Source organism: Lethenteron reissneri, chromosome 14 (genome assembly GCF_015708825.2).
Source record: "Lethenteron reissneri isolate LAM-NWPU_2019-01 chromosome 14, ASM1570882v1, whole genome shotgun sequence".
NCBI classification, from domain to species: Eukaryota; Metazoa; Chordata; class Hyperoartia; order Petromyzontiformes; family Petromyzontidae; genus Lethenteron; species Lethenteron reissneri.
Window position 1 is genome coordinate 2,402,640 of NC_083792.1, and position 139,035 is coordinate 2,541,674.

Sequence of the window (139,035 nt, forward strand, 5' to 3'; positions counted from 1 at the left end):
CGTGCCACGCACGCTCTCTCTCTCGCGTGCTGCGCTAGCTCTCTCTCTCGCGTGCCCCGCACGCTCCTCCATTAGCTCCTCTATTCCCGCACTCCGCACACCGCTGGTCGACGGCTTGCAGAGGTCCTTCGGCGACGTGGCCGATGGCGCGGATCTTTCCTCACCACCCAACGTGGCTCAGCCTCTTAACTTCCCCGACTGCCCCGATCTCTTCCGGGCTCCCACTTATATACATTTCCCCCACGTGACCCTGGCTCCTCCTCTTCCGGATCATCAGATCCGGCCTTCCCATACTACCCCACTGGCTCCGCCCCCATTCACCTCGCCTCCCATTGGAGCCGAGGTGAACGGTGGCCTCCCCCACACGCCCCGCAGACCAGGCTCTGCCCCCCAATACCCCGGGCCGTGTGATTGGACCAGAGCCCAGCAACAACCCCATTTACGCTCGCATTACAGATACAAGCTTTGCCCTGTGTGTGGCACGTTTCCGATAGCACAATTGGAACGCAATGGATACGTTTAAAATACGAAAAAAAATATTATTTCATTTTTAAAACTTCACGTGTTCGTCAACAACATTGTGGCCTTGGCAAAAACAATTATTATTGACGTTTCAGGCAATGGCCCTTCTTCATAGCACATAAATAGAGAGGCCAGAGATACACAGTGGATAATAAGTGTTAAAGACTGGTAATCAGAATACATTTAAAAATACAATACAAAATGTATTATGATTACCAGTCATTAAATGTGCATATGAACAGTTACACTAATAGTCGCTGAATTTTTGAACGAATATAACACGTATTAGAATGGCCATATTAAACTCTTAATATTAAAATATTGAGGATGAGTTTCAAATGAATATTTTCTTCTGATATGGGATTTTCAGGCCAACCTTTTGGATTAAATTTCATATTTAAATGCATTGAATTTAATCTAAGAGGGCTCCATCGTTTATGCACAAAATGCAACGATTAATATTTAAAATTATGACATTGCACATATGAAGCCTTCAATTAATATTCAGTTTTCACGTAAAAATGCATTACATCGATTTTTTTAAAAGGTCATTAGGTTACGTACAAAAATCAACGATGAATGTACAATATTATGACATTTTAAATATTCACCATTAATTCCCATTTAGATTTTACATAACATTCCGCGAGTAAAATGTATTTCTATGTAAGCAGTTTAGTAATGTTTTAATCATTTCAGCAATAGTGGCATCGTGGATTGTGACATCATGTCCAGTGACTTCACGTTTACAAATATTTATATTCCACATCGTTCCAAATTTCATATCCAGGCCAGATTTTCAGATTGTTGTGGAATCAATCTGAAAGTTTGGAACATATTCCTCGTTTTTATGTCAATGTAATTTCTGACTCAGAGACACTAGGAGGAGGAGGCACTCTATTTATAAACAGCCTTCACAGTCCACAATAAGCAACTACAGCTCCCAGTCAGGACAGTTGGCAGACAGCCTGATGGCGGCGAAGACTCCAGCAGCACGATGGAATAACACTCCAGGCAACAGCCTCGAGCCTTCGCTCGGGGTCTCCCTTTTATCCTCCCAGCGTGGCCTCGCTCCGCCCCAGCCTCGCCCCCTTCTAGAACCTACTAGCGGGTTCCCGGGCTTCCCTCACGTGCCCCCTCTGTCACCTTTACCCGACATCCCTCTCTCTGGCTTATCACGTGACCTGCTGTCAGACAGGGCTGCTGCAACTGCAGATCCCCTTCTCTGCCAGCAACCGGCGCTATGCCACGCAATGACCCATTCCATCTCACTACATATACATATATAATGGCAGACCTCGCTGAATGCGGGGGTTACGTTCCTGGGGAAATTTTGTGTTGGGCAAACCGCGTTCGACAAATAGTAGACCTTATGAGAAACATAGGGTTGTGTTCCTGGGTCCAAAATGATCACCCCCCCCCCCAGTCCCTCTTTGTTCAATTAATTCAACAAGAATTCCGCCCTAATTGTAAAGGATGCTAAGTCACTCTCCATTTCTTGTGTGTGTGTGCACACTTTATTTTTCAATTTCACGTCAACGCAAAACCACCACCTGCTTCACTCTTCGCACACACAACGCTCGCCCCTAACACTGTCACTTGAACGTTAAGAATAATTCGCGAACGTCCTCAACGGCTGGACGGCTAAATGCATGCGACGATGTGCGCGTGTGTGGACATTTGCGTTGTGCCGTTTTCTGTGAGCGTTTTGATGGTTCACCATCTCGGCGTCCATCTGGTTGACGTCGCTTACACGTGGGTGGGTAAATGCGTGCGGCAATGTGTGAACGTTTGTGCAGTGTGTGCGTGTTGAGCGTGTTGCAATATTACACACAAAAAAAACACGCGCTCGTTCAAGCCGCGTTGTGCAAGGTTGCCCTGCACACACACACATATATGTGTGCAGCCGGGTGTTGCATGACTCACAATCAAGAGTTCAAATCCCAGGTGCGGGCCAATTCAGCCGGTCGTCCCTCCACGGTTGATTTAGTGAGTTCCACTCGAGTTTGGACTGCATCAGTGAGTGGCCCGTCCTATACGGAGACGAGTAACCACCATTGGGATGTTGAATTCTCACGACAGGATTGATGCGACCAGAACAGAGACGACCACTGCCTCCGGTGCTTGTACGAGCCAAGAAGATAACGCCGCATCAAACTCGTGTTGACAAATATGCGCGCACGGACACACATTTCCACCTCCGCTACGGTCAGGACAATTTAATTATTGGGATAACGCCCACAGTGTACCGCTGTGAACCGCGCTAAGTGGCGGTGCACCGTTGCGGGCCACCCCACGCACGCGCAACACCGCTCAGCGCACACTTCCACCGCGTGATTGGCCGGTTTGATCCATAATTGAAGTCTCGGCAACAGGCAAACACGTGGGACAAAATGTTCCCTTTGTTGCCCGTGAATAAATACAACCCCCAAATATGAAGCAATAAGGAGGGACGCGACGAGTGTGTGTATACGATGTGTTTATGCCAACAAACGCTACTGACGTGCGAGACCTGCACATTATAGGGCGAAGCCATCGTGCGATGTTCACCGTGTCAGCAGTGCGCCAAGGCAGGAGAATTCGTTGCGTGGATTTTGCATTTCCAGTAATGTAGCGAGCTGGTTGGCCGTGGTCTCAACTGAATGGGATTGTCGAATTCGCCAAGAGACTTGACGCGTCCGACGGCTTTCATTTTAATAACCTGCTAATCGTACCCAGAACCAATGGCGGAGCCAGGATTTTCAGGTAGGGGGGGGGGGGCAACCCCTCCAGCAAGGGGCCGTCCATAAATGATGTCACGCAGATAGGGGGGGGCAGACATTTGTGACGATGTGTGACGAGGGAGTGGGTTTTAGAAATGTGACGTCACATCAAAATGCGCAACTTTTAATAAATATAGACAACACGTTCTACTTAATTAAATAGACTTTTTCATAAATGTTTTTTCCTACAACATCAGAGTGCAGCGCCATATTAAATATGCACTACAATGACAATAGTTTAAAGCGACTTGAAGCATGTCATATTTAAGGGGGGGGGGGTCTGACTTTTTGTGACACCGTGTGACGAATGGGGGAGGGGGGGTAAAAAATCGTCCAAAATCGCGTGACGTCATTTATGGACGTCCCCCAATCAAAAATGCTAGGAGTTGTTAGTAAGTAAGGAGTTGTTAGTAAGTAAGGACTTGTCCCTCGCTTTTTATTCGACGCGTGTGCGGCGATGGCGCAGCCATCGATCGAGGGTCGAATTCGAACCGCGTTGTGTGATCGGCATCGCGTTCTCTGGAGGTGCTGATGCCTTCAGGGAAGTCGTGTACTGTATACGCAACTGTGCACTATTCTGAGTCACTTATAACTGCTTTGTCGTTACTTACTGCCAATTATGGACTCTTGTCCTATCATCTCATAGGGATTTCGATCAGATCACTGGCGTTTCGTGATAGCTGCATCGCCAGCCAACTGGAACTCTCTCTCACTGCACAATCACAGCAGCATCCAGGCACCTTCATCCACGTTCAAGGCACAGCTCAAGGCTCTCACCTGTTCACGAACTCATCTGTCCAGACTCTCACCTGTCCAGCCTCTGACTTGTCCAGGATATCATCTCTTCAGGCCCTCGCTTGTCCAGACTCTCCCTCGTTCAGACTCTTACCTGGTCTGGCTCTCACCAGTTCTGGCTCTCACCTGCTCAGTCTCTCATCAGTCATGTCGGCATACGAGTGACTTTGAGTTCTAACTCCGCACCACCAAGATCTCAAACGAGCATTACGTCCGATTCGCGAAATCTAAATTGTGATGATGATTCTCATTATTATTAATTCCCACTGCTGGCTCAGCACCATTGACGGGAGAAGAAGGGCGCTCAATCTTTCTACGCGACGTCATCAAACGGGTGAGAGGCTGGATGTGAACCGGCGACCTTTGCGCCGAGAGGCGACCCAACCTAACCACGAGGCCACCCATCGCAAACTCGGTAATGAATTGCCTAATGACAAAATAAGAATGTGTGATCAATACACTCTATTTACAATCAGCTGAGAGCCCATTGACGACACTCGCCTCATCGGCATGGGAGTCCTGGTGGTCGGAAAGCAAGAACATTTCCAATGACGTTGGTCAAGGCAAGATATCTCCCAGGCTACGATGACGACTGTGATGGTCGCACTGATCAGTTAAATCACGTGGTCACGGCGTCTCCCTGCTCAAACGAGCAATGCGACAATGATCATCTTCCACTGACAGCTCTGAGCCATCAGTGAAAATTACACATTCCCAAGGACGGGGCGGAGGGGGGGCAGTCACTCGATAGAACAATCATTGTTGACTTCCCGTTAAATGGAGTTCATTTATTGTTGTATCAATCCTGGACAGTGGCGTAGCCTGCCAGTGTGCAGGCGGTGCACCTGCACCAGGGTGCAGGGGCCCTGACTGCAAAGAGGGGCCCGTGCCAATCGCACTACGCTCCTGATGGCAAAGGTGGACGGGTGGCCCAGGGAGTCACAACGAGATCCGCTGCCTGAGTATTTGGGTTCGAGTGATTAAACCGGGTTCTCAAGGGTAGCGAGTTGATGGTCGCAGGCCCATCTTTGATTAATGCATGGGGGGAAAACACGTCACGTTAAATGTGTTTTTTAACTTAATTTAGTTTATTCCAGTTTTGAGGACAATTTGCTGTTTGGGTTTGCTAGCAGAGCTGTACAAAGGTGGACCACGTAATGTATATAAAAGGCATTGGAATGGATTAACAAAAGTAGGTATAGGACGTTATCATTCAGAGGCCATTCTCCAAAGCCAGGTCCACACCTAAGCGATCAGTTTTTCAACTAAATCGCTCAGGAATGAACGTCTTTGCAACTGGTTGTGAGTAGTTACGCGACTCGGTTGGTCGCAGTAGAGACTGGCCCTTCTCTCAAAGCATCGATCTGTTTGGCGATCTGTAGCGATGTTGTTTCATCACCATGTGACACATTCAGGAATCTGCTTTTTGCACCTCTTGCTAACGCCTGATGATGCTGGGTGTAATGTCCAGCGAAAATTTGTGCAAAATTTGACAAAATTTTTGCTGAAACACAAAATTAGTTGGGCACATTTGCCCATGACACGTTACAACTCAATTTGATTGGCTGTCTTTTTGGTTCTTTCGGTAAAGTCACGTAGAAGGGAAATAATAAAATAATAAAAATAAAATATAATAAAATATAATTCTCACGACGTTTCGGCCACAACGCAAGCAGCCGTCCTCAGGTGAAGAACAGGTCTGTCGGAAAGACAGCGTCTGACAGACCAGTTCTTCACCTGAGGACGTCTGCTTGCGTTGTGGCCGAAACGTCGTGAGAATTATTTTATGTTTTTATTTTTATTATTTTATTATTTCCCTTCTACGTGACTTTACCGAAAGAACCAACAAGATGAATCCCTGCAGTCATGAAAGCTTTAAATCGGAATTTGATTGGCTGTATCAGGTGGTGGACGTTACACAGATTTAACCCTTTCCCGTTCCGAGACATCTGCAAGTTGCAGGGTGGGTTCCGTTCATTGCTGAATCTCGGAACGCACAAACGATGAGCGATACTTTTATTTAGAGAGGCGTAGCACTGCTGTTTTTAAATAAATTGTATTCACCGCAGAGAACTGTAGCGACACCACCGCACTCTACAATAGCTGGCGCCAACCCGTGCCACACACCCTCCCAAAGGCCTTTTACTTCCGATTCCGTTCGGAATCGATTCCGCCCCAATGACGTACGCGTACATAATCGGAATGGAATCGTTAGAAAAACTGATGACGTACACGCACGTCATGGGAACGGGAAAGGGTTGACTTTATCCTCACATGCTCATCTTGCCTGGAAAAGAAACCGATTATGAATCATAAAATCTGTTGCTCTGGGGACCGCTATTTTTGGCTGGGCATGTTTGCCGATATCCACCGTGGGGTGTCGGCATGCGCGGACTGTGCGGACAGGAAGCCCCCGCCGGTCGTGCGAAGCGCTCCCCTGCAGTCCATTCAAGTTTCCCGGGTAAACGAGCTCGTGGCCGTCGATATATTGGGCCCCTTCCCCGCCACTCCTCGAGGAAGTAGATACCTACAGGTGGGGATGGAGTACTTTACACGCTGGCCCTTTGCCTGCCCGTTGGCTGATCAGACTGCGGCGTCCATAGCGGACGCCTTTGTAAATGGGTATGTAGCTGACAAGGGGGCTCCTGAGCGGCTGCTGACAGACCAGGGCAGAAACTTTTCCTCCAAGCTTTTGCAGGAGGTGTGTGACATGCTGGGTGTCAAGAAGGTGTGGACGTCCCCTTACCATCCACAAATGTACGGGATGGTAGAACGCTTTAACCGCACCATTCGGGGATGCTGTGTCACTTGGTCAGTGACCAGCAGACAGACTGAGATTTGCACATCCCTGGGGTTTTGACGGCCTATCGCTCGGCGCCACATGCATGAACGGGATACTCACCCTTTTTCGTTATGTATGGACGCGAGCCGAGCCCTCCGATTGAGGCACAGTTGCGCCCTGTCCCGTCGCATTCGGGAATTTGGCCAGCTGCGTTCCGCGACTCGCTCAAGTATTTATGCGAGGCTCGCGTCGGCGCAAGCTACGAACGAGCGCTCGCGGGCTAAGCCACCAGTCGCTGATTCTTTGGCAATGGGTGACCTGGCTTGGCTGCACTGCCCGCAGGTACCGTGACGTACGTCAGCAAAACTGCACCGGCCCTGGCAGGGCCCGGTCACAGTGGTGCAGGTATTACGACCTCAATGTGTTCGCATTCAGATGGGAAAACGTTGGTAGTACGATCACCCCTCTAGGCTAAAACGTTACGTCGTGGCCGTGCTGCCCCTATGAGCATCGTCACCTTCACCACCTCCATTGTCACTTCGGCCGGGTGGGAAGAGGTTATCACACTCGCAGCCTGCTGCGTGTCCGACAATGCAGCCACTCTCCATCCTGCAGGACTACAGGTGACCGGGACGCCAGCACCGGATCCATCGGCGTCCGTGGCTGAAGACGCAGCCGCAGCATCGGCCGATGCCTTGGCCACAGGATGGGGACCCTTAACCCGCTCACGTTCATGCTGCCTCGTCGCAGCTGTGGACACGGACATCCCTGCAACCCTGTTGTGTTCGGTCGAGGGGTCGGATCGTGGGGGAAGTCTGCGACAGCGTACTTGTTAACAAGGGGGTGGAGGTGGAATTGTGCTGTGTTACATTTTCTTTTATTGCATATTTTCGTTGCGTTACTTTTGCCTTCATTGTATTTTTGTTGTTGTTGTTTTGTTGAAATTACATGCGCCCGGCCTGCGATTGGCTTTGACCGGCCGAGGCGCACAGCTGTTGAGCCGAGGACGGCTCTGTCTCAAGGCGTGGGGTGATGTAGCGAGCCATCCTCACGCACTCGCACCACGCAGACATGAAATCACTGCACTCAGCACAGCACACACCAATCACACGCACGGGAATACACTAGACGGGGTCAAGGGTTACAGGGCACTGACGTCACACGGACTCGGCATGCGAGACGGAGATGTGGATTGGGAACGAGGGCGGAGATTGAGGGTTTAAAAGGGACTGTGAGACTCGTGTTCGGGGTTGGTTTTCGGAACGAGTGTGCCGTGGTTTAAAGACTAAAGAAGCGATAACCAGTCTCCGACTCCTCTTCACATGTATACGTGTGTGGGTACGTCTGTTGATGTTCACGTGTATGTGTCTACAGAATGTGCAATGGGCATTCGCGAAACAGGAGATGCTCCACATCGAGGAATCTCCCGGGTAAATTGTTTAAATAAATAAATAAATGCACGCATGTCTATGTTTGTGTGTTTCGTGAATGCACAGTAGGTCGACGCAGCCTCAAATGACTGCCTGTGTGTAAACATCGCCACGAGGGAGACAAAGGCGGCCGGGCGTGGTGCTGGCCACTTGTGTGCCGTGCCGGCCTTCATAGGTGCTCGATAACAGCACTTTCCCCAAAAGTCTCTTACAGGCTATACGAGGGATCTTTGTCTTTCACAGTAGATACTCATGTGCATGCGGGCATGTGCGTGCGGGCATGTACCTACCGGGCATCCACACTCGTGCGACGTTCCAATAATAACGGTCGCTCGCAAACGCACCAGCGGTCTAGGTAAGGTATAGGCTATAAGGGGAGCCTTTGTGTTTACAAATACACGTGCGTTTTTGTGCGTGGCAGCCGGGACGCTACTGGGCAATTGGAGGCAGTCGCCCCTCTGGCAACAACGGAGGGCACGGGAGCAACAATCACAACAACGAGCGGAGCGCCGGGCGGATAAAACGCAGCGAGTTGCCACGGTGGGAGGTACAGCTTGTAGCATTTACCAGTCGTCTCAATCAGCCAACCCATGGCACCTGGGGTCTGTCCCGTGACCTGTCAGCGAGCCTTTGCTACTTCACGTGGCCTCAAAGAAGTGCACCTGGCCTGGCACAGGCGCCGTTGTGACGTCACCGTGACTTAGTGGCGAATGTCGGGGTATTAGTATTGGTGTCGGCTGGGCGTGGTGTTGGCCACCCACGACCCCTTTGTGTGACTCATAGATGCTATTCGCTTACAGCACTTGCCCCAACAATCTATTGAAGGCTATATGCGGGGGAGGCGGAATATTTATCTTTTGTGTGTACGTGTGTGTTCTAAAAGCTCCCGTACCTTGAAAGTGTTTCTAATTTGGCCGCTGACGTGCGCTCTCCCCAAGGGGCTGCATCAATCGCGCTGGCCGGGGTCGGCTCCTGAGTTCACCGCGTGCCCGGTCCGGTGTGCGCGCTCCTCTCACCGACTACAAAGGGGCCCCGGCAAATGTCAGGCGAACCCCCCCCCCCCCCCCCCCCCATGGACACGGAAACTACGGCAGAGCCACCGTAGCCCCGGACCAAGGTCCCCTCCATCCGCGCCCGGTCCTCATCTCGTGCGACGATTCATTCACTTGTCCTCATTCGCACCTGGTGGGCAGACATTAAGGAACGACCTCCCCCGTGAATTTCAGCGAAGCAAGGCGGTTTAAGTAAATGTAAACCCCTATTTCAAACCCACCTTATCAATGCATCAGTATTCTCGTGCAAAGACACGAGGTGAAATTGTAGAAGAATAATTAGAGAGGGGTGAAGTTAGAGTTCTTAAACTCGAAATGACAAAACAAGAGACTGAATGTAAATGTGGTTTCGACTGGGGAATGTAGAGGTACCACAAGAAGCTGGGGAAGACGGCGAATAAAGTTGCACCGTAAGCAAGTTGAACAATTGGATGCCACTGGGAAGAGTAGATGATGCAAAGTTATTGAGTAAATATCGTGGACAGAGCTGAATGGAAGAAAATTCACGATCGCCGACATCTTTGAGAAAGGACACGGCACAGAGAGAGAGGGACAAGGCGAGCTGGCTGTCTGTGATTCCTTGATTTTAGTAACTGTCCCTAATTATAATGTAGGGATATGGGATAGGTATATAGGGCGCTTACTTAGACACCCCAGCATTTCAAAGCATCTTGCAGCATCGCCTCGTCTCGATCGTTCCAATGCCCAACTGTAGTTTTTGCTTTCTCTCTCTTTTAGCCTAGTGGACTCCACTATGACAGCTGTCCACGTGTGGCACAAAGGGTGACGCAATGGTCTGTTTGATTGGTAATCCCAATTAAAATAATTTGCGATTAATTTTTCTTTGTTGTTTTCAAATTTGGACCGTGGCTCAGGCACACAATGGGCAACTCTTTTTCGAATGACATCACGGGATGCTGAGCCGTCTACTGTGAAGCAGATGGCGCAGAGTATTTTATAATTAATACACACCACAGTATTGACCAGGGCAGCCCACGGGCTTGAATCACAAACCTCTACAACAAGCGGTGAACTATTAAATTATTTAAAAACTATATATTTTTTATTTTACCAGGTAAGGGCCCACTGATATATGTAGCTCTTTTCAGAAGCGACCTGGATACGAATGATTGCTCAACGAAGTGGCTTATCATGTGATGATGTATAGCAGCCAAATACTATAAACGCATGTTGATTCTAAATGTGGGGGGGGGGGTGGGGGGGGAAACTGGAGGGCCCGGAGAAAAATCCACTCAATTACGGGGAGAACATGCAAACTCCAAATACAGGGTGCTTTAAAAAATATATTGATACTTATATGGGACTATCGTTTTTAATGGAAAACGAACGGATAATACACCGTAACATGACAACAAATGTATGTTAATAGCTTCAAAAAGTCACCATCATTGCCAACACGTGGCTGGAATTATTCTCCAGGTGGTCCCTAGAGCTAGGAGGCACATTTTTCGTGCTATTCTCGCAAATTCTCCGAAATGTTAACATTGTTTTGAAGCACCCTGTATATAGGTGCCAGGGTCGGTTTCGAACCCACGACCTCCTGTATACCAGGCGAGGTAGTTAACATCTCGCCACCGTGGTTCCCCACATTGGCAAGATGTTGGCCACCTTTCCCTCTGGAATCTCTCATGGGTTTCATCAGGGGCCTGCTCGGAGCTACTGACCCTGCACGGAATGAGGCCTTGATCCGATCGCAAACCAGGGGGAGATTAAGTTGTTTATTGTACCGAATGGAGAGGCTTGAAATGAAACGGACTTAGCACCTTGAGGTGCGCCGATTTAAATATAACGCAATTCCCCTCAAGCAGATTGGAAATCAAGTCGGCCTCCACTGATGGAATTGAGCGTGGTCATTTATTATGCGTGCGCATAAGGGGCCAGAAGAACTCTCTTAACATTTATATTCCGCGAAAGATGTGTAGCACAAATAAAATCACAGCTTCGTAGGTTTTTTTTGACACTAGTACATATTTCAGAGCCGAGAAGGCTGTCGCTTATTTTTGGAAGCTGTCTGACAATGTGCGATGTACAAAAATAAAATACGTTACGAGTGCGTGGGCTCTGCGCGTGTGTGGTGAGAGCGTGCGGAGCGCTGGGAGCGGTGGCGCAGCAGTTAGCGCGCTCCACTACGAACCTGACGTCCCAAGTTCGATTTACGCTCACGGTCGCCCCCACCAAATGATGATCGGAATCGGTCCTGGGCCTCCCCTATGTCGACTCAGCCTCAAACGAGTACCCGGGTGCGATGCATAAACATCGACGCTTTGAGAGACAAAGGCGGCCGGGCATGGTGCTCTCCACGCACCCCATCGTCTTCACAGGTGCTCGCGAACAGCACTTCCCCCAACAATCTGTGAAGACTATACGGGGGATCTTCGTCTTTTGCAGGAGGGTAGGAGGAGGAGGAGGGGGCGGTGTTCATATTCGGGTTATAAATAGTTGTCTATTTACTCAGGAAAAGCCTCCCCGAGCCTTGAGACCTTTTCGCCGAGGCTGCTGATTGGGATGTTTTTTGTTGTTGAGAAATTCATTAATGAGAGCGGCTTTTGACGCGTGGGAGGAACCCCATCACCCTCCCCATGCAGGAGCTGGACAACATCTGCGCACGCACGCGCGGAGCGGCGTGAATTGATGGCGCTGCTGCCGAGGTTTCGACCGCTTCACCGGTTTGTACAACAACAAAAGCAGCAACAACAACAACAACATTGGTGGAGAGTAAAAACAAAAATGTTGACGCAATATTTTTCCTTTGAAAATTTTCACCTCGGGGGGCGGGTGGGCGGAGGTGGGAGAGGGGGGGCACATCCGCTGGTAGGCCATCCCAGTCAGTCAACCCGTAGCGCCTGGGTCTGTGTGTCCTGTGACCTCGTGCCAAGCGAGCCCTTGACACTTCCACGTGATGGCTTCAAAGTGCACCTAGCCTGGCACAAGCGCCGTGGCGACATCACACCGGCTGTTGTTGTTGTAGATGGTGATATATGTGGATATGTGTTTTTGGTGTGTGTAAGTATGTTGTCAGTGTTTTATATGTGTCAGTGTGTGGGGAGCGGTGGCGCAGTGGATAGCACGCTGCGCTACGAACCCGGCGACCCGAGTTCTAATCCTGCTCACGGCCAACACCAGTGACGATGATCTGAATCGGTCCTGGGCCTCGCGTAGGACGGCTCAGCCCCAAGTGAGTACCTGGGGCGGTGTGTAAACATTGCCACTTGGGAGACAAAGGCGGTCGGGCGTGGGGGACCGTCCATAAAAGACGTCACACGGCGTCACAAAAAGTTAGACCCCCCTCAAATATGACGTCACAAAGCTCTGCCACCCCCCCCCCAAAATCAAACATACTTCAAATCGCTTTAAACTATTGTCATTGTAGTACGTATTTAACGTGGCGCTGCAACTCTGATGTTGTAGGAGAAAACGTTTATTCAATAGTATATTTAATTAAGTAGAACGTGGTGTCTATATTTATTTAAAGTTGCGCATTTTGATGTGACGTCACATTTCTCACCCCCCCCCCCCCCCCTCGTCACACATAGTCACAAATATCTGACCCCCTCCCCCCCCGTAGGTGCGTAACGTCATTCATGGACGGCCCCTGGTGCTGGCCACTCATCCCTCGTGTGCCTTGCCGGCCTTCGGAGGTGCTCGCTGACAACACTTCTACGAGAGTCTGTTGAGACTATACGGGGGCTCTTTGTCTTGTGTGTGGAGAGCGGTCGTGTGCCTACAAACCCGCCCACCGTGGCGCTTAACCACACCGTCCACTCGTGCTGGCCTTAATGGATTCTCGCTAACAGTACGGGCCCCCCAACAGTCCATTCGGCTGCCCAGGGGCTCTTTGTGTTGTTGCGCGAGCGAGTCGATGAGTCAGTGAGTGTATGTGTGTCTCTAGGTGTAAATGGAGGATCTTTGTCTCCCGGAATAATTGCGTTTCCATTTTTATCTCAAATCGCTGCTGAGGATGAAGAAATGTCAAGTCTCCCTTGACAGGGGCACTCGGAAAAGCAGCACAGATAATTCCACGACAAACACACACACACCGAAATAGGTGCGGGGAGCCAGCCACTATTATTTGACTCGACGAAGATAATAATAGTAATAATGACAGTGAAAGGTACAAATAAAATAAATAATGACTACAACTCGGGAGCGGGGAAAATGCGCTGTCTTGTGATGTGCGTGGTTAGTGGGTATTTGAGTTCTATATTTATACCCAGGACATATGACTCACCGGGAGCCAACCACCGGCGCATACCAAGTGGGCAGAGGAGAGAGCGAGAGTGAGGGACAGCGAGTATACGAATTGACTCGGAGAGATTAATATATTCAGTTGGTTGGGCGTGCAATTAGGGTGCTATTTAACTTAAAAAAAGAATATTATTAAAATAAATGTTCATTTTTAATTCGAGGCACCACGGTTAGACATGTCTCGTTAAATATCTCAGGCGGCAAGCTCACATCCTGGTTGGTGTGGCCCACCACCAGCGTCATGTGTGTACGTTGAACTTCTTTTGCACCGTACGTAGCAAACCGTGCTCATCGAAGTTGCGTGGTGAGGATAAAAAAACTAAACACACAATTTAGATTTAAAAGTGCATAGCTCAAGTGGCACTATCATTATCATGCTCCTGTGGTTGATAAAACAAGCACTGTTTTGCGTTAATTCAATGGTGTAGAGATTGTAAATTGAACGCAGATGTTAAGTCTTCACGCGATGGAAAAGATCCAAAATTAGTGAGCAAACTAAATTAACAGGTTGGCTTTTGTGTGCAGTGAATGGTGACCACTTCGAGACCTTCAACTGGCCACCAGGTCAGTGGCGTCGGCAAAGCGTCCCTCGTCACGGCCATTGTGTAGGAAATTGTGTGGGCCCCTTCGCCACCCCGGCCATCACGGCCTCATGTTCTCACGGGACATTTCACTTGAGCCGTTGAATCTTTCTATATAAATCCTGCGACAACATCAATAAGAGCTAAATAGACAGAATTCTATGATTTTCAGATGGAGCGTAAGTGTACGGGGGGGAGGGGGGGAGGCAGTGGCGCAGTGGTTAGCGCGGTGCATTACGAACCCGGCTACCCGAGTTTGATTCCCGCTCACCATGTGTAAACATCGTCACTCGGGAGACAAAGGCGGTCGGGCGTGGTGTTGGTCACCCACCCCCTTGTGTGCCGCACCGGTCTTCATCGGTGCTCGCTAACAGCACTTGCCACAAGAGTGTGCTAAGGCTATACGGGGGATCTTTGTCTTTGTGTGCGTCATACAGATGTAGTGGCATAGAATAGTAGCATAGCGCTGGCTGCTGGCAGGGAAGGGGATCTGCAGTTGCTGGCATGGAAGGGGTTCAGCGGCTGACGGCAGCTGTGACGTCAGCAGGCCACGTGATACACCAGAGGGGGGTCTCGGGGAAAGGTCACAGAAGGAGCACACCAAGAACCCGCTGGTAGGTTCCAGAAAGGAGGCGTGGCCGGGGGCGGAGCCAGGCCACGCTGGGAGTATATAAGGGGAGGGGGGCCCTGGGGGGACCTCGGGGCTGTGGTTGGAGTGGGATCCCCGTCGTGCTGCTCAAGTCTTCGTCACCGTCCTTCTCGTCGTCTTCACCGTCCTTCTCGTCGTCTTCACCGTCCTCGTCATCTTCACCGTCCTTCTCGTCGTCTTCACCGTCCTTCTCGTCGTCTTCACCGTCCTTCTCGTCGTCTTCACCGTCCTTCTCGTCGTCTTCACCGTCCTTCTCGTCGTCTTCACCGTCCTTCTCGTCGGCTTCACCGGCCTTCTCGTCGTCTTCACCGTCCTTCTCGTCGTCTTCACCGTCCTTCTCGTCGTCTTCACCGTCCTTCTCGTCGTCTTCACCGTCCTTCTCGTCGTCTTCACCGTTCTTCTCGTCGTCTTCACCATCCTTGTCGTCATCTCCGTCTTTACCATCTCGGGGCGTCACCAGTCAGGCAGCCTACCAACTGCCCTGGCTGAGTAGCGTCGCCGACAATAGACGGACTAATTATTAAGATTGTTAACCCCGATGGTGCCTGTTAATAAAGAAGTGCCTCCAAGTCTTATCGTCTCCGAGTTAGTCACTACACAGAGATTCGCCCTCGCCCTACGACAGTTCCATCAGCAGTGAGGTCTCTCTTTCATCTCTTCTCAGTGAAAGATGTTTTTTTTAATGTCTCTGTGCAGCATCTTGAGATGTGGTCACATTTAGATGCTGCGATATAAAGTCCACACTTTTCATGTGTGTGAAAGTGCGTGTAGCCTGGCTGCACATGCCCAATCACCGAATGCCCAAGCATCTTATTTTTGGCCAGATAAAGGGAGCTAAATTGACACAGCACGGGCTTGAGAAGAGATCGGCTGATGTGTTATTGGGTCAGTGAGAGGGTGAGTAAGTGGGTGAGTATCACAGGCTAGAAAAGAGATGGGTTGATGTGGTATGGAATGATGTGGAGCTGAGTGGATGTATCAATGGCTGGTAACAGCGGTGTCAAGATCGGTCTCTGTCGGGGAGGCTCGTGATTGACGCTACTGGGCAGTTAGGGTCAGTCGCCCTCCAACAATAGCGGAGGGCCGGGCGGGTAAAACGCAGCAAGTTGGCACAGTTAGGAGCACTGGTAGTGTATCTGCCAGTCATTTCAGCCATGTTCACCCATAATACATGGGTGTGTCCCATTACCTCCTGCCAGCAAACTGTCTAATTTTTGCATGAGTCTAAATACGTGTTGGTTGCCGTCGTCTTAATAAATAACTTAGCCCCCACCACGGCAATGTGGAATTTCCATCGTTGCTCCAGAGCCACCAAATGCATATGAGTGGGAGATTATAGTTCTAGCACTCCCGGCCATAAGTTATCTGCCAATGGTGCTGCGGTGGCAGTGGTGCACAATCACAAACAACCAAAAAACTCAACACATTCCTCAGTAACACTGTGTGTGGCCTTAAAGGGAAAAATATAAAATAGGCGACAGTTCGGTCAATGGCCTTTCATAGCACGCTACTCCATCCGCTAAATCAGGGCCACGTGGCCCAGTGAAGCTGCCGTGGGAAATGGAAATTCACAATGAAGCCAGTTGGCGAATTTGCGAATCGCATCGGCCCATTTTTATATCTATGGTTTACTTGTAAGTGTATGGGTTCCAACTAAGTCTATGGGTTATTTGCAAGTATATGGTTACTGTGTAGGTATACAGATCCAATCTTGGTCTACGGGTCGTAAGTAACTCTATGGGTCTTTTGCAAGTCTATGGGCCCTATTGATGCTTGTATGTGTAAAGACCGAAAACAACAGACCACTTTAACTGACAGTACGTGTGCAAACGGGCATTCCGGAATTGTGTTAAAGGCCTCTGATTGGTGCAGGGAGGCCTCAAAGAGGATTGGTTAGGGCCAGAGAATTAAACTGATTGGTAGAGACATTCAGACGTAAAAGGCGGGGAAACGAGGATTGGACTGTCTCGGTTAACGGTTGACGACCGTTACAGAAGGAGGACGGGGATTGGCTGAGGGAAATGGGGTGAGCGAACCTTCGAGAAAAGGGGCTCGATGAATATAAAAGGGGTGTAGCACGAGGGGAAGGGGCAGTTGGAGTCGAGACGAAGTCCAAGCGTGAAGAACCGAAGCCAAGGCCTAGAAATAGTGGTTGTCCAAAATAAAGGTTTTTAGTAAAGCAATAACGTGTGTTGGCGTCACTGCATATGTATAGAGGCCCTGTGTTAGTCTATGGGCCATGCGTTATTCGAGATGTCCTATATAATTATTTGGTTCTTTCGGTTAAGTCACGTAGATAGAAAAAATATATATATATTTTAAATGAAATAAAAAAACACTAATGTAGAATGTAGCAATGGTTATTAAGCTGGGTGAGCGTACTGGCAGTCTATAATGTAGACTGTAGCCTGGTTCTTCACCTCGGTGAGCCTACTGGCAGTCTATAATCTAGACTGTAGCCTGGTTCTTAACCTGAGTGAGTGTACTGGTAGTCTATAATGTAGACTTATTCTTTGGTTCTCTCGGTAAAATAAAAAAATAGAAAAAAACACGACGTTTCGATCACAACACAAGCGATCATCTTCAGGAGGAAAGAGGGGGTGGTCACCGAAGGCAAACGTTTTTAAAGGTTTAAAAAAAGTAGGCACGGCACAAGCGCTCCGGCGGTGGAAGCATGGAACATGCAGTGCCAACAAAACGTCTTTGTGTCAGAACGAAGTGGCGGGGCATATGTGCCCTGGGGTAAGGTAACAAGAAAACACAAATCAAGTGATGACCCAAAGTGGTTGATGACATCTTTCCCAGGATTGCTGAGTTTGTACACATCTTCTCAGTTGAACTTGTGTCTGTGTCTGTATATATGGATGGCTTCATGAACGAATCTTTGTTGATAGCCAGTGGGCTTGCAAAGTACCATCGTCAGCTGCATTAAAATAATGATCAGCCACGGCAGAAGTATTGGTCCTACCGTGTTTAAAATCTGCCTTATGCTCACGAACATGGTCAGAGACACGTCGCTTAGTTTCCCCAATGTAACTGCTGCCGCAGATACAGCTTAGTTTGTAGACGCCGGGATATTGCATGTCAGGGATCTTGTTCGTGAGCATAAAGCAGATTTGAAACATGGTAGGACCAGTACTTCTGTCGTGGCTGATCATGATTTTAATGCAGCTGACTTACACGAAATGTATTTATCTAAGACGATGGTACTTTGCAAGCCCACTGGCTATCAACAAAGATTCGTTCATGAAGCCATCCATATATACAGACACAGATAATTTCAACCGAGAAGATGGGTACAAACTCAGCAATCATTGGAAAGATGTCATCAACCACTTTAGGTCATGACTTGATTTGCGTTCTCTTGTCAAGGGAGCACAGGTCAAGTCATGACTTGTGTTTTCTTGCTACCTTACCCCAGGGCACATATGCCCCGCCCACTTCGTTCTGAGACCAGCACGTTTTGTTGGCACTGCATGTTCCATGCTTGTGCCACGCCCACTTTTTTGAAACCTTTAAAAATGGTTGCCTTCGGTGACCTCCCCTCTTTCCTCCTGAAGACAATCGCATGTGTTGTGATCGAAACGTCATGTTTTTTTGTTTTTGCACGCTTTTTATTAACTCACTCTGTCTGTTGTATCCTCAAATCTTGTAACTAAATTTTTACCCACTTCCCAATGTGGTATCGACTGCAAACTTAGTATACTTATGTCATACTGATTACAATACTATATTCTATTATTAAAAAGAAAATTTTATATTTTTAAACATTATTTTTTATATGCTATGTTTCGGCTTGGGTCTAATTGTCCACGCTCAACTGACGTTGGCTGTAAATCACCATGGTCCGTTATGTTATGGCAAGCTTCGGGGCCACTTCCTGGAGTCGTGGAGTTCTTCCCCTACTAGTGTAGGGGTAATTGTCACTCACTATTCCACAGCCCTGCAATACCACTGATTGTCAATAGGGTGCAGCGGCGTTACCTCCCCAGGGCATATGCCGTGGGGGTCACGCAGAGGGCAACGGCGGATCCCAGTAACAGTTCCTGAGCCACATTCCCTAGGGCCCCGGGTGGGGGAACCGGGGGAATAATGTCACCTTCCAGGTTGGCCCAGAGAGTTCTAGAAAGAGGGTGTGGCCAGGGCGGAGCTAGCCACGAACCAGTATAGAAGCCAGAGTGCTCAGAGCTCTGGCTCAGTTATCTACATGCCGAAGACTGAAGCCCGGGCTGAAGAATAGGACCCTGGACCCCAAGCTCTACAGTTCTTCTAAGGGCTGGAGCTCAGTGAGACCAGTGGTCAGGACCCACGGACCAGGAGGTTGGGTCAGATAGCCTCCCCTAGGTCCCAGCCGGAGGACGATAGTTTAACGGATGACCAGTGTTAGGTCCCGCAGAGACCGGAGGCCATACCTCCCCAGGTATCGGGTAAGGGGACCGTTATACCCCTTGTGTATGTTAGGGACCATGTCGAGAAAAGACAATACATACAGTGTTGCCTCAAAGAAGTTTATTAGTTAATAATTGCAACACTACAACTGGAGTCAGAAGTGGTTAAAAACATGGAATCAAGACGAATGACCCGTGTTCGAAGTCCAGATGAAGATAACTCCGACTTACCTGCGGGGGCTGAAAACTCCGCAGAAGATGCCGGCGTGTCACCCAACCACCAGCCCAGCCACCGATCGGTCCTCCTGGCACGGGCGACGGGGTCCGAGCTGCGTACTCCTGCCTCGCCCAATTTCTCCATGCTGCGGCCTGCATTCTTGACGAAATCAACTTGGAGGCTGCAGGCGGAACAGACCATCCGCCAACGAACGTTCCCGCCATCGGACAGACCGCACATTTAGAAATTTCCGCTGAAGGATCACGTGCTTCTACCGGACACGGAAGTCAGATGCATGTTGGGAACGTTGTGTTCCAATCACAGCACACCGCGTCATTTGCGGGCGACGCATATGGCCCCAGCCAATCAACGGACGCCGCGTTTTCACAGCAGCGACCCGCTACAGGGGACGCCATCGGATAAGCGATCGCCGATTTTCGGATAGACTCCAACAACGCTTGCCGATCCTCCTGGAAATCGCGTCAACGGGAGGCGACCGGGTGGCGTTCCAGCGTCGCTTTCTCAGCCACCAAGAGATGGTGGGCTGGACTGAAATGCAGGTGCTACGAGCGCTTCCAGCCACCCTGGATGACGACGCTCTCGACGCCTTCATCACCGTTCCCAAGCGGGACAGCGTGACGTTGCAGTCAGCACTTCGGCGGATGTCCAACATTTACGCACCACCTTCAGATGTTAGACATCACTTCTACGAGCGACGGCGCAACTCTAAGGAATCGCCACTGGCATTCCGCAGTGCTCTGCTGGCCAAAGGCTGCCTATCCGCGGATGCACAACGAGCCCATCGATGCCCTTGTCCTCCAAAAACTTCTTGAGTTGGCACGTGAACTTCGCACTGCCTGGTTGACGAGAACATGTGCTCACTACGTGCTGCCCGGTGCATCCACGCCCACCTGCTGCTGCATCGAGACTCCACCATCGCCGCCTTGGCTTCGACGTCGGAGACTGCCTGCATGGACGTTGGGCCTTCTTCCGACCAAGCCTTCGCGACAACCCGGCCTTCGGGCCGGAGATCGTTCGACCGCGCAGGGCGCCGCGATGACCAGCATCGTGGACGGCTTCCTCCCCGCACTGACGTCTCCTGCTTCAACTGTAGCTGGCGGGGCCACGTGTCAACCGACTGCCGAGCGCCCCGACATCGCACCTCCGGACCGCGGGGCCAGGACCAGAGGATGTCTTCGGCATCGCGGCACATTCAGGCGAGTCGCAACACCTCACACGCTTGGCCCCCACTGACACCACATGCTCCCCGATGCGCAGATGTTTGGGTTCAGGGTTCGGGGAATGTTGCGGGGTGTCGGGGGGATTCCGCGCGGGCGCTCCAACCTATTCAGTGGTCGGAGCTTGCCCATAGGGTTGTCGCAGCGACCGCAGGTTCTTCGGTGGTCGATTGAAGGGTTGGAATTACACGTCTTCGTCAATACCTGTGCATACACCACTATTATTTCTGATTTAATTTATAATATCTTGCCTATTCGGTGTCGGCCCTTACAACGGGTCTCTATCCCGTGTTTTGGGGCTCGCTGGGCATTGACAGCCAAATTCACGCACAAATTTCAATTGGCGACATTAAATTGGCGGGGCCTATTTTGGTTTCATCATCTCTGGCGGTGCCGTGCTTGCTGGGCACGGATTTCCTTGACAAAATGCCGATTAAAGTCCTTGTCGACCAATTATGTATCGAACTTCCGATGGGGCGTCGCATGGCATTTTTGCCTTCCTCCATGCATCCACGCACCGCCATTGCCTCCATGCACGCATTGGCTGCTTGCACGGTACGCATTCCGCCAGGGGCACAGATGCTCGTGCCCCTGCGATTGCGGAAACCGCTCGCTCTGGACGCCTCGTCGCATGGCGTTTTATTAGGCCCTTCCAATACGGCAATCAGACTCTCGTGGCGGCAGACAGGGAACCGTTTCTGCAGGTCTTGAATGTCAGCCTGTCCACAACCGTCATTCCACAAGGGACCGTACTCGCTCACGTGATGCTGGCACCTCTGGGGACCGAGGTCGTGGGACACGTTAATGCCGGCCCACGACTCCAGCCTCCCTCCGAGTCAAATGAGGGCTGGCTGGATTCGCTCTGTGCGGACGCTGGTGACTTGTCCGGATCGCAACGCACGAAATTACGTGCTCTTTTGCGGGAGCTTTCCGATGTTTTCAGTAAAACCAAATTCGACATTGGCTGCACCAAGCTGCTACGTCACCACATTGATGCTGGTGATGCAGCCTCTATCCGCCAAAACCCATTTCGGCTCAGCCTGGTGGAGAAACAGCATGTAAAATCGGCAGTTGATGACATGCTAGCCGTAGACATCATTTCTCCTTCAACCGCCCCTGGGGTGCTCCCATAGTGTTGGTCAAAAAGCACGACGGCAGTCTCAGGTTTTGTGTCTATTTTCGCCGGTTGAATAAAATTTCAGTAGCTGACGCCTACCCTCTTCCGCATATGGATGAGTTGTTAGACGCCCTGGTGGGGGCGCGCTACTTTTCTACGCTGGACCTTATGTCGGGGTTTTGGCAACTTCCCCTAGACGAAGAGTCAAAACCTAAGACTGCCTTTCGGATGCCGCAGGGCCTTTTCGAATTTAATTGATTGCCCATGGGCCTCCACTCGGCCCCAACGACGTTCCAACGGCTCATGGAGCTTGTCCTCGCTGGGCTCCAGTGGGACTCATGTCTCATTTATCTTGACGACGTCATCGTCTTTAGCTGCACGTTCAATGAGCACCTTGAGCGCCTGCGGGCTGTCTTTCTGAAAATGAAAGCCAGTGACTTGAAATTCAAGCCTCAGAAGTGTCATCTTCTGCGTGAGTCTGTGCGCTACTTGGGCCATGTAGTCAGCTGCTCAGGAATCTCCACCGATACCGAGAAAACCAAATGTGTCAGCTCGTGGCCAACCCCTACCTCTGTGGGGGACGTTCGCAGCTTTATCAGCTTCGCGTCTTACTACCGACGCTTTGTAGCTGGCTTCGCGACCATCGACAAGCCACTTCATGCCCTCACATCCAAAGGGGTGAAATTTCATTGGGGGGGGACGTCGAGCAGGCCGCATTTGATTCCTTGCGCGATGCCCTTGTGAAGGCACTGCCTTTAGCCTACCCCGACTTCTCTGAGCCAATTATATTGGATACTGACACCAGCAACACTGAAATTGGCGGGGTGCTCTCCCAGAATATTGGTGGCGTCGATAGGGTCATTACTTATGGTAGCAGAGTGTTGTCTCCTGCCGAGCAACGCAATTGTGTGACCCGCCACGAGCTGCTGGCCATTGTTTTCTTTATTCAACAGTACAGGCCGTACTTATACGGTCGTCATTTTACCGTTCGATCCGACCATCCAGCGTTGCAATGCGCTTTGAGGATAAACCAACCATCCGGCCAGCTTTTCCGGTGGTTAGAAGTCCTTCAGGACTACAATTTCACTGTTACTTACCAGAAAGGTACACAGCACACTAACGCCAATGCGTTATATCGCCTCCCACCGGGTCAAAAATGTGCTTGTTTCTTGGGGTCGGGCCGTTGCAAGCCGCCACTGACCGAGTCTGTTGCACCCCTCGCGACGGTGGCTGTTGCTCTTTCCGTTGACCCGCTTCCGCTTGACGACCCCGTCGACGTGACGGCCTGTGATGACTTGCTTGGGTTGACACTGGAGGAATGGGGTCGCCACGAGGTAGAAGACGTGTCCCTGCTGGCCTTACGCCATTGTGTGATCCGGCCAAATGATCCGGCCAAACGCCAGAGCCGTTTAGCTTCCTTCATTTTATGCCATGGCCTTCTCATGCATTGGGACGCTGATTCATGCCAGTATGAAATTGTTGTACCCTCTGCCTTATGGGGTAAGGCCGTGTGGGCGGCACACGAACAATTGTTACACCTGGGCACCGATTAAACCCTTGGCATGCTGCGTCTGCAATTCTTTTGGCCGAGTATGTTACGCGACGTAACATACATCCTGCAGGGTTGTACCCAGTGCGCACGCCGGAAACCGCCAGCGGAGCCTGCGTGTCAACTCCTGCAGCCCATTTCTGTATGTCGCGTGAATGAGCTGGTGGCTCTAGATATTCTGGGACCTTTTCCTACTACGTCGAGAGGTAATAAGTACCTTCTGGTTGGGGTGGAGTATTTTACTCGTTGGCCCATGGCCTGGCCTCTCCCCAACCAGTCGGCAGCAGCCGTGGTGGACGCCTTTGGTCAGGGCTACATCCTGGACAAAGGTGCTCCCGAACGGCTGCTGACCGACCAGGGAAATTATTTTTTGAGTACCCTTTTGCGCGATGTGTGCCACCTGTTGGGCACAAAGAAGGTGCGCACTTCGCCCTACCACCCTCAAACCGACGGCATGGTAGAGCGCCTGCATAGAACTCTCACCTCCATGCTGTGCCACCAGGTTGACGAATCCTAGCTCGACTGGGACTTACAGGTTCCTGGGGTTCTCGCCGCGTACCGCATGGTGCCAAACGTGGCGACCGGCTTCCTCCCGTTTTTCTTAATGTATGGTAGGGATGCAATTCCCCCCGCCGACGTTCGCTTCAACATAGATTAGCCGCCGCAGAAATCTAAACTCGCAGACCACCTGCGGTTTAACCTTCGTAAACTGACGGAGGCGCGCGAGGCCGCCATTGAAAATTCGGCCGGCCGCCAGCATGCCATTTTGCGGCTGCATGCCTCTGGGACGTCCACGCATGAGTGGACGGCGGGGGACAAAGCCTGGCTTCATTGCCCCCAGGTGCCAGTGTCCACGTCAGCCGAATTTCTTAAACCCTGGCGAGGTCCCGTCGAAATTGTTGTGGTTGTTCGGCCTCAGTGCATTAAAATCCTATGGGGAAAGTGTCGCTGGTTTGCCCACCCCTCCCGGTTAAAACCTTTTGTTGCACCGCGTGTTCCCACGTCACACACACACCACGGGGGCCGAGTGTGCGACGCGTCCGACGAGCTGAGTGATGCCTCGTTGGTGCCTAACCCTCAGTGCAGACGTGTCATCCCTCCTGCAGGTGACGCGGGAGTAATGGGGCCGCGCAGGGCACAGTCGCCCACTGTGGACGCCGAGTCGTCACGGGCCTCCCCATGCCTGCCCCGCTTGTACCACCAAGGAAGCCGCCCGTCCCCTACGACGGGCCAGCAATGCGCACTCGTGCTAAATCTCGGTGGTATTCATGAGGGCCTCGTTCGTTCCCTCGCACAGACGCAGTCTAGTTGATTGACGCCTTGTTCTGCGTTTTGCTGCGTGTTTAGGGGGGTACTTACCTTCCATAGCACGGAGGTCCTGTTAAAATTCGGTTAACCTTCCCTTGTTGCCCGTTGGCTTGCTGATACCATGTCGCGCGTGTTCGCTCATGTTAATAATCATATATGTTGTGTTCTTTTTTTGTCACTCACCATTCCACAGCCCTGCAGTATCACTGATTGTCAATAGGGTGCAGCGGCGTTACCTCCTCAGGCCAAATGTTGTGGGGTCAGACAGAGGGCAACGGCGATCCCAGTAACGGATCCTGATACACATTCCCTAGGGCCCCGGGTGGGGGAACTGGGGGAATGATGTCCCCTTCCAGGTTGGCCCAGAGAGTTCTAGAAAGAGGGCGTGGCCAGGGCGGAGCTAGCCACGAAACAGTATAGAAGCCAGAGCGCTCAGAGCTCTGGCTCAGTTATCTATATGCCGAAGACTGAAGCCCGGGCTGAAGAATAGGACCCTGGACCCCAAGCTCTACAGTCCTTCTAAGGGCTGGAGCTCAGTGAGACCAGTGGTCAGGACCCACGGACCAGGAGGTCGGGTCAGATAGCCTCCCCTAGGTCCCAGACGGAGGACGATAGTTTAACGGATGACCAGTGTTAGGTTCCGCAGAGTCCGGAGGCCATACCTCCCCAGGTATCGGGTAAGGGGACAGTTATACCCCTTGTAAGTTAGGGACCGTGTCGGGAAAAGACAATACAGTGTTGTCTCAAAGAAGTTTATTAGTCAATAATTGCGACACTACACTAGTATGGTACATTTTATTAAAGTATGTTGTAAAAAAGTTTGTAAAAATTGTATTTGTATTTGTATTATTTTACCGAAAGAACCAAAGAATAAGTCTACATTATAGACTGCCATTACACTCACCGAGGTTAAAACCCAGGCTACAGTCTACATTATAGATTGCCAGTACACTCACCGAGGTTAAGAACCAGGCTACAGTCTACATTATAGACTGCCAGTATACTCACCGAGGTTAATAACCAGGCTACAGGCTACAGTCTACATTATAGACTGCCAGTACACTAACCGAGGTTAAACACATGCTGCAGTCTATATTATAGACTACCAGTACACTCACCGAGGTTAAGAACCAGGCTACAGTCTACATTATAGACTGTCAGTACACTCACCGAGGTTAATAACCAGGCTACAGGCTACAGTCTACATTATAGACTGCCAGTACACTAACCGAGGTTAAAAACCAGGCTGCAGTCTACATTATAGACTGCCAGTACACTCACCTAGGTTAAGAACCAGGCTACAGTCTACATTATAGACTGCCAGTACATTCACCAAACTTAATAACCAAGCTACAGTCTACATTATAGACTGCTAGTACACTCACTCAGATTAAGAACCAGGCTACAGCCTACATTAGTGGTTTTAGTTTTGATTTATTTTCACTTTATTCTTATTATTATTTTTCTATCTACGTGACTTTACCGAAAGAACCAAAGAATATTAATTCCTGCAGTCACGAAAGTTTTAAGTCAAAATTTACGCCCGAAACAAGTCTATATATAAGGTCATGTGTTGGTCTATGTGATGTCTTGTTGGTCCATGAATCCTATGGAAGCTCTCGGGCTCAGTGTTGAGTCCTAAGTCTAAGGGCCCCTTTTGTTTGAATGCTGACTTATAACCAGACATATAAGCGCATAAGCCATAATCTTTGGTTCTTTCGCTAAAGTCACGTAGGTATAAAATTAAATTAAATAGATCACGACGTTTCGGGCACAACACAAGCGTCCGTCATCAGGTGGGAAAGCATCGTCTGCTGCTGATGCAGTTTTAAAAGGTTTGTTGTCATGGAAGGTGGTTCTATGACTTTGGAATTATTTAATATATATGACAACAACAACAACAAAGAAATCTCCGTCTCCAGAGCCGGCAGTACGGATTGGCTGTGCTACCAATAGACAAGAGTCCACTAATCCCAGTGTCCGAGATGGTGTTCAAGCAGCGATGAGTTCACCCAGGCGCGCAGGTGCACGCCATAAATAGTTATCAACATTTCTCAATTGATGCCGCTCTTCACTGGAAGCCTTTGTTGCTGGTATCGCATTACCCCCAAACACTTGCCTCCCCGTAGCATCCACGCACCCCTACCGCGAAACCATCCTCCATTCACATCCACCCACACCAGCCTATCCGGACCGAGGATCTGGACCGCGAGCGCTAACAACAGTAATTGGCTTGGGGTCCTTTTTCGGCGATGATTCATAAGGTGCCGGCTATTGTCATCTCGGACAGGAATAGCAGCGTGTGTCATCAAGTGTCCCTGATAGATGGCTCTGATGGAAAGTGCAGAGAGCAAGAGGGAGAGAGAGAGAGAGCGAGAGAGCACGCGGGCGTGGAGAGGGGAAATGGAATTTTCATTCATTTTTTCAAGGTGGGAGATGATTCTTCTTTTTTTAATTCATTACTCTTTGTGTCGGTGGTTATTTTCCATCTCTGCCTTCCGCCCACGCACAGACAATTATTTCAATATATTCGGCGCCTTCTTGCCTGAGATGGTATCGATGTCGGCTTTGTGTTAGCGTGAGTGCGAAGGGAGATTGAAATATCTGCGGAGGCCTGATAGAGAAGGCACAACAGCAACAGAAAAGGTTAAATGTCCACGATCAAAAGCACGATGATTTTTTGTTAAATGCGTAACAATCTATAACGCCATAAATTATCCCTATAATTAAAAAGAAACATACATATGACATCAAACCACTTGTTTCATTTCAAGCATATGTGTGCATGTTTGTGTTTCAGCTGAGCGGTAGTGTAGCGATTAGCGCTACGAATCTGGCGACCCGGGCTCGATTCCCGCTCACGGCCAACACCGGTGACGATTATTTGAACCGGTCCTGGGCCCTCCCATAGGTCGACTCAGCCTCAAGTGAGTACCTGGGGCGGTGTGTAAACATTGCCACTTGGGAGACAAAGGCGGCCGGGCGTGGTGCTGGCCACCCATCCCTCGTGTGCCTTGCCGGTCTTCAGAGGTGCTCGCCGACAACACATTTCCGAGAGTCTGTTGAGGCTCCACAGGGGAATCTTTGTTGTTTGTTTCAGCTGATAAAGTGGGATGCAGTATACGGAGAAGAGCGAAGGAAAGATCAGGGGGAACGTGGACAAACCCGCGCTCAGTGACACCGGATCCCAGTGCCGTCCGCGTGCTTTCACAGCGAATTTCCGTCGTGCGAGTGAAGCGATGCGCCACCGATCAGGGTAGGCAGCCGGGAGTTGCAGCACAGTGCCGTTACTTATTGGCTTCAATAAAAAACAATCACATGTTAATTTGAATGAACTCCAGCATTGATGAGAGTGCCTGGGTGGGTGGCGCTATGGTTCGAGCACTCAGATCTCTCTCGCGGGAATTTTATGAATTCCAGTGTTGCTTGGGGTTGACCCTCCGGTGGCGAGATGTTAACTACCTCGCGCGGTATACAGGAGGACGTGGGTTGGATCCAGACCCTGACGCCTGCTGTATATTTGGAATTTGCGTGTTCTCCCCGTGGCCGCGTGGATTTTTCTCCGGGTCCTCCGGTTTTCCCTCCACATTTAGACTCAACATCACGCGTTTAGAGTATTTGGTTGCGATACATTTCCGCACGATAAACCACTTCGTTGAGTTATCATTTGCGGCCAGATCGCTTCTAAAAAAAACAAAGAGATATAACTCAGCGGGCTTTACTTGCTAAAATAAAAATATTAGTAGGAGTAAAATAGTAAATAGACTCCGTGCATGTTTTTGTGTTCGTTTTTTATACAGCGCCATTCATGCAAATTGCATCTCGCAATCGCTGCTGCAGCAGCAGCAGCAGCAGCAGCAGCAGCAGCAGCAGCAGCAGCAGCAGCAGCAGCAGCAGCAGCAGCAGCAGCAGCAGCAGCAGCAGCAGCAGCAGCAGCAGCAGCAGCAGCAGCAGCAGCAGCAGCAGCAGCAGCAGCAGCAGCAGCAGCAGCAGCAGCAGCAGCAGCAGCAGCAGCAGCAGCAGCAGCAGCAGCAGCAGCAGCAGCAGCAGCAGCAGCAGCAGCAGCAGCAGCAGCAGCAGCAGCAGCAGCAGCAGCAGCAGCAGCAGCAGCAGCAGCAGCAGCAGCAGCAGCAGCAGCAGCAGCAGCAGCAGCAGCAGCAGCAGCAGCAGCAGCAGCAGCAGCAGCAGCAGCAGCAGCAGCAGCAGCAGCAGCAGCAGCAGCAGCAGCAGCAGCAGCAGCAGCAGCAGCAGCAGCAGCAGCAGCAGCAGCAGCAGCAGCAGCAGCAGCAGCAGCAGCAGCAGCAGCAGCAGCAGCAGCAGCAGCAGCAGCAGCAGCAGCAGCAGCAGCAGCAGCAGCAGCAGCAGCAGCAGCAGCAGCAGCAGCAGCAGCAGCAGCAGCAGCAGCAGCAGCAGCAGCAGCAGCAGCAGCAGCAACAGCCAGGCGATGAATCAGCGCCAACAATTGCAAGGAGCGCTGCAGCCCTTTCTATATACCCTGGCACCACCGAGCCAGTAAGCATGAGATTAGCACAGTTCTGAAGTCTGGTGACTTCCGTAGCCTATGACCAGTCACGGGTGACCAGTTCAAATTCCCGGTCAAGGGTCAACTTGACCCACCATTTGAATCTCTCCGTTTTCGATCAAACAAAGTGCCGCTTTATGGGAGGTCTGCGGATGGCCCATTGAAATATGGAATTTTTTAGCCGATGGCTAATGCCGTAAAAAATGCCAATTTGAACTGATGATTTGTTCAGTCTTATTTGGGCCAGTCCAGCTCCATTATGTGTATGTATGTTGAACTTCTTTCGCACCGTACGTAGCCAACCGTGCTAATCGGAGGGTGCGGGGGGAAGGACATTAGCCTTCATGATTTGATAATGATAACGAAGGCACAACCGCCTAACATTGGAGGGACACCAGAAGCAGTAATTATTTTAAGGTTATCATCATCAGCATCATCATCCTCTTGGTTCATTGCAAGTGATATTGTTGCTTCACATATAACGTAAATATATAATACTAGCTGGGGGGGCCGTTACAAGCACACAAGGGATGAGGTTGTTTCTGCGTGAATATGTATGGATGGGTGTTGTGATCTATGTGTAACAGTATGCGCAAATAATTGTATTAAATGTAATAATTCGAAAACTGAACCGAAATGTAGAATCACTGCCTAATGACCTGTTTATATACAACAATTTTGGTATACACTCCATCCTCTTCTGAATAAATTGAGTATTCAATCAATACGGTGGGATTTGATCTTGACGTAACTATTGACAATGCCACTTATAATTGTCCATGAGCGGTAGATATTGTACAGTACATAGTGTGCTGTATAGTGTGATGTGTAAATGTTGTTACATAACCTCGTCATGTCGTACTATATCGGAGCTGTAAAAAGTAAATGGTGCGGGTATTTTGAGAAAATAATAAGAAGTGTCGTCAAAGAAAAGTCACATAGGTGATTAATCGTATGGAGTGAAAACACATTCCTGCGGAGGGAGCTGGTAGGAACGTTGAGTTGCTCGGTCAATGGCCAGGGTCAACGGCAGCGTGGTGTATTCCGCATATATGCCCGTCTGTGAGGGCGGGCACAAGCCGGCGTGAGTAGGTTAAACGTTGAGTTTTATCAGGGCACCACGGGGTGACCAGCCCCTCCCCACCCAGCCCCACCCCTCCCCCACCCAACCCCACCCTCCCCACCAAGCCCATCCCCACCCTCCCCACCCAGCCCCTCCCCACCCCACCCTCCCCACTCAGCCCCTCCCTCCCCACCCAGCCCCTCCCTGCACGACGGACACAATAATCCCCTGTGGGCTGGTGTAACCAGGAGGTTCCTACCAGTAAAAGACATTTATTAATGTTGTGCAACAATAGCACCGACGTATCAACATTGTGCATACCTATACGCCCTTTGCCACAACACGGTACAGATACAGCACGTGACCAAATGGAGACATGTCGAATCAAATCGTATATTGACCAATCGCTGGACTCCATATAAAGACCACGGTGTATAAAATGGGCACTTTCTGCCAATCCCCGATTGCAAATGTTGTTTTGGCCAACCAACAGGCCGGAAAGAAACAGCGTTACATTTTAGAAGCGAGTACCGTGTGACAGATGCACGCACACACGCACGAAATTAACTTATATATATTGTAGATATAAATCATTTAACTTCACCCTGTAAGGTGCCACACAGTAATCGTAGAGAGAGAGAGAACGATTCAGAGGCGCGAGGAACCAGACATGCAGGAAAGGCAGTCGCGTGGTGAGCCGTTGCTAAATCCTTGCTCCTTCTCCCCCCCCCAGCTCTGCGGTCCTCTATATATTAAGGTGTTTTCCGCGAATTAACGAGTGTTTACACATGTTGGAGGAATCAGGAGCACCCGAAGAAAACCAATGCATGTAAGAGGGCAACACTCTATCCCATACAGATGGAACAGATGTAGATGTGTCACATTCATCGCAGGCTCCTGACAAGCTCGGGTGTTGCGCTTCCTCGACGCCCACGGGAGTTTGTCGACATTTGTGCGGTGATCCACTAACTCTTGCCGCCTCAACAGTGCTGTATCACAGGCACACACAGCAGTCCGCCAAGGTCAATGAAACCAGAACAATTAACTTATTTGGAAAGTGAGCAGCGGTGCTGCCAAGACCGAATGCCGTTGCGGCTGCTTTGAGCAGCCAATGGGCATGAAGGCTCCCAAGGTTCGTTTGAGGAAGCGGACAATTTTTATTTGAACGATAAATTCAACTCATCTTCAGCCATGGTCAATCCACTGCTGGATGAACGCCGCCACAAGCCGTGGCCGTGTCTCCTGATCGTGCAAGGCAATACACTTGAAAACAATTTATTTTGATTTTACCAGTTAGGGCCCAATGAGCTGTTTAGAAATTTTTCAGAAGCGACCTGGCCACAAATGATAGCTCAACGAAGCGGCTTTGTCATCGTGTTGAAATTTATAGCAGCCCAAATACTCTAAACGCATGTTGATTCTAAATGTGGAGGGAAAACCCGGAGCACCTGGGGAAAAGCCACACATCGACGGGGAGATATGCAAACTCCAAATATACATTCTAGATTTGAAGTTTTCGTGACTGCAAGGTTCATACTCTGTTTATTTCGGTAAAGTCACGTAGGTAAAAATCAAATCAATTAAAACTAAATTAAATCACGACGATTCGGACGCTTGCGTTGCGCCCGAAACGTCGTGATTTAATTTAGTTGTTTTATTTTTTTATTTTATTTTTACCGACGTGACTTTACCGAAAAAACCAAAGAGTATGGATCCAAATATACAGCATGCGTCAAGGTTGGCATCGAATCCACGACTTCCTGTATACCAGATGGGGGGTGGGGGGGAGATAGCAGTTATAACGTGGGCAAATATGCCAGTGAATTTTGGTTTATCAGCAGAACCGGTGGAGGAATGTTGAAGAGCAAGCAGGATTTTAGTTTTTTACAATTTTGAGCGAAGTTTCGCTGAAGATTACACCCAGCCTACTCAGGTGCTTAAGACAACCTCCAGATCTCGTGAAAGAGCTTCCTGATCCAAATCCTTAAGTCTGAGCACATTTGGCTACGTGTAAATGTATTTTATTTGTTCTGTCGTGTAATGGAGGTCATATACTGGACATCTGTGAAAAAGAGCTTCATCGCTCATCGGATTCCTCCGGTCTAAATAAATATCCTGATATATCAAAATAACTGACATCATACCGAAACGTCGATTTTACCCAAAATAAAGTATTTGTGGATTTTTATATTTCTCGCGAAAGCCTCCGTGCAAAATTATCCCAGCACTGTACACGCTTACCAAGTAAAAGGGACAATGAGTCGGCAGCCTTCCAAGATAAACCTGGAACGATATCTGTCCCTTCAAACGCTTTACCGGGATGTCAATGTTGTTAAAAACATTGCATGCAGTCTCTTTCCCGTGTACTGACAGTATTTACATCTAGTTTGGTTAACATCAGGTACAGGCGTTTAATTATTACGTGGATATTGTTTATTGGGATAAAATATAATGTAAGTGCATCAATTGAGTGGAACTTTCTGTTTCTCCACCCCGGTTGTGGTGTCGTTCTACCGCGTCATGGCGCGTCATAGCGCGTGCCAGATCGGCCTGCGGAAAGGACATTTTGCAAAAATTGCCCACGAGACACTTCGGGTGACCTCCACACGAGGGGGCAGTACTTCCCGGCCCACCACGCCACGTAATGTTCATTCCATAAGTCAAACCGATATTGGAATTTTCAGGGCTAAAATGTCGCCAAATTAAGGCAAATCTAACGTAATCTCGCAGGTTTTTTTGTGGGAAATTGAGTTTTTAGGTCCATACGGCATTCAGCCGTTTCAATATGGGCACATTTTTTGTCTATTTGTTTGTGTTTCTCCCTTGTGATGGGACTTTGCAGGATGAACGTTGAGATTTATAAGGGCACGGGGTGACCAATAAGGTCTGAATTGGTCTGTAATAAGGTAGGGCTCTGATAAGGTGTGCCTTGAGAACCCTTTCTATGATCACGAGTGCCCGAACCCGGAATTGAACCCAGGCTTTTGAGCGGTGCCATCCAAGCTGTCTGACCTCCGAGGAGGCACACAGCCACCTCAAGCGTTTGAAATATACCATCCGATACACAATGTGTTAGCACCACCGTGTGGAGATATATGTCATTGCCTCAGGTCGCGAGAGGAGTAGATGTGTGTGCAGTGTTACTGAATACCGTATCTGAGGTCAGTTATATGAATCAAGTACAAAATTCATTCAGCTCCTATTTAAACTGTAAATTACATTTTATTTTAGCAGGTAAGGCCCGACTGAGCTATATTGCTCTTTTTCAGAAGCGACCTGGCCACAAATGATAGCTGAACGAAGTGGTTTTTCGCGTGGAAATTGAAAGCAGCCAAATACTCTAAACGCAAATTTATAAATATGGAGGGAAAACCGGGGAACCCGGAGAAAAATTACCGCGGCCACGAAAGGACATGCAAACTCCAAATATATAGCAGGCGTCAGGGTCGGGATCGAACCCACGCCCTCCTGTATACCAGGCACGGTAATTAACATCTCGCCACAGTGTAAATTAAGGGAGCTTTTCATTCAAGGTTGGTATATGCAACTGGCCACTGATCCGATCTGGGGTTTCCCACAGGACCAGGGGAGTGCCTATCGCGTGTGCAGGCGATGCAATTACACCGGGGGCCCCATGGGCCAGGGGAGGGGCCCCAAACCTCGGGCTACGAAGAGAGGGGGTGGGGGGAGGGGGCGATATCGGAGAGGGGGCCCCATTTCATTCCTTGCACCAGGGCCCGTGCCAACAACGCCCGGCCAATTCTTAGAACTACTCAGCTTTAAACGAGGACTACGCGCTGTTTGCGAGCATCATCAGCATGGGCAGCGAGGTGTTACCGTTGCGAGCACAAGTGGTGCATCTGCCAGTCATCTCAGTCAACCCATGGCACCTGGGTCTGTCTCGTGACCTCCTGCACCTAGCCTGGCACATTAGTCAACTCATGGGATATGGGCCTGTTCCGTGGCCTCTTGCCAGCAGCAAGAGCGTGCCACACTTTGCATGACGGCCTCAAGGTGCACCTAGCCTGGTGCAAGCGCTGTGGAGTAGGTAATGGCATCATGTATGAACAGTGTATATATGAGTATAGCGTATGTGCGTGAATGGTGTATGTGCGGTATAAGTATGTGCATATGTCCGACCAGCTTCCGTTTGGCAGCAGAGGTCTCACTCCGAAGCGGTCGAGCCGCGTTACGTTCTCATCAGCTGCGTGACGCTATTACGCCATATGAAGCGCCAAGTCATCTTGGCCACAGTTATGCCCTCCCTTCTCTTTCCTGACGAAACGTAGAGCCCTCTAAAGGAACATTATCGCCGGTTTGAAACATGTTGGCTGGCCTGCCTACGATCCTTCCTGGGTTTAACCAGGCTGGATTGTGTGAGGAGCTCGCAAATCCTTGAAAGATCTGGACACATTCCCATCAGTGAGTTCCTCCGACAGGCAAGGCTGCGTTGGCTGGGTCATTGACCCCGCATGCCCAGCCACCGGATGCCCAAGCCGCCTCTGTTTAGCCGGATAGAGGGGGCTACATGGGTGCAGCACGGACTAGAGAAGAGATGGGCTGATGTGTTACAGGATGTGGAGCTGAGTAGACTTGCCAATGACTGGTACCAGCGGTGTCAATATCGGCCTCTATTGTAGGAGGCTCGTGAAGGACGCTGCTACTGGGCACTTCAAGGCAGTCGCCCTCCAACAACAGCGGAGGGCAGAGGAGTGACGTTCAAAACATCGAGCAGAGTGTCGGACGGTTAAAACGCAGCAAGTTGGTCCAGTGGTGAACACAGGTGGTGCATCAGCCAGTCATCTCAGTTAGTTAACCTATATTTAGGTCTGTCCCGTGACCTACTGTCAGCATGAAGAGGGCCTTCGACCCTTTACGTGGCTTCAAAGTGCACCTAGCCTGGCACAAGCGCTGTGGTGACGTCACCGCCACTTCGTTGCGAATGGCGGCTGTTGTGTAATGTATATGTGAGTATATGCATGTGTAGGTAGTGTATAGTGCATGCGTTTGTAATTTGTATGTATGTATATAGGCATGTGCCAATAGTATATATGTGAAAAGTGTTTGAATAGTGTACGTGTGAATAGTGTGTATGTATAGTATATGTGTGTAAGTGTGGATGGTGTATGAATAGTGTATGCGTTTGCATAGTATCATTGGGGAGACAAAGGCGGCCAGGCGTGGTGCTGGCCACCCACATCCCCTTGTGTGCCCGCTAACAGCACTTGCCCCAACAGTCTGTTAAGGCTATACGGGGGATCTTTAAGATCTTTGCCTTTGAATGGTGTATATGTGTATGTATAGTGTTACAGCCTGTGTGAAGAGTGAATATGTAAATAGTGTGTGCGTGTTTGTATAGTTTGTGTGTGTGGATGTTGTAGATGTGTGTGCATTATTGTGTATGTGTTCATCGTGTGCTGTATAACTGCTTTTTGTACTTTGTTGTCCCTTCCCCGCACCTCTGATGAATTATCACGGTTGGCTACGTACGGTGCGAAAGAAGTTCAACATACATACGTGTGAATGCGTGTAAAATGTGTGTGTGTAGTATGTTTGACAAGTGCGTGTATATGTGTAAGGGTATGTGTGTTGATAGTGTGTATATTTAATGTGTGAATAGTAATATTGTATGTGTAATTAGTGTAATATGTGTGCTTAGTGAATGTGTGTGTACATGCGATTAGTGTGTATGTACATGTGATTAGTGTTTATGTATGAATAGTGTGTATGTGTTTGTATAATGTATGTGTATATGTATATGTGTGTGACTAGTGTGCATGTGTGTGAATAGTGTGTATGCGGCTGGGGTTGGCATCGTCCCCCACTCCTCCTGATGCCGAGGGGAAATGGGCGAGGTTTAGGACTGGCTCATGCAGCTGCTATGGCTGCATTGGGTACATGGTCCAGACCTCCTCAGAGACCCTGGCTGATAGAGGTGTTCAGGCTGGTTGAGAAAAAGCGACAGGCCCACTCTCATCGTCTACAGCATCCCAAGTCAGAGAACGAGGAGGCTTATCGCAGCCTTCGTTCGGAGGTTCGGAGAGCCTTGAGGCGCTGCAAGGATGGGTGGTGGTCGCGGGTTGCTGAGAAGATGGAATCTGCCTCAGTGGCCCGTGATCACAAATTAATATTTAATTCCATTAAAAAAAGTAACTTGAAGAGCCACACCTATCACCATCATTAGGAGAAAGAACAGTAATCCAATATCCGACCCCCAGGAACAGGTTTGCAGATTGCTGAGCATTTCTGTAAGGTCTTGGGGAAGAGGAAATACCTCAGCCTGGAAAACATCATAGGGCAATGTGGGGATGACCCTGCTTAGGCTGCCGTGCCTCAAATATTGGAAGTAGTCACCCCCTCTGAGTGGCTGGCTGAGGTGCCATCTGTTGAGGAAGTACTGAAGGCGATCCGGAGTTTGAGACCAGGAAAGGCACTGGGCAGAGATGATCTCCCAAGCGAAATGCTGAGGGAGGGTGGCGTTTGTGCACAGATTGCCCTACATGATATCATAATAACAGTCTGGGCCACTGGACGGGTTCTGCAGGATTGGAAGGATGCCCTGGTGGTCCCCCTCTTTAAGAAGGGTAACCATACAGACTGTAACTACAGGGGCATCTCACGCCTCAGTGTGCCGGGAAAGGTCCTGGCAAGGATTATTCAACATCGCTTTGCTAGGCATGCTGAGGAGAGGCTTGCGGATCCACAATGCGGTTTCAGGAAAGGGCGGTCCTGCACAGATGCCATATTTTCTGTCCATCTGCTACAGCAGAAGTGTAGGGAATTTCAACAAGACCTACATCTCTGCCTGATTGACCTGGTCAAGGCCTATGATACCATCAGTAGGCCTGGGCTCTGGGTTGTTCTTCGTGCTTTCGAAGTCCCTGACTCTCTGCTCACGGTCATTAAGAACCTTCATGATGGTGAGCGGGCCCGGGTTAAACTACGTGGCTGGGAGTCGGAGCCTTTCCCTGTACACCTTGGGGTGCGACAGGGATGTCCTCTGGCTCCCACATTATGTAACATCTATTTTGACCACGTAGTTCGTGAAGCCTTCAATAGCTGTACCGGGGGAATCTCCATTTGGTACAGATATAATGGTAGGCTGATCGATGGTGGGTGCTATCAAGGGATGGATCCCTATTGGTCAACCACGTTATGTATGCCGATGATTTGGCTCATTCAGAGGAGGAGTTGGAGACGCTGCTGCTGAGACTGGAGCGTGCCACTAAGAGGTGGGGCCTTACCATCAGCCCCACCAAAACTAAGTACCTGCCTGGGTATTTTGTACCATCGGACACTCCACCCCCAGAACTCCCAATCGGGGCAGTAGTAGAGAGAGTGAAGAGTTTCCCATACCTGGGTAGTGTGCTTATGACCGGCTCCAGTTTAACAGCAGAGGTCTCACCCCGAATCAGTCGAGCGGCAATATCTTTTCATCGGTTGCGTAACGCTGTGTGGAAGCTACCTGGTCTGTCGCTCCGCACGAAGCTTCAAGTCTTCTCGGCCACATTCCCTCCCTTCTCTACGCTTGCGAAACGTGGACCCCCCTAATGGAGCATCTTCGCCGGTTGGAAACATTTAGGCTGGCCTGCCTACAATCCATCCTGGGTTTAACCAGGATGGATTGTGTGAGGAGCTCACAAATCCTTGAAAGATCTGGGCAAAGTCCCATCGGTGAGCTCCTCCGGCAGGCAAGGCTGCGTTGGCTGGGTCATGTAGCCCGCATGCCCAGCCACCGCATGCCTAAACAGCTTTTGTTCGGCCGGATCGAGGGGGCTAAACGGGCGCGGCACGGGCTAGAGAAGAGATGGAGTGATGTGGTATAGGAGGACGTGGAGCTGAGTGGACTTGCCGATGACTGGTACCAGCGGTATCAAGATCGGCCTCAGTGGAGGAGGCTCGTGAAGGACGCTACTGGGCAGTTGGAGGCAGTCGCCCTCCAACAACAACGGAAGGCAGAGGAGCGACGCTCACAACAACGAGCGGAGCGCCGGGTGGCGAAAGCACAGCAAGTTGGCACAGTGGGGGGCACAGGTGGTGCATCAGCCAGTCATCTCGGTCATCTCGGTCAGTCGACCCGTGGCACCTGCTGGGTCTGCCCCGTGACCTCCTGCCAGCGGGCGTTCGACACTTCACGTGGCCTCAACGTGCACTTGGCCTGGCACAAGCATCGTGGTGACGTCACCGCCACTTAGTGGCGAATAGCGGTTGTTGTATGCGTGTGTGTAAGTGTGTATGCGTGTGTGTATATGCGTGTGTGTATGCGTGTGTGTATGTGTATATGCGTGTGTGTATATGCGTGTGTGTATGTGTATATGCGTGTGTGTATATGCGTGTGTGTATATGCGTGTGTGTATGTGTATATGCGTGTGTGTGTATATGCGTGTGTGCATGTGTATATGTATATGCGTGTGTGTATGTGTATATGCGTGTGTGTATATGCGTGTGTGTATATGTGTGTGTGTATGTGTGTATGTATGTGTGTATGCGTGTGTGTATATGCGTGTGTATATGCGTGTGTGTATGTGTATATGCGTGTGTGTATATGCGTGTGTGTATGTGTGTGTATGCGTGTGTGTGTGTGGTGCAGCTGTGCAGGTCGGTCCAGACGGCGAGCAGATGGGGAGCTGTGATGAAGCCAAGGCCACGGTGCGAGGGGCGGGGTAGGGGGGGTAGGGGGGTGCGCTCCAAGCCTCAGCAGCGTGGGGGTTGGAGTCGGGGCACGGGTGGGGTCCAGTGGGGGGTGGGGGAGGGGGGTTTGAGGGGTACGGGCTCGGTGCCCCCAGCAGAAGCAGGGTGGGGGTCGTGCCACGCGTGGGGGTGGGGAGCCTTGGACGGGTCCCAGCGGTCGAGCCAGACAGAACGCAGGTGTGGGTGTGTGTGTGTTAGGTGTGTGTGTGTGCGTGTGTGTGGGTGTGCGTGGGTGTGTGCGTGTGGGTGTGGGTGTGTTAGGTGTGTGCGTGTGTGTGAGTGCATGTGTGTGTGCGTGTGTGTGGGTGGGTGTTAGGTGTGTGTGTGTGTACGGTGTGTGTGTGTGTTAGGTGTGTGTGTTAGGGGTGTGTGTTAGGTGTGTGTGTGCGTGTGTGGGGCGTGTGTGCGTGTGTGTGAGTGCATGTGTGTGTGCGTGTGTGTGGGTGGGTGTTAGGTGTGTGTGTGTACGGTGTGTGTGTGTGTTAGGTGTGTGTGTTAGGGGTGTGTGTTAGGTGTGTGTGTGCGTGTGTGCGTGTGTGGTGCGTGTGTGTGGGTGTGTGTGCGTGTGTGTGGGCGCGCGTGCGTGTGTGTGTGTGCGTGTGTGGTTGTGTGTGTGTGAGTGCATGTGGGTGTGCGTGTGTGTGGGTGTGCGTGTGTGTGCGTGTGTGTGGGTGTGTTTGCGAGTGTGTGTGCGTGTGTTAGGTGTGTGTTAGGTGTGTGTGTGCGTGTGTTGTTAGGTGTGCGTGTGTGTGTTTGTGGGAAGCGGGTGTAGTGGTTAGCGCGCTGCGCTACGAACCCGGCGTCCCGAGATCGATTCCCGCTCACCGTCAACACCGGTGACGATTATCTGAACCGGTCCTGGGCCTCCCCTAGGTCGACTCAGCCTCAAATGAGTACCTGGTGCGATGTGTAAACACCGCCACTGGGAAGACAAAGGCGGCCGGACGTGGTGTTGGCCACCTACCCCCTCGTGTACTGTGCCGGCCTTCATAGGTGCTCGCTAACAGCACTTGCCCCTACAGTCTGTTAAAGACTATACGGGGGATCTTTGGCTTTGTTTATAATGTTGTGTGTGTGTTGTTACTTGACGTGCGGTATGTGTGTGTCTGTGTGTCTGCGTGTCTGCGTGTATGTGTTAGTGATGGTGTGCGTAATTACGTGTGTTGGTGTACTTACGTGCGTGTTCCTGTGTAATTGTACATGTGTTGTATGTAATTGTGCGTAGAGTATGGACGTGTGTTTGTTGTGTGTTATGTGTGGAGTGGCTGTGTTTACACTTCATTCCCAAGTTCAAGCCCTGGCCGCGACTCAAGTTCAAGCCCTGGCTGCGATTCATATCGCGACGTTCAACTGAACATCTGAACAGAGCTTGGGGGTTCGCTTGGGTCGGCTCAGCCTTAAATCACGATTAGCACCTTGTGTGGTGGCGGTGATAGAGTGGCAGGCAGACCTCACGACGCTACTCGTTTTTTTTATCAACTTCATCAGTGGCAGTGAGACAAAGGCGGTCAGGCTAACACAACTCTTATTAGATCATGGCTGGGTGACGGATGACGATGGGGTTATTGTTGTCATCCCAACAGTGCTGATTGGGGCATTGTTTTGGTTATTAGTCGCTGTGGGGCAGTGCACGTGGTTGACTCTTTCCACACGCGCACGTGGCAATAATAATACATTTGCGTGAGGATGCGTGCAATTGTTCTTGCGCACGCACATTAACGTCCACACGACACGCATACCGAGTGAGTTTCTGGCGATATCGAGGGCGACCCATGCATGGACACCCCACGAAAAAGAATTGTGATAACTTATAGAGAGCGTCACCGTTTAATTTTAAAGCCTCTCTCTCTCTGCACGTCTCCCATCAATCTCAATTCACACGTGTCACAGCTTTGAAGGCTCTCCTCCAAGATGTGGCGGTTCATCGTTGTTACAGCACTGCACTGCATGCAATCAGCTGTACAGAACCCAATAAGCACGGAACGTTGGGCCATAGCTGGCCCAAAGGTTTAAACCCCCATGCCAGCGTTGACCCAACGTTGCTTGTTTGCTGGCAAAAAAGTCCGAGGGTCTGTGGACATCATTGGGGTATCTGGAAACAGATCACCGTCTACGCGTTGCCAATCCACTGGTGGATGAGGGCCTCCCCACGCCGTACGGATTGAGGAATATTTGACCACGCTTCGCGCTGATGAGTGCGGGTTCGTGAAGGTGGGGGTGGGGGGGAGCAACGATAGTGCAGTACAACAATGCATTTTGGTGCCACTACCCTCCGCTGCCAACAACGTACACAGTGCACTGGCAAACCAAAGTTCGAGTCCTAGTCATCGGTGGCAAGTGGTGTCTGACGCTAAATTTGAGCCTCCCTTAGGTCGACTCAACCTTAAATGAGAACTGGTATAAATTTCGATTTAAAGCTTTCGTGACTGCAGGGATTCATATTCTTGGATCTTTCGGTAAAGTCACGTAGAAGGGAAATAATAAAATAATATAACATAAACAATAAAATTCCCACGACGTTTCGGCCACAACACAAGCAGCCGTCCTGGTATTTACAGATAATTTACGATAACTTTTTTTGGGTTCGATCGCGTTAAATGAATATTGGTCGCGTGTTAAATGTACAGATAATCATAAGCATTCCGGCGAGACAAAGGCGGCCGGGCGTGGTGCTAGCCACACTCCCCCAATGTGTGCCGTCATATGTAACGATCGTGGTTCGTGTTGAAATTTGAATTTGCTCACAAAATATTAAAATAAAATAACAGCTATTGGTCAGTCCACTGCTGTGTTGGCAATGTTGCACAAAGCACGCAAGCAACACAACTCAACACATTAGTCACTAGCAGCACTGCGTGTGGCCTTAAACAAAAAATAGGCGACGTTTCGGGCAAAGACCCTCCTTCATAATACATGCTTCCCCACGCCCATGTCGGCCGTGAGGATTGTTTGACCACACTTGAGTACGCCGGTCAGTGCGGTTTAGTGAAGGTGGTCCCAGAACCAATGTATACATCAGTTGCCAATGATGTTAGCCCGCGGACGAGAGTCGCTCCAACCGCAGATGCTCTCTGCTTCATAGCGCACTGCACTGAGCTCGCAGAAGCGTAGCCACACATCAATCTGCATTATAATGGCCCAGCCTCGGAGAGCCAGACTATGACATAATCTGGATTCTTTTAGGGTTCAGTATTACACGTGCCTATCTTTCACAGCACTTGCGTAATAATTATCATCATCATCAGGGTCAGCATCAATGCCCGGCGCTTAAAGGGTCAGATTATGGCCCCATCACAGTCCGAAGGGTTCGTTATTCATATCCAGGACTCAATGGGGAAGTGTGTGGGGTTTTTTTCAACCTCCTACAGAAAACAATATGAAGGGCCTGCCGTGGTTGTAATGGTTGTAAGCACACGCGCTGAACTTGCAATCCAGAGGCTGCCGGGATACGTCCTGGCACGGCAGTAACAATGCGAAAGTACATTTTTATTCGCTACACGGATGATCCCGTTCAGCCAGTTGCTCGGCTACTTTACACGGGAGATCCCTTGTGCGTGAACACAGCAGCAGCGATGACAGTACAGGGTCCTTCAGGAATATTGTACAGCTAACAAACGAGGCATTTAATGTTCGTAAACGAAACGCACTCGCAGAGCCGTCCCCAGGTTACACGGCGATTCGGGGCGACCGCCCTGGGCCCCTCGCTTGGGGGGTGGTGGGGTGGGCGTGCTTCGGCGTCACGGTGTCAGATGAAACACTTTCGGCTTAGTTTGAAGGCGTCGGGGGGGGGGGGGGTTGCCCAGGTGCCACACTCCCATATGAATGTCCCTGCACACGCGAGTCAAAACACGGTGCAAATATAATCCGAAAAAGTGAGGTCCAGTGTGCGTGCAAGCTCTACGTTTTAGTCTTACGGTGACATTAACACGCGCGAATCGACAACAAAGACGGTGCAGATGTGTGGGAGCCACGGGCGCCAGAAGCTGGGCACAATGAGCGTGTTTCTCAAATCCCTCCGCCTCTGTCCACGGAAGCAATATGAATGGGCAACGCCAGAGTTAACCGATCGATGTGGCGTGTGGTGGGATATTGTGCGCATATTCCCACCTCTTCCAATGCGTCTGACCAGCGTGGAAGAAAAACAAACCCTACAGCTCTGCCTTTAGACTGAAAACGCATTTCTTTAAAACTGCTTTTTTGTCTTGACTTAAAGCTTTCGTGACGGCGGGAATTCATATTCTTTGGGTCTTTCGGTAAAGTCACGTAGATAGGTTGGCTACGTACGACGCGAAAGAAGTTCAACTACAGTACACACATAGTGGAGGCCCTTCCACCAGCAGTGCCGTGAACAAGCCCTTACAGGGGCTGCGCCTTTCCATTTCACAGCACTCTCGTTATTCTGAGGGTCAGTGTTAATTCCCGAAGCTCAAAGGAGGCAGATTATAACCGCAACAACACCATTCTTAAGGTCTGTTGTCCATGGGAAGTTGATGTTTTTTCACTCACACAAAAACAAAAGTCATGTACAAGACTGTCCAGATGTCTTGTGACCCCCCCCCCCCCCATTTATCCATTTATTTCTCTCAAACTTTGTATTAAAAAAAACGAGATTGATTTAAAACAGAAATTAATATGCAAAGGAAAAAAAATGTTCGGGGCCAATTAATTCGGCGGGTGGGGGGGGGTCACAAGACATCTGGACCACCCTGTACATCGAACAATTGAGGCTCGCGCAGTGGACTGGCTTGGCGGCGCGTGTGCTGTTGTTCCTCCTGCTCGTGCTTGTGATTATAATTCATTAATGCTGCAGAGCGTGCGGACACGCGGTGGCTGCTCCCACAGCCAAATCCCGGGGCAATTTACGCCTCCTGCAGCAGCGCAAGGGGGTGGGGGGGGGGTGAGATCTTGTGGGGGTGGAGGGGGTAGTAGTGGGAGGGCAGGCGGGAGGGTGGGGGTTAGGGTCTACTGATGATGGGGGTGGGTGAAGGGGGGAATTGTGCTGTGTTCATGTGGATTGGGTGTGGTGATGGTGCTGCTGAGTATGGTGATGGTGGTGACGATGGTGGTGATGGTGGATGTGGTATTTTGTGGGGAGCGGTGGTGTAGTGGTTAGCGCGCTGCGGCTTTGAGCCCGGCGACCCGAGTTCGATTCCCACTCACGGTCAATACCAGTGACGATTATTTGAACCGGTACTGGACCTCCCCTAGGTCGACTCAGCCTCAGCTGAGTACCTGGTGCGGTGTGTAAACATCGCCACTAGGGAGACAAAGGCGGTCGGGTGTGGTGCTGGCCACCCACCCCCTCGTGTACGGTTCTGGCCTTAATAGGTGCTCGCTAACAACACTTGCCCCAACAGTCTGTTAAGGCTATACGGGGGATCTTTGTCTTTGGTGACGGTGATGGTGGTGATGGTGGTGATGGTGGTTATGGTATTTTCTCGTGGTCATGAGGGTGAATGTGATGGTGGAGGTGATGGTGGAGGTGATGGTGGAGGTGATGGTGGAGGTGATGGTGGAGGTGGTGAGTGTGGTGGTATGAGAGATAAACATTAATTTAACAAGGACTGGCCACACATCTCGATGCAGGATACCCCTGAAAATCAGTTTGGAGACTTATTGTGGCCGAAATGTGATGTTCAATCACACAGTTATACAACCACATCCTAAATAAACCACTACCACACGTACACCCAATCACGCACATAAACCCAACCAAAAGACAAAGATCCCCCGTGTAGCCTTAACAGACTGATGGGGCAAGTGCTGTTTGCGAGCACCTATAAAGGCCGGTACGGCACACGAGGGGTGGGTGGCCAGCACCACGCCCGGCCGCCTTTGTCTCGCCAGTGGCGATGTTTACAACACCGCACCGGGTACTCATTTGAGGCTGAGTCGACCTAGGAGAGGCCCAGCACCAATACAGATAATCGTCACTGGTGTTGACCGTGAGCGGGAATCAAACTCGGGTCGCCGGGCTCAAAGCACAAACACACACACACAGCCACACGCCGAACCACACGCGACATTGAACTCCACCCCACACAGCCTCCCAGACACAGACCCAGACACGCCTCTGCTCTTGTCCCCCCCTCCCCCAACATCAATCTCCCAACTCCCAGCGACGAACAACGAGCACACACACACACAGGGCAGCCTCGTAGCACACACACCACGCTCACCCTCACATCCACCCACACTCACCCTCATCCACCCACTCACCCTCATCCACCCACACTCACCCTCATCCACCCACTCACACTCCCTCTCATCCACTCAGACAACCTCCCATCCACTCACCCTCCCATCCATACACTCACCCTCCAATCCATCCACCCACACTCCCTCTCATCCACCCACACTCCCTCTCATCCACACACACCCTCACCCATCCACTCACTCTCCCATCCATCCATCTACCCACACTCTCGCACCATCCATCCACACTCCCTCTCATCCACACACACCCTCACTCATCCACTCACTAACTCTGCCAACCACTCATCCGCCCACGAACCCTCCGTCCTTCCTCCACCACCACACACACCTCCACCACCACCACACACCACCACAACCACCATCACCACACACCACCACAACCACCACCACACACACCTCCACCACCACCACACACCACCACAACCACCATCACCACCACCACCACCACACACACCACCACACTCCACCACACACACCACACACACCACCACACACACCTCCACCACCACCACACACACCACCACACACCACCACACACCACCAACACTCTCCACTGACCCCTCTCTGCACGTACAAGTCAGACTCACTCTCAACTCGCTATTACAAAGACAAAGACCCCCCGTAGGGCCTCAACAGGCTGTTGGGGCAAGTGCTATTAGCGAGCACCCCACCCCCACGACACCCACCGTCCCACCCACCCCACTCGCCTCTCTGCCCCCCCCCTCGCTGCCCACCCCCCTCCCCACGACCGCAGACCCCCACGCGCTCCGTGGCCCCCACCCCCGCCCCGCCCCCCCACCCCCCGCCCCGCCCCCCCACCCCCCGCCCCGCCCCCCACCCCCCGCCCCCCAGAGGCGATCAGCTGTGAGCAGGCCGGCAGTCGGGGAGGTGCATGGCGAGCGGAGAGGCGAGCGGAGTGGGGGTGGTGGTGTTGGTGGTGGTGTGTTGGTGTGTTGGTGGTGGTGTGTTGGTGGTGGTGTGTTGGTGTGTTGGTGGTGGTGTGTTGGTGTGTTGGTGGTGGTGTGTTGGTGTGTTGGTGGTGGTGCTGAGACGTGAAAGGGAGAAGCCGGCGGGGGCAGCTTTCGAGGAGGAGACAGCGAGGGGAGGGAGAAGCGAGAGAAAGAATTGTAAAGGGAGTTAAGACAGGTGACCTGTGAGTAGAGAGAGAGAGTAGAGAGACACACAGAGACACACACACAGAGACACACACACACAGAGACACAGAGAGAGAGGGTGGTGATGATGTAGAGAGAGGGGAGGGAGAAGGCAACTCGGTGTGTGTGAGAGAGAGAGAGCTGGGAGAGTGGAGTGGAGAGCCAACAGAGACACACGCACAGTGTGAGATTGGGGGCACATTGCGGAGTTCGAGTTGCGAGAAGAGAAGAGGAGGAACGAGTGGTAGTGGGGGGGGGAGCGGGGCAGGGTTCGTCCCGCATGAAGGTCCGCTCCGTGGTCTGGCCGCTGCCCGGCGGCCCCGGCGGACTCCGCCTGTCCCGGAGGAAGCAGCGGAGGCCGCGACAGCGACTGTCGGGGGGAGACACACGTGAGTGGAATACTACTGCACGTGTCACTACTACTACACGTGTCACTACTACTACACGTGTAGTACACACTCACATACACATACTGTAGTGTGTGTGTACTACTACACGTGTCACTACTACACGTGTCACTACTACTACTACACACACTCACATACTGTAGTGTACTACACTAGTGTGTGTATACACGTGAGTGGAATACTACTACTACTGCACGTGTCACTACTACTCGTGTCACTACTACTACACGTGTAGTACACACTCACATACACATACTGTAGTGTGTGTACTACTGCACGTGTCACTACTACATGTGTCACTACTACTACTACTACACGTGTCACTACTACTACTACTACACGTGTCACTACTACACACACTCACATACATACTGTAGTGTGTACTACACGTGTCACTACTACTACTACACACACTCACATACATACTGTAGTGTGTGTGTACTACTACACGTGTCACTACTACTACACACACAGACATACTGACAGTCTATACACTGTAGTGTATATATATATACTGTAGTGTGTGTATACACGTGAGTGAAATACTACTACACGTGTCACTACTACTACATACACATACTGTAGTGTGTACTACACGTGTCACTACTACACATACACATACTGTAGTGTATACTACACGTGTCACTACTACACACACACATACTGTAGTGTGTACTACACGTGTCACTACTACACACACACATACAGTAGTGTGTGTACTACACGTGTACTACACACACACATACTGTAGTCTATATTCACTAGTGTGTGTACACACGTGAGTGGAATACTACTACACGTGTAGTACACACTCACATGCACATGTTGTGTGTGTACTACTACACGTGTACTACACACATACTGTAGTCTATATACACTAGTGTGTGTACACACGTGAGTGGAATACTACTACACGTGTAGTACTACACACATACTGTAGTGTGTAGACACGTGTACTCACACACGTGTTGTGTGTGAGTACTACAGTCTATATATACTGTAGTGTGTGAGTATACACGTGTATGAGTACTGTAGTGTGTGTGAGTACTACACGTGTACACTCACACTGACAGTCTATACATATACTGTAGTCTATACACACACTGTAGTCTACATATATACTGTAGTCTATATATACTGTAGTGTGTGTGAGTACTACACGTGTACTACACATACTGTAGTGTGTGTGTACTACAGTCTATATATACTGTAGTGTGAATACTACAGTCTATATATAATGTAGTGTGAATGTACTACACGTGTACACACACACTGACAGTCTATACATATACTGTAGTCTATATATACTGTAGTGTGTGTGCACTACAGTCTACACACATACTGTAGTGTGCGTACTACTACAGTCTATATATACTGTAGTGAGTGTACTACACGTGTATAAACATACTGACAGTCTATACACACACTGACAGTCTATACACACTGTAGTGTGTGTGTGTACTACACGTGTACTCACACTGTAGTGTGTGTGTACTACAGTCTATATACATACTGACAGTCTATACACACACTGACAGTCTATACACACTGTAGTGTGTGTGTACTACACGTGTACTCACACTGTAGTGTGTGTACTACAGTCTATACACATACTGACAGTCTATACACACACTGACAGTCTATACACACTGTAGTGTGTGTGTACTACACGTGTACTCACACTGTAGTGTGTGTGTACTACAGTCTATACACATACTGACAGTCTATACACACACTGACAGTCTATACACACTGTAGTGTGTGTGTACTACACGTGTACTCACACTGTAGTGTGTGTGTGCTACAGTCTATACACATACTGACAGTCTATACACACACTGACAGTCTATACACACTGTAGTGTGTGTGTGTACTACACGTGTACTCACACTGTAGTGTGTGTGTACTACAGTCTATACACACACTGACAGTCTATACACACACTGACAATCTATACACACTGTAGTGTGTGTGTACTACACGTGTACAAACACTGTAGTGTGTGTGTGCTACAGTGTATACACATACTGACAGTCTATACACACACTGACAGTCTATACACACTGTAGTGTGTGTGTGTACTACACGTGTACTCACACTGTAGTGTGTGTGTACTACAGTCTATACACACACTGACAGTCTATACACACACTGACAGTCTATACACACTGTAGTGTGTGTGTACTACACGTGTACAAACACTGTAGTGTGTGTGTGCTACAGTCTATACACATACTGACAGTATATACATACACTTACAGTCTATACACACTGTCGTGTGTGTGTACTACAGTCTATACACTGTAGTGTGTGTGTACTACTACAGTCTATACACACAGTGTAGTGTGTTTGTGCTACTACAGTCTACACACACTGACAGTCTATACACACTGTAGTGTGTGTACTACAGTCTATACACATACTGACAGTATATACATACACTTACAGTCTATACACACTGTCGTGTGTGTGTACTACAGTTTATACACTGTAGTTGTGTGTACTACTACAGTCTATACACACAGTGTAGTGTGTTTGTGCTACTACAGTCTACACGCACTGACAGTCTATACACACTGTAGTGTGTGTACTACAGTCTATACACACTGACAGTCTATATATACTGTAGTGAGTGTGTGTACTACTACAGTACTGTGCACTTGCCCCACCAATCTTGCCAAGGCTATGCGGGTGATCTTTGTCTCTATTTCGACTGTACCGTACTCCGCACGTGTATCCTACAGTGCGCGACGTGGGTCTCTATCACTACACACCGCGTGCGTGTCGCCAGGCTACGGACCAGGTGTACACGCCGAGTGCATAGGGTTTAGTATAAAGATTCGTGCACACGTGTATCTGTGAGTACACGTGTGTGTGTACACGTGTGTGTGTACACGTGTGTGTGTACACGTGTGTGTGTGAGTACACGTGTGTGTGTGTGAGTACACGTGTGTCTGTGTGAGTACACGTGTGTCTGTGTGAGTACACGTGTGTGTGTGTACACGTGTGTGTGTGAGTACACGTGTGTCTGTGAGTACACGTGTGTGTGTGTGAGTACACGTGTGTGTGTACACGTGTATGTGTGTACACGTGTGTGTGTGTACACGTGTGTGTGTGTGAGTACACGTGTGTGTGTGTGAGTACACGTGTGTGTGTGTGAGTACACGTGTGTGTGAGTACACGTGTGTGTGTGTGAGTACACGTGTGTGTGTGAGTACACGTGTGTCTGTGAGTACACGTGTGTGTGTGCGAGTACACGTGTGTGTGTGCGAGTACACGTGTGTGTGTGTGTACACGTGTGTGTGTGAGTACACGTGTGTGTGTGCGAGTACACGTGTGTGTGTGCGAGTACACGTGTGTGTGTGAGTACACGTGTGTGTGTGAGTACACGTGTGTGTGTGTGAGTACACGTGTGTGTGTGTGAGTACACGTGTGTGTGTGAGTACACGTGTGTGTGTGTGAGTACACGTGTGTGTGTGTGAGTACACGTGTGTGTGTGTACACGTGTGTGTACACGTGGTGTTTGTGTATGATTGTACTACAGTCTTTCACTGTGTATCGTGTCTCCATGTGTGTACAGTGCTGTGTTTAAGTGTGTGCCGTGCATCGTACTAAGTCGGTAGTTTTATATTTAGGCTTCGCACTTCGTCTAAACACGGTACAGTGCGCGTGTACTTTGTGTAACTTTTAAAACACCGTACAGTCTACTAAAGTAACATTACAGCAATACTAGTGTAGTGTATGCAGCACTGTAGCAATCACAACACACGTCCTGTATGCACATTGCTTAATTAAGCACCGCAGTTACTGTACAGCACACACTGTACACAGTTTATGTGACTGTGATGCAGTACGTGATGTAAACTCTTGATGTGTGGTGTGCCCTCGTGTTGTATACTCCTACACGAGTGCTGTGTGTGCGTTGTGTAGCCTATGCTGCTCGTATGTTCGGTACTGTCATGGCATTGTGGCATTAAAGGTGAGGTATGGTGAAATGTGAGCCCTACAAGCCTCCCAAGGCTTGCTGTGGGGGTCATCCAGCAGTGGATTGGCAGAAGTGACACGCCGTGCCAACCCATACGGTTTAATACGTGTTACTGTCCAGGAACATTAAAGTTGTCATGTCCATACGGTGTACAGCCGTCTTAATTGTGTCAAAAAACCCACAGTTATACGTGTGGTAGTGGTTTATTTAATTGTCAAAACAAAATTGTCTTTGTTTGTGTTGCCCCCTTGTGATGGGACTTTTTGTAGGATGAACGATGAGGTTTATAAGGGGCACGGGGGGTGGTGGGTGACCGATATGGTCTGAATTGGTCTGACAAGGGGTTGACAGGTAGGAAAGGGGCCCACACATCCACGCGCGTATACTCCGTAGTATACGCGCAAAGTAGAGTTACGTGTGTGTGTGTGAGTGATGTGTGTGTGTTGCATGAATATTGCACACACGTGTGTGTGTGATGTGTGTGTGCTGCATGAATATTGCACACACGTGTGTGAGTGTGTGTGAGTGATGTGTGTGTGCTGCATGAATGTTACACACGTGTGTGAGTGTGTGCGAGTGATGTGTGTGTGTTGCATGAATGTTGCACACGTGTGTGAGTGATGTGTGTGGGCTGCATGAATATTGCACACACGTGTGTGAGTGTGTGTGAGTGATGTGTGTGTGTTGCATGAATGTTGCACACGTGTGTGAGTGTGTGTGAGTGATGTGTGTGTGTTGCATGAATGTTGCACACGTGTGTGAGTGATGTGTGTGTGATGTGTGTGTGTTGCATGAATGTTGCACACGTGTGTGAGTGTGTGTGAGTGATGTGTGTGCTGCATGAATATTGCACACACGTGTGTGAGTGATGTGTGTGGGCTGCATGCATATTGCACACACGTGTGTGAGTGTGTGTGAGTGATGTGTGTGTGTTGCATGAATGTTGCACACGTGTGTGAGTGATGTGTGTGTGTTGCATGAATGTTGCACACGTGTGTGAGTGTGTGTGAGTGATGTGTGTGTGTTGCATGAATGTTGCACACGTGTGTGAGTGATGTGTGTGTGCTGCATGAATATTGCACACACGTGTGTGAGTGTGTGTGTGGGCTGCATGAATGTTGCACACGTGTGTGAGTGTGTGTGAGTGATGTGTGTGTGCTGCATGAATATTGCACGAGTGTGTGTGTGTGAGTGATGTGTGTGTGTTGCATGAATGTTGCACACGTGTGTGAGTGATGTGTGTGTGATCTGTGTGGGCTGCATGAATATTGCACACACGTGTGTGAGTGATGTGTGTGGGCTGCATGCATATTGCACACACGTGTGTGTGTGTGAGTGATGTGTGTGTGAGTGATGTGTGTGTGAGTGTGTTGACATCATCATTGGGGAGGCAACGCCCGGCGGCCGTGCTGTTGGCCACCTTCCCCCTAACAGCACTTGAACCTCAGCAGTCTGCTAAAAGGCTATAAACAGGGGTGGGTGGGTATGGTAATTGTCTTTGTGTTCATGTATTGTGATATGATATCGAGACGTTATACCCCCCTCCCCCTGCCTGGTACGCAGGATGTCTTGGGTTCGATGTCTGTTGATATGTATTTGGAGTTCGTTCGCTTTCTGCACTGGTGGTGGTGGTCGCGTGGATTGCTCTCCTGGTTCCTCCGGTTTTGCCATTCAAACACATTTCGAAACGGCATGCGTTTCGAATGTTTGGCTGCCACTATACATTCCCATGCGTGGTGTTGTCAGCTACTTAATTGAGCTATCACGTGTGGGCAGATCTTCTCTGAAAAACAGCTGAAAGCTCAGTGGGGTTTGCCTGGTCAAATAAAAATAGTCGTGTGTGTATCACAAAGCGAAGGGATTGCAAGTTGGATTAACTAGGAAAGTTATATCAGCCGCATCATCATCATCTCCACCACCAATTTCACCATCACCACCATGCTTCCGTTTACCGTCGAACTTTACTATTGTCACCAACTTAACTGTCGCCATCATCATTAGGGGTGTGGAATAACCTCGCCCTGTCCAAAGACGGCCCTTCTTCCATGACAACGTGGAATTTTCTCCACTGGCTCAGTTTCCTGGCTGCGTATAAACGTGGTTCTGCCATAAGAGTGGAATTTAATCTGCTCAGTGTGGAAGTCGCTGGTATTGTAATTAGTTGTGGTTATGTAAGAATGGACTCGGCACCAGCATAGTAACGTGGTACTTCTACCACTCGTTGTGTTTAAAGGTGAAACGAGGTTGATGAAATGTACTCTTTGGTTCTTTCGGTAAAGTCACGTAGGTATAAAATAAATTAAATCACGACGTTTCAGGCACAACACAAGCGTCCGTCTACCACCTCTCTTCCCTGGCTCCCCCCCCCCCTTCTCCTGCCTATATGGCCTCTTGTCACAGCAGCACCTATTGCCCACTTCAGCAATTGTTTCTTGCTGTGGTTGTCCCACCTGATGACGGACTGCTTGTGTTGCGTCCGAAACGTCGTGATTTAATTTATTGTATTTTATACCTACGTCACTTTACCGAAAAAACTAAAGAGTATGGATCCCTGCAGTCACGAAAACTTCAAATCTAGATTGTTGATAAAATGTGTACACTTGGGATGTCAACTTTAGTTATCATGTACCAAGACTTGCCCCTGCCATAGGAATATGGAATTGCATTGCCACTAGTTCAAGCCTGCCATTGGAGATGCTCGTTTGAGTGGTACATTAAGATGAAATGTTACAATGTTGATTCACTTCAAATTAGAACGCGAAGGGATGAACAGTACTTGTAATCTCAGAAGTTGGTTAACTGCACGCACTCCCATACATTTGTATTCCTAAAAGGTCTTGGGTCCCACTCAGAGCGGACCACCGCTCAATGCTCATTTTGACACGGAGACTCCGGTTTCTAGAGGTCAAATTCGGGGTTTAAATTCGAATTGCCATCGGGGGTTCACTTAGCTCATCATCATTTCGGGGTTGATAAAAGCTCCTCCACGGACTCCCCCTGCACTTCTCCACTCTCATCTCATTCAACCCCCCTCCACGCACTCTCCCACCTCTCCCCTCTGATCTCACTCTGCTTCCCTCCCCATGCCCTCTGCTCTAGAAACCAAAGCCTTCTGTTCACTCCCACAGTCAACGTCCGCTCAATGGAAGGTCACTGGTCCTCTTCTGCTGCCCGCATTGTCTGAAATTCCCTCCCCCGGGCCCTCTGTATTGCCCACTCCCTGCCCCATTGCAAGTCCTGGCTCAGAAACCTTCTCCTCTGTCTGTGGCAGACTCTCTGGTGGCGGGATGTTAACTATCTCGCCTGGTGTACAGGAGGTCGTGGGTTCGATCCCGACCCTGACGCCTGCTGCTGTAGATTTGGAGTTTGCGTCTCTCTCTCTCTCATCATCATCACGGTGGCTAGGAGATGTTAACTACCTCGCCAGGTGTATAGGAGGTCGTGGGTTCGATCCCGACCCTGACGCCTGCTGCTGTAGATTTGGAGTTTGCGTCTGTCTCTGTCATCATCATCACGGTGGCTAGGAGATGTTAACTACCTCGCCTGGTGTACAGGAGGTCGTGGGTTCGATCCCGACCCTGACGCCTGCTGCTGTATATTTGGAGTTTGCGTCTCTCTCTCTCATCATCATCACGGTGGCTAGGAGATGTTAACTACCTCGCCTGGTGTACAGGAGGTCGTGGGTTCGATCCCGACCCTGACGCCTGCTGCTGCTGTATATTTGGAGTTTGCGTGTATTCCCCGTGTCCGTGTGGATTTTCTCCGGGTCCTCCGGTTTTTTCCTACATATTTGGAAACAACATGTGTTGAGCGTGTTTGGCTGCTGTACATTTCCACGTGCTAAGACACTTTATTGAGCTATCATTTGTGGCCAGGTCGCTTCTGAAAAAATATATATCGCTCAGTGGGTCTTACCTGGTAAAATGAACAATGTTTTGATTTGAAGCTTTCGTGACTGCAGGAATCCATAATCTTTGTTTTTTTCGGTAAAGTCACGTGGGTATAAAATAAAATAAATCACGACGTTTCGGGTGCAACACAAGCGTCCGTCATCAGGTGGGAAAGCGTGATCTGCTGCTGAGGCAGACTGTTTTAAAAGGTACAGTCAGCCTCAGCAGCAGACCACGCTTTCCCACCTGATGATGGACGCTTGTGTTGTGCCCGAAACATTCGTGATTTATTTTACATCTACGTGACTTTACCGAAAAAACCAAAGAGTATAAACAACGTTTATTTAGTTTTAGCTTTCTCCATGAATGTGTTTAATTTTCACCTGTACCAAACTGTCATTACCGCTCCCTCCTTGCCCCATAGTTTTGTACCCTAGTTTTGTACCCCTCCCGTTTCCTCCGAAAAGAACCAATTCGAGGAAGACACAACCCATACAACAAGGGGCTCGTTCCTTGGGTCTCCGATGCATTTTCGCGTTGTGCCGCGTGTTGTTTGGCTTGCTGGGAGCTTTAGGAACTGAAGGATCCATGGAAGTGGAATGGAATAATTCAGCTTTTGTAGATGCACACCGAGGCTGCATGTTTTGGAGATGTCTGACATGAGTTTGAAGTGTCATGAAGCAGACAAAAATACTTTAAAGTTACTTTCAGGGACACTCCAGTGATATCACTGTGGTTGCCACTGTAGTTTTCTCATGTCACTCTGATGAGGTCACGAGCACGTGCCTGAACATCAATTAAAGTATTTCTGTTCTCATTATCAAGCCTCAATATCAGGTTTAGTTCGTTGTCTTTCCACCCCACCTCCGATTAACACGGGTGGCTATGTACGGTGCAAAAGAAGTTCAGCATACATACAGTATGCAGTTTATGTAGCTAGTGTCTCATAAGATCAAAGATGTTCGTTTTCTAGTTTACTCTCTGAATAAAACATTTCTCTCTCCAAAGCACCAAAGATAAACGTCGTACCCAGTTGTTAAATGTTGTGGATTGCTCTCCAACATACCGACGAGCTGAAGCATGAATACATGTGCACGTGTTTGTTGTTCACACGGCACCTTTGTTAATTGGCTGTACCGGGTGGAGGAGGGTGTGACGACACACACGTTACTCACGCGATCTGACCCTAAAAAAATCACTTATCAATGATAAACATTTCCATATTTGTACAGCAATGTGAGGTTTGGCTATATTTGGACACACTTCGTAGTCCAAATTGTTTTGTAATTAACAAACACTTTTTTGCATTTAATCAACTTCATATATATAAACTAGGGTCACCTATCATTATTGCAACAGCAGTCTGGCAAAATGAGACCTGCGATTACGAAACATATCTCAGTGGAGAATAATCAAACATTACAGCCATTCAAACAAAAATATCTGCAAATATTGAAACGGAGAAATGTTCCTCGGAAAAACGAACATAACTAATGTGGAAAAAAGACGAATATGCAAAAACAAACATCAAAATAGGAATATGAAACGTTCAGTGCTATGTCCTTAGCACCCCTCATCCCCTTGGTCACCAACCCACCAGCCACCTACAACAAGTAGCGAGGAAAAGTCTCCGTGCTCGCTTGTTACCACGTCTCCCTCGACGTGTCTCCACAGGTCTTTCGAAAGTCAAGCAGGCTTTGGACCTGGTTAGTACTTGGATGGGAGACTGCTTGGGAATGACAGGCGTTTTTAGGCTCGGGCTGCGAGGTGGCTAAGATTTGTCCATATAGCAATGGACCCTTTGATTTATCCGCGTGGAGCTTTGGCTGTTATCCCCTCATGTGCATGTTGGGTTTTCTCCTGGTTCTGCGATTTCCTCCCACGTGAAGCTAAACACTCGTGGGATTGGCTAAACATTCCAAAATGCAGGGCCCTTCTGAAAAATATTTGTTGAGACGCTACAGCTTTTCTGAGCATATAAAAGGCATTATTATAACGAGACTGGGCACATTCCAATTGATTTGGTAATCTCATAAGCGAAGCTGAGTTGAAACTATATAGATCTGGGATGGGTGACCCCCATGCATGCCAGCTTGTACTAGGCTGCTGCGAGGTGGTGCTACATTGTGGCCAAATAACCCAATCACGACCCACACACCACATTGAGGTCCTCATCCAGCAGTGGATTGGTAAAAGGCTATGTACATTGCACGCACATGTTCAGTGTACACAGCCGTTGCTACCTTTCCTGGTGTTCTCAGAACCGTCCCCTTGTTGAGCCAAGTTGCCCTGGGTTTCTGTCATTCTGGGACGTGAAACGTTCTAGTTTTTGTAAGTTGTATACTAATGGTGATGATGATGATACACCACTCAATACAATTCATTCACATGCACTTCTCCCCTCGTCTTCCCACGACAAGTCCCAGTTTATTGTACTTGAGGTGGCAACCCTAATCCTGGGGGTTATTTGACCATACTTCACCACATTGGTCATTCCGTTAAATGTATCGTATTCTCCACATTATAAGATGCCCTTATTTGGTTGCGTATGTGTTGACCAGATTTGTATAAATTTGTTAGATTGGACACAACGTTTGGCGTGTCTTCTTTCGGCAAGGTTGTATAATCCAGAGAAGACGATATTTCAGTACAAACAGCAGGTAGAGGAGACGTGGGGGGCGATTGGGGTGGGATTGGCGGCCTGGTGACTCAGTGGGTAGATCGAGCGGCTTGCAATCGGAGTTTAAATCATAGGCGGGGCATTGACTCAGCTCATCATTCCTGCGGGGTCGATAAACAGAGTACCACTGTGTGCGGAAGTCAACGGTGGTTTCCCAATGGATAGACTCACCCTTGCCATATGAATGTGGAATTTCCTTCACTGGCCGAGGGCTGCTAACGAGGAGGTGAGCGCTTGCTGGCTAACAGGTCCTGAGTTTGATCCCGCCTGTATATTTGGAGTTTGCATGTGTTCCCTGCGGTCACATGGATTCTTCTCGACAATAACTTCAGAGTAATTGGCTGCTCGAAATTTTCCACGTGATAAGGCCACCTCGTTTGGCTATCAATCGTGGCCTGGTCGCTTCTGAAAAATACAGATATAGCTGAGCGGGCCTCACCTGGTAAATGTTTTTAAATTGTTTCAGTTTCAATGATCATTTGAGCAGGAAATCACTTTGTCTTGACTTTGAATGGTGAGATGAGACGTGTGGCAACGGGGTTTTGGAGGTGGTTGGGTGAGTGGCAGATCGGGGAGGGTGGGAGCCGGGGGAAATGTCTGTGTGTGTGTGTGGGGTCACCAGGGTTTGTGGTGGAGGATGCCGAGATGGTCATGACTGAGACGCCGCCTGCAGCGGTTTTGGCTTTTGCGGTTGGCCCAAGGTCAGACGCGGGGACGGACGGACATTCCGGGTTGCAGGGCGGGCGGCGGTGTGGGGGAGAGACGCCCTTTTACGATCGTGGGTTTTTTCTAAATGTTTGCCTTGGTACAGTGCTTGTCTGAAGGGGGGGGGGGGCTATTTGGTCGATGTTTCGTGACGACCCCCAGGGTCTTCCAGCTCTCGCTGGGGCTTTCTTGCTCTCGCTGCGCGAATTATTCAAAAGCGAAACCAATTCGGTTTTTTTTGGGGGGGGGAGGGCGGTTGTTGGGGGGGTCAAAAGTAACCCCCGCGCCACCAAATGTGTAGAAAACATGGTTACATTGAGGAAATGTCATAGCAGTCGTATTCCAAATTGCACACACAGAGGGTTAAGTGAAGGGCATCTATGTCTGGATGTATAAATCGTGTCGTGGGCAACATGTACCCCTGTACAAAGTTGGTTTGCTGTGTTTGGATAAGGATAAGGCGAAATAAATGTGGAATTTACACCCAACTGCTTAAGGGAGTCACACTGTACAGTATTTGGTTTTGAGAAATGAAAGATAAAAATAAACGTGCTGCAGAGGAAAGTGCAACATAATTCGTTGTTGTACTGCACTTATGTGCTCCCACGCCTGTGCTCCCCCCCGCCTTCACAAACTCGCACTGACCGTCGTGGTGAAGTATGGTCAATGACCCCACCCCCCCTTGCCACAATTCCTCTTTCAGTGGCGGATTGACCGCACATGTTTACATGCTTAGAAAGTCACTGACTGCCACCGTCTTTGTTTGCAGCGTTTAAAGTGAGACTTGGCACTGTCATAGTAATGTGGAATTTAAGTCATTTGCTTGGGAATTCGAAAGTACTGTGGCGGTTGTGTTTACGCAACTAACTAATCCAGACTAAGCACGGTTATAGCAGCGTGCCATTTCCACAACTCACTGAAAGCAGAGTCCAGTCGTCAGGTTCAGTTGGGTGATATGCACTCGTGTGTTTCACATCGTGTGTGGGATGAGTGGCGGCGCAGGGGTTAGCGCGCTGCGATACAAAACCGGCGACGCGAGTTCGATTCCCGCTCATGGCCATCACCAGTGATGTTTATCTGAACCGGTCCTGGGCCTCCCCTAGGTCGACTCAGCTTCAAATGAGCACCTGGTGTGATGTGTGTGTGTACTACTAAATACTGCCTAGTCTGGTGCTGGCCACCAACCCCCCCCTCGTGTACCGTTCCAGCCTTCATAGGTGCTCCTCGCTCACAGCACTTGCCCCAACAGTCTGTTAAGGCTACACAGGAGATCTTTGTGTGCAAGTACTGTGTGTGTGGACACCAATGCATGTGTAAATTGTATGCTATACATGCAAATAGATTTGTTTTTGTGTAATGATAAAAATTTATCCAATGTTGGATAAAGGCTCCCCCACCCCACCACCGTGTTAGTAATGAGGGTTGTTTGACCATACCGAGCAATGGTGGATCAGTGAACGTCTTATTGTTTTCAGGTGGTTAGCAAATAGGGTACATTATTATCAATTGAAGTCGTCGGATCGGCTTACGTCGTCGACAAAATTGTGTATTGCTTGTACGTTGCTTGATCACTCAGTGCTAAGTTGTGTTTTTGTGCTGCGCTTGCTCTGGAGTGGCAGAGGGACACTTTGGGCAGCATAGTGGCGCTACGCTTCACAATTTGTTGTCATTCACCCACCACGTGGGCCTCCAACACTCGCCCCTCCACCACCTCGACTCACTCGAGCTGTGTGCACGCTGAACTTCTTTCGCACCGTACATAGCCAACCGTGCTAATCGGAGGTGCGAGGGAAGGACAAGAAACGATGGGTCTCTGTGTGAGTCTATGGGTCTCTGTGTTAGTCTATGGGTCTCTGTGTGAGTCTATGAGTCTATGTGTGAGTCTATGGGTCTATGTGTGAGTCTATGGGTCTCTGTGTGAGTCTATGGGTCTCTGTGTGAGTCTATGGGTCTCTGTGTGAGTCTATGGGTCTATGTGTGAGTCTATGGGTCTCTGTGTGAGTCTATGGGTATCTGTGTGAGTCTATGGGTCTCTGTGTGAGTCTATGGGTATCTGTGTTAGTCTATGGGTCTCTGCGTTAGTATATGGGTCTCTGTGTGAGTCTATGGGTATCTGTGTGAGTCTATAGGTCTCTGTGTGAGTCTGTGGGTCTCTGTGTTAGTCTATGGGTCTCTGTGTGAGTCTATGTGTAAGTCTATGGGTCTCTGTGTGAGTCTATGGGTATCTGTGTGAGTCTATGGGTCTCTGTGTTAGTCTATGGGTCTCTGTGTGAGTCTATGGGTATCTGTGTGAGTCTATGGGTCTCTGTGTGAGTCTGTGGGTCTCTACGTGAGTGTATGGGTCTCTGTGTTAGTCTATGGGTCTCTGTGTGAGTCTATGGGTTTCTGTGTGAGTCTATGGGTCTCTGTGTGATGCGTCTATGGGTCTCTGTGTGATGCGTCTATGGGTCTCTGTGTGATGCGTCTATGGGTCTCTGTGTGAGTCTATGGGTCTCTGTGTGAGTCTATGGGTCTTTGTGTGAGTCTGTGTGTATGTTAAACTTATTTCGCACCGTACGAAGCCGACCTTGATAATCGGAGGTGCAGGGGACGGATAACGAACTAACGCACTCACAAATCCACATCGCCCCCTCCCCCATCTAAATGTGAGAAAATATACCCCATGTCAATATTTATGTACCTATGAAACTATAAGTATCTATTACGTATCTTATGTTATTGTTTTATGTAATATATACATTTTATTCGTGTGTAAACATATCTTGTACTTTCCTCTATAATTTAGTATTATTCTTCCTCTTTAAACTTGATAATTTGTGATTTATTAAGACTTCACATATGGACTATCGGAGCCCCAGAACGTATCCTCCTGTATTTTATAGTAAATTTTCATGGGAAACAGCTGCTCCCTTAACGTCCTATGAGTTTAAGTCGTGTTTTCCAGGAACGTAACCCCGACTTAAACTGATCATTCCTAGTTCTTCCATCAATGCAGGTTGGTAGGGGACAGGCGGTGAGTTGGGGGAAGGGGGGATGGGACGGGACTGGACATCTGTGAAAAAGTGCTTTATAGCTCATCGGATTCCTCCAGTATAAATACGGATTCTGATTCTGACCTGTTCAGGATATGGCTCGCCACTGATGATGGCCGTGGCCAGGAATCGAACGTAAGTAGGCAGGTTCTTAACGCAGTGGGTGAATCACTGCCTTACCGTGTATGCAGTATAAGAACAGTCCTGTTTACAGTCTTTATCACATGCTGTCTAGTATCGCCATGCTTTGATCCGAAGGTGGAAATTCCATATTCCCGTGGCCAGGTGAAGTACAGGATATACAGAGGAGCACTGCTGTTCACTTCCCACAGGGTGGTGCTCGATTTATGGAACTCCCATAGGGATGATGGACAGTTATTTATGTAAATGACGGTTGCTGGGTATAGGCCCGAAGAGCTCAACACTGCAAGCGGCCAGTGACATAACAGCGCAATTGAAGGTATAACAGATACGCGTTACTGTTTCACGAATTGAGGAAGGTCATAAGCACGTTGCGAAAGAGGTTCAACACACGTACATACGTAAGACCTTGGGAGAAAGAGACGATGGATTTTTAGAGTCGAGCAGCTTGAGGGAAGAAGTGGAATTGTTTTACCCCCGGCTGGGGATTGAACCCACGCGTCATGTGATTGTGAGGCAGGTGACAACAGCGCAGGCCTGCCGAAAGTGCAGGGACCTACAATGGCCAAGCGACTCTTTGCTGGAACCGGAGTCCACAACAGGTCCTGTGGATCAGGGCTGGCAGCTTTCCACGACTAGAACTCCCGGAGTGCGCCCTATCTCATCGGATCTCCACGGCTAAGCAGGGTTTAGCCTTGGTATGTTCTGGGATGGGAGGCAGGCTATATCGATTAATCTGTTAACATCGAGTTGGAAGCTCGCGATGCGTCGAGCGGCACGCGTAGGAATTGATGGCTTTTGTTGTGTATTTCTTGTATGTGTGTTGAACTTCTTTTGTACCGTACGTAGCCAACCGTGCTAATCGGAGGTGCGGGAAGGACAACAAACTCAAATGTAATGGGTACATGTGGCACCTGCTGGTACTAGATGCTAGTAAATTCACCAAAATGTAAAAAAAAACATTCTTTAATCAAATCACCATTCTGAATTTGTGACAATTCATTGAATTATTGGGGGGAGGTCGAATTATTACATCCTTACTGCTTGGGAAGGCCAGCTATTGTAGGGGTTTGGGCCACGAGGTGACCAGGGCATTACAGCAATGGATTCTTAAATTAATCTGTGCAGAGTTTTGGTGATTTTATCCTCATATGTATGGGTTTTCTCTGGGTTCTCCAGTTGCCCCCTCCCCACACACAAACACTCATCAATGAAATTAGCAAACATCCAGGGCAAGGACCCTGTTAAAAAACGAGTCTTGAGACTCAATGAATCTCAATTGAGCCTTGAGACTGATCGATGCTTTCCTGGCTAAAGGGCAGCATCACTGTTACTAATATTAGGTGTCATCGGCTTCAGATAGCAGACAGTTTTCCCTTTGAGACAAGCAGCGATAATTCCAGAGATCATTTTAGCCAAGTGGGTATGCGTGGTGGTGGAGAGAGAGGGGGAGATGCGCGGACATGCGGACACGGAGGTGAAAATACTGATGTATTTTTCTAGAGACGTTAACACGAGTGTGGAGAGACAGACACACGAAGAGGGCAGCATTGGGGAACGAGAGAATAGAGATACAGAGCAGAGACGGCGACAGACGCAACTTTATGTTTATCTGCGGTGTGCATGTCTGTGTGTATATGAATGTGCGTTATGAACCCAGCGACCCGGGTTCGATTCCCGCTCACGGCCAATACCAGTGACAAATATCTTAACTGGTCTTGGGCCTCACCTAGGTCGATTCAGCCTCAAATGAGTACCTGGTGTGGTGTGTAAACATCGCTACGAGGGAGACAAAGGCGGTCAGGCGTAGCGCTAGCCATCCAACCCCTCGTGTGCCTTGCCGGCCTTCATAGATGCTCGTTAGCAGCACTTGCCTCAGCAGTCTGTCAAAGGCTATATGGGGGATCTTTGTCTCTGTATGTGAGTTTGTGGCACCTGGGTCTGTCCCGTGACCTGTCAGCAAGCCTACGACACTTCATGTAGCTACAAAGTGCACATAACCTGGTATGAGCACTATGGTGATCTCACCACCACTTAGTGGTGAGCGGTGGCTGTCATTGTTGTGCGAGTTTGTGTGTTTTGGGGAGCGGTAGTAAAGAGGTTGGTGAAATGCCTTACGAACCGAGTGACCCAAGTTCGATTCACGCACACGGCCAACACTGGTGACGATTTTCTCAGCTGGTCCGGGGCCTTCTGTTGGTCGACTCAGCCTGAAAAGAGTATCTGGTGTGGTGTGTAAACATCGCCGCTGGGCGTGGTGTTGGCCACCCACCCCCTCGTTTGCTGTGCCGACCTTCATAGGTGCTCGCTAACAACACTTGCCCAATCAGTTTGCTAAGGCTATATGAGGGCTTATATTCTTTTTGTGTGTGTGTTTGTGAGTCTTTGAGTGTCTTTTGTTTCTGTGTGTCTTTAGGCTGCTGTGTGTCTTTAGGCATCCTGGACATCTGTGAGAAAGAGATGTATAGTTCATCAGATTCCTCCAGTATACAGATTCTGGTTCTGAGGCTTGTGCTCTTGAGTGAATCTTCACAGAAGGTGTTCTCTTTGGAGCCAGAATGACTAGAATCCATGGCACGATGCCATTGCTTGGTCGACCTTCGACCTCTGAGGAATAATTACGAGACTGAGTACGCGTGGAGTTAACCGACTAAGGAGATGACAGCGATGCCCTTTTCACCCGTTAGAATCGTGACTATACGGCGAGTCAATCACCGGATTAGCATACATTCTCCATTTCTGACTGACTTGCCATCGTGGTGCAAGGCACTTACAAGGCGACGCATTTAGGTCAGGAGTCCTAACACCTGCTCAAGCGAGCAATAAATGGGGCAGTGCCCATTTTAGTAGTTGTCAAGCTAGTTGTGGAAATTCCACGTTCCAGTGGCATGGGCTGGTTGCTCTATACAACGATCACTTGGCAACGTTGAAACATTTTAGCAACCGCAGAGAGATGATGATGATGACGATGACGATGATGGGCTGAGTCAAGCCCCAACAGGGATAAAATTCGTGACTTTTTGACCGTATGTCGAGTGCCCTTACCGCAGTGTATATCTAACTGCATAAACGTGTGATGATAATAAGTAAAAAGGTAAAGGTGCATCCCTGAAATTGGTTGCTCACAGCCACTGCCGGTAGAAGAACTCTCCACTATGGGGAGCTATATAAAACCTCTTTCGAGGGTATTTGGCCTACTCTTCCATGCCGACACGAACTTTCGATTGACTTCACTGTGGTGAACCCATGTATATAGCTGGGTGGACAGAGGTGGCAGGGGAAGTTGGGGGGGATTCAAAAAGCGTAGCCTATATAGATTTATGTAGCGCCTTATTCCAAGACAATTATAAAATTGTACATAAGATAATAGTCCTTTCGGTAAAGTCACGTAGAAGGGAAATAATAAAATAATAAAAATATTGTATTATTTCCCTTCTACGTGACTTTACCGAAAGAACCAAGAATATAAATCCCTGCAGTCACGAAAGCTTTAAATCGAAAAGATGATAGTCGTTGAGATAAAGAGTGGGGTTATGAAAAGTGGTGGTGTGGTTATGGCGACAGGAGGAAAGTCGGGAGAGGTTAAGGAGGGGTTGGGGTAGTGATAAGGGTAGGGGTTGGGCTAAGGATAGCGGTAGTGATGGGGGTAGTGATAGGGGTTGGGGTAGTGATAGGGGTAGTGGTAGGGGTTGGGGTAGTGATAGGGGTAGTGGTAGGGGTTGGGTTAAGGATAGGGGTAGTGATAGGGTTAGTGATATGGGTAGTGGTAGGGGTTGGGGTAGTGATAGGGGTAGTGGTAGTGATAGGGGTAGTGGTAGGGGTTGGGGTAGTGATAGTGGTAGGGGATGAGGTAGGCCCGGTGGTAGCTGTGTGGTGGGGAGGGGTGCAGGGAGTAGCAGTAGCAGGTTGGGCTCGGGCAGGGCTCGGAAACTAAGAAACTAAGAAGCGGAGACTCTTTTTGTTTTGAATCCGGTCAAAAAACATCTCGATATTTCAAGAGCCGCAGTGCACGTGGTGAATATGTGACGGTGGCGTCCTTAATAAATAACGGTCACGCAGCAGTCCTCGAAGAGCGAGCCGCAGGTTGACGACCCCTGAACTGTTTTGACCGCTCTGCTGGGAGATCGAACCGGTGGACTCTGGGTTGCAAGTCCAGTGTGCTGCGAACCATTACCCCACGGTAGGATGGAGTTGTTATTTTACTAAATAAGTACACCCTCACCTCGCCATAATAGATGTGTTTGTGGTTCGATTGCGTGAATATAAATGTATTGTTTAACCCGCCACCACCCGACACAGCCACTTAGTAAGGTTTGTCACGTGATTTGTTACTAGTTCAGCACACCGGTGTGTTGGAGAGTAAACCAACAACGCATTGGGATGTTTTGTTTACGTGACAAACGTTACTAATTAAATGTGTCGGGTGGTGACTGGTTGAACGACACGTTTATATTTACGCGATCTAACCCAAAAACCTCTGATGGATAATTTTGGTCGGGAAAGCCTACGTGTTAATCTCACCTAACAGTTAGGCTGCAACAGCATCGTAGTAATAATAACAATAATGCTGTCTCGTTTTTTCCAGAAATCCTCAAATACTCAGACCTGTACAATTCAATCTTGACAATTCACTTCGTGGTCATATTTTTTCCACACTCATAGCTATGGAGAAGCTGCTTCCACCACAGTAATGCAGAATTTCCACCACTATCTCAGCACCGCGACCATGAGCCGAGCCAGAGGTTGGCACAAACGAGAGTTAAACGACGTTGTATGAAGTCGGTTGCGTGGGTGTGCTCTGATCCAACAGTGCGTTGAATGTTTGACTGATTTTTGCTTTGTTCAGAAGTTCGTTTTTTCCCCCTCTGAGTAACGAATTTGCGGCATCTTCCACAGTGTCTAGGTATTTTTTTAATCCGGATTTATTTTTGGGGTTAGACCACATGGTAGTTTCACGTCCCACCACCAGGAGCCTAAGCAGTCACGCCTAGAAAGCTTTAACTGACACGTGGCCGATGTGGCGATCAAATGCTGACCGATGAAGCGCCTTTTTCTCACCGGCGAATTTAACATCGATGCACAACGTCGTCTCATTGAAATCGCTCTGAGCTCCATCAGGTAGCGAGATGGGACACCGTGAGGCTGTGGCAGCTGACCCTGTCCTTGAATGACCCGCGGCGACATCACCAACTGCCATGGAAAGCGTCATTCTTTTTGTTTTTGCAGTTTACGTCTCAACGATGTGACACAAGGAGCCATTTCCATTTGGGACTCTAGGATTGAGCAGTATACGTCAGCATGATTTAATGAGAATATGATGTTTCCAACTACTTCTAAAGTCCCTTGATCTGGCCTCTTCTTCACACTGGGTGACTGAAATACCTTGTTATATATAAATATATACCATACAGACAGAGTTCAAGGAACCGGCGTTCAAACAGAATATTTTAGTCACCAGACCTGGACTATGTCAAAGTTGCAAACCAAATCTGCCGTGGCTTGCCTTGTGTCGGCCATCTGATATGTTTATACGCATCACCCTTTCCAGCTGGGCTCGTTTGGATTTTGTGCATTCATTGGCGACCGGGCTGAGATCCTCAGCTCTCTGAACTTGAGAGCTCAATTTTAATCACAGTCAGCTGAAACCCAGATTTGAAGCCAGGAGCCTAAGCAGTGCCGATGTCAAGACAATATGTAATTTTCCCTCATAATATTAGTTCGCCCAGGAATTAATGTTGGCTGTCCCTAATATTATCAATGTCTCTTTCCCCATTTTTTATATTTGTACCCCCTTATTTTTTCATCACTAAGTCATATTTCTTTGAACACAAGACTCTAGAGTCTAGTCTATCCATGCATTTTCAAAGAAAACATTCAGATCAACACAACTTTCCAAATCCCAGTTTGGTTTCAGTATAGTTGTACCCTGAATCATTACCCGAACCCCGAGGCACAGCGTTGCTGCTGCTGCTGTTGTTATGAGGCTGTAACCTCCCACAGCTGAGAAAAGGCGTCCCCAATTTCCCTTCGTTCCTTCCGTTTCCCAAAAAAATACCAATTTTTATTTATTTAATCAGATAACGCCCACTAAGCTGTATAGCTATTTTTCCAAAGCCACCTGGCCACAAATGGTAACCGAATGAAGTGGCTTATCACGTGGCAATGTAGAGCAGCCAAATACTTTAAATGCATGTTTGTAATATGGGGAGAGACACGCAAACTCCAAATATACAGCAGCAGCAGGCGTCAGGGTCGGGATTGAACCCCCAACCTCCTGTATACCAGGCGAGGTAGTCAACATCTCGCCATCCCGGCTGTTCCTGTCCAGTGGTGGCCCCCCCAAAACAGCAGCGGCAATATCGTTGACCCCCGGTTCTACTTCCTTATTTCTGTAACCATTAACCCGTCTTCTTCGACTTACTCCGAAAATACTTTTTATACTTGCTTCTTAGTTTAACGACCGTATCTGCGATCAATTAATAAAAATTGCAAAAATGCACACATTCATTATTTGTATTTTAAGGCATGAAGGCAAACGCTCCTCTCGTGAAGCGATTGTAGAGACCCAACGACAATTCCAAGCATTTTTAACTAGTTTTTGGTTTAAATGTTCCTGCCTTTTGTAGAATGAGATGGTTATACAAAACTATCTTTAGGTGTGGGTAAACACACGTTTTTCTGGTAGGTGCAGATATTCATTCTATTGGGGCAGCGAATGTTCATTTATACTCGAACCCACATTCATTTATAGCCAACCCGGTGCTCTAACCTGGGCATTTTATGAGCCCTGCCCGATTCCCCCGGCTCGCCCTTGCCGGTTTTATTTTTAAACGAGGCAAAGGCAACTTGCCCTGGCACCTTGTGATCACTTGAACTTGCACCAGCGTCTCGCACTGCCCCGACTGGTTCCACGGCCATTGTGTGCCAACCCCTGAACGCCCTTGCCTTGCACGCCTGTTTATTTAAAGCTGAATAGCCGTCTCTATCAACTCTTCTTCGGCTTGACGAAGAAACATTTGTTGGCGGCTCGCTATTCTCCCTCGACGACGATGTGGTGCTGCTCCATTTGGTACCCGAAGAAGCTCCCTGCACGTGGGACATGAAACGTCGGACATCGTGCCAAACATCGCTGGGTACAACGCACAATTAGATTGAAAACGTATTTCTGTAAAACTCCTTTTCGTGTTCTTAGTTTGTTTTCTTTCTCCCGCACCTCCGATTAGCACGGTTGGCTTTGTATGGCGCGAAAGCATGGCATACGTACAATCAAACGGCGGAGAGCCTTACAGCGGCACAACCGCGAAAACCTGCGTGGTCATAAAGTGTACGTAGAAGTGTCGGTGCCTCCAGGTGGAAGCAAATGGCGGTAAACGACAGTTGTCCAGGTTGTGACACCAACGACTGAGAATCCCGGTGTGAGTCCCGTCTCGCACCTCTTGACTAATCGTCACTTTTGTACATTGGAGGAGTTTTATGGCCAAACGTCAAAAATTGGTTTCGCCAACGTCAAAAAAGTTTTCACGCATTGGAATCCGGCCGTCTTGTAGTGCGGCACAACTGTAATGCAGTGACCAAGAAGGGGTTGGTAGATCACACAGAGATGGATCCATTATGTGTGGGTGTGTGAGTGAAGCTGGAGGCAGTACAGGAACAAGACCTCCTGTCATTCGTCACGCCGGTCATCGAGGTTATTTAACCATACTTCACCACGCTGTTTGATGTGGGTTTGTGAAGACGGAGGGCGAGAGGGCAAAGACCGGTTCTGAATTGGCTTTCCGCTGATGTTGCCGTGGCCGGGAATGGAACTCAGCTCACCTGGTTCAAAGCGCAGCATACTGACCACCATGCCACCGCGCCACCCTGCATAATGTACTTTATTTATATCTGCATCGCGGGGTTGAGAGTTCTTCTCTTTTGTGTGTGAGCTTTCCTCGGACACACTGGTTTCCTGCTCATGAGCATAAAACTACCAGAAAGGAAATGCCACAAATGCCCTTTAGTAGGCAGATTCTGGCACAAACTGACTTGGTGACCTGCGCCCTCAGCTGCGGCCACACCTTGAGGTGGTGACTGCTCTGATCTGAAGCGAAGTTGACGACCACCGACGCGATCTTCACGCACCGTGTTTATTTATAATTGTAAATGTGCGATAAACACGGGTACGTTCAAGTTCAGGTCAATATCTTCAGTGCCTCTCTTTGCAGAATGAACGTCAGTGGCACTCGACGCGAGTAGAAATGCCACATTTCCCGTGGTGAAGCCCAGCGATTATATTTGCCTGCATTATTTCAACACGACGCTCCTCGGATTTGTGTTGCGTCCAGACGCAACCGCACTTCAAGCCGTACACAACAACGGGGACCACCCACAGAGTGAAATGTCGACTTGGGGCTTGAATGCAAAGCCTTTGTTGTTGGAGATGTCTGGCCCGGAGGCGGGGTGGTTAGACCAGTGTTCTTCATTGCACGGCCCGCAGGCTACTGGCGGCCCCTGGTGGCCTTTAGTGTGGCCCCTGACGTACGGCCCCCGAGAATACACAAATGTGCTGTCAAACCCGTTGGTTTAAAATGTGTGCCGGCCCTCACATGGACGTCTTATCGGTGGAAGTGCCCCCACCTCTGAAATATTAGTGAATAACACTGGGTTGGAGCGTGCGGCTCACGCATGGGAGGATACGAGTTTAAATCTAAGTCAGGGATCAAACTGGGTTCATCATCAACCTTCCTTGTGGGTTGGTCAAATGAGCAAGACTTTGTGGTACGTGACTTGCGGATGTCCTACGGAGAATCTGACTTCCCCGCCATAGAAATATGGAATTTCCATCACTGGCTCAAAAGCACTAACAGAGATGAGCAACACTCGTCTGCCTGCTTGAGCAGGGACACACGTAGACATTGACTGTTTTATAATTCCGATACAGAGATAATCTTCTCATTGGTCACCCCTATAATGCGATCTCGTTTTTACGCAGAGCCTAAACACTCATTCACCTGACCTCAGTGGACATTATTCTGTCCAAACCCTGGATTATTTTTCTGGATCATATATTTTAATGGAAATGGCTTGACCTAGCTTCTGCAGCACATCCCACTCATAATCTGGTGTAGGTAGCCAGGTGGCTCAGGACGTTAGCACCGTGCCATTGCGCTGAGTCGATTACAGCTGAAAACCTGGGTTTGAGTCCAGGTTTTTAGCCGCCCACGATTTTAATTTGTGGTCTCAGCCCGATATTTAATAAATGCACAGCAAACGTCATGTTAAATTTGGTTTCGCTTTATCCCAGCTCTGCATTCCTATAGCGTGCGGCCATGTGAGAAGGTGCCACTGCCCACTGTGGATAAGAGAAGACTTGAGGGGCCTCAGAAGTAGTTCTGTAATGTCTTCTTTCCAGCAGCTGTTTTATAGACATGGGGTAACGTCGCACTCCTTTCTACCAGCGTTCCAAGTTGACATGTGATCCTTCTCCAGACGTGATGCTAATGGCACCGTTGGGAATTAAATTGGGTAAAAAAAACAAATGTAATCTGATATTTTTTTGGCGAACTGTTTCAAAAAGGTTGATTTAGATTACTTTAAACACATTGCAGTGCAATGGACTTTCCTGACGATATGTTACAAATGTCAGCATTATTTATCTGGTGATTGATCTTGTGATTCGTAATTATGTTGTGATTAATATTTATCAGAGTAAGTAAAAGTGACATCTTCAAATTGAATACTTTCACTCGGCCAACATTATCGCTCTTCAATCGCTACTACCACGGTTACTACTCCCGTGAATTCCACTCACTGACTGCTCCACCTTTGTCGATGACTCTACTAGACTGACTATTTTAACCACACTGTATTCAACCACCACCGCTACCACACTGCAGGCCAATACAAAAAGACAAAGATCCCCCGTATAGCCTGTAACAGACTGTTGGGGCAATTGCTTTAGCGAGCACCTATGAGGGCCGGCATGGCACACGAGGGGGTGGGTGGCCAACACCACGCCCGGCCAGCTTTGTCTCCCCAGTGGTGATCTTTACACACCACACCAGGTAATCATTTGAGGCTTAGTCGACCTCGGGGAGGCCCAGAACCGGTTCAAATAATCGGCACTGGTGTTGGCCATGAGCGGGAATCGAACTGGGGTCGCCGGGTTCATAGCGCAGAGCGCTAACCACTACACTACCGGCTTAGATGTTGTTTCCCTTCGCGTTATCGCAGGTGGATGGATGAATTCACTCACTCACCCAATCACTAAATCCCTGATCACTCGCCAACTCACTTACCACACTGCAGGTCACCTCACTTCTCTTTCTGCTTCTCTCCTCGCACTGCTCCACTTGGGAATTCCCTCTCGTCGTCTCTTTTCCCAAGTGCATATAACCTTATTAATTCAAGAAACGTGTAAACTCTTTTCTATAAAACTTTCAACAGTGCTGTTTGTTACTAGCCGCTTCGTGTATTGAGCCTTATGGCCTGTACTTGGCAAACATGATTTATATATCTGTAGTGGGCTCTAACGGAGACTCAGGCTTTACTTGGAGGCAACACATTTATTTATACCAACACTCAAAACGCAAAGGGGTAACTGCCCCTTCACCAGATAACCTAGGGTGATCAGCACCTGGCTAACTACACTAACGTACGAGGGTAACGGTGGTCGGAACCCAGGCTTGGGTCCTTGCCACGTGTTGGTGACTTCTTCGGGACGCACGACGAACGTAGATCGAGGATGTTCAGGAGGACAACCATCCCGTCCCACTGGCGAGCCGGCTTTTATCCTCTGTGGCGGGGCTCGCTCTGCCCCCAGCCACGACCCCCTTCTCGAACCCTCGCGGAAGTTCTACCCTCCACACGTGGTCCCCCCAGCCCCCCCTTTGGGGGTCCCCGAGCGGTCACGTGTTCTCCGGGGTGAACCAGAGTGCCATGGCCCCCTGCAACCCCGTTCCGAGGCCGGCTCTCTCGCCCCCTAACCTGTAGAGGCCGGCACTGCATCCCCATCCAGTGGTGTCCGTAGTGGCGATGCATTTCATGGCGTGCCTTTGCAGGCACAGCGATATGTGGTAATGTTGCTACATATCAATTAAAAAGTGACTTATTGGCCGTTCAAGCATTGGGTATAGCTAGTGCGGCATATGTCAAACGACCAATCGGGCAGCCGCAGGGCGACCTGCGAATGCAGATCACCGTTCACCGAACTTCACCGGGGCAGTGGAAATCTGCAACTGCATCGAGTTCAAGCCGGTTTCATGAGGTCCGCTTCAGATTTTGACTGGAGAAGATTGTAGTTCAAACTGCTAATCTGGGTCACTGATTTTCGAGAGAATCAACTCGAATTCTTACTCTTGAATGGAGTGACACCGTGGGGATTTTCCTGCAATGGGCACCACCATGCTGGGCATGGCTATCAACGTTATCCTAATGTCTCATGGCTTGTTCGGCACAATGTCCGACGTTTCGCTCCACGTGCTGGGAGCTTCTTCAGGAACTGATTTGCGAAACGTCAAGACATCGTGCCGGACAACACGCAGTTACAGCCCGATAACGCATTGGAGAGCTTCGACGGCAAAACCGCGAAAACCCACGTGTCCGTGTTGCTCACCACGGCTGGGAGTTGAACGTTAGTCCACTGGCTTCACAGTGCGGGGCCCCACACGTCCCCACCCTACCTGGCACAATGCACCAGTGGTTCTGGATGGAGATGTGCCAGCGCGCGCGGCTGGCTTAGGGGCGATGACATTGCCCACCGGCAGAGTGTTGGCCGCTTGTTTCAAGGGCTCGCGGTTGGAACCCGGCAGGATGCCCCGGTTAATACTGCGGTGTATATTGAGCATAACATTCACGCCATCTTCTTCCCTTTGCCTCATTCGTCAATTTAGAAAAATCACACTGTAAATTACTTCATTGGGATAATACACACAAATCATTGCCCTCCAGCTGCCAACTTGCAGTGCTCCGTGCTGCAGAGGAAGAGCAGTCACTGGGGGTGCCGTTCCAATGTTGGACATGAGATGCAATGCTCTTTGAGTCGTTGCTGCACTTAAGTGTCATGCAAATGCAATAATTACTATGATACACGGTGGTCAAGAATAATAACACTGGTCAACACACTTTTGATGGCATAAGGTATTCCAACAGTTTTAAGGTAATTTTGGGGTGCTGATTCCAAATCTGGCATCAGTTTTTGTCTATCACATCAGGTTTTTGAGATCTCAAATATTGTATTTTCAATAAAAACTGCAGAAGAAAAATATTAAATTAATGTGGATATCTACATAAAATGATATTATAAACACACTATCCTAAAAATACAGCACCATATTTTAACACTTAAGCAGTCACTGACTCGCAACAACTTGCAATCATAAGTGACAGAGTTAATTTCGGGTAAAATCAATGAAAATGGGGTATGCCGATAGCATAAAAATGAGATGTGATAGAGCAAATCTGAGATCAGATTTGGAATCAGCACCCTGAAATTAGTCTAAAACAGCTGCAAAAGTCCAGGCCAGAATTTGTTTTTTGTTGACCAGTGTAGTAGAGCAGCAGCCAAGGAATGTGGAACGCGTCCGAAAGGACGTCCACCACGGAGATGGAGTGACGAGCTCTGCACATGTTTAGGTGCTGCACAGATCGTGGCACCGCAGTCTTGTTAGAGAGGCAGCGGCGGGTCGGTGAGCCCTTCACCCAGCGTGGCTTGATCATGGCTGGTGGTGATTAGGGAAAATATATTTTCCGACCCCTGCGGAGCCCTCGCCAAACCACACAGTCACCCCCCTCACCCCTCGGTCCTCCCTGCCCCCTCCCCTCTAATCACCCCCCCCTCTCTGTAAACAAGGTGTTGTCACCCCCCCCCCCCCCCCCCAGACGTAGCACTGTGTGATCAATGACCTGTGGGGACGGGGGATGGCTCAGGACAATATTATCGCGTCTGTCGACTGTCCGCGCGGAGAATCCCTCGTAGGTGCAGCCTGAAAGATTTATGGGGCTGAAAATAACTCGCGGCGTGGCTTTGTGTGTGCAGCTGCCCCCCCCCCTCCCTCCGTAGGTGTGAAGTGTCGCTTGCTCCCCCCACACTCCCCCGGTTCTGGTTCCCCCCCCCCCCCCCGGGAGGGAGACGCTGGGAGGGAGACGCTTTCCGCAAAAAAGTTTGCGCTTTTAGTTGGTGATGCCTTGCAAAAGGTATCTAATTGGCGTTTGGACATCTTAAACGCCTGAGAGGGTTTAAACCTATTCTTGTTTTTTGTTTGTTATTATCAATGTTGATACTTGGAGAAAAGGTCCTGTAAACATTAGTTGTTTATGTCTACAACCATCCCGGCGATAGCTTTTCGGCCTCTTGGCCCAGGTGGAGTAAAAATGAATTTGGCCCGTGGAGAAGAGGCAGCGCCGCTTCAATCGGTCTCAATGGAGTAGTTTCTTCTTTTGGTTAAATCAGAGTCATCAGAATCTATATTTATACCGGAGGAATCCGATGAGCTATAAAGCTGTCGGTTCCTGATGTGGCACCCGGGCAGAGAAGTCTTGGTCTGGTTCCGATGCATCATTAATGGCAGTGACCACGTTTATTTATTTATTACTTTCTTATCCAGACAAGCTGCATTGACTCTTTTACAGGAGGGTCCTGCATTGGGTTTTTTTATTTGAGCGTGCTGTCAGCAAATTAGTGATAAGTTGTATTTATTATACAACCGGAGAAAACCCACGTGCAGACAGCGGGGGAAACTCTACCTCCGTACAGATGGAAACAGATGGATATTCCCTCACTGCCTGTACTGCCTTCTGCTGGTTTCTTAAGCAGCGCTGGAATTCTCCGGATGAATTCTGTCTCGATGGACTCCTCCTGACTTGGACATCTTTGATGAAGAGCTTTGTAGCTAATCGGATTCCTCCAGTATAAATAATTATTCTGCTGCTTCTCATTGTCTTTCCGCATTCTCTTATTCACTCCAGTCACTCGCTCACTCACCGGCGGGTCATCAAATTTATGTTTTCACTCGGCCAACATTATCACTTTTCTGTCACTGCAACCATTGGCCACTTTTCCCGTGAACTTGAAATGCTCCACCGTTGTCGAGGACTTTGTCTACCTAACACTGGCTGTTTTGTCTCATGCACACGGTGTTGAGCCACCACACTGCAGGTCACAGTGGCACACCCACCCATCTACTCAGTTACTCACCCACTCACTCACCCACCCACTCATCCACCCACTCACTCACCCACCCATCCACTCACCCACTCACTCATCCACCCACTCACCCACCCATTCACTCACTCACCCACTCACTCACTCACCCACTCACTCACCCACTCACTCACCTACTCACTCACCCACTCACTCACCCACTCACTCACCCACTCACTCACCCATTCACCCACTCACTCACTCACCCACTCACTCCCTCACTCATTCACCCACTCACCCACCCACTCACTCAGCCACCCACCCACTCACCCACCTACTCACCCACTCACTCACCCACCTACTCACCCACTCACTCACCCACTCATCCACTCATCCACCCACCCACCCACTCACTCACTCACCCACTCACTCACTCACCCACTCACCCACCCACTCACCTACTCACTCACCCACCCACTCACCTACTCACTCACCCACTCACTCACCCACTCACTCACCACATTGCAGGTCACAACACCTCTCCCTGCTTCTTCAACAATCGTTTCTTTTCCCCAAGCTCTTATAATATATAACCTTGCGCAATTCAAGAACAAAGTGTTAACTCTCCTACAACTCTGACCGTGCTGTTTGTTGCTCGCTTTTTGACGTTGTCACGTCACGTCACAATATTTTCAGAGGGCGATTTCCTAAGTTTAACAGCTAAATTTCTGCCGTTCCTTTGTTGCTTTCTCTGCACGATAACGCCCATGAAGGCAAGCTCGTGCAGGTCGGGCCTATTTGAATGATTGGCCCAGCTGAATCACGTGACGGCTGGACATAGAGATTGGGAAGGCAATGATCTCAGATCACTTCTACCACAAGGCGCGTTCTGTTGCTATGATAATCTGTGTCTCAAATGAAAGGTACTCGGCATGTAGTCGGTTATTACCAACCTTTGCATTGCAATAATCTTCACCGTATAATGTTTTATCTTAATTTTAAGCTAATATATTGATCTCCCCGATCTTCTTGGTTCTTTCGGTAAAGTCACGTAGAAGGGAAGTAATAAAATAATAAAAATAAAACAATAAAATAATTCTCACGACGTTTCGGCCACAACGCAAGCAGCCGTCCTCAGGTGAAGACCAGGTCTATCGGGGAGACAGCGTCTGAATGAAATGAGAATTATTTTATTATGTTTTATTTTTATTATTTTATTACTTCCCTTCTACATGACTTTACCGAAAGAACCAAGAAGATGAATCCCTGCAGTCACGAAAGCTTTAAATCGAAATCTCCCCGATGTTCAAAAATGACTCGCTGTGATATTCAATTGTTATTACTCTTCTGATCATCGGTTTGATCACTCGTCTATTCGGATGACACAAATATTAGCAAACTAAATTTCTCACCTCTGTTCCCACGTTGTGCCGCTGGACGGGAGGTGAAAGGCCAGGCCTTGGTGACGTCATCGGCGTCATCAGCCGTGTCACGCCGCGCGTGGCTCGTAGAGCGGTGTTCTGCACTAATTTCCAGAGGTGGGCCACTTGAACCGTTAAGACATCCGTGTCAGGGCCGCACTAAAGGCCACGAGGGGCTGCCAGTGGCTCGAAGGCATTGCAATGAAGAACACGGTTGTAGGGGGTTTCCCGCATTCCAAAGGCAGAGTGTGGGGGGCCAGCCACCATTTCTAAAGGTGCCCAAGCGATCGCTCGTGGGTTACCGTAGGTAATCGATGTAATTGGCTCAATCGATGAATCTTCCCCAGCTCTAATGGCCACCTGTCTGGTGTCCCGAAGCAGAGCGGTGAATTGAGTCGGGGATTGGTGAATAACTCATGAGGGTGCACCTGCTTCTCCTTCACGACGGCGCGCCGGCCCCGGGGGGGGGGGGGGGGGGGGGGGCGCGCGACACCGTGCCGTCGTGCGACAGACGAACAGAGGATGACCTTGGACAGCTCGCGCAAGCTAATGAATATTCACGAGAGGCGCGCCGAACATTAGCGACATTAATGCGATTTGCACGTGTAGTATTGTATGAAATTTAACGCAGCGCTCGCACTCCGTGAATAGTTAACATCATTGCCGGATATCAAACGATTTCTTATTTATTCACACATACAGTAATGTGGGTCACTGAGATTTGGGATTCTTAGGATTTGCTGCATGCGTCTTGGAATCAACGAGCCAAAAACAAGGTCGAACTACAGGGGGAAGCATCTGACACCAGCTCACACACCTGCCTTAGCGCGGAGTTCACACTTCCATTGCAGATATCCCCCTTCCCAAGTGAAGTTGTTAGCCGGGCGTGGTGGTGGCTACGCACGTGGCCTGTAATCCAGCACTCTGGAGGTAGCGAGTGTTGGTGGATCACACCTTTCTGTGTGCATTGATGTGGTGCCATACCCCACCCTCGCCTGCCAGGAGAAGGCAGTGCAGGAAATGTGGACCCACCATCTGTGTGGGTTAGAGTATCGCCCCCTCCCACGCTTGGGTTTTCTCCGGGTGATCCAGTTTCTTCCCTCGTGTGTAAACACTCGTTAATTTGCTGAAAACACCTTCATATATAGAGGACTGCAGAGCTTGGGGAGAGGAGGGGTGGGGGGACTTAGCAACGGCTCACCAAGTGGCTGACTTTTCCCCGCTTGTCTGGTTCCTCGCGCCTCTGAGTCGTCGAGAGCGCGCGGTTATTGTGAGGCACGTTACAGGTTGACGTTAAACTAATTATATATGTTATACCTAAGCAATAATATGACTTGTAATGAACCAAGAGGATGATGATGATGACGACAATGATGTTGATGATAATTTTTGTAGAATGACTGCTTTTGGTGTCCCACCAATGTTAGGTGGCTTTGGCTTCATTATCATTGTAAGATCATTAACATGAATGTCCTTCCCCTGCACCTCTGATTAGAATGGTTGGCTCTATGTATGGTGCGAAACAAGTTTAATATACATAGACTCACACAGAGACCCATAGACTCACACAGAGACCCATAGACTCCCACAGAGATCCATAGACTCACACAGAGACCCATAGACTCACACAGAGACCCATAGACTCCCACAGAGACCCATAGACTCACACAGAGACCCATAGACTCCCACAGAGACCCATAGTTTGTTGTCCTTCCCCTGCACCTCCGATTAGCACGGTTGGCTACGTACGGTGTGAAAGAGGTTCAACATCCATACATAATGGACTAGCCCATATAAAACTGGAAAAAAATCCGTTCAAATGGCCATTTTACGGCATTAAGCCAGTTTCATGCCTTAAGCCATTGGTTAAATTCTATATTTTAATAGGTGAGGCCAATCAGTCGCTCCACAGACCACTTTAAGCCTCCCACAAATGTTTTATTGATAACAGAGATTCAAATGGTGGACCAAGTTGACCCTTGACCTGGATATGAACTGGTCACCCGTGGCTGGCCAAAGGCCACGCAAGTCACCACACTTTAGAATTTTGATAATCTCGCGTTCACTGGCTCGGTGCCAGGAAACGACCATTATTAGCCTCTTGAGCCAGCCAGCCAGCCTCGCCCTTTGACCTCTCTGACGCATTTCATTCAACTGCACGAAAGAGTCATTTGCTTTGCCAGGCGGAGTGGCAATCCGACCATAACACCATGCAAGTGATCTCACTTTGCCTTATTTACACGAGCCAATATAAGTCGATGTAACAAAACCATTTTGACTAAAATGTAAAAAAATATACCACCTTTAGTTTGGTTATAATTTGTAGTTTTCCGGGAGAGAAATACATTTTAATGGGAGGCTTTTCTGGTCTCGGTGTGCCCTTACTTGGTCGTCAATACAAGCGATCTGTCTGGATTTGTTTGAACTAAACTTTACGATTGTCCTGCTTATAATTATGCTCTGTGCGCTGACGGCTTGGCGAACCTGGTCGCCCAATCCGAACCAGTTTTGCTGGTTACCGGTAGGCACGGAGGCCAATTGGTCTGGGCCGTGGTGCCGTTTGCACCCTTGGGCTGTCAGCCGGGTCTGCCTGACCCACCTCTCTCATTACAGTCTCGCTGCTAGCGATGATATCAACGCACTGTAAGTATGGCAAGCAGCGTCTTGTGCAATACGATCCGTGGATAGGGACACGCGCTCATATCGTGCGTGTGCGTGTTAGGCTGTGCTACGAACCCCGGTGACTTCACTTCGATTTCTGTTCATGGCCAATGCCAGTGACAAGTATCTGAACCAGTCCAGGGCCTCCGCTCGGTCTACTCAGCCTCAAGTTAGTACTAGGTGCAGTGTATAAACATAAGCACTGGGGAGACAAAGGTGGCCGGGCGTGGTGCTGGCCACCTACCCCTCGCGTGCTGTGCCAACCTTCATAAGTGCTCGCTAACAGCGATCTTCATCTTTTGTGTGTACGCACATGTGTTTATATCTGTGTTTATAAAAATCGTAAAATGTAACCACTCACAGGGAGGTGGCTACCTCCTTCAACCTTTGAGGCTTGACAACCCTCACAGGGTCTGCCCCCCCCCCCCGCCACTTCTCCCCCCCCCCCCACCACCTTGCCCCATGATGTTGCCGGGTTGAGGGGCGCCCCATCCTAGAAGACGTTGCAATAATACGCAGCACGTTTGGATGTCGTGGAGTGTAGTTGAGTTTCTCTCAGGAGGCTTATCGATGCCTGGGTGTGGTCAAGAATGGCTTCCGAGCCCTCAAGCATGTCACGTGTGCCGATGATCTTGTAATAGCGGCTCACTAAGAAGGAGTTGGACGCTGTTGTTGAATCTAGAGCGTGCCACTAAAAAATTGAGCTTTACTATCAGCCCCACTAAAATAAAACGGCTTCCTGGGTACTCATTGCCATCAAGTTGGTGCTCGCCCAACTGCATTGCCTTTCGGTTGATGATTATAAGGTCGTGCTCATTACACACAAAGTGCTTGCCACAAATGAACCACAATACCTTGCTGATCTCGTCAAAGGAGCATAAATCATCACGCAAACTCCGGTCATCCTCGCAGTGGCTTTTGGACAACTATCAATCAAAGACAGTCACCGCATCGCGCGCTTTCAGATGCGCTTCTGCGGGCATCAGGAATGCTCTTCCAATATTAGGAAGCCACGGGAGCTATGCACTTTTAAGTCATCATCTAGATTGACAAACTCATTTTTTTAGAACAGTTTTCTGTGTTTAGTTTGTTGTCCTTCCCCCGCACCTCCGATTGGCACGGTTGGTTACATATGGAGCGAAATAAGTTCAACATGCATATATACATCAAACACTTTATGACGTCAGTACTCCAGAAGTAATGGGGCGGTTGTGGAAAGGATGGATGAGTTCCCTGTACTTGTGCAGTGTACTCATGGCCAGCTCTAGTTTGGCAGCTGAGGTCTCACTGAATCAGTCGAGCTGCAATATCTTTTCATCGGCTCTGCGAATAAGCTGCCTGGCCTATCACTCCATACAAAGTTGCTACCTGGCCACAATCATGCCCTCTCTTCTCTTTGTTTGTAAAACATGAACCCCTTCAAAGAAATTCCTTCACCGGCTTGAAATATTCAGGCTGCTTGCCTACGATCCATCCTGTTCTTAACCAGATTACATTGTAAGAAGCTCACCGATCCTTAAAAGATCTGGACACTGTTCCATCAGTGAGCTCTGGCAGGCGAGGCTGCCTTGGCTGGGTCATGTAGCCCGCATGCCCAGTCACCACATGCCCAAGCAGCTTCTGCTTGGCCGGATAGATGGTGCTAAATGGGTGCGGCACATGTTAGAGAAGAGGTTGGCTAATGTGGTACAGTATGACTTGGTGACGACTGGTACCAGCGCTGTCAAGGTCGGCCTCTGTGGTGGAGGCTCGTGAAATACACTACTGGGCTACAGAAGAGCCATTGATGAAATTCCACATTGTATGCATGTATGTTTAACTTCTTTCGCATCGTACGTAGCCAACCGTGCTAATCGGAGGTGCGGGGAAAGGACAACAAACTGAACACAAAAAGAAAACATTGATATGATGGGGAGCCAGTTCCCCTTCACCTACCCTCATCCATGCCCAGCTACAGCACCTATCTGTCTTATCACTTCACGCATGTGCCCCATACCTTGCTGCCTCTCATCCACGTTGCACCCGTCCGTCACCCTCATTCACCGTCACACTCCACCTTATTCCTCCTTCACTACCGCTGCAACATCACGTGCCTCCTTTCCCCCAGCCCCTGTCACCTCCCTCACTTACAGCCGTTCCACCCCATCCGCTCATCCACCTTTTGCCCCTTTCTGTTTGCGTTGTAAAGTGCCCTGGACAGGGCGCTATATACATTCTAAATAGGATAGAATAGGATTACCACTGCAACTGGTGTTTTTATATACTTCATGTTTAAAATGCACTATCTGCTGAGCCCATAATAATCCCTCTGGAGGTTGAGCACGACTCTTTGGGAGAATTAACAGTGCTATGGATAGACTGGCCCTTGCCTTGGGAATGTGTAATTTCCACTGCATCTTTTGGGGCTGCCGATGGACGCTCGTTTGCCGTGACAAATCTGGAATGCGCCCGGTCTCGGCAGATCTTGAAAGCTAAGCAGGTTGGAGCCTGGATAGTGCCTGGAAGGGCAGTTACCATGCATAGCACCGGCGTTGTGACTGTGGTCGGCTGCTGAGGGGGGTACCCCATTGGCGAGATGTTATCTACCTCTCCTGGTATACAGGAAGTCATGGATTCGATCCCGACCCTGACACCTGTATATTTGGAGTTTGATTGTTCTCTCCGTGGTCGCGTGGATTTTTCTCCGGGTCCTCCGGTTTTTCCCTCCACATTTAGAATCAACTTCACGCATTTAGAGTATTTGGCTGCAATCAATTTGCACGTGATAAGCCCCTTCGTTGAGTTATAATTTGTGGTTGCTGGGTCGTTTCTGAAAAAGAGCTACATCGCTCAGTGGGCTTTACCTTATGACCACTGTTCCATTGCTTTCATGGCGTTATTTTGGTGATTTCGAAAAGTTTTTTCTTTGGCCATGTTTGTTTGATGTAGTACGGAGTTAGACTGATGGCTTTAATCGAAGTTGTCTTCTGGTTGTTGTTGTTTGACTTGCATCCCAATGGGATTTTTGCACAGAGTTGGTGTATGGTGCTTTTTCTGGAAGATTTTGCTGTTTTTTTCCTGGATTTTTCTGTTTGCACGTAATCACTTTAAGATGTTTTCTTGTTCATGTTTTAGCTTTTTTGTTTGTTGCGGTTGCACCCGATTCAAGAGCCGAATGGCTCACAGGGCTATACCTAATAAATGAAACTGAAAACCTGATAAAAAGTTGTTTTTATCGTTATACAGGTGAATTTTTAGCAGCACAGCAAATTTCCATTGTAGTGTACCATGTTCCCGTGTATGCTCCCTGCGTTCACTAATCCCTGCTGGCCAGTGTCACCAAGTATGGTCAGATAACTCCCATAGCTTCCAGCAGTCCATTGCTAAAGCGGCTGCACATTCGCACACAGCTACAACGTCTCCAGGCTGAACATGGGACCGATGTCTCTCTGCGTTTGTGTGTGGCGGGCGGGGGGGGAAGGGGCGGTTGGCTGCGGGGACACTTGAGAACTTTTGCCCCATTAGTGCTGGCCACCCACCCCCTCGTGTGCTGTGCTGGCCTTCATAGGTGCTCTAACAGCACTTGCTCCCTACAGTTTTTAAGGCTATACGAGGCATCTTTGTCTTTGGGGCGTGATTGCAGTGGTTAGCGCATTGCCCCACAAACCCAACAATCCAAGCTCGATTCTCGCTCATGGCCAGTAAGAGTGTGGCAAATATCTGAACCGGTTCTGGGATTCCCCTTAGGGCAACTCAGCCTTAAATGAATACCTGATGTCGTGTGTAAACATCAGCACTGGGGAGACCAAGGTGTGGCATAACCCATCCATTTGTGCACCTTGCCAGTGCTGTGCCTTCATAAGTGCACACCTGCTCGCGAACAGTTCTGATCACCCCAGCCTGCGCAGGCTACACACAGCGTATTTGTACATGTGAACGCACTCGTGTGTGTGCATTCTAAACCTCGGCCATGTATTCTTCTTTGGGAATGGATGCAGGCGACGATGCTGATGATGACGACACGGGTGGAAGAAGAGGAGGAGGGGGACGGGGTGGTGACGGTGGCGGTGGTGATGGCGGCGGTGATGGCGGCGGTCCCAGCAGCAGCGGCCATCGCCACGTTCGCAACGGCCGTCGCTTCGCATCGGCGGCCGCAACGGCGACATCCAAACCGGGCGATGATGACACTGAAGAAGATTTCAATGACGATGACGACGACGATTACGACGACGACGATGAAGATGGCGATGATGGCGACAGAGCAGATGAAGAGGAGGGAGATGGAGAGGCGGGTGGACACGCGGCGGCTCGGAGCGATCTGCTCACGTGCGGATTGTGCCACCTCTCGCTGCCGCTCTCGCAGATCCTGCGCTTCATCGAGCACAAGAGCCGCGCGTGCCCGGCTCCGGGTTCGATTTCCGCGCCGACCGGGCTAAGTGCGGTGCTATCACCTCCGGACCAAGGCCCCTGCGCCGGCTCCTCTGCCCATACCAGCTTCTCACCTCGACTCCTGGCGACGACGGCGTCGTTCGAGCATCCCGGATCGCAAGCCGGTGAGCAGTGGCCGCCTGTTTGTTTGTTGGAATATTTTTGTTGACCTCCCACACGGCGATGCTCGATTTATCCACCCTGTGGGGATGATTATTATGCCTTTTGATGACGAGCTGCGCACCCTTGCCTACAGTGGTGCCTGACCGCAAAATTTGGATGCAGGCTTAAAATGAGCTTTGGAAATGACGAACATTTTGCCCTCATTCGCCCAAAAGTGGTACCGCCTGTTTTGATAACTTTGTACCTTTTTTTATTGAAGCGATGCAAAATTGTCATTGGGAATTCATGGGAATGGCACGAACATTTGGCTGTTTTTGCAACGCAGTCTTCATCCTCTTCGTATGCGCTTGGACCAACGTGGCACCATCCCGTCCTGGCAAAATGTTTCATTTGTCAAGAGACCGGGGGGGTTGGGGGGGGGGCGTTTTCAGAATGGCTATCCTGCAAAGTGCCAAACGGATTGAAATGTGAGAGCTGTGGGCTGTGTGGCGGATGGGGCAGCACGGTCCATCCAAGTCTGTGCAATGGACTTTGAAGTTCTCGGGTGCCCCGTGTGTGTGTGGCCTGGAATGCCGTCTGACAGATGTTTACAGCATTCGTGACGTTCCCTCGAATGAATAGCAAACTCTTTGAGAAAGTCATTATTGGGCCTTTTTTGGAACACCCCTCTATAATTTCCCGTGCTTCCCATAGCCGCCAGGCTTCATAAACATTCTTGTTTTGAGCTTTCGCTTCGTGTCTCCAACTGTTATTCCAGTTTCGCTTTGGGGCGTCGTGTGGTCGTATGATGAAGATTGGCAGCGGTCGTTGTGATGTGCTGCATCCGAGAATGGCCACGGAAGAAGACGTCAAAGAATTACTAAATAATTTTTTGGGAGGGGCTGGGCCTCAGGTAGATGAGAACATCTCTTCAGGTAACGAGGGTAGAACCCCTGCTTGTGAAATCAATCGGTAACTTTCCTGCAGCCTGCCCCTGGCAGGGTAATCAAATGGATACAGTCTTTTTCGACTGAGGGAGATGTACAAAATTATTCTTATTCATCTTATTCGTCGTCTTCTTATTCATCTTTGCTGCCACCACAGTCACGTGATGATGATGATGATGGTGATGATGATGTGGCCTGGTCTGTAGCCCTTGCGAGGTCATCCAAAGTGCAGGGCTCAGCCCAATAGATGTTCCACGGTCTGTGTGTTTCAACAAAGTCATATGCGTCAGTGTCACTTTAGTAGCTCCACTTCGTCTGGAATTTGTCTCTTGAGCTGCCCACTGCCGTTGTGAGTGAGTGGTTGGGTGAGTCATTGTGTGAGTGGGTGGGTGAGTGGATGAGCTGCCCACTCCCGTTCAGAGTGAGTGGTTAGGCTAGTCGGTGAATAAGTGGGTGAGTGGGTGGGTGTGTGTGAGTGGGTGGGTGAGTGAGTAAGTGAGTGGTTGGGTAAGTCGGTGGGTGTGTGGCTGAGTGTGTGTGGGTGAGTGAGTGAGTGGGTGAGTGACTGAGTGGTTGGTTAAGTCGGCGAGTGTGCGAGGGAGTGGGTGTGTGAGTAGGCGAATGAGTGAGTGGGTGTGAGTCGGTGTGTGGGTGTGTGAGTCAGTGGGGTGGGTGAGTAAGTGAGCTGCCAACTCCTCGTTTGAAGGCAATTTAAACACGTCCATGTCGGCCGATATTTGTCAGTGCCAGCGGTGACGCCGAGGCGTCTCTGTGTGTGGTGGCGATGTCCGTGGTGATCGTGTCAAGCCGTGTTCACCACATTTCCAGTTGTGCGGCTGTCAGTGACTTTGTTAAGTGGTTCTGTTGGGGCTAGGAAGCAGCTTTCCTGTGATTTCAGGCAGCTTACAGCTGCGATGTGGCCACGTAGCTTATGTCTCGTGTCATCCACCTGTCTGCAATCATATCTCCATGTCTCTGTCTCTCTGTGTCTCCCTGTGTGTATCTCTGGGTCTTTCTCCGTGTGTATCTCCGTGTGTCTCGATTGTCCCAAACCCGTGGTGATCGTTCCATCTCGCCGGCGACTGCCGTGCGGCGGTGTGATTCCGGCGAGCGCGAACGCGCTGCTCGCATTCGCTGGTTTCAGGCGTCCGCTCATGCATCAGCAGCCGTGTCATGTTCTGCGCATCCGCGAATTCTGCTGAACGCCTCAACCACCACAAATTACCGATCCATGAGATGCATCCATTCCCTTCCTCAGAGGATCTTGAAATGGTCACCCATTTATCTGTTTAATCCGGACCAAGACGGCTTTATCTCACTCTACTTAGCGTCGCCTCTGCTCTCTCTTATTCATAAACTGCAGCTGCTGCAGGATGCTTAGGGGGTGTAAGATAGCTCGGAACAAATCGCACCAGTTCGTTGCGAGCTGGATCAGATACCTGCAGCTTACTGAATCAAGTTTTATGCAAAAATTAAACGGCCCTAAATCACTTGAACCCCCCCCCACCCCCTGTCACCTCGGCGTTTTCCCAGTACCTTGTGCTACGATGAGATCCTCTGGATCGGCACGCGTCAGCCCGTCCTGAGACTCATTTTCAAAAACCCTTCTCGGCAGAAGGAGCCAGACTCTGTAAATCGGGAGGCAGCCAAAATGCTTCTGGCTGTCATTACACTTTGCGCTGGGAAAGGGTGCAGGGGGCATTTCTATTTGTCCGTGCTTTCCATTAAGGGGTGCGAGTGTCTGGGGAATCAAAATATCATTAGAGAGCTTATGTAAGGTACTTAGAGGCCCATGTGGCAAAATGTGTCATGCACATTAATAAATAAATTACTCGTTTTCTCTCTCGCTCGCTCGCCGCGCTGGGGAGCGTGCCTTTTTTTTTGTAACCCTGCAGAGATTGCTCATCGCGTATGTGGAACCGAAGCTATCATTCCTCAGAGCTGGCATTTCATCGGGTGAATGCAACGCAGCAAATTGCGTTTTGCGTGTGGCCATCGGCGACCCGGCAGAGGCCATCAACTCGCCGAACTTGCGAACACGGCTGTGGTGCGGGCAGCTTGGATTTATTTCTCGGATCGCTGTGGTGCCAGCTCTGCACCGGGCACTGACACGTACTCACTCCCCTGGGTCCCCCGAGACCTGGAAGACTTTTAAATATTTAATTTTGTCACTTCGATGTGAGTCGGATACAGTAATCATATCTCCACACGTCATTGTAACGTGTTCCTGTGATCAGGAACTGGCTCCAGAGTTGCCTGTGTCTCACTGCTGCTGCTGCTCCTAGTCGGCCACATTTGCTCAATTTTACTTTGATATGATGGTGACCTTAAACAAGAGGACGACAATGCATCATGCCCATGGGGCCGGGTGCTTATTGTCCACATTACTGCGTGTTGTTTGAAAATTGGGAATCGCACAGGATTTCCCTCTTTTCAGTTTTCAATCAAATCGCTGCCATTTAGTTTTTTACACCTCTCGGTATTGTCCGTGATTCATCATCGTCAGCCATGATCGATCCAATGTTGGATCATCCCCCTGCAAGCTGCCGCCATCTCTCATGATCCCACTGTGTGTAACAGTCCACCTCGAACCGGAACCTGAGCCGATTTCACTTCTCCACAGTAAACGTGTCCTTGGCTGCGACTCTGTTGCAACTCTTGCCCAGCGCAGTTTAAAATGACTCGCAAAGCAATTGAAAGGGAAAGTGGTGGTGTCCGCAGCTTGCGTTCAAGCGAGGTGGGCGGCAGCAGCCACACGGATCGCACGGCGCATGGAGCCTGTAGGTCAGAAGTCGGCGTAACCTTCTAGAAAATATCCTGAAACAGAAGATTAGAGGCTGTGTACAACCACATTTGCAAATGTGATTTGTAACCTTTATCCTTACTCGGGTATCGATAGTTCAATTTTAATGTGCAATTTTATTGAGGGACTGTGGTGTCGTTGTCTTGGTGTGGTCTGGGACTGTTCTTGCTTTTGTTTTGGCTGCCTTACTCAAGCTTGTAAATTGATGTACTTATGCAATTTGAATGTATATCTTTTATTTATCTTTCTGATTTGCTTACCTTTACTATACTTTGCACTGCTATCGTGTTTTGTATTGTTTATTGTTGCCACTTTCTGACCCGCCCCTACTGGACATCTGTGAAAAAGAGCTTCACAGATATTCGGATTTCTCCAGGATATATAAAGATTCTGATTATAATTCTTAGCACCCGTTTGACTAGCATGCGGCCCCCTGAGACGATTCACACACGCCGATGCCGACCCACTGCTGGATGAAGGCCTCACCATGCCATGTCGGTCTCAGAGTGGTTGATGAGTCCATACCATACTTGACCACGCCGGTCAAGTGTCGGTTTGTGAAGGAGCCACCCAGTACCGCTGCAGATATTGTTCGCCGCTCAGATTTCCGGATCCATAGCACGACTGTGTTAGCTGCCACACCACCGCTCCCCCCCCCACCACCGCTTAACATAGCTTCTCCTTACTCTTTTGTTGTTTCGGTAAAGTCACATAAGTATGAAATAAAATAGTGATTTATTTTATTTTATACCTACGTGACTTTACCGAAAGAACCAAAGAGTATGGATTAATGCAGTCACGAAAGCTTCAAATCAAGATAGCTTCCCCTTTTTAAGGAGTTTTTTTGTGGGTGAATGTGTGTGTGGGTTTGAGTGAGTGAGCATGAGTGTGTGAAAGTTTGTATGTTCTCCCCCTGTTCTGCATAGTGAGTCGTGTGTGTGTGTGAGTGCTTATGACAAGCTTCGGTTTGACAGCTGAGGTATCACTCTCAATCAGTCGAACGATATTATCTTTTCATCGGCTGCGTAACGCTGTGTGGAAGCTACCTGGTCTGTCATTCCACACGAAGCTTTGGGTAATCGCGGGCACGATCATGTTCTCCCTTCTCTATGCTTATGAAACGTGGACCCCCCTAATGGAACATCTTTGCCGGTTAGAAACATGTAGGTTGGCCTGCCTACGGTCCTTTCTGGGTTTCACCAGGCTGGATTGTGTGAGGAGCTCACAAATCCTTGAAAGATCTGGACAAAGTCCCATCGGTGAGTTCCTCCGGCAGGTAAGGCTGCGTTGGCTGGGTCATGGAGCCCACATGCCCAGCCACCGCATGCCTAAACAGCTGTTGTTCGGCCAGATAGAGGGGGCAAAACGGGCACGGCACGGACTAGAGAAGAGATGGATTGATGTGGTACAAGAGGATGTGGAGTTGAGTGAACTTGCTGATGACTGGTACCAAAGCTGTATCGGAGGCGGCAGAAGGCAGCAGTCAGTGGCTCTGGATGAAGAGGAAAGACCCCAGCTGGGCCCCAAAGTGAGAGGGCCAGGAGGTATGCAGTCAACAATGCTTGACTCAGGGAGGAGGACGCCCCTGCCATGCATAGTCCCATGGGATGTTGGCTACCAACAACAAGGCAACTCCTATGACTAATTGGGAATGGGACGCAAGCGTAGGATTGATCACCCTGTCGCTGGCCGCCTTTGGGGAGGGTGTATAGTATGAAAGGCCGAAACACCCTAGGAACCAAAGGGTAACTACTGACGATGCGCTCCCCAAATTTCACCAGGCTCACTGTTCATGAACTCTTGGAAGTGCTTGCACAAAGGATAGTAACATCTCATCCTGTGTTCTTTGGAATATATAAGATCGGCCTCTGTGGAGGGGAGGAGGCTCATTGAAGGACGTTACTGGGCAATTGGAGGCAGTCGCCCTCCAGCAACAACAGAGGGCGGAGGAGCAACAACGAGCGGAGTGCCGGGTGGCTAAATTACAGCAAATTGGCACAGTAGGGGGCACGGGTGGTACATCAGACAGTCAGCTCAGTCAGTCAACCCATGGCACCTGGGTCTGTCCCGTGACCTCCTTCCAGCGGGCGTTTGACACTTCACGTGGCCTTAAAGTGCACTTAGCCTGGCACAAGTGCCGTAGTGACGTCACCGACACCTAGTGGCGAATGGCGGTTGTTGTTGTGTGAGTGGGGAGAAGTAGTGAAGTCGTTAGCGCGCTGCTCTACGAACCTGGCAACCCGAGTTCGATTCCTTGTCATGGCCAACTCCAGTGATGTTTATCTGAACCGGTCCTCAGCCTCTTCTAGGTTGACTCAGCCTCAAATGAGTACCTGGTGTGGTGTGTAAGCATTGTCACGAGGAAGAAAAAGGCGGCTGGGCATAGTGCTGGCCAACCAACCCCTCGTGTGCCTTACCGGCCTTCACCGGTGCTTGCTAATATCACTTGCTCCTAAAGTCCATTAAGGCTATATGGGGGATCATTGTCTGTGTCTCGTGTGAGTGAGAGTGTGTAGAGTTTGTATGTTCTCCCTCTGTTCTGCCTGGGTGTTTCCTCCAGGTTTTTTTCAGTTGCTTTCTCAAGCTTGCAACACACACAATGTCTAACTGGTTTTGGACAAACATCCCAATGCTGAGTAACTTACCTGGAAGTTACTCAATTTGGATTAAACACAGCAGCTTAACATGTCGGCTTTCGCGACCAATATATTATCCATAATAAAGGTTTTATGAGTTATATCGCGTAAATATTAATGTTTCGTTAATCCCGCCACCACCTGACGCAGCCAATTAGTAAGGTTTGTCACGTGAACAAAATGTGCCAATGGAGAGTAAACCCACAACGTTTACACCTTGAGTACGATGTTTCGCTGGTAATTTACATCCAGTTTCATCAGGCGATTTTCCTGAGTTGTGAAGAGGTCCTGCTGTTTCGGTCTTAAACAGAGTTAAGGTGATGTCATTACTGTGAGCCGATCAGGTGGGAACACCTGAGGGGCGTTAATATAGTCATCTAAAGTGAAATGGCTCGTGTTCGTCTGAGATTATGCAGTAACGTCGCAGCAACATTGTGCCCCACCTGCCCACCCTACGGCCAAAGTACTCAAGTAATCAGATTACATTATTTTGAAAATTGCGAATGCAGGTTAGCATTGCTTTAACATTTAAAACTCTCGAGCAGTCAGTAATCTGAGACTCGTCGCTTTTCAAAAGTAATCCTCCCAATCTGCACAGTGCCCCACGCAGCGAAGAGTGGCTTTGTAATCGGGGGGGGGGGGGGGGGCGTTAGGGGGAGAGGTGAATTCAGTGTGAGCTCAGCGGACAGCACCATATCACTACGAGGGACAAACGGACTTCTGTAACGCATCAACACGCAGACCCCACAGGAGGTTAAACAACTCGCCGTACCGTACATGCGCCAACTCCCGTCGGCTAAAGCCGCGGGGACACTGCCCGCTGAGCTTTTGAAATATATTTTTTCACAACGTAATCCCATTGCAATAAACAGGCACTGTAACACAATTGACTCGGGAACACCTGGATGCACGCGGGCTGCATTTAAAGTGGGAGAGGCGCGTTTGTTTTGCTGCAAGCCGCATAATTTTGACATCGGAGGCGATGGCAAAGCTGCGCCAAATCGGTGTGTGGGGCCGGGCACCCTGAGCCAGTGGATGGAAATTCCACATTTCTGTGCTGGGTATGTGTGTCTCTCCATTGCACGACCCCTGTTTGACGCCTCACAAAGTGCTGGTGATTTTATCAACCCCGTTGGGGATGATTGGTGGCCTGGGTCAGTCCTCGACTGGGGATATTACCTGGGCGAAGCGCACGACTCACATCCCGGTTGGCGGGAAATTTGTCCACTCGCCCTCTTCAACCAAGGCCATCAATGATCGTCACGTGTAAAGACTGGCCCCCTGCCATGGGCATGTGGAATTTACGCCACTAGTTCATTGCCACCAATGGAGCTGAGAGCCATCCCTCGTGGGTTTTGACCAAAGACCCGATATGACGATGTTCCTCAAGGGTGATTTAACCCGTTACATGGTAGACAATTCTCCCCCTAGGTTGACTCGGCCTAAAATGAGTAACATTGCTGGCATTTGGAAGAAAAAGGGCATGCATGGTGCTGCCCACTCCAGCACCACCATACAACACCGCGACTTTGAAACGAATAAATAATGTGAGCGCTTTGTCAGTCCACTCACGAGTGTCGTTGCTGGACCATACTTCGCTGTGCTGGTCAGTGCGGTTCGGTGAAAGGGGGACCCAGGACCGGCTCAGACATCACCTGGCCACTGGCAGCCACGGTGGCCAGGAATAGAACTCCGATCGCGAGATTAATTTGCGCAGTGCGCTAACCACTGTGCGACCACTCTTCCTGGGGGGGGGGGGGGGGGGTTGGGGGGGCGTTATAATGGTGCACCTGACCATGACTTTGTGTATGAGTGTGAGCATGTGTGCGTGTCAGTGTGATACTGTGTGCGTGTATGGGTGTGGAGGGTGGTAAGTTGGCACAGTAGGGGGTACAGGTGGTGCATCAGCCACTCATCTCAGTCAGTCGACCCGTGGCACCTGGGTCTGCCCCGTGACCTCCTGCCAGCGGGCGTTCGACATTTCACGTGGCCTCAAGGTGCACTTGGCCTGGCACAAGCATCGTGGTGACGTCACCGCCACTTAGTGGCGAATGGCGGTTGTTGTTGTTGTTGGAGGGTGGTAAGTGGGGAGCGGTAGTGTCGTGGTTAGCGCGCTGATCTATGAACCCGGCGACCCGAGTTTGATTCCCGCTCACAGCTAACACCAGTGACGATTATCGGAACCGGTCATGGGCCTCCCCTAATTCGACTTAGCCTCAAATGAGTACCTGGTGTGGTGCGTAAACATCGCCACTGGGGCGACAAAGGCAGCCGGGCGTAGTGCTGGCCAGCCACCCCCTCGTGTGCTGCCAGCCTTCAAAGGTGCTGCTTGCTAACAGCACTCTCTCCAACAGGTTGTCAAGGGTATAGCGGGAACCTTTTTGTTGGAGCGGTGGCGCAGTGGTTAGCCAGCTACGAACCCATCCACCAGAGTTAGATTCTCGCTCATGACGAATCACAGTGGTTATTAATAATTCAGTGTGTTTCTGGGCCTCCCCTAGGTCGACTCAGCCTTAAGTGAGCACCCCATGCGGTGTGTAAACATCAACACTGGGGAGACAAATGTGGCCGGCGTGGTGCTGGCCACCCGCCCCTTCGTGTGCCGTGCCGGCCATCATAGGTGCTCGCTAACAGCACTTGCCCCAACAGTCTGTTAAGGCTACACGGGGGATCTTTGTCTTTGTATGAGCGAGTGCGTGTGTGCTTGATGGCCGTGGCTGCCTCACCTGACTGACCCTCGGGCAAGCCAAACCCCCTAAGCCAGACAGGCAGAGAGAGCGAAGCTTTTGGATGTTAGCCAAGTTCTTAACCTGTGGCACAAAAGGCCAGTGTCAAGTGAGTTTGTGTGTCGTTGTGTGTGTGTGTGTACCTACAGTTAAGGTGTGTGTGTGTGTGCGCGCCTACGTGTGTGTTGATATATACACAGGGAGAGCGGTGGCGCAGCAGTAAGCGTCGTGCACTACGAACCCGGCGACCCGATTTCGATTCCCGCTCACGGCCAACATTGGTGATGAAAATCTGACTCGGTCCTGAGCCTCCCCTAGGCTGACTCAGCCTTAAATGAATACCCAGTATGGTGTGAAAGCATCGGCACTGGAGAGACAAAAGTTGCCAGGCGTGGTGCTGGTCACCCATTCCCTTCCGTGCCATGCCGGCCTTAAGAGGTGCTCGCTAACAGCACTTGCCCCAGCAGTTTGTTAAAGGCTGTCTAAGTGCATGGCGCAGTAGTGCTGTGGTTCTGCGCTACATTCCTAGTGACCTGAGTTCGAATCCTGACTATGGGCAACGTCAGTAGCAAGTAGTGTCAGAAATGTTCTGGACCTCCTTTAGGTTGACTTAGCCACAAAATGAGTACTTGGTTGGCATTTAACATCGTTAAATGCATCGATTTGCTGATTGTAATCAATCGTTGCGTTCATGACGCGTGCTTCGAGTGATGCGCGGAAAACTGCATTATTTCCAATTCATGCAAATTTATTTACAAGTTATTTAATTACGTTTAATATTATCCAATGAGACAAACAAAACAACCCAATATAAATACACACGAGAGCCGAAACAAGAGAGAATACAATTGAGTCTATGGCAGCTGCTTGAATTTCTGTTTTTTATTATGGACTATGAAGAAGGGCTGTTACCCACACGTTCGCCGATTGATATATATTTTTTTATTTTAGGGATACAGTGTTATTGACAAATGTGTCGAGTTGTTTTAATTGCTGGGTGTGGGACGTGGGGGGAGGTCATCGTTGCAGTGTCAGCGTCAGCACTGGCGAGACAAAAGCAGCAGGGGCATGGTTATGGACAATCCACGGCCTCACGTGCCAAGCCGGCCTAAATAGGTGCTCGCTAATAGTACATACCGTCCATGAAGTTAAAACGTGGCATCTTGGTCTTCGTTTTTATGTGTGCGTGTGTGTGAGATTACGTTTTTTTGCGCGCATGTGCGTGCGCGAGTGACGCAAATGAGGCTGGGTTCAGATGCCATTCACCATCGGTGGTGGTGATGATGTACATGGTTGGCTGGCAATCCAAGTGCTGTTTGCGAGCACCTATTAAGGCCGAACGGTACTGCGGGGAAATGGTGTGATCAGCCATGGCACCTGGCCACCTTGGTCTCCTCACTGCTGATGTTTATGCACACGCTACGCCGGGTACTCATTTAAGGCTGAGTCAATCTAGTGGATGCTTATGGCAGGTTCACGTACCACTTGCTGCTAATGATGCCGTTGCGTGGATGGGAACTGAATCTGGGCCGCCAGGCTTGGAGTGCGGTGCGCAAACCACCGTGCCACCACTCCTCACTCCCACGCACAATACAAAGGTCTTCGGTTTAACGTAATGGACTGGTGTGGGCAGGCACTGTTCGCGAGCACCTGTTGAGGCCAGTACACATGTGAGACAAAGATCTCCCGTAGAACCTTAACAGACTTGGGGCAATTCCTGTTAGCGATAATCTATGAGGCTGGCAACGGCCCACAAGGAGGTGGGTGGCCAGCACCACGCCAGGCTGCCTTTGTCTCCCGAGTGGCGGTGTTTACACACCGCACCAGGTACTCATTTGAGGCTGAGTCGACTTAGGGGAAGGCCCAGGACCGGTCAGTGGTGTTGGGCGTTGGTGGGAATCGAACTCAGGTCGCTGGGTTTGTAGCGCAGCGCACTAACCGCTGCAGGGCTGCTCCCCGCATGTACACACGTACAAACCAGCCGCCAACCTGCGCCGAGTGACGGTGACATCACCATATCACTCGTGCCAGGCCAGGGTGCACTCTGCGGCCGAGCAAAGTGTCGAAGGCCGGCCGGCATGAGGTCGCGGAACAGACGGACCCAGGTGTTATGGGTTTGCTGGCCGAGACGAATGCCATCTGCACCACCTGCGCTCTCCGCTGCGCCAACACGCGGCTCGCTTGAACAAACCAGCACAGGGCCCGCGTACTTCCCTGGCTTGGCTTTGGCGGCACTTGGCTGGTGTCCAGCTGCCCCCTAACCGGTCCCCCGACCCGTCCCCGTGCCCCCCGCCCCCTATCCTGCCCACCACCATCGCCCCCATAATGGCCAGGTGATGGGGGAGGAACCGGAATGAACTGGTTCTGGCGAGTTTTCGCATTTCTGCCTGTTTTGCGACCACTGCTCTGTGGGTCGTTGGGGCACGTGGGGTTGAGCAATGTCATATTTAATATGAGACGTAATAAGAGTAATAATGATTTACAGCTCTTTGTCAAACCGCAACTGGATCGAGGCCTCCTCCCCGTGCCGGTCGTGGGCGCTGTTTGGACATACTTCGCCGTGCCGGTCGGTGTGGGTTGGGTCGGTGAAAGGTAGAGGGCGAGTCGAGAAACATTCCAAGGTGGGTTCGGGGGGATGGCAGCGGTCCTGAAATTTCGAGCTTTTAAAATGGGCCCCCCCCCCCCCTACATGAATGACGAAAAACAAGCACATTCATCGAATTTTCTCCGGGAGATGTCAATAAAATATCAGTTTTCGGGGACTCGAAGGGGATCCACCCCTGTTGAAGGGGATGGGAGGGGAGGAGCCCAGGACCGGTTCACATGTCACGCGCTGCTGATGACCCCCGTGGCTGGGAATGAGAGTCGGGTCACTGAGTTCAGAGCACATCGCACGAGCCACTGAGACGTCCATGACAATGAGGAAGAAATTGTATGAAATGGTTTGCGAGTCTGTGCTGTGAGTGTGTGTCTTTGTATGTGGGCAGCGGTTAGCGCTACGCCGCGCTACCAACCCAGTGACCCGAGGTCGATTCTCGCTCATGGCCAACACCAGTGACGATTATCTGAACCGGTCCTGGGCCTCCCCTAGGTCGACTCAGCCGCAAATGAGTACCTGATGTGGTGTGTAAATATCACCACTAGGGAGACAAAGGCGGTCGGGGGTGATGTTGGCTACCCAACCCCCACGTGTACCGTTCCGGTCTTCATAGGTGCTCGCTAATAGCACATGCCCCTACAGTCTGTTAATGCTATATGGGGGATCTTTGTCTTTGCTTTGTACGTGTATGTGAGCGTGGAGGTGTGTGGAGTGCGGTAGCGCAGTGGTTAGGGCACTAACCACTTCACCACTTCATCAAGTTCGATTCACAATGCCGTGCGCGTATATTTGAACCGGACCTCTCTAGTGGACCTCCCCTAGGTTGGCTCAGCTTTGAATGAGTACTGTACCGAGTGCAGTGTGTACACATCAGCGCTGGTGAGACACCCAGGAATGATGCTGACCAACGACCCACCTCGTGTGCCGTTCTGGCCTTTATAGGTGCTCGCTAACAGCCCTTGTCTCAACAGTCTGTTAAAGACTACACTGGGATCTTTGTGTGTGTGAGCATGTGTGAGCATGTGTGGGCACGTGTGAGTGTATATGCGAGTGTGTGTGTTTGTGAGTATGTGTGTGTGTGTACGAGCGGTAGTGTGGCGGTTAGCGCGCTGCGCTACGAACCCAGCGGCCCGAGATAGATTCCCACTCACGGCCAACACCAGCGACGATTATCTGAACCGGTCTTGGGCCTCCCCTAGGTCGACTCAGCCTCCAATGAGTACCTGGTATGGTGTGTAAACATCGGCACTGGGGAGACAAAGGCTGTCGGGCGTGGTGCTGGCCACCCACCCCCTCGTGTGCTGTTCTGGCCTTTATAGGTGCTTGCTAACAGCACTTGCCCCTACAGTCTGTGAAGACATTACGGGGGATCTTTGTCTTTGTGTACGAGCGCATGTGTGGCATGGGTGGCGCAGCCCTTTGGGTTAAATTCCTGGGCAAGGTGCACGAGTGGTTATCTGAAGCGGCCCTCAGCCTCCCCTAGGCAGACTGGGTACCAGGTCCTGTCATGTGAAAGCATGAGTGCTCGAGAAACAAAGGCAGCCAGCCATGAGCGGTGCTGCTGACAACATGTGTGCCATGCCAGTCCTTAACAGCTGCCCAACAAAGACACTTAACCCTGTAGTTTTTCAAAATTTTACTTGTGGGATATTTATCTGGGTGAGCAAGAGGGGGAAATGTCTAGCGAACTTATGACTTAATTGATCAGTGTGGTGGGGCAATTCCACAATTCCATGGCTGCGACCAGTTTCTTTGGACAACTGCTATTCTTACTCTTAGGTTTTCTCACATTAGAGATTTCTTCTTCCACAGATGCTTGGATTTTCGTGGAAAGACTGGATTAGCAATGCAGAATGTCCGAAAGAGAACATGGCAGGGGGGGGGGAGCGTTGTAGGATACGCTTTGGCAAAGACGGCGGCGCTGGGCCGGACACACACGCGTGCGGGATGGAGGAGGGACAGTTACTGAGACGGGCATTGGAGTGGTCGGCAGGATCTAGGAGGAGATGGTGGGAGACTGTCAGGGCCGGTTGTGGAGGTCACCCGGTGTCGACTGTGTAGCCGCCAAGCGATCTGGTGGAGGGCAGAATGCACTGGCGAGGTGCGGTGGTGCGGTGGTGGCCTCAACGGCTCTGGCCGTGATGACATCTTGATCGTGAAGTGCGTACGTATTATTTGTGTAGCAGTGCACGTGGGTATGTGTGTGCTTGTGTGTGTGTGAATAGGGAGAGCGGTGGCGCAGTAGTTAGCGCACTGCTACGAACCCGGTGAACCGAGTTCCATTCCCGCTCACGGCCAACACAAGTGATGATTATCTGAACTGGTCCTGGGCCTCCCCTAGGTCGACTCATCCTCAAATGAGTACCTGGTGCGATATATAAACATCCCCTCGGAAGACAAAGGCGACCGGGCATGGTGCTGGCCACCCACCCCCTCGTATCGGCCTTAATAGGTGGCCGCTAACATCAATTGCCCCAATAGTCTATTACATGTATGTACTGTATGTTGAACTTCTACCGTACCATACGTAGTCAACCGCACTTATCGGAGGTGCAGGGGTCGTTGTCATTATTTGTGTTTCTATCCGTATACGTGCCGAGTGTGTGTATGTGAGTCAGTGTGTGCGCGTGTGTGCGTGTGTCTGTGTGTGTGTGTCTGTGTGTGTATTTGAGTCTGGGTGTGTGTGTGTGTATGTGAGTCAGTGTGTGCGCGTGTGTGCGTGTGGTTGTGTAATACGAGGTAAAGGGGCAGCCTTGCAATTGCTTGCTCACGCCACTTTTTAAGCAGAAGGGCCTCCGCTCTCTCAAGCAGTGGTTCTTTACCTGAGGTGCATGCACTCCCTGGGGGTGCGGGGTGCCCTTTCTGACAACTCAAGCGAGGGGGGATGGTGCAGGCTGCGGTAAAAGTGAAGAACCACTGCTCTAAAGGTACTCTACTCCTCTATGCTAGCCATGTGTGTTGGACGAGGTGGGTGAACCGACACTTTGCTCCATCACGCTCGTTGACTATCTGTGGATTATCCTGCTGGGGCTGGGGGGCATGGGGTGGGATTTGAGAACTGGCCCCCCGTTGCTTCAACTGCCGTGTCTGGAGATGGAATCGATCTGACAACCCCTGGATAGCAAGGCCATTGTGCCTGCCTGGGTTTGTATGTACCTGTGTATGTGTGTCTGTGTCTGACTCCCTGGTGTGGCATGTAAACATCACCACTTGGGAGACAAAGGCGGCCAGGAATGGTGTTGGCCACCCACCCCCTCGTGTGCCTTGCAGGACTTCATCGGTGCTCGCTAATAGCACTTTCCCCAACAGTATGTTCAGGCTATACGTGGGATTTTTGTCTTTCTGTTTATCTGTGAGTCTGAGTGTGTAGGTGTGTGTGAGTGTGTAGGGGTGTGTCTCCACGTGGGCAAATGTGGGAGTGTTGCTGTGAGGCTGAGTGTGTTGGCGTGTTTGTGCGAATGTGTGTGTGGGTGTGTGTGCGGTAGCGTAGCAGTTAGCGCGCTGCGATACGAACCTGGCGACCTGGGTTCGATTCTTGCTCACGGCCAATACCAGTGACAATTGTCTGAACCGGTCCTGGGCCTCCCCTAGGTTGACTCAGCCTTAAATGAGTACCTGGTGCAATGTGTAAACATCACAACTAGGGAGAAAAAGGCGGCCAGGCGTGGTGCTGGCCACCCACCCCCTCGTGTGCCGTGCTGGCCTTTATAGGTGCTGGCAAACAGCACTTGCCCCTACAGTCTGTTAAGGCTATACGGGGGATCTTTGTCTTTGTTGTCCTTGAATGTGAGACCGGGCAGCGGTCTGAAGGTCTGAGTCGGGACAATGACGAGACTCCCAGGGATAAGGTGTCTGGGGTCATGAACACACAAAGACAAAGATTCCCTGTGTAGCCTATCACAGACCATTGGGGCAAGAGCTGTGAGCGAGCACCTATAAAGGCCGGCATGGCACAAGCGCGCGTGGGTGGCCAGCACCCAGCTGTTTACGTCTCTCCAGTGCCACACCAAATGCTCACTTAAGGCTGAGTCGACCGTGGGGAGGCCCAAGACCGGTTCAAATATTCGCGACTGTTATTGGTCATTATGGAGAATCGAACTCGGCCAATGGAAAGGCAAATATCCCATGTATAGCCTGAACAGTCTATTGTTAACAAGTGGCTATGAAGGCTGGCACGGCACACGAAGGAGTGGGTGGGCAGCACCACGCCGACCGCCTTTGTTTCCCCAGTGGCGATGCTTACACATCGCACCAGGTACTCATTTGAGGCTGAGTTAACCTAGGGGAGTGCCAGGACCGAATCAGATAATTGTCACTGGTGTTTGTGGCCATGAGCAGGAACTGAACTCGGGTGCCAGATTCGTAGCTCCCCACGCATACCCGCACACACACGTGTGTACACACAACAAGACAGAGACAAAGATCCCCCGTATAGCCTTAACAGACTGTAGGGGCAAGTGCTGTTAGCGAGCACCTATGAAGGCCGGCACACCATACGAGGGGGTGGGTGGCCAACACCACGCCCGGCCGCCTTTGTCTCCTTAGCGGCGATGTTTACACATCGCACCAGGTACTCATTTGAGGCTGAGTCGACCTAGGGGAGGCCCAGGACCGGTTCAGATAATCGTCACTGGTGTTTGCCATCAGCAGGAATCAAACCCGGGTCGCCAGCTTTGCAATACAGCGCGCTAACCGCTACACTACCGCTCCCCGTACACACATACACACACACTTGTGCACGTACACACATGGTTTCAGAATCGCATACCTTCTGTCAGACGAGCGTGCCCAGACACCGTACCCGACACTCCACACACAAACACCATGTCATTATCGCATTATTCTCTCCCTCTTTTTTTCACTTCATACAAGGAGATCCTTTTTATTTTGCCTCAATGGGGGACATCTGTCTCTTTCATACGCAGGTGTTAAAAGTGGCCGGCCAAGCTGCTGTGCTGTGGTTCACGCGCACGACTCGCGATCGATCGAACGCAGTTTCCGAGTAGAATCCCAAACCTAAAACTCGACTGTCAATTCCAGGGAATTGCAGTCGCAGCAATAGGGCGCAGAACCTGATAATTGTGAAATGTAACACGAGCATTATTCATACCTGTTAACCCCTTATCAGTGCTGCCTACCATATTATAGACCAATTCAGATCTTATTGGTAACCCCGTGCCCTTACAATTCTCATCGTTAATCCGACAAAGTCCCATCACAAGGGAGAAACACAAACAAATAGACAAAACATTTTTTTGTTGCCTGTATTGAAACGTCTGTTTGCCGTATGGACCTGAAAACTCAATTTCCCTGTACAAGAATACGGGTAAACCGTGTGGGTTGACAGCTATCATTATTTGGGAGGGTGGGGGTGGTTTAAAAGATTGTGTGGTCCCACGCAGCAGGCTGGGTGCGATATCTATAACAAGGCTCTCACTCCGTTGCCGTGTCTTAACAGGGCCTGCGTTGTTCATCGTATGCCCATGCCGTGGAATCGCCCACTCGCGTCTGTCCAGATGTGCGCCGTCGTTCCCTTTACACCGGCTCTGTTTGATTTTCCTGGGAGGAATCCTTCCGCAGCCTGCGAACAAAACGGGGTTCTCGGGGGCAGTGAGCCGATGCTGTCATCCAGATCCTCAACGACAAGTTTGGTTTTCTCACATGGTGGTGATGCTTTGGATAAGGTAGTAAGTACTCCATCCCCCTGTTAGGCACTCAGAAACTCGTATTAATAACATTAAAATATTAAAATTATAATCACTTTCTGGGTGCCCGTCACAGGGATGGAGTTGATTAGTACATTATCCAGAGCATCTCAGTGACCATAAATGAGACCCAGATTTAATGTAAGTACTTAAATGTAGTTTTCTGCTAGACATACTCTTCGCGTGTGAAAACTAAACATGTGCGTTTGATTCTAGTGCATGAACGCCCTTTACAGTTTAGCCACCGAAACAAAAATTTAAAAAAATTGTGATCCGAAGTTTTGGTATCTATTTTTCGATTTAAAGCTTTCGTGACTGCAGGGATTCATCTTCTTGTTTCTTTCGGTAAAGTCACGTAGAAGGGAAGTAATAAAATAATAAAAATAAAACATAATAAAACAATTCTCACGACGTTTCGGCTACAACGCAAGCAGCCGTCTTCAGGTGAAGAATGAGACACTACCAAACTAGGAGCTTATATATAAGCTGCATTGGGGGTTGAAGAGCGCCTTAACAAAAAGAATGTGCATGTGAAGAGGGATTTAGCATATTCATGGAAAATGCGTAGGCGTTGGGCGGGGGGGTGTCAAAGTCATATTATGCCCATGCATTATGCAGGATCAGCAGCAACCAAGGGGGGTGCAGGGATTAGCAGTAACAAAGGAAAGGAATGTTAATGATATGTAGCTGCAGTTACTCAACAACCACGTAGAAAACTAAAGTATAAACTACATAAAAAACTAAAGTATAAACTGCATCGCACCATCAGTATACTTACTATACTCTATAATAAGCTGAGTTACTAACAGCAAGTAATACATTACAATTTTACCTCGTAAAAATTCTATAATATGCTTCCATCTAAACCTTATTCTCTTACATCACACGAGCATATACCGTACTATATACTGCCATAGATAAACCCAACATTAAATTATATACTGTATTGCTGTAAACCAACCTATATCTTATACATTTAATATCACACTATGTATTATTCTACACACCCTAATGTGTATCGAAATGGTTTATTACGTCCTTCCAATGATTGCTGAGCCAGAATCCATCTTCTCGGTTAAAGTTGTCTCTGTGTTTGTATATGTGGATCGCCTCATGAACGAATCTCTCATGATAGCCAGATGGCTTGCAGAGAACCTCTGTCTTGGAGAAGTCAATATCATGTGAGCCCACTGAGTTGTAACAGTGATCTGCCACGGCTGAGGTGTTAGTCCTACCGTGTTTCAGGTCAGCTTTATGTTCACGGATGCGGTCCGAGACATGTCGTTTGGTTTCCCCAATGTAACTGCTACCACAGAGGCAACTTAGTTTGTAGACGCCAGGGTACTGTATGTCTGGAACCACATCTTTTACAGACGGTACCAGATCACGGATTTTATGTACTGTGTTGAATCGGACCAGGATCTTGTGTTTAATCAGGATTTTGGAGATCTTTTTTGTGACCCCAGCAATGTAGGGTAAGGTGATGGTCTTGAAAGGCTCCTCAACAGGATCCTTCTTGATGGTTGGAGTGATGGCTTTGCGGATTGTATAGTCGGAGTAACCATTTGCCTTAAGAGCTTGGCGTACGTGTTTGAGTTCACTGGAAATGTGTTCATGGTCGGAGATGCATTGGGCTCTATGATATAGAGTCTTGATGAGGGAATTCTTCTGAGATGGATGGTGGTGGGAATCCGGTTTTAGATAAGCATCCGTGTGGGTGGCTTTCCTGTAGACAGAGTGGCTCATTGAACCATCAAGTCTCCTTTTGATTAGGACATCCAAAAAGGGTAGCTTGCCATCATTTTCGACTTCCATGGTGAATCTGATGGCTGGGTGTATGGAATTGATGTGGTCGAGAAATTGGTCTAGAGCAGGCCGGCCATGTGGCCAGATGACAAAAGTGTCGTCTACGTACCTCTTCCATAAGGTCGGGCGTAGAGTGGCAGTCTGGATGGCGTCCGTCTCAAATTTCTCCATGAAGATGTTGGCTACAACCGGAGATAGGGGGGAGCCCATTGGGGTGCCCTCAATTTGCTTGTAGAAGGTTCCATTCCAGGTGAAGTATGTATTGGTTAAGCAGTGTCTCACCAGGGGGGGTACCCCAGCATTCAGTCCTTGATGAACCAAGTCTTCAATGATTGCGATGGTGTCAGGCACAGGTACCTTGGTGAACAAGGAAACCACATCAAAACTGACAAGCAGGTCGTCTGGGGACAGGGCAATCCCCTTGATTGTCGATACCAGGTCAGTAGAGTTTAGTACTGCAGAGGTGGTTTTTCCAGTGAAAGGCCGTAGGATTTCGGACAAAAAACGAGCCAGTTTGTAAGTGGGGGAGTTGATAGTAGAGACAATGGGACGAAGAGGTGTATCTTCTTTATGTATCTTTGGCAAGCCGTACAATCTTGGTGGTCTGGCTGCAGAAGGTTTCAACGAGAACTGTTTGGTCTGATCAATTAATGCGGTTGAAGCAGAAATGATGTTGTTGGTTTTGGAGACGAGGCTGTTGGTGGGGTCTCTTTTTATTTTTGTATAGCTGCCATCGTTTAGTAGTTCTTGAATTTTGTTGTTGTATTCTATTTTGTCCATGATGACAGTGGCATTGCCTTTGTCGGCTGAGAGGATGACAATGTCATCCCTCTTTTTTAATTGAGCTAATTCAAAACGCTCCTCTTTGCTGATGTTGCTAGCTGGCATCTTAGCGTTTTTGAGGGTTACAGAGATTTCGGATCTTGCTACGTCTGCAGCGATGTGACTCAAGCCCTTGAGAGCTACATCTACTCGAGCAATTATATCATTAACTGGTATGTGTCTAGGTGTGACTGCAAAGTTTAGTCCTTTAGCTAAAACGGATTTCAAACCTTCAGAAATAGGACTGTTACTGCGATTAATTACGACTTTGTTAATATCTAGCTTTTCAATGTGTGGGTCCGGTTTCTTGTTTGAGAGGCGATTGAATTTGGAAATCAAGTTGTCCTTACATTTAGTCGACATAGCGGCAGCTGAAGAGGCAGTCATTTTTTCCACATGTTCCCAATCCGATGTGGACATTGTTACACTCAAAGATAAGTGTGATTTGTAGAGTGTCTTGTCTAACTGATCTAGTTCGGTGCGCGTAAGTCTGATTTTCTCTGAGATAAGAGCTAAGCTAGTTCTAGACAGAATTCGTTTCGCATTAGAAGAAGTTACAGCAGCAGATGTTAGTGTAAATGCGTTTGGTATTACCTTAGAGTCGCGGCATCTCTTCAGAAAGGTGAGAGACTCGATTAGCTGAGCCTTCTTATCCCGGAGCTTGTTGAAGGATCTCAAAGTTATGTGGAAACCCTCCCCGTAGAGGCGGTTAAATTTCGATTTAAAGCTTTCGTGACTGCAGGGATTCATCTTCTTGTTTCTTTCGGTAAAGTCACGTAGAAGGGAAGTAATAAAATAATAAAAATAAAACATAATAAAACAATTCTCACGACGTTTCGGCTACAACGCAAGCAGCCGTCTTCAGGTGAAGAATGAGACACTACCAAACTAGGAGCTTATATATAAGCTGCATTGGGGGTTGAAGAGCGCCTTAACAAAAAGAATGTGCATGTGAAGAGGGATTTAGCATATTCATGGAAAATGCGTAGGCGTTGGGCGGGGGGGTGTCAAAGTCATATTATGCCCATGCATTATGCAGGATCAGCAGCAACCAAGGGGGGTGCAGGGATTAGCAGTAACAAAGGAAAGGAATGTTAATGATATGTAGCTGCAGTTACTCAACAACCACGTAGAAAACTAAAGTATAAACTACATAAAAAACTAAAGTATAAACTGCATCGCACCATCAGTATACTTACTATACTCTATAATAAGCTGAGTTACTAACAGCAAGTAATACATTACAATTTTACCTCGTAAAAATTCTATAATATGCTTCCATCTAAACCTTATTCTCTTACATCACACGAGCATATACCGTACTATATACTGCCATAGATAAACCCAACATTAAATTATATACTGTATTGCTGTAAACCAACCTATATCTTATACATTTAATATCACACTATGTATTATTCTACACACCCTAATGTGTATCGAAATGGTTTATTACGTCCTTCCAATGATTGCTGAGCCAGAATCCATCTTCTCGGTTAAAGTTGTCTCTGTGTTTGTATATGTGGATCGCCTCATGAACGAATCTCTCATGATAGCCAGATGGCTTGCAGAGAACCTCTGTCTTGGAGAAGTCAATATCATGTGAGCCCACTGAGTTGTAACAGTGATCTGCCACGGCTGAGGTGTTAGTCCTACCGTGTTTCAGGTCAGCTTTATGTTCACGGATGCGGTCCGAGACATGTCGTTTGGTTTCCCCAATGTAACTGCTACCACAGAGGCAACTTAGTTTGTAGACGCCAGGGTACTGTATGTCTGGAACCACATCTTTTACAGACGGTACCAGATCACGGATTTTATGTACTGTGTTGAATCGGACCAGGATCTTGTGTTTAATCAGGATTTTGGAGATCTTTTTTGTGACCCCAGCAATGTAGGGTAAGGTGATGGTCTTGAAAGGCTCCTCAACAGGATCCTTCTTGATGGTTGGAGTGATGGCTTTGCGGATTGTATAGTCGGAGTAACCATTTGCCTTAAGAGCTTGGCGTACGTGTTTGAGTTCACTGGAAATGTGTTCATGGTCGGAGATGCATTGGGCTCTATGATATAGAGTCTTGATGAGGGAATTCTTCTGAGATGGATGGTGGTGGGAATCCGGTTTTAGATAAGCATCCGTGTGGGTGGCTTTCCTGTAGACAGAGTGGCTCATTGAACCATCAAGTCTCCTTTTGATTAGGACATCCAAAAAGGGTAGCTTGCCATCATTTTCGACTTCCATGGTGAATCTGATGGCTGGGTGTATGGAATTGATGTGGTCGAGAAATTGGTCTAGAGCAGGCCGGCCATGTGGCCAGATGACAAAAGTGTCGTCTACGTACCTCTTCCATAAGGTCGGGCGTAGAGTGGCAGTCTGGATGGCGTCCGTCTCAAATTTCTCCATGAAGATGTTGGCTACAACCGGAGATAGGGGGGAGCCCATTGGGGTGCCCTCAATTTGCTTGTAGAAGGTTCCATTCCAGGTGAAGTATGTATTGGTTAAGCAGTGTCTCACCAGGGGGGGTACCCCAGCATTCAGTCCTTGATGAACCAAGTCTTCAATGATTGCGATGGTGTCAGGCACAGGTACCTTGGTGAACAAGGAAACCACATCAAAACTGACAAGCAGGTCGTCTGGGGACAGGGCAATCCCCTTGATTGTCGATACCAGGTCAGTAGAGTTTAGTACTGCAGAGGTGGTTTTTCCAGTGAAAGGCCGTAGGATTTCGGACAAAAAACGAGCCAGTTTGTAAGTGGGGGAGTTGATAGTAGAGACAATGGGACGAAGAGGTGTATCTTCTTTATGTATCTTTGGCAAGCCGTACAATCTTGGTGGTCTGGCTGCAGAAGGTTTCAACGAGAACTGTTTGGTCTGATCAATTAATGCGGTTGAAGCAGAAATGATGTTGTTGGTTTTGGAGACGAGGCTGTTGGTGGGGTCTCTTTTTATTTTTGTATAGCTGCCATCGTTTAGTAGTTCTTGAATTTTGTTGTTGTATTCTATTTTGTCCATGATGACAGTGGCATTGCCTTTGTCGGCTGAGAGGATGACAATGTCATCCCTCTTTTTTAATTGAGCTAATTCAAAACGCTCCTCTTTGCTGATGTTGCTAGCTGGCATCTTAGCGTTTTTGAGGGTTACAGAGATTTCGGATCTTGCTACGTCTGCAGCGATGTGACTCAAGCCCTTGAGAGCTACATCTACTCGAGCAATTATATCATTAACTGGTATGTGTCTAGGTGTGACTGCAAAGTTTAGTCCTTTAGCTAAAACGGATTTCAAACCTTCAGAAATAGGACTGTTACTGCGATTAATTACGACTTTGTTAATATCTAGCTTTTCAATGTGTGGGTCCGGTTTCTTGTTTGAGAGGCGATTGAATTTGGAAATCAAGTTGTCCTTACATTTAGTCGACATAGCGGCAGCTGAAGAGGCAGTCATTTTTTCCACATGTTCCCAATCCGATGTGGACATTGTTACACTCAAAGATAAGTGTGATTTGTAGAGTGTCTTGTCTAACTGATCTAGTTCGGTGCGCGTAAGTCTGATTTTCTCTGAGATAAGAGCTAAGCTAGTTCTAGACAGAATTCGTTTCGCATTAGAAGAAGTTACAGCAGCAGATGTTAGTGTAAATGCGTTTGGTATTACCTTAGAGTCGCGGCATCTCTTCAGAAAGGTGAGAGACTCGATTAGCTGAGCCTTCTTATCCCGGAGCTTGTTGAAGGATCTCAAAGTTATGTGGAAACCCTCCCCGTAGAGGCGGTTAAATTTCGATTTAAAGCTTTCGTGACTGCAGGGATTCATCTTCTTGTTTCTTTCGGTAAAGTCACGTAGAAGGGAAGTAATAAAATAATAAAAATAAAACATAATAAAACAATTCTCACGACGTTTCGGCTACAACGCAAGCAGCCGTCTTCAGGTGAAGAATGAGACACTACCAAACTAGGAGCTTATATATAAGCTGCATTGGGGGTTGAAGAGCGCCTTAACAAAAAGAATGTGCATGTGAAGAGGGATTTAGCATATTCATGGAAAATGCGTAGGCGTTGGGCGGGGGGGTGTCAAAGTCATATTATGCCCATGCATTATGCAGGATCAGCAGCAACCAAGGGGGGTGCAGGGATTAGCAGTAACAAAGGAAAGGAATGTTAATGATATGTAGCTGCAGTTACTCAACAACCACGTAGAAAACTAAAGTATAAACTACATAAAAAACTAAAGTATAAACTGCATCGCACCATCAGTATACCTGAAGACGGCTGCTTGCGTTGTAGCCGAAACGTCGTGAGAATTGTTTTATTATGTTTTATTTTTATTATTTTGGTATCTAGGCCCATTTTCTAAATATTTCAGATTCATCCGAAAATTGCCAACACATCCCTGTGTCGTTATCTTCCCAGAGTCGTTGTCTGGCATGAGGAGAAGCTGGATTGCTCTCTGTGAACAATTGAATCGCCACACTTTCATGGTTTTTTTGGTGTAATTTCCTTTTAAATGTCGCCCTTTCTACTTCCTGCCCTTACAAACTTCAGGTTGAAAGCACAAATGCATCAGCTTTGTCCATTTGTGCGTCTGTAACCGGAACCGGGGATGGGGGGTGGGTGGTGTTCACAGTATAAATTAAATTTTTCTTTATTGTTTTGTTGCCATTAGGGTCTTAACCTTTTGTAAACCAGCCGAATCAATAAAATAGTTCCCCAAGAACTTGTAGATAAAAAAGAGAGCCCTCAGATGCCGCGCGCCTCGCTTCCTTGTGACACCGCTGTGTGTGAAGTCGTCTCGTCGTGCGGCTTCATTTGACACGCGTGTTGGAAAGCATTACGGAATTAATTGCTCTCGTTTGTTTCTCCCTCTTTCTGCGCAGCCCCAGAGCCGAGTGCCTTCGTGTGCCGCTCGTGCCGCGCGCGTTTCCCCACGGCCTGGTCGCTGCTGCAGCATGCGCAGCACACGCACCGCCTCGGCATCTACATCGAGGGCGGCTCCTTCACGACGCTGGCGCCGCCCTCCAGCCCCGAGGGCAGCTCCCGCTCACCGAGCGGATCGGCGGACGCCCCGCTGCACGATCGCAGGACGGCCGCCCCCCCGGCCCACGTGGACGGAAGTGGAGTGAGCGCCTTCGGGCTGCTCGTGGAGCCCTGGCTCAGGGCGGCGCTGTCCCACGCGCAGACGCCCCGGCCCCGCGACGGCACCTCGCCTGTGTTCGCCGCTCCACGGGCACGACAGCCGCCGCCGCCATCTCCCCCTCCTCCTCCTCCTCACCCGTTCTCCGCTGGCCGCACGTCCCCACCAGAGCTGGCGGCGATGACGGCGGCCGCCTTGTGGGACGAGAAGGCGACCGCGGCGGACTTCCTGTGCAGCTTGGATTTCTCACGGCGGCTGCGCGAGCTCGCCGGCAACAATGCTCCCTTTGCAACGACGACGGCGACGCCGCCGATGGCGCCGACGGAGCGACCGCTCGGTGCCGGACGTGCCGCCCCGCACCTCTCCAGCACGGCGCCTCCGGCAAAACCCGGCGCCGGCGTCTTCCCACCGCCTCCATCCTCTCCATTCGTCGTGGCCACCAGCCGCGAGTCGGCGTCGTCGACGTCGACCTTGCGCTCTTGCGGGACACCCGAGCCCACGGGGAACCCCGTGCCCGTCTCAACGTCCCAGAGCTCGCGCCGCTCGGCCTGGGCCACGGCGCTGGAGGAGAGGGAGCGTGCGGACGGCAGCAGGGGGACGGCCTCCTCCCCCGACCCGCGGTGCGGCGGCGGTCTCGGTGCCCGAAGCCCCGGAGTTGCTCTATCCAGCGCGAGCAGCGCCCTGCGCTCCGTGGCGGCGCTGTACCGCAGTGACATGTCCGTGCCGGAAGAGCCGCCGTTGGCCCTCGGCGGCGGGCGAGGCGGCGCAGGTCGAGCGGCCGGGCGAGGCGCGCGGGCGAGCGGCGAGGAAGGGGACGACGGCGGCCCGCAGGCCGCGCTCAACGAGGTGCTGCTCAAGCTGAACAGGCAGATGGCGTCGTACTGCCTCTCGGCCCCCGGCAGGAGCAGGGAAATTGGGCCACCTGCCGGGAGGCCCCGGGGAGACACGACGACGACCGCTCTCCGTGAGACGGCCCGTGACCACTCCCACGCGGGGGCCACCGATGGAGGGGACGAGCAGCACGCCAGCCTCCCTCTCGACTTGTCCTCCACCTGCCCGACTGCCAATAGCGTGAAGCGGGAGCCCGACGAGTCGCCGCTCGTCGACTCCCATCGCGTGGACGGCAACATCTACTCGCAGTGGCTCGCGAGCTACGTCGCCGTGCAGCAGCTGAGCAGCGGGGAGTCGTTTGACTCCGGCGGAGGGATCGGTGGCGGAGTTCCATTCGGGGGAATGAGCGCGATGGGTGGCCGGGTTCCATTTAGTGGCAACAGGGCGATGGGCAGCACGTCATCGGGAAGCTCTCGGGAGAACGCGTCCGCGGTGGCGGCGGTGGCGGCGTGGGGCGGCTCCACGTCCCCTCCTCGCACGCCCTCGTCGGAGCCCAGCTCCTCGGACACGGCCGGCAGCGGCAGCCGGCTTGCGGGAGAGTCCGGGAGCCAGAGCGCGGCGAGCCCGGGCTTCCTCCTCCATCCCCTGCATCACCGCGGCGAGCGAGGCTTGAACAACGACGACGCGGAAGACGGCGACGAAGACGACGATGAAGACAACGATGGCGGGGGCTGCGTCCAGAAAAATGGCGCGGCGAGAAGAGCGGGCGGCGTGGAGGACGCCGGCACGGGCACCAACGCGTGCGAGTTCTGCGGCAAACGCTTCCGCAACGGGAGCAACCTGACTGTGCACCGGCGCAGCCACACGGGCGAGCGACCCTACCGCTGCCAGCTGTGCGGCTATGCGTGCGCACAGTCGAGCAAGCTGACGCGGCACATGAAGACGCACGGGCAGGTGGGTCGCGACGTGCACCGCTGCCACGTCTGCCAGATGCCATTTGGCGTGTACGCCACGCTGGAGAAGCACGTTAAGAAGTGGCACGGCCTGCGGGCAGCGCGCACGCCCGACGGGGCCAACGGGGACCTCGACGTGGACCTGGACGATGGCGACGGCGACGGTGCTGACGATGGCGAGAGAGAGACTGGGCTCCACCATGTGTGGGCAGCGGCCATTTGAAGTGCGGGAGAGACTGAAACATGTCGAAGCATCTCCTTGGTTTAATAAAGTTGGTGGGGATGGGGGGGTGGGGGCAGCATTCATCACAGTTGGAGCCGTTGGTGGGAATTTCACCCTTTTTCTTTTTTATGGGGGGTCAATTTCTGCACTCAGCGAGTGCTGTTCTCTTCACACGAAATAGGGCTCAGTTCCCCAGGGATGAATGATGATGATGATGATTCTGAGTCAAGTCAAACTCTGGGTGCTGTGTGACACAGTGGCACGTGATCAGATGAAAATAAACCACTGAGAATATTAATACAATTAACCAGCGGTAGTAATATCAGGTTAGACCAGGTGCCGCTGTGCCAGAGTTCCCGAGTGAATGGTCACAAGTTCAAATTCTCCTTTGGGAGTCGTCTCGGCCCCATCATCGCTCTGGGGTCGATAAAATGACTACTGGCCCAGCAGTTACAGCCAGCAGTGGGAGGTGAACGCTATCTGGTGCTCATTCAGGCACTGAGACTTAAACAATCCGGGTCAATGTGGCGATAAACACTTGGAGATGGGTTTGGTGGATCGGGCAGAGGTGGTGCTATGATTTGTATAAGTCGCCCACCTGCAGGGTAAACAAGGTGGTGCTTGCAGGGATGTCAGGTGGGTTTCTTTTGTCGACGGGAAGTCTGCCCGGCAATGTTTGAGCATTCTCTCGTTTTGTGGGTTTTTCCCCTGGGCACTCTGGTTTCTCCCTTTTGCTCGAACGCACGTGGAGAGGAATTTGGCCAATACCTCAAAGTGACATCCTCCTCACCACGAGTCCTGAGACTCGGTGGGGCTTTTCTGATTCAACGGAAATGGATGTGAGAGCTCATTAAGTTGGTCAGTATGTGCCACCGTTATAGTCGGACTCTCAAATTTGATAATTTGAGAAAGAAGTCAATCTGTCTCCATGCTCGTTCCAGCGGTGCTCATCGGGGTGAGCAGTGCTGTGAGCTAGTGGTGTAAACTCCACATTCCTGTGACGGGAACCAGTTTCTCCATTAAGCAGTCACTCTTGACTTCCCAATGAAGTGGTGCTGGTTTTATCTGCCCGTGGAGGGATGGATGGTGATGGGCAAAACGGGAGGTGGGGAAACCTGCTGGGTTCTCGCTTGGTTATATAAAGATCGGTGGTTGATGGTTTGCTTGAATTCTACCTAAAGAGTAATAAACATGCAATAGGGGATGTTGAGACAGCAAAAGGGCATGATCGCTGTTTCGAAATCAAATGTGTGTAACACCGCATACTCTGGATTATAAGATGCACCTTGGTGTCAAGGTGTCCTCGGTGTCAATAAAGCTATAAAGAATCTGGTCATGCGCAGGCATGCAAGCCTACCAGATTATAAGATGCACTTCCAATGTTTACTTAAAAAATACAGCTCGGTGGTGGAGGTGGGGCGGGTAAGTGCGTCTAATTCAGATAATACGGTAATGCTCTTTACTTGTTTCCAGGCTGTACGACCTCCGTCTCCCGAGTTTGTCATCATTTACAGAAAGTGTTAGAATATGTTTGAAGTCTCCACCTGTCTCGAGTGTCCACCGCTTCCGCAGGTTGTGCTCACCGCAAAGACTCGCCCTCAGCATTAAAGCCATAATAGCGATGCTTTCGCATTTACCGAATAGCGTTAATGTGCATCGGTACGGAATGTGAAGCCAGTCGACGAAGCTTCAGCAGCGATATACCGTGAAGACTCCACCCACAGAAACAACCAGGCGACGATGTCGCATTGCAAAACCAAAGGAACACTGATCCGCAGCAATATGACAATTAACCCCCTACCATTGTAAAACTCTTCCTTATGCGTCTCAAGTCCTTACTCCCAGCTTTAAGGACAGAGTGCCGCTGCTATCGTGGTTTTTCAACTTGGCTGCGGCATTACTGGAGGATGGTGCACTGCCGTTGCGAAAATGTGTGCACCGCTCTCCAATGTGTTCTCGGGCCTTGCCGTGTGTCATTCGATAATGAGGTCCCACTTTGCTCAAAGAGCTGGGAGCTCCTGAAATTCAGTTCCTTGAAAAGAAGCTGTTCACCAAAACGTAGCGGGCGGTATGGATATGCGGTGGTCACTTCAGTCTTCCCCGCTTAATGAAGCCTCAGAATCATGGTCCACAACCATAAGTGTGTGTGCGTGTTTCCACAAAAAAACATCCGCCGTTTTTTTTGGTTGTCTTCACTGAAGAAAAGAGAACAGCTTATGACGATAAGTGAATGAATAATGAATGCTCTCTGCTCAACAACGGTTTAACTTTTTAGCAATGTCCAATAGAGAGAAGCTACAACATTGCCACCTCGCTCACCCGTTACCAAATCGAGCATACACTCCTCCCCCCTCCTCTTCCCCCTCTGCGGATGGGATTGATAAACCCACGATAGATGGACCCTGACCTTTTGAAATTGCACTAAGAAATGGCAGCGGGAGATTTGACTTGGAAGACAAGCACTTGACTGCCGATGCAAAAAATGCGATCGCTTTTTGTTTGTTGTATATTTGGGCGGTGGGCAAGCGTGCGGGTTGAACGAGTGGTTCCGTTGCATCCCCCCCCCCAACCGACTGCATGTGTGCGTGGCTGGGTGACAGTTACTCGCCTCTATGTGCCACAAGATGTGCAGATTGTCTCAAGTGTTGATTTCATTTTTGTCTTTATTTTCTTTCAATTGCACCGATACCGCGCTCACCACCGCGATCAGCATCGTGGTTGTGGAGGTACAACCTCGCCCAGTAAACATGCCAACGTTGGGCCAGCATTGGCATGTTTACTGAGTCTGTGCCTAGACGACGATGATGAGGAGGATGCGGAATGGACGTCATGTAAGCACAGACCCGGTAAATATTAAGCGTTGGCCCAATGTTGGTACGTTTTACTGCAGAGCTGTACCTAGATGATGATGCTGATGACTTAGATTATTACGTCCATTACGCATATACCCATGAGCAGCAGCGCCATATAATTACGGCATTGTGAATCCTGCAGGGGTCTTTCTCTCACTGGCGCTTAACTGTGCAGACTAGACAGTCATTTTGTTTAGCGCCATCTACAAGTGAACACCATGCAGGTTGCGCCAAGCTGAATGGAATCCTAACATCGATATGTAGACGAAGGTTTTGTTATTGGTGTTGCGTTTTTTTTTTTCAATGGGCTGAGCCGATGGACTCTCTAAACCCGAGGAACCCGGTTTACCGTCGAGCGCACTGATTGGGATTCTAATCCAGAATCTCAGAAGAATTGCACAGAGCAGCCTCGTAGAGAGGACCTCTATAAAGTAGAATTTGTAAGAGAGCCTCTCAGGCTTTAATTGAAGGTCTCGTGGGAAAGACTCGTAGACGAATGCCTCATGTAGAAACATGGAGGGGGGGGGGTGTGGGGGGCGGTGGGGAAGCGTCTCACTTATAAATGAGTGTCATCGAGGAACGACGTATACAGAAAATGTATCCAGGAGCCTCGTAGTTATACTGAAGAGTCTTAATGAGACGATGGTGCAGAGACGGCTTAAGAGAGGCTTGAGGGAGACATGTAAAGGCACTGGCTGAAAAGCTTAAGTTGAATGCCCCATTAACAAGATTCATGTAGAAGAGCCTCGAAAGAAATATTCCTAAAGAATACATACATGCAAGTCTCGCGAAGAAGGATCTCGCGGGCGAAGCTGTCCATGAAGAAAGCTTATGGATGAGCTCCGTGGGAGAGACATACAGAGGTGCTCACATCAGCGTCGTGAAGGTGCTTAATCACGGTGCCATCTTCTGAAGACTTACACAGAAGAGCCATGTGGAAGATCCTCACAAAGAAACTCAAACGAGATGATTCTTAAGACTCAAAAGGGAAACTGCTCAGAGAGGGTTGATTGACTTGACTGCACATGAGCCTTCGTATGATTGGCTTGAAGTCCTCGCAGATGGTTTCATTTTTCACCTAAGTCTAAGTCGTCCACCACTAAACTCATCCCAAGTCTCCCACCAGCAACTCGTCGGTCCATTGCACTCCGTGTGGTGTGTGTACATTTGCGCGTGAGGCTGTTTCTCATGGTGTGTGCGAGTGTGTGTGTGAGGCTATCGCTCACGTTAATTGGGGTTTTGATTGTCTATGGCACTATATCTGTGTCTTAAAAGGCACGAGTTGGGATCTAGAGTTTACACTGGAAAAATGCCGTTTGTATATTGTTGCTGTTCTTGTTTGTTTTCCCGTTAACGCCACTGTAAGCAATGCCACGGGGACCACACTGCACCTCATGACCACTGAGTCTCCTGGCTTCTGGGATTCATGCCCTGTGGGCAAAAGGGTGCAAACGCCAACCACCACCACCCACCCCCCAACTCCCAAACCGATCACCTCCTCCCCAACGTTGCCAGATCGGGGATTACACTTGTACTGTGTACTCGTAACCGGGCTGTGATTGGCTGGAATGAAGTCACATGGGTTTGAGCTGGTCCTCTGGGGCACTGCCCGAAAGAAAATGGCTGCAAATTTTTACTTGGCAAAGCGCGCACGTATTTATATGAGCAGCCGGTTTAGTAGTTCTTTTACTTCATCACTTCAATATATATTTTGTTTTGTGTAATGTATTATTTTTAGCAAGATTTTGTTGTTGCATCGGCTAATCGGGTAGAAATTCTATACCGAGATGCCCTTGCTTGCTTCACATGAGCTCTCTGGGCTGAGCCGTCCCGTAAATAGTGGAGGAGGGCAGGAGGATTTGAATCTCTTCCAGCTGAACTAATGTTAGTCATGTCCAGCAATTGAACTCGGTTCCTGCAGAGCGCAGGAGCACGAACTGCCACACCACAATTCCTCCAGAGGACGTTTATTAAGCAAACTTTAGTTTTGTTGGATTTTGTCTTTAAATGTTTAATATGTTAGCTTGAAAAATTGGTCGCAGTAGTGCCTTAATTGCGATATGTCCCTTCTTATGAGTGATCTCCTCTGGCCTGCATGAGTTTTCTGCCGGCAGTCCGGTTGTCACTCGAAATAATATTACTCCAATACAAATGAGATGTATCCAAACACTACCTGACACCTGGCAGGATGCTTCTGATAGGAATGTTGAAACTCACTTGGAGCTTTCATCGAGTAAAACAATTATCATGGGTGAGGCATTTATCAGTTTATTGAGAGCTTAACCCCCCACCCACCCCCTCAATCTGGAAACGGTGTTGGAGAGATGAGTTGCGGTTCGAGTTAATTTTGTTTCATCTTGCCCTTGTATGTCTGTATTGGATTACAACCAGATTTTCTGTGAACATTTTTCCACCCGCTTAAAAAAATGGGGGTGGGGGGCTCCATATGTTGTATGTTATTTTATAATACACCTTCACGCACGTACAAAACGTACATTCCAAGCATGGCCAAGCGTAGCCGGGCCTGCTGTACACAATAAAACAGCAACTTGGCTTTTTTGTTGCTACAAACTATGTCTTTATCATTATTATAATTATCGTTGAGATATTGTGTTTCGTTAGTTTTGCCTGTGACGTAAAGTTATAATTTATTTAAAAAGAGATAAAAAAACTAATCGTGAAATTAAACAACACGCGTGACTTTTTCAAAAACCTCTCCCATTGCCCCACGCTGCACAGTGGCTGATTTCTCTAAAGCACTGACGTCACCGTGAGCAGCTTTTGCTGCCCACCTTTTCAGAATCCATCATTTGAATTTCACAACTAATTGAGCTAAATACCACTTCTTTTTCCACTGTAGCCAGTGGAAAACCACCCCATAACATGATGGTCCCGTGCCGGCACAGCTCGCATATGCCAGTGGAAAAGGGGTACGAGTCAAGTTTGGTATCTTGTGAAGCCGCATAGATTTTACAGCCACATCAAGTGGCCTAGCTGTGTATGGGCTTTGCCCTTGTGAAAGATCATTATCGCTGAAATTTTCTATAGGCGACTAACCTTTTCTTTTACGCAAGTAAACCAGCCTCAGTGGCAAAGACCGACCAGATTTCCCCAAACACGAATTAAACTTCAATGGAGTGACTCACAAAATGCATTTAATGAAATCTATCACAAATACATTTGGTAGTATCCTTGCAACTTGCAAAATACTAGATGTTTTTCTCTTTATTAAATACAATTCTCCATTTAATTGGCTGGAAATTGCTGTAGAAAATCACAATATTCACAAGTGTTTTGGGTTTAACTCAACCCATCATCATTCCACTAGTGTAAATAAAATAAGTACTATTGTACAGCAAGCTACAGTGACCTTCCTATGCATTGACGAGCCCCAGGTGTAAAGAGTGGAACTTCCAGCACTGGCTCCAAACCGCCAAATTTTTTCGCGCACCGCCCCACGTTCGTTTGAGCGGGGACTATGCTTGCCGCTGACAAACACTCAGTTTTAGCAAAATTATGCCGATCACCTTCACAATGTATTTCGCCTCGTGTTGCCAAGACGGACACTTGGCCCTTTGGTTTTAGTTTCAAGGTCCACGCCTTTGCTCCGCCTCGGCCCTGGTAAATGAAGTATTGTTTTGTGCGCAGTTGTCAATGCGATAATGGCTTATAAACCACGTCTATACACCCAGGGGTGTACAGTTTAAACCAATTTGTAAGCTTGTATGTCCCTTGTTTGCTTCATACTGCTCCCCTTAGATGTGTTCCTCATTTAAACGTCCATCTCATGAATCCCCTCCCTTCCCTCGTTCAACTCTCACAGCGTCCAATTAAAGTTCAACGGACTCCTCTGACTATAACCTCCGAGGCTCGGCAACACGCAAGCTCCTTGTGACGTCAGGCATTCAAAACAGAAACTGTGCGGTGTGCTGCAACGAGGTCTTAAAACGCGAGGGGTGGTTGTGTTGTTGGTTAAAGAAAGGGAATCTTTAAAACTATTTGTAAACTTTGGTTTTATTGTTTTGCGCCTTTAATAAGTGCACTATTTTGTAAATGAACAGAAAGTGGTGAGATAGGTTTCAGTCTGAACACTTCAGGGAAACATTGCTGTCCGTCAATATTTCGGCATCAGGAGTGTCCCGGGATTTAATTTCACACTGAGCCACAGTCATAGCAAGAGTTATACAGGATGTGGTGTGCTTTCTCTGGATATATATTCCATGTCCGCTGACCCAGCGACCCAAATAAAGCCCCTGGTCGTATATGTTTAACTGTAATAGGGCACAAGGTGAGGAAACGTCCATTGTGGATCTCCTTCAGATCCTCGTCAAGGGTTGCCACCTGTTTTCGTTTTCCCAGGATTGTTCTTTTTTGCTTAGGTAGCTGCTGTCCTGGGAAATCTGAAAGTCTTGCCTGGTCATTGAAATCTTGATTTGAAGCTTTCGTGACTGCAGGAATCCATACTCTTTGGTTCTTTCGGTAAAGTCACGTAGGCAGAAAAAGAAAAGAAAACAAAATAATATATCATGACGTTTCGATCGCAACACAAGCGGTTGTCCTCAGGCAGAAAAAAATATCCAGCACTGGAACTGCTGAACCAGCGATAGAGCTGTTATAACAAGAGGTTATTTGTTTTATCATAAATAAGAGGTTATTTATTAATCATAAATAACCTATTGTTGTAACAGCTCTATCGCTGTTTCAGCAGTTCCACTGCCGGATCATTTTTTTCCGCCTGAGGACAACCGCTTGTGTTGCGGTCGAAACGTCGTGATATATTATTTTTTATTTTATTTTTCTACCTACGTGACTTTACCGAAAGAACCATAGAGTATGGTAATTGAAAGTTGCATTTACATATCATTCTCTCCATTGGTACAGTTGAGATATACTTCTTCCCATGATATATCTCAGTTTTCTTGGTTCCTCAGAGTTGGCAACCCTATCAGGTAATGACCCCTAGAAGACACCACAGAACTGCTTCAACAGGCGTCCCTTTGGTAGCCCTCTCTCATCCTTCGCGCTCTGTAGAGAATGGTTTGTTCCTTGCATTTTAACCATCCAACCTACCTACAGGTCGAGTTAACTGAAACAACTCTATTTACCTGCATTGATGTTTCTGACCATGCAATCATTGGAGATCAAGCTGAAACCATCACCTCACTACACTTGCGAACGCAGTTCATACATGGGTGAAGTCTAGCTTCAAACCCGAGTTCTCAAGAGTTGTTGGTGATTTAAAAATAACCAAACTACTTTTACCCAAGACTGATCTGTGAAATACTAGCACACACCTGGAATCAGAACTCTTGACGGCAGGGTTGGAGAATCACGCCAATACCACGTGCTGTGTGACTACCAATCCACTATCAGCTGTGATATGGCAAGGAGATGCCAGTACAGCAAGTCGATTAGCAATGTGACCTTATACTCTTGTGTGCATGGATTTTCTCCAGGTACTCTGGTTTTGTCTCATTTGCAAAACACACGTGAAAATGTATTTGGACAAACTTTCCGATGCATGGCCCTCAAAAAGAGTCGAGAGACTAAGGCTTTCCTGTATAAATATAACCATTGCTGTACTTATAAACCACTAAACGGACAGCATTGTTTCTCCCAAGTGGGACTCGGACCCTTCTCACTGCAGCAATGTGTCTTAAATGCACCTTAGTGGGTTCTTCCATAAGTAACAATGCCTTGATTATTGAGTTGTGTGCCCTATGTATATGTATGAACGCACGGTCATGGAAGTGGTCGAGAGGTTGGATGGCCTCGTGGTTATGAAGTTCGCTGTTAAGCTAGTTTGCACGGAGTTGAGAGTTTGATTCATGCTACCGCCACCTAGTTAATTTACGGAGCATTACCGAAGTGCCACAAGTCCGTGTGCTTTAAAATGGACGTTAAAGACCCTTTGACATCCATGCGATTAGCCATCTTTATTTCAGAATTCACAGAATCTGCCACTTCCATGCCCTTCTCGAGTACATATACGTGCAGCATGCGCAATCTCATTTGAAAATCGAAGCCTTGCTTTGCTGGTTTTGAGATTGCGGTGGGAGTGTGGGATGATTTTTGGGATGGAGCCAGAGTGGTGGTGTAGACACGAGAAGTGAAATGTGTATCAAAAATGAAAAGATAAGTCCCAGCGTTGGTCTTAGGTATAGGAGTTTGTGTTGGCACCTGATTGGTTGTCGTAGTCGGGGCATGATTGGGATCTGATTTACTAGTGCGGTTAAGGTTCGGGGTAGGGTTGGCTGTGATTGGCTCGTGTGGTTATGGTGAGATTAGAATCTCCAATGTGTTTCCGGGTTGTACCGCGTGTTGTTCGGCGCGATGTCCGACGTTTCGCTCCACGTGCTGAGAGATTGCTATAGAAGCATGTGGAGCGACTCGTCGGACATTGTGCTGAAGAACACGCGGTACAACCCAAGCACACATCGAAGGGCTACACAGCATAACTGCGAAAACAGAGAGTCAGACTAACATTTTATTGGCTAGTGTGGTCAGGGTTAGGGCTAGTGTGATTTATCTGGATACAGTGCAGGTCGAGTTTGGGCTATGCACTTATTGGCTCTTGTGCTACACACCTTAACAGATTGAACATGGACTTTTCACTCTTTATTCACGTTTCACTGTTCGCGTGTCCTACACACCCCAGACGTGTAAATAACGAGACTTCGCGCTTCAGTCAGATTCACGGCCTGTGTAGTCTAGAAATGTTACCGTGTTTTGTATTTTTTGATTAACGTTCACCTTTTTTGGACATTAAACGCGACAAGATTTGCCTTGTGCATTTGCATTCAGTTATTTCCAATCAATGTTAGCTGAGAGACACACACATACATGTGTAGTGTCTTCAAAAATTACTCACACCGACACGTTGTAACAAGTCACCTGCTTATGCTTTATTCACCTATTCTTGCACCAGTTGTAGGCACTCCTATAACTATCTATACGGTCACTTATGTTTAACTTCTCCCCACTTATCTACCATTCACCTCACTTATCCGGCACTCAGCAGCTCTGCTCTCAGCGACTCCGCACACAGCATCCTCGCACGCAGCGACTCTACATTTCCACCGCTGCCCTCACCTATGCTCCCTCAGACCCACTCACCCGTCTGTCCTGGGCGGGGGGATCAGCCAACACCGCCCGGCGATGGCTAGAGCGGCAGCGGAGAGATGTTTGTCCCCGGAAACAACTCCCCCTCCGCTCACGCACACACCCTGATATCCCTCTACTAATTATCCGAGAGCTCTCGTGCGTCTCTTTCAGCTCTCGCCGGCTGGCGCCTGTTGGCGCATCAATCAACCCTTATCTCCCGTCTCCCTGGTAACACCTCCGGTCTCAACGTGCACAACCGATCGACCCCGTTTGCACCTGCTTCTCTCCTTAACAACTGGCGGTTTGTCCGTGCAAACCTCATGTTGGACACGCGCAACTGTTTGCCCTCAGTTGCCCTCAGTTAACTGCGCACCGCGTATTTCATTCCTCTACACATGTACACATACATACTATAGCAGAACCACTTATACACAGACACACACGGCAGACACAAACAACAATGACACAGGTGACAGATTGACAGACACGTCTAACTCGCATAGAAAAAGACACATGTACGTACACAACACACAAATATAAATAATCCCCATACAGCCTTAACCGACTTTTGGGGCAAGTGTTGTTAGCGAACGCCTATGCAGGCTGGCACGATACAGGAGGGGGTGGGTGGTCAGCACCACGCCCGGCCAATATTCTATCTCTCCAGTGGCGATATTTACACACTGCACCAGGTACTCATTTTAGGCTGAGTCGACCTAGGGGAGGCCCAGGACTGCTTCAGATATTCGTTACCAATATTGGCCGTGAGCAGGAATCTAACTCTGGTCCCCGGGTTCTTAGCGCAGCACACTAATTGCTGCACCACTGCCCCACACACATGACAGCCGTACACATGTCGTGACTGCTTGTTATTATGGTGCCGGGGCTTGCGAAGCCACTGCCGGTAATGTGTTGTCATTACGGGCAGCCCGGGTTACGGGATGCAGTACCAACCCTAGCGGGGTTTTGGTGAGCACTGGTTCGCGCGGAGCCACCGTGAGCAGCGTGCGGTGCGGGCTCCCGGTGAGGGAGCGTTAGCCAGCCAGGGTTACCTTGGGGCAGGATACACTGGTTGACCTGCTGTCACGTGACTGGACAATATTGGAGGGGGGCCACCGGTGGACGGGGGCCGTGGGGCGGTCACGTGGTCCAAAGGAGCTCTCGGGAACCTTCGAGAAGGGGCTCGAGAGGCCTGGAAGGTGGGCGGGGTGAAGGGCGGAGCCAGCCCCAGCCCGGGGGCATATAATGGGGGCCCCATGAGGAGCTCGGGGTTCTTCGTGTGCTGGTGTTATGAAGATCCACGTCGGGGAGAAGAAGCCTCTAGCCACGCGGTCCGGGACCGTTTGTGGTGCGGACCGGGATAGCGAACCGTGTCTAGTTCTGCCGTAATGTGGTTAGATGGGCATTCAAGACCCGAGTGTAGATCGTGTTATGTTGCGTGTTAATGCGGAATCAATAGTGTTGCTCCCAAGATAACGTCTGCGACTCAGTTGGACTCACTACACATACACAACCACGTACATGCCCGCACACACACGCAAACACACTGAAGGAACAGGGCCACGAGCAGCTTCAAAATCTTCCCCCAGACATCCACAGAAATACGGAAACACAAATGAGAATATATATATATATATACACAGTATATAATAATACCTAGATATACGAAGTAGATGTGTTCCTGGATCTTAATTTTTATTTTGAAACTTCGTTTATTGAATAACTTATAATACTGGTACTGTGAGGATGCGTTCCCAGCCTCCGTAACTTACCATTAAATCCTATAAACACTTCATAACTTACCATTCATATTTAAAAAAAAGACAATTTGTATTGAAAATTATATATTTGATACTGTATATTGAAATTTAAAACTGACAAAAGAGATGGAGTGAATTAACGTAATGTTATTGTTATTTACATAGTACATACAGTCCTCAACTTACGAACACCTGATTTACGAACATTCACACGAACCAGCTTTCATCGACTTGCGAACTCACACTTGCGAACTGAACCGTGGGACTATTTTGTTCAGTGGAGCGATCCTCCGGGAGATGTAATGGTCACAGCAACCCGTTAAGAGTGAGTTTGCGTGTGCTTTATTTACCTGGTCAAGGCCTATGATTCGATCAGTAGGCCTGGGCTCTGGGTTGTTCTTCGTGCTTTCGGAGTCCCTGGCTCTCTGCTCCCAATCATTAAGGACCTTCATGACGGTGGGCAGGCCCGGGTAAAACTACGTTGGCTGGGAGTCGGATCTATTTCCTGTTCACTTTGGGGTGCGACACATTATTTAACATCTATTTCGACCACGTATTTCGTGAAGCCTTCGATTGCTGTATAGGAGGAATTTTCATCTGGTACAGATACAATGGGAGGCTGGTCGATGCCCGGGTGCGGTCAAGAGATGGTTCCCTATTGGTCAACCATGTTATGTATGCCGATGATCTGGTGATTGCTGCTCACTCAGAGAAGGAGTTGGAGGCGCTGCTGCTGAACCCGGAGCGTGCGACTAAGAGGTGGGGCCTTACCATCAGCCCCACCAAAACTAAGTACCTGCCTGGGTATTCTGTGCCATCAGACACTCTAACCCCACAACTACCAATTCGTGTTGGGGCAGTTGTGGAGAGAGTGGAGAGCTTTCCATACCTGGGCAGTCTGCTCATGACCGACCCCGGTTTCACAGAAGAGGTCTCACACCGAATCAATCAAGTGGTGTTATATTTTCATCGGCTGCGTAACGCTGTGTGGAAGCTACCTGGTCTGTCGCTCCACATGAAACTTCGGGTCTTCTAGGCCACGGTCATGCCCTCCCTTCGTTATGCTTGCGAAACGTGGACTCCACCTAATGAAACATCTTCACCGGTTAAAAACATTTAGCCTGGCCTGCATCATGGGTTTAACTGGGCTGGATTGCATGAGGAGCCCACAAATCCTTCAAAGATCTGAACAAAATCCCATCAGTGAACTCCTCCGGCAGGCAAGGCTGCATTGGCTGGGTCATATAGCCCACATGCCCAGCTAGCGCATGCCTTCACAGCTTTTGTTTGGCCGAATAGAGGGGGCTAAACGGGTGCGGCACAGGCTAGAGAAGAGATGGAGTGATGTTGTACAAGAGGATGTGGAGCTGAGTCGACTTGCCGATGACTGGTACCAGCGTTGTCAAGATCGCCCCTTCAGCAACAACAATGGAGGGAAGAGGAGCAACGCTCACAAGAACGAGCGGAACGCCGGGTGGCTAAAACACAGCAAGTTGGCACAGAAGTGGGCACAAGTGGTCCATCGGCCAGTCATCTCAGTCGACCCATGGCACCTGGGTCTGTCCCGAGACCTGCCAGCAGGCGTTCGACACTGCACGTGGCCGAAACGTGCACATAGCCTGGCACAAGCGCCGTGGTGACGTCACCACCACTTCGTGGCAAATGGCAGTTGTTGAGTGTGTGCACACACGTGTATCTGTGCGTGTGTGTCTGTGGGGAGCCGCAGTGCAACGGTTAGCGCGCTGCGTACCAAACCAACCATTCGAGTTCGATTCCAGCTCACTGCCTATACCTGTGACGATTATCTGAATGGGTCCTGGGCCTCCCGTAGGTTGACTCAAATGAGAACCTAGTTCGGTTTGTAAACATCGCCACTGGGGAGTTAAAGGCGGTCGTGCATGGTGCTGGCCACCCACCCCCTCGTGTGCCGTGCCGGCATTCACAGGTGCTGCTACTCGCTAACAGCACTTGCCCCCAAAGCCTGTTAAAGCTATGACCATACGGGGAGGGATCATTGTTGTGGTTGTGTGTGTGTGTGCAATCGTAGAGACTCAGTATGCCCCTTCTGACAAGCAAGTCAGCATCAGAACTCAAGATGTGATAATTAAACTGAATTTGATCTGTATTAACCACAATACCACAACGCATTAACCACAATACTTAACCACAATACTTGTGGTTAATGCAGACATGATTCCATGTGTAGTGACTTGTAACGTCACTACCGTGTGGGTCTACACACATACACACATGACGTCACTATGTGCGGATGCGGGAATGACGTCACGGCTGGATCGGGAGGCCTGGAGTCCGTCGGTCAGTGCCGCGGGGGTTGTGTGAGGCCGTGGCACTCGAGATGAACCCGACTGGACACGTGACCGGATCAAGGTGGGGGCCGGGGGCCCCAGGGGGACCTTGGGGGTCACGTGGTCGGGGAGCAGAGCCTTCTCGAGGGTTCTCGAAGGTGGGCGTGGCCGGGGTGTGGCCTGGCCACGCCGAGGCGCATATAAGCGGCCTCCGCACTTGGTGCGGGGCTGCTCGGGTCCGGGATGAAGATGCCTCATGAAGAGTGAAGCCAAGCCTCAAGCCAGCGTGGCCGAGCAGTAGCCCTCCTGACTTGGCCACACCAATTGTTATCAGAGTGTCAGTGTTAGCGGGTGTTAGCGAGGATAGGTCGGTGGTCACCACCCTATGTGTATTGTTAAGAGATAACGTGTTAATAGTGTTGCCTTCTCAGAACAGTGTGTGTGCCTCTCTCGAACCATTTCACTTGTAAAAGGTTTCAGTTTGGTGTTTTAATATCTTAACACCTGTTTTCTTGCCACAAAAACGGGGAAAACCTATTCTCATATTTTTGTACTGGCAAAGGAGGTTCCATGATGAATTTGTTCTATTTATGTAACTTTATATTATGTCAAGGCCGTAATTATAATATATTGGTGGGGGGACATATCCCCCCCCCCCCAATATTTAAATATGCTCAAAATGTCCCCCCCAATATATTGATATAAAAATTATTTGTTCAAAATTGTAATTGCTATGCTACGACAGGCAACCACGCAATGCCGTCCGAAATAATCATTAGCAAATGCAATCATAACTAAACTTTACAAATTGCCATTATTATCACTACCAGTTCTAGTATTACGCTGTTCTGCAGTTCTGCGTGTGGTTTGTCCAAGTGGTGTTGCCGTACCCCAGCAAAAGCCGTTGCTCTACTGCTGTGGGTAGGTACAATCAATGTCAAACTAGAATGTAATATGAGTATTACGTAGGCTATATCACTGTCGAGTGGCAACAAACGTTTTTGATGAAAACGGGCCGATTTGCGATTGCTAATATAATCAATCAACCACCACTAACGTTAGTTCTCATAGCTAAGTAATTTACTTGGAAAGTTAATTAGCCACCCATTCACCCAGCGACCAACAATGGCGCTCACGGGCGTATGCAACTAACGTTAAGGTCTTTATATTCCTTGCGTGTTTCGGTAAAGCCACGTAGATAGAAAAATAATATGAATTCCTGCCGTCACGAAAGCTTTAAGTCAAGGTTAATGTCTTTATTACGTTATATTTGTCAGAAAGCCCACGTGAATTCTGAGTATAGTGTCAATCATTTATGTTGCGCTGCATGTGTAATATTTGTGGACAGTAGTAGCTTTCATTTATTGCATATTCGTATAGTATAGTGTTTAGCTGTACTTGCTTATGTTAAATAGCATGAGTGTTTCTTTGATAAAAGTGCAAGCAGTTATGTTACAGTCAGCTTTCATTCACAGTGAGTGTCATCGTGAGCAAGAGGAAGGTGGCAGTGACGTCAGTTTTTGGGCAGCCTCAGAAAAGAAGAAAAGTAAGTTGAGAGCAGTGAGAAAATGAGTACCAGTCAGATGATAAAAGTATACAGTAGCACAAGAGATGAGTCAATGTTTCTCGATAAAATAATTGCCATTCAGATCAGAAATGGTTAGTAATCCATTCCTGAACATTATGGCAAGAAACACCACTTGTTTACTGGTAATATTTCGTTCATGTTCACTCTGGTGCATTCAGAGTAAAGAGAGAGAGGGTGAGAAAGAGCATGAGGATGCCGGCAGGGAAGGGAGAGCAGGTGACATGGAGGTGAGTGAGAAAAAGAGAAAATATTGATGGTTAAGACCGAATAATGACAACACAACAGTCAAATCCGAATGTTAATTTAAGCTGAGATATTCCTCTCAGTATGGCTTCTCATGTGTATTTCAGATAATACAATCAAGCAGGGAGAGTGAGTTTGAGACTGACAGACAGAGCGATGAGACAGGCAAGTGAAGATGATGGTGCAGGAGAGGGAGGGGAGAAGCTTGGACCTCGCCCAAATCAGCCAAATGTTAATGTCATACCGAGTCAAACCCTATCAAATAGGACACTCTACTTTCAGGAGAAATGGTTTAAAGATTATACTTGCCTCCATTACAGCCCCTCCTTAAAGGGGGTTCTTCTGTTTCTATTGTGCTAAATACTTAGCAACACGAAAGTCTAAGTTTGCGTCAAAAGCAGATTCAGCTTTTGTCAAGACTGGCTTTCAAAATTGTAAGAAGGCACTGGAGAAATTAAGTTCGCATAAAGACAGCCAGTGTCACAAATTAGCTGTGATGACTCAGATTCAGGAGCCAAAACCTGTTAATGTGCAACTTTCACGTGAGGTTGAAAGACAGCAGCAACAAGCGAGGATACACCTTATGAAGATTGTTGGGGGTGTGAAGTACTTGGCACGGCAAGGTCTGGCTTTTCGATGCGTTTATAACGAGAGTGGGGATTTCAGCCAGCTTCTAAAGTACAAGGCAGAGGGCGATGCGAGCTGACCACCTGGCTGAAAGTCACTTTTATTTCATCAGTCCCCAAATGCAAAACGAAATTTTCAAGCTGGTGGGCAATACAATCGTCAAAGAAATTGTGTCCGAAATAACATCAATGCCAGTGGTCCAGTTCGCACTTATCATTGATGAAACCAGGATATATCAGGAGTTGAGCAGGAGTCAATATGTTTGCGCTTTATAGATGCAGATCGACAACTAAAGGAAGGATTTCTGGGACTCTAAGAAGTGTCATCAACGACAGGGCAAAATATACCAAAAGATATCATGTGATGTGATGATGCGTCTCGGCCTTCCTCTGTCCCAACTTCGCAAATATGGCTGGACGATTGCAGGGTGTGCAATCCATTTTAAGGAAAGAACAACTGCTGGCAATGTATTGTCACTGTGATCCACACTGCGTGAACTTAGTTACACAAGCTGCCTGTGTAGCCTCTCCACTAGTAAGGGAACCAATGGGTCTGGTGCATGCATTGGGGGGCTTCTTTAATCAATCTGGCAAGTTCAAGGTGATTTTCCAGGAAATCGCAAAATCAGAGCATGGTTTCACCTCGTTGAAACCTCTCTGTCCCACCACGTGGACTGTTCGCACTCCTGCCATCCGCTCAGTTCTCAGCCAGTATGAGTCAGTGCTGACAGCCCTTGAAGAAATGGCATTATGCAGCTCATCTGACACTTCAACTAAGGCCAATGGTCTTCATGGAACATTTCTAACAGGGAACACTGTGCTCGGCCTTGTAATGGCTGAGGACCTGATGGGGGATTTGGAGTTCCTGAACACCTCCCTGCAGCTTAGGAAACAGATTGTTTCAGGCATGTTGGGGCCTGTGGACCAAGTCAAAACAAGCATGCAGGACAAGCGAACGGAGGAGCACTTTGATATCTTGTTCGCAAAAGCAACTGCTATGGCAACAAAGCTGGACCTACAACCTATTCAGATGCCTCATATACAAAACGTTACACCGGTCAGGCTGCAGCCCATATCCATCCGGATGCCCAGTCTTTGTACAGAGCCCAATTCTACAACGCCTTGGACACAGTGAAAGAGGTTTGATCAAGCTGGATTCCTCAAGCTGCAGCAGCTTGAAAATGTGCTGCTACGCGGAGACATGGACAAGGTGGTAAACGAGTCTCCTGAATTGAATTCAAGACTACTGTAGGTGCAGCTGGCCAAGTTTGGGGCTAATTACACATATCAAACGAGCTCAGATGTTGCTAGCATTATTAGGGAAATGGTGCCAGAGGTGAGAGGTCTCTTCAGTCAGGTTGAAGCTTTAGTAAGGCTTCTGCTGGTCGTCCCTGCCTCCTCTGTAGAGGCTGAGAGGAGTTTTAGTGCCCTGAGGAGGCTTAAGACATGGCTTAGATCTTCGATGAGTCAAACAAGGCTGAATCATGTGGCCATGTGTCACGTGCACCAGGAGAAACTGGACAGACTGGACCTTAAAGGAATATGCCAGTCTTTTATCGGTGTCAACGATAAGCGCAAAAAGGCCTTTGGATCCGTTGCTCGAAGAATGGCAAGTCAAAACACTTGTCATTGCCTGGAAAGGAGATGAGAGGATAGGAGAGGGGAGCAGAGGAAAGGAGCAGAAATGACTGCAGAGCAAGGGAGAGGAAAAGAGATGAGATGAGAAGAGAGGAGAATATAGGACCAGAGGAGGAGAGAGGGCTGTAGAGAAGAGAGGAGAGCAGAGCAGAGCAAACGCCCCTGCTGCCCACCCAAGTTTACTCGTAAATATGTAAATACAAACAAAAATTTGCTAAACCCTGGCCACAATATCTGGATTAGTCTTCATATAACAATGCGTATATTTATGTTTATATGATTGTGGTTATGGTTGTATTTTATGAATCCCTAATCGCTGCCATTACATACAATGAAACAAGAAAAGGTAAAAAAGTAAAAACAGAGCAATGTAATACAATTCACTATTGGACATTATTGTAAAAAATAAATAAAAAGTCCATGTGTTAGTGAATTAAAAAAATATTTTAGGCAGGAAATGGCAGAAAATTTGTTTTCAAATTTAGATTTTTTTTTCTGGGGAGGGACCCCCAGACCCGCTGGAAGATTTGGTCCTCCCCAATGTTCACTCCATGGCTACGGCCTTGTATTGTTATATTTATTGTACATACACTATTATAGTATTACATGGAAATGTACAATATTTCCTATTTATGAGTTTAACAATCTTCCCTTTTTGTTGAACCGTAACGTTGTGCATTCCATCAATAATGAGTGGTTGGCTTCGTGTGGGAGTACATTGTGTTCTGACTTACGAACCGTTCGATTTAGGAACGGGTCTCAGGAACAGAACACGTTCGTAAGTCGATGACTGTCCGTACTCTTAAAACTGACCTTTTTGGATTGGTTTTTAATTAGGATGCTTGTGTATAATGCATTTCATTATACTTTTAGTTCATTATAATGTGATGTAATTATTTTATGTATCATTATTGTTTACGTTGCGTCAGTCCCTTCATTTAGTCCTGTAAATCACTTTGTTTGCATTTTTTGCATGAATTGTGCTATATAAGTAAAGTTGTATTTGATACTCTAGCCAGATACATTTATTTACTTCAGTGACATTAACGTATTATCTTACTTTTTATCTTTGTCTAAATGGTAAAAAATATATGAAAAGTTCGTTCTTTAGAAACTAAATTTATTGAATGTACGCATATTGGACGTATTACCGTATAAGCGACTGAATTGGTAATAGTGCACAAGCACGAATCGACCAAAAATAATCTTAATCAAATCTGATTTACAACAGAAAAAATATTAAATAGGCTGCCGCTTAAGTAACAGGGGAGAGAGATTGGCTTGGTTCACAGTTGGAGGATCGCGTTTCACGACCGTGGTGCGCGGTGCGATGCTTAGTTTCTTGCCAGCTTTTCCAAGCTCACCTTTTTCTGTGTTACTATTATATTTTTGGTCAGCCAGGTCACTCCCGTGTATACTGTGGGTCGGGTCTAGCGAGAGCGATCGAGACCATTCACCCGAGGCGATTCAATAGACTGGCCACCCTGCCAGTTTTCATGCAGTAGCGTATCTCGAGAACACACGGAGCACTGTGACATGATGTCCCTTTTTTTTTGGATGTCCTAATTAAAAGGAGACCTGATGGTTCAATGAGTCACTCTGTCTACAGGAAAGCCACCCATACGGATGCTTACCTAAAACCGGATTCCCACCACCATCCATCCCAGAAGAATTCCCTCATCATGACTCTATACCATAGAGCCCAATGCATCTCCGACCAGGAACACATTGCCAGTGAACTCAAACACGTACGCCATGCTCTTAAGGCTAATGGTTACTCCTACTACACAATCCGCAAAGCCATCACTCCAACCATCAAGAAGGATCCTGTTGAGGAGCCTTTCAAAACCATCTCCTTACCATACATTGCTGGGGTCACAAAAAAGATTTCCAAAATCCTGATTAAACACAAGATCCAGGTCCGATTCAACACAGTACATAAAATCCGTGATCTGGTCCCGTCTGTAAAAGATGTGGTTCCAGACATACAGTACCCTGGCGTCTACAAACTAAGTTGCCTCTGTGGTAGCAGTTACATTGGAGAAACCAAACGACATGTCTCGGACCGCATCCGTGAACATAAAGCAGACCTGAAACACGGTAGGACAAACACCTCAGCCGTGGCAGATCACTGTTACAATTCAGTGGGCTCACATGACATTGACTTCTCCAAGACAGAGGTTCTCTGCAAGCCATCTGGCTACCATGAGAGATTCGTTCATGAGGCGATCCACATATACAAACACAGAGACAATTGCAACCGAGAAGATGGATTCTGGCTCAGCAATCATTGGAAGGACGTATTAAACCATTTTGGATCTTAACTGATTGTGTTCACCTTCTTGGTTCTTTCGGTAAAGTCACGTAGAAGGGAAGTAATAAAATAATAAAAATAAAACATAATAAAACAATTCTCACGACGTTTCGGCCACAACGCAAGCAGCCGTCCTCAGGTGAAAACCAGGTCCGTCGAGGCGACAGAGTCTGAATGAAACAGCACACGGGCTTGGAGCATATATATAAGCTGGGCGCATTGACAAAGGAATTTGCATATCAACAGGAATTTAGCATATTTATGGGAAATGCAGGAATGTAATTAGTACTGCATATGCATGTGCATTATGCAGGATTAACAGCATCAAAGGGAGCTGTAGTTACTGCTGCTGCAGTAGTTGCTGCTGCTGCTGCTGCAGTTTCTGCTGCTGCTGCAGTTGCTGCTGCTGCTGCTGCAGTTGCTGCTGCTGCACTTGCTGCTGCTGCTGCACTTGCTGCTGCTGCTGCACTTGCTGCTGCTGCTGCACTTGCTGCTGCTGCTGCAGTTGCTGCCTTATCCATTTTAATATAACACTATGTATTATTCTACCCACCCTAATGTGTATCATACTGCTATATGTTTACTGTACAATTACGACACCATACATTACTCTGCACACTGCACCATGCCAGTGAGTGGAACGCGGTCTGAAAGTCACCGTTAACGTGAACACAATCAGTTAAGATCCGAAATGGTTTATTACGTCCTTCCAATGATTGCTAAGCCAGAATCCATCTTCTCGGTTGAAATTGTCTCTGTGTTTGTATATGTGGATCGCCTCATGAACGAATCTCTCATGATAGCCAGATGGCTTGCAGAGAACCTCTGTCTTGGAGAAGTCAATGTCATGTGAGCCCACTGAATTGTAACAGTGATCTGCCACGGCTGAGGTGTTTGTCCTACCGTGTTTCAGGTCTGCCTTATGTTCACGGATGCGGTCCGAGACATGTCGTTTGGTTTCTCCAATGTAACTGCTACCACAGAGGCAACTTAGTTTGTAGACGCCAGGGTACTGTATGTCTGGAACCACATCTTTTACAGACGGGACCAGATCACGGATTTTATGTACTGTGTTGAATCGGACCTGGATCTTGTGTTTAATCAGGATTTTGGAGATCTTTTTTGTGACCCCAGCAATGTAGGGTAAGGTGATGGTCTTGAAAGGCTCCTCAACAGGATCCTTCTTGATGGTTGGAGTGATGGCTTTGCGGATTGTGTAGTCGGAGTAACCATTAGCCTTAAGAGCTTGGCGTACGTGTTTGAGTTCACTGGAAATGTGTTCATGGTCGGAGATGCATTGGGCTCTATGATATAGAGTCTTGATGAGGGAATTCTTCTGGGATGGATGGTGGTGGGAATCCGGTTTTAGATAAGCATCCGTGTGGGTGGCTTTCCTGTAGACAGAGTGGCTCATTGAACCATCAGGTCTCCTTTTGATTAGGACATCCAAAAAGGGTAGCTTGCCATCATTTTCGACTTCCATAGTGAATCTGATGGCTGGGTGTATGGAATTGATGTGGTCGAGAAATTGGTCTAGAGCAGGCCGGCCATGTGGCCAGATGACAAAAGTGTCGTCTACGTACCTCTTCCATAAGGTCGGGCGTAGGGTGGCAGTCTGGATGGCGTCCGTCTCAAATTTCTCCATGAAGATGTTGGCTACAACCGGAGATAGGGGGGAGCCCATTGGGGTGCCCTCAATTTGCTTGTAGAAGGTTCCATTCCAGGTGAAGTATGTATTGGTTAAGCAGTGTCTCACCAGGGGGGGTACCCCAGCATTCAGTCCTTGATGAACCAAGTCTTCAATGATTGCGATGGTGTCAGGCACAGGCACCTTGGTGAACAAGGAAACCACATCAAAACTGACAAGCAGGTCGTCTGGGGACAGGGCAATCCCCTTGATTGTCGATACCAGGTCAGTAGAGTTTAGTACTGCAGAGGTGGTTTTTCCAGTGAAAGGCCGTAGGATTTCGGACAAAAAACGAGCCAGTTTGTAAGTGGGGGAGTTGATAGTAGAGACAATGGGACGAAGAGGTGTATCTTCTTTATGTATCTTTGGCAAGCCGTACAATCTTGGTGGCCTGGCTGCAGAAGGTTTCAACGAGAACTGTTTGGTCTGATCAATTAATGCGGTTGAAGCAGAAATGATGTTGTTGGTTTTGGAGACGAGGCTGTTGGTGGGGTCTCTTTTTATTTTTGTATAGCTGCCATCGTTGAGTAGTTCTTGAATTTTGTTGTTGTATTCTATTTTGTCCATGATGACAGTGGCATTGCCTTTGTCGGCTGAGAGGATGACAATGTCATCCCTCTTTTTTAATTGAGCTAATTCAAAACGCTCATCTTTGCTAATGTTGCTAGCTGGCATCTTAGCGTTTTTGAGGGTTACAGAGATTTCAGATCTTGCTACGTCTGCAGGCTCTTAAGGCTAATGGTTACTCCGACTACACAATCCGCAAAGCCATCACTCCAACCATCAAGAAGGATCCTGTTGAGGAGCCTTTCAAGACCATCACCTTACCCTACATTGCTGGGGTCACAAAAAAGATCTCAAAAATCCTGATTAAACACAAGATCCAGGTCCGATTCAACACAGTACATAAAATCCGTGATCTGGTCCCGTCTGTAAAAGATGTGGTTCCAGAAATACAGTACCCTGGCGTCTACAAACTAAGTTGCCTCTGTGGTAGCAGTTACATTGGAGAAACCAAACGACATGTCTCGGACCGCATCCGTGAACATAAGGCAGACCTGAAACACGGTAGGACAAACACCTCAGCCGTGGCAGATCACTGTTACAATTCAGTGGGCTCACATGACATTGACTTCTCCAAGACAGAGGTTCTCTGCAAGCCATCTGGCTATCATGAGAGATTCGTTCATGAGGCGATCCACATATACAAACACAGAGACAATTTCAACCAAGAAGATGGATTCTGGCTTAGCAATCATTGGAAGGACGTAATAAACCATTTCGGATCTTAACTGATTGTGTTCACGTTAACGGTGACTTTCAGACCGCGTTCCACTCACTGGCATGGTGCAGTGTGCAGAGTAATGTATGGTGTCGTAATTGTACAGTAAACATATAGCAGTATGATACACATTAGGGTGGGTAGAATAATACATAGTGTTATATTAAAATGGATAAGGCAGCAACTGCAGCAGCAGCAGCAAGTGCAGCAGCAGCAAGTGCAGCAGCAGCAGCAAGTGCAGCAGCAGCAGCAACTGCAGCAGCAGCAACTGCAGCAGCAGCAGAAACTGCAGGAGCAGCAGCAACTACTGCAGCAGCAGTAACTACAGCTCCCTTTGATGCTGTTAATCCTGCATAATGCACATGCATATGCAGTACTAATTACATTCCTGCATTTCCCATAAATATGCTAAATTCCTGTTGATATGCAAATTCCTTTGTCAATGCGCCCAGCTTATATATATGCTCCAAGCCCGTGTGCTGTTTCATTCAGACTCTGTCGCCTCGACGGACCTGGTTTTCACCTGAGGACGGCTGCTTGCGTTGTGGCCGAAACGTCGTGAGAATTGTTTTATTATGTTTTATTTTTATTATTTTATTACTTCCCTTCTACGTGACTTTACCGAAAGAACCAAGAAGATGAATCCCTGCAGTCACGAAAGCTTTAAATCGAAATGATTGTGTTCACGTTTACGGTGACTTTCAGACCGCAGTCCACTCACTGGCATGACTATATATCTTGTATTCTCCACAGGGAATGGATTCTTTGCTCCGCTGCAAGTCTCCTACTACCACTCTTCCATTGACATATTTCGTTGCTTCCTCTTAGTATCTTCACTCGACGGTCAATGGTATAGTGTATTGCATATTGTATAATAATAAATTGTATACAATTGTAATGTTTAATACAATGTGTAAGGTAATATATAGTATCGTAATTGTATAGTGAATATACAGCAGTGTGATATACAGTAGGGTGGATAGAATAATACATAGTGTAATATTACACTATTATTCTAAGGTATAGGGTGGTGTATAGTAATACAGTATATAATTTAATGTTGGGTTTGTCTATGGCAGCATATAGTACGGGATAGACCCGTGTGATGTAAGGGAAAAATTTTAGCTGGAAGCATATTATATTTTTTGCGACATAGAATTGTAATGTATTACTTACTGTTAGTAGCTCAGCTTATTGGATAGTATATTTAGTATACTGATGATACTATGTAGTTTATACTTTAGTTTTTTACGTGGTTGTTTAGTTACTGCAGCTACATACTATTAACATTCCTTCCCTTTATTAATGCTACCCCTATCCCCTCCCTTTGATGCTGCTAATCCTGCATAATGCACGGGCATAATATGACTTTGAAACCCCCCGCCCACCTCCTATGCATTTCACAAGTAGTAGTAATCACATACCTGCATTTCCCATAAATATGCTAAATTCCTCTTGATATGCAAATTATTTTGTCAAGGCGCCCTTCCCCCCTTCCAACCCAGCTTAAATATACGCTCCAAGCATGGTGGTGTTTCATTCAGACGCTGTCTCCCCGACAGACCTGGTCTTCACCTGAGGACGGCTGCTTGCGTTGTAACCGAAACGTCGTGAGAATTATTTTATTATGTTTTATTTTTAAATCCTTTATATTAAGTTCGCGTGCTTGCTTGCTTGCTTGCGTGCTTGCTTGCTTGCTTAGGACCGTGCAAATCTTTCGGTCGTTCCCGTGATCCAATCGAGCTGACATTTTCCACACAGACTCATTGTGCCAGACAATTATTGTTCGTGAAAAAAATTCCCAAAATGTTACACTTATTAGGCAAAAAAATATTATTTTACATATATTCAAATAGAACGCATTCATGGCTTTGGCTGAACGTCAGAGTGTAAGAGCCCAGAGCGTGACCCCTCCACAGGCCGTGGCGGAGTAGCGCAGTTGGTAGCGCCCTCGCTTCCCATGCCAAAGGTCGCGGGATCGATCCCCGCGTCCTCCACAGGCGAATATATTTTTAAATTCTTTATATTAAGTTCGCTTGCTTGCTTAGGACCGTGCAAATCTTTCGCTCGTTTTTTAACCCACTTCCCGTGATCCAATCGAGCTGACATTTTCCACACAGACTCGTTGTGTGTGACAATTAATTTTCGTGAAAAAAATCCAAAATTTTACACTGTTTAGGGAAAACAAATTAAATATTTAATTACCAATTGCTTAATGGTGGCAGACAATCATCTGATGCATAGGTGGCAGCCATCTCAAGCCAGAGGACGAGAGGACTCTAGCCGCCACGCATATAAAGGATTTATAGTGAAAAACTTTGTTTTTACGGGTTTACTTGTTAAATCCTTTATATTAAGTTCGCTTGCTTGCTTGCTTGCGTGCTTGCTTGCTTACGACCGTGCAAATCTTTCGGTCGTTTTTTAACCCACTTCCCGTGATCCAATCGAGCTGACATTTTCCACAGACTCGTTGTGCGTGACAATTAATTTTCGTGAAAAATTTTTTCCAAAATTTTACACTGTTTAGGGAATTTTTTAAAAATATTTAATTACTAATTGCTTAATGCTGGCAGACAATCATCTGACCCATAGGTGGCAGCCATCTCAAGCCAGAGGACGAGAGAACTCGAGCCGCCACGCATATAAAAGATTTAGAGTGAAAAACTTTGTTTTTACGGGTGAATTTATTATTATTATTTTATTACTTCCCTTCTACGTGACTTTACCGAAAGAACCAAGAAGATGATGTCCCCTTTATCCCGACGCACCGAAGCATATGCGTTCCCGAACACCACCTCGCACACTGTTAAATAAGGCACTTTTAGCCTTAGATGGCGTTTACCACCCGCTTTGGGCTGCATTTCACAAGCAACCCCGACTCCAGGATCAAGCTCGACCCAGCGCGTCGTGGGCCACCACCGGCGTGACCGTCACCAGAGCAGAGGAAGTGAGCCGGCAGTCGGCTGCTGGCTCCTTCCCACCACAGGGTGGCGCTAGAGGCAGCCGCCTTGTGCCCCCCCCCCCCTTCTACTGAATGTCCTTGCCCATCTCTGCACCCCACCGGGCACCCAAGCCTGAAGCGTGGATGGTTCCTTGGACCGCTCCTCTCTCCACTGCTGGCTGGCGCTCGTTCGCAGCTTTGCTTGTGGCTGGGCTCTTCCTGCGTTCATCTTGCACCTCTGTTGTGGGGTGGGGGGTGGTAGTGGGGGGGCGGTGGTGGGGGGCGGTGATGGGGGGCGGTGGGGGTGCGGTGGTGGTGGGGGGGCGGTGGTGGTGGGGGGGGCGGTGGTGGGGGCCGTCCACAAATGACGTCACGCAATTTTGGACGATTTTTGACCCCCCCCCCCTCGTCACACGGCGTCACAAAAAGTCAGACCCCCCCCTCAAATATGACGTCACAAAGCTCTGCCCCTCCACCCAAAAAATAAAACATGCTTCAAATCGCTTTACACTACTGTATTGTCATTGTAGTGCGTATTTATTGTGGCGCTGCACTCTGATGTTGTAGGAGAAACATTTATTAAAAAGTCTATTTAATTAAGTAGAACCTGTCAATATTTCTATAGTTGCGAATTTTGATGTGACGTCATATTTCTCAAACTCCCACCCCCCCTCGTCACACATCGTCACAAACGTCTGAACCCCGCCCCCCCCCCCTAGGTGCGTGACGTCATTTATAGACGGCCCCTTACTCCGTGCAAGTGGATCCATCTCTCCTCCCTCCCAGAAGCTGATTTTCCACAACCCCCTTTTCCCCACACAGGTGGACCCCACCCTCCCCATTGTATTTTCCCTCGGGAGTAATTTGTATCATGTGACACATGGAACAAATGAAAGGAAATTGGCACGGCCATCGGGAGAGTTTTCTCCACGAGAATATCGCGAATAGACTGAGAGGTGGACACATCAGTTGAGGGATATTAATAATCTAGGTAGCATTTGACGAGTGTGGCTAGTTTAATTTTGTTGATTTATACTTTCAAGACGTAAATTATTTCCATTTGGACTGCCGAAGAAAGAGGCAGGACGACTTAGAGATGCAGCAGCAGCCACGCGGTGAGAAGCCTTGCACAAGCAACAATTTCCCAAGCTCTGCGGTCCCCTACATGTTATAATGTATTCCTCCAAGTAATACGTGTTTACAACGGAGCAACCAGAGGAAGGGGGCAACGCTTCATCCCAAATAGATGAGATGGGACACGTGGAGTCCACATATTCTGTACCGCATTCTCCTGGCGAGCCAGGGTATGGCGCCTTGAAACCCACGGTAAGGCAGTTTCACAACATTGTGCCATCTGCTAAGGGGCCGTCCATAAATGACGTCACACACCTAGGTGGGGTGGGGTCAGACATTTGTGACGATGTGTGACGAGGGGGGGGGGGGTTGAGAAATGTGACGTCACATCAAAATGCGCAACTTTAAATAAATATCGACAACACGTTCTACTTAATTAAATATACTTTTTTAATGTTTTTTCCTACAACATCAGAGTGCAGCGCCACATTAAATACGCACTACAATGACAATAGTTTAAAGCGATTTGAAGCATGTTTTATTTGGGGGGGGGAGGGGGCAGAGGTTTGTGACGTCATATTTGAGGGGGGGTCTGACTTTT

General features: G+C 48.9%; 1 protein-coding gene across 1 annotated transcript; it reads left to right on the forward strand.

The window, feature by feature from the left end:
• The first annotated feature begins 46,071 nt into the window (after window positions 1–46,071).
• On the forward strand, window positions 46,072–118,409 carry LOC133342238 (B-cell lymphoma/leukemia 11B-like). The gene is made up of 3 exons (XM_061551266.1): window positions 46,072–46,691; window positions 83,321–83,875; window positions 108,756–118,409. Exons 1-3 carry the CDS (start codon window positions 46,583–46,585, stop codon window positions 111,017–111,019), a joined length of 2,928 nt encoding a protein of 975 aa, XP_061407250.1. The 5' UTR covers window positions 46,072–46,582; the 3' UTR covers window positions 111,020–118,409.
• Window positions 118,410–139,035: the final 20,626 nt, after the last annotated feature.

Excerpts from the sequence above, each read along its gene's own strand:
- LOC133342238 (XM_061551266.1), top strand. The coding sequence starts at position 46,583 with ATGAAGGTCCGCTCCGTGGTCTGGCCGCTGCCCGGCGGCCCCGGCGGA. Across the intron at positions 46,692-83,320 it reads ACTGTCGGGGGGAGACACAC|GCGACGATGCTGATGATGAC; the intron begins GTGAGTGGAATA and ends GAATGGATGCAG. Across the intron at positions 83,876-108,755 it reads GCATCCCGGATCGCAAGCCG|CCCCAGAGCCGAGTGCCTTC; the intron begins GTGAGCAGTGGC and ends CTTTCTGCGCAG.